Source organism: Lichenostomus cassidix, chromosome 20 (genome assembly GCF_008360975.1).
Source record: "Lichenostomus cassidix isolate B80296 chromosome 20, HeHo_3.0, whole genome shotgun sequence".
Classification (NCBI taxonomy): Eukaryota; Metazoa; Chordata; class Aves; order Passeriformes; family Meliphagidae; genus Lichenostomus; species Lichenostomus cassidix.
The window spans coordinates 9,042,550-9,147,326 of NC_139500.1; the positions used below are offsets into that span (position 1 = coordinate 9,042,550).

General features: G+C 53.6%; 7 protein-coding genes across 15 annotated transcripts; 4 read left to right on the forward strand and 3 right to left on the reverse strand.

Moving 5' to 3' along the window:
* Window positions 1-2,173: 2,173 nt before the first annotated feature.
* SDC4 (syndecan 4) lies at window positions 2,174-20,942 on the reverse strand. The gene is made up of 5 exons (XM_085078892.1): window positions 20,790-20,942; window positions 7,193-7,334; window positions 6,270-6,322; window positions 5,847-6,030; window positions 2,174-4,606 (listed from the first exon to the last, which is right to left on the reverse strand). The coding sequence occupies exons 1-5, from the start codon at window positions 20,862-20,864 to the stop codon at window positions 4,455-4,457; spliced, it is 606 nt and encodes a 201-aa protein (XP_084935018.1). The 5' UTR covers window positions 20,865-20,942; the 3' UTR covers window positions 2,174-4,454.
* A 5,943-nt stretch (window positions 20,943-26,885) lies between these two features.
* On the forward strand, window positions 26,886-29,415 carry SYS1 (SYS1 golgi trafficking protein). The gene is made up of 3 exons (XM_085079368.1): window positions 26,886-27,088; window positions 27,729-27,796; window positions 28,373-29,415. Exons 1-3 carry the CDS (start codon window positions 26,927-26,929, stop codon window positions 28,611-28,613), a joined length of 471 nt encoding a protein of 156 aa, XP_084935494.1. The 5' UTR covers window positions 26,886-26,926; the 3' UTR covers window positions 28,614-29,415.
* A 3,082-nt stretch (window positions 29,416-32,497) lies between these two features.
* LOC146428795 (neuritin-like) lies at window positions 32,498-39,686 on the reverse strand. Of its 2 annotated transcripts, XM_085079365.1 has the most exons (4): window positions 39,103-39,686; window positions 36,634-38,983; window positions 36,090-36,237; window positions 32,498-33,516 (listed from the first exon to the last, which is right to left on the reverse strand). In XM_085079365.1, the coding sequence occupies exons 2-4, from the start codon at window positions 36,674-36,676 to the stop codon at window positions 33,291-33,293; spliced, it is 417 nt and encodes a 138-aa protein (XP_084935491.1). In that variant the 5' UTR covers window positions 36,677-38,983; window positions 39,103-39,686; the 3' UTR covers window positions 32,498-33,290. The 2 variants fall into 2 exon arrangements, with proteins under 2 accessions (XP_084935491.1, XP_084935490.1); XM_085079364.1 differs by lacking the exons at window positions 36,634-38,983; window positions 39,103-39,686 and having other exon boundaries at window positions 36,090-36,565.
* A 1,231-nt stretch (window positions 39,687-40,917) lies between these two features.
* DBNDD2 (dysbindin domain containing 2) lies at window positions 40,918-47,878 on the forward strand. 2 transcript variants are annotated; one of them, XM_085079366.1, is made up of 4 exons: window positions 40,918-41,066; window positions 45,777-45,932; window positions 46,379-46,522; window positions 47,288-47,878. In XM_085079366.1, the coding sequence occupies exons 1-4, from the start codon at window positions 41,024-41,026 to the stop codon at window positions 47,494-47,496; spliced, it is 552 nt and encodes a 183-aa protein (XP_084935492.1). In that variant the 5' UTR covers window positions 40,918-41,023; the 3' UTR covers window positions 47,497-47,878. The 2 variants fall into 2 exon arrangements, with proteins under 2 accessions (XP_084935492.1, XP_084935493.1); XM_085079367.1 differs by lacking the exon at window positions 40,918-41,066 and adding an exon at window positions 44,310-44,494.
* Window positions 47,879-49,781: 1,903 nt separating this feature from the next.
* On the forward strand, window positions 49,782-55,171 carry PIGT (phosphatidylinositol glycan anchor biosynthesis class T). The gene is made up of 12 exons (XM_085079363.1): window positions 49,782-49,998; window positions 50,384-50,561; window positions 51,406-51,533; window positions 52,007-52,107; window positions 52,264-52,350; window positions 52,599-52,686; window positions 52,761-52,858; window positions 53,160-53,325; window positions 53,415-53,615; window positions 54,149-54,314; window positions 54,432-54,515; window positions 54,624-55,171. Exons 1-12 carry the CDS (start codon window positions 49,809-49,811, stop codon window positions 54,874-54,876), a joined length of 1,740 nt encoding a protein of 579 aa, XP_084935489.1. The 5' UTR covers window positions 49,782-49,808; the 3' UTR covers window positions 54,877-55,171.
* A 2,732-nt stretch (window positions 55,172-57,903) lies between these two features.
* Window positions 57,904-65,961, forward strand: BLCAP (BLCAP apoptosis inducing factor). Of its 3 annotated transcripts, XM_085078948.1 has the most exons (3): window positions 57,904-58,157; window positions 59,429-59,593; window positions 64,335-65,961. In XM_085078948.1, exon 3 carries the CDS (start codon window positions 64,423-64,425, stop codon window positions 64,684-64,686), a length of 264 nt encoding a protein of 87 aa, XP_084935074.1. In that variant the 5' UTR covers window positions 57,904-58,157; window positions 59,429-59,593; window positions 64,335-64,422; the 3' UTR covers window positions 64,687-65,961. The 3 variants fall into 3 exon arrangements, with proteins under 3 accessions (XP_084935074.1, XP_084935073.1, XP_084935075.1); XM_085078947.1 differs by lacking the exon at window positions 59,429-59,593; XM_085078949.1 differs by lacking the exons at window positions 57,904-58,157; window positions 59,429-59,593 and adding an exon at window positions 61,194-62,444.
* Window positions 65,962-72,395: 6,434 nt separating this feature from the next.
* Window positions 72,396-98,300, reverse strand: SRC (SRC proto-oncogene, non-receptor tyrosine kinase). Of its 5 annotated transcripts, none has more exons than XM_085078888.1 (14): window positions 98,062-98,194; window positions 85,443-85,517; window positions 81,905-82,154; window positions 81,576-81,675; window positions 81,104-81,121; window positions 77,709-77,807; window positions 76,849-76,952; window positions 75,635-75,784; window positions 75,227-75,382; window positions 74,885-75,064; window positions 74,728-74,804; window positions 74,214-74,367; window positions 73,939-74,070; window positions 72,396-73,596 (listed from the first exon to the last, which is right to left on the reverse strand). In XM_085078888.1, the coding sequence occupies exons 3-14, from the start codon at window positions 82,143-82,145 to the stop codon at window positions 73,388-73,390; spliced, it is 1,620 nt and encodes a 539-aa protein (XP_084935014.1). In that variant the 5' UTR covers window positions 82,146-82,154; window positions 85,443-85,517; window positions 98,062-98,194; the 3' UTR covers window positions 72,396-73,387. The 5 variants fall into 5 exon arrangements, with proteins under 5 accessions (XP_084935014.1, XP_084935013.1, XP_084935017.1 ...); XM_085078887.1 differs by having other exon boundaries at window positions 81,899-82,154; XM_085078891.1 differs by lacking the exon at window positions 85,443-85,517 and having other exon boundaries at window positions 98,062-98,300.
* Between the last annotated feature and the right edge of the window lie 6,477 nt (window positions 98,301-104,777).

A 104,777-nucleotide genomic window follows, 5' to 3' on the forward strand; every position in this document is an offset into this window, starting at 1 on the left:
TGGGCATCACCACCTGCACCGTGACTGGCACCAAGCAAGATGGGACAGAGGACGGGGAAGGAGGAACTGAAAGGTTTTAGCCCCAGGCATCAAAACATCCCTGCAGTGAAGGGTCACTTGCACCTAGTGATACCAGGGGAAGGAAGGTTTTCACCCGGCAGACCCCAGCCCCAAGGAGAACCTGCTGTTACCTCCCACAGTCCCAGCTTATCCAGCTAACTGCGAGCCCAGTGATGCCCCAATCCAGCCCCAGGGGGTTGTAGCAGGACCCCCATCCCCTGAGCACACCCTGACCCTGCCAGCAGCCACATGGAGCCCAGCTGAGCACCTGACTCAGCAACCATGGCCTGGGGGATGCTCACAAAAAACACTGCATCTCCAGGGTGCAGGAATTGTGCCCTCCCAGACTCTGTGGGTTCGAGGTGTTGGGGACAGGCACCACAATCACCAGCACATCATTGCTGTGACCCATTTTGGCACCTCTGGCATGTAGCACAGCACACACCCCAGTGCCTCAGCTCACACTGCAAAACAAGGGACACAAACCCCCATGAACATCACCTCAAAACCCCTTGGAAGCCATAAAGTAAAGGGGACAGCAAGGTTGCACTTAATTTTCCAGCTCCTTCATGCCTCTCATGCAGGGAGCATTTGGGAAGGACAGACCTGCCCCAGCCACTCAACCACATCAATACCTGGGAAGGTTCCAGCTATTTTCAAGCCAGATAAAGCAGATCCTCAGCCTTTTGGTTTTAAAACCAGAGCAGCACTAAGAAGTAAAACAAGTGCCATCTGTGAGGTCAGAGATGAACACCAGGAATTCTCAAGGCATTAGTACCTCTCAGCACACACCAGGTACAGGCAGGCTAGCTGGAAGGGCAGAAAGGCAGATGGAAGGAAGGGTGACAAATCCATCTCAGGAACTGGGGCTCTGCAAGGACAGGCAGGCAGCCAGGCTTGTGCTCTGGGGATTTGCAGACTACCCGTCCAGATTGCTTTGCAAAAACAAGGCACTTTTACGCTGAGGGCAGCTTTGGAAAGTACACAGGATTTTTGCAACCAAGAGACGAAGCCCAGGAGAGAAAGAAAGGAAAAACAAAAAAAAAAGGACTAACATAGGTTGTTCCAAGCAGCGTGTCCAAGAACCTGTCACAGCCACAAGAACATGGAGATCGCAGGAGTACGTCACTGCTGCACTGACAAACAGCAGCTCCCACGGAGCACAGGAGAGCCCTGGGAGCACATGGCTCTGCTTTTCTTAGTGTTGGATGGATTCTCAGAGGACCTTTGAGAGCACACCTGGCACAGAGCAGGCAACAAGGAGAAGAGCATGTGCTAGTCCCACACCTCCAGGGAGCCTGTGTTCTAGTCCCAATTTGTTTCTTCCGTCCGTGCTAATCCAAACCACCTGGAGCAGGAATTCCCACCAGGGAGAAGGGAATTAGATTTTCTCGAGGATGATAATCCATTTAAATACAACACTTCTGAGGAGCCTCAGCACTGTTCCCAGCGAGCAGCCCTGCTCCCCACACCTGTCTGGGGAGAGAGGTGGGTCCTGTCCTGTGTGAGCACCAAGCTGGCAGAGCAGAGGGGCTTGGACAAACAGCAGCTTCCTCCAGGGCTTGCCTAAAAGAGCAGCTGTTTTAGTCCTTAACACATGAAGTCACCTGTGGACTTGCTCCCAGAGCAGCTGATCAGCTCTGCACCCATTGGAAGACCTACACTGGTTAAGGAGGGTTGGCTTGAAACTTGGAGGAAGACACACAGCATATTGCTCTTGTCTGAGGGGACAGGCATGTGCTGCTGCCATCAGGGGACAGGCATAGACCTCTTTTTACCTCCCTCTGTCCCTTCCAATTACAAGGGGACAGTGCTCTCACAGTGCTGTCACAAAATGGATCACAAGACAAGACAGACTCACCCCATAGCACTGTGCTGTCTCTGCTTTATTTGTCTGGAGAAGCTGAGTAGCTTCAGAGACCCAGGGATGCTGGTCCTATGGGAATCACTCATGGGTCAGGCACTGGAGGCAGCTCAGGAGCTGCTGACAAAGCCCCTTTGAGCTGCAGGTCCCAGTGTGCCTCTCCCTTCAGTAAACCAAGAAGTTACACAAACATGAGCTCCCAGTTATCCAGCTCCCAAAAGTAATTTCAGATCAGAAACAGTCCAAAAAGCCAGTTTTAGAAAGTACCATTTATTTGAGAAAAAAAAAAAATAAAAACCAGTAACAGTGGAAAATCCCAATGAGCAATTACACAAGAGAATCTAAATATCCCGAGAAGCAGTCACAGCTCCTGCCTTCCTGGTAGTGCTGTCCACAGGCAGCACAGTCCTCCCTCTCCTTCCCAGCCTCCAGTGAACTCTGTGCAGCTTTGAGAGCCTCCCAGAGCCCTCAGCTTCCCTGAACACTTATACAGGGACCAAGTGAGTCACCCAGAGGAGGTCTCAGCACATATTCCTGCCTCACCCCGAGAAGGGGACAAAACATTTTTTTCAATCACCTCTCAGGATTTGGCCTCAAGCCTACAGCAAAGTCTCAGTGAGGAGGCTTCAGGAGCCATGAGATTTCCAAACAGCCTTCACCATTGTATTGCTTGCTCAGGTGCTCAGTTTGGGGACCCACACTCAGATTTTTGTGTCAAACCACACCAGACTCAGAGCCACAGGAGGACCCGACCTGCTCATGGTTCTGTAACACCTTCCTGACACAGAGGCACTGGACACACATCACTCTGGGAGACAGGGGGTTTGGTCCCACTCTCTGTGGAGGTAGGAGCCATGCACAGGGGATGTTAGCAAAGATCACAGCCAGGGGGTCAGAGCCTGTCCCTGTGAAAGCTCAGTGCTTCCTGGTGGCAGATGCCACCCAGGCAGACCTCAGATCCCCATGAAGCAGGGCTGAGCACAGCACCACAGGGACTCAGCACAGCACCACCTGCCCACCTCCACATTGCAAGCTTCCAAGAGCAGCTCCAGGTGGGGATCAAACCTGGCACATCCTGACCACAGCTGCTCCCAGGAGCCAGGATACAGCCATGGAGCCCCCAGGTGCCTTCCTGAGCACAAGCCCCTGGTGCTCCACACAAGACACTGGACAAACAGCAGCACAAACAAGATCAAAACCTCTTACACACCATAAGGCTGCTGAAGAATTAACTCCAGCCTTTTCATTCTCATCCGTATATATCTCAGTAAAATATACAATATATAGCTCTATAGGACTGATTGTAATATATTACAGCCTGGAATTACTCTTGTCTTTTCCCTACTTCAATCATATTTATGCATCCAACTTTGCATACAGAAGTTATTGCCTTGAATTTATAATTGAAATTCACAGAATAAAGCTTAAATAGTTTTCACAGAGACTCATTATATTAGTGTTTTACATAAAAAGGATAAAAGTTACCAAATGAGAAAGCAGCCATTTCAGAAACTATAAATAATTCTATTAAAAAATCCTAGAAAAGTTATGAGAAAACCATAAATATATTTACCCTCTATAGTAGCTGCTGTAGAACTAGAAGAAACCTGTAACACTCTGTAGCTAACTCTGCTTCAGTTCAGAATATGAATCATATAAAACAGCATCTCTAGAGAAATGCCCGGCCAAAGGAAACACAAAGGGATTGAAAAAATAAATCTGAGGAAATTAAAAAAGTAGATTTTTTTTATTATTATTTCATAACAATTTCTACAAACTTTATATAAACATCAGGCTATTTTCTTTGAAATTTTGTTATAAAAAATCCTACAAGCAATCCTTAAAAAAAGGTAAGACTGAAGGCAAGGAAAGGGTGTTGCCATAGCCAAACACAACTGGCTGTCCTGATTTCAAGGACTAATGACCCTTGCCTGGGGCCAACAGGAAGAGACACAAGTCTCCTGGGAAAGACATTCCCATAGGCCCTTTGTGGCATTCAGGGATATTGAGCCCTTGTGGGCCTTTTGCTCCCTGATAAGGCAACATTATCTGTAGTGTAAGAGATTCATAAATAGTTCTCCACAAAAATGCTTCACATCAACAGCCTGCTGCAAGACATCTAGTAGCAAGATTTATAAAAAAAGCCATCTTCTATAGAAGCAGCCAATCCCAGCACAGCATGCTGGATGCAAACACATGGTGTTTGCTTCCATACAGTCTGGTTTGTGTTTATATACCCTCTATAAAACCAAGCAGAAAATTTGGCATCTTTATTCTTTTTACACTAACTTAGAAAAAAAATACACTGAGGTTTTTTTTTTTTTTCAGACTCTTTGTATTTCATTGGGCCCTTGTTAGCTGAGTGGGATGGGAAGGGTCACGAAGAAAGTTTGTTTTTTCTCAAAGTCACTTTGAAATTCAATCCAAAAAAAAAAAAAAAAGAAGCATTTGTTCAGCACATCTCATCTGAGGGCACAGTGTTTCCATACAGTCTGTTTGTCCCCTGATGGGCACAAGGTGCTGCTGAGCTTTAGGCATAGAACTCGTTTGTGGGGGCTTTCTTGTAGATGGGCTTCTTCCCCAGGTCATAACTGCCCTCATCCTTCTTCTTCATGCGATAGACCAAGAGCAGGATCAGGAAGATGGCAAACAGGAGGCCCACTGCTCCTCCTGCAATGAGAGCTGGGGAGGAAAGAGAGAATGGAATAAGTCTTGGACAACTCCAAGCCACCAGTGACATGTCAAAATCTGATTCAAGAGTACCAACCCCCAGAGCTGCCCCCAGTCAGTGACAATGTGCCTGTCACCATCTGTGCTGGCATTTAGAGCAGCAGATGTTACTGGGAAAGGCCAGGATTGCTTTCAATCCAGCCACAGAATAATCACATGTTCCACATTAACCAGTTTGAGCTAATCTTTCAGTTTAGTCCAAGAAAGAAATATTGACAAGGAGATTTTCTCCCTGTGTGGAGACAAAGCTAAGAAAACCACTCAGTAAAGCCCCACCACAACCCACAGGAAAATGGTACAGCTCCAATCTGAATGCTTTGTTAACTACCTGTGTGAGCACACCCTGGGGACTCTGTATTTCAATTCATCAACATCCAATTACCAACACCACTTCCCTCAAAGAAAAAACCCAAAAAAACCAAACAACCAACAAACCACCCCAACCACCAAAACCCACAAACCCACTAAAAGCTACCAAGACTTCCTCTCTCCTCACACCAAGGGTGAACATAAGACTTCAGTGACATTTATCCCTTGTTCTACCACCTACTCCTTGCACTAAATCAGCTTCTCTGCTAGATAGCTTTGCAATCCACTCTTTCAATCTCTTTTCTAACTGGGAGGATGGCTGCAGGTCAGCACAAAGGGCTTAGACCATCAGGCCAAGTGCTTGAAGCAGCAATGTACTGGAGACAGGCCTGTCCCATAATCTGAGGGGAAGCCAGTTGCCTGGTTTTGCTCTAGACATTGATACTCAGATTCCTACAGCTGACCACATGTTGGAATCCCTTAGAGGGGTTGCTTGGCTCCTGGCAAAGCTCAGAGAAGGCAGGACCTAGGCAGAGGTTGGAAGGAAAATGCCTGTATTTGATATGAAAGTCTGATGTCACTGGTTTATGGCCAGATACACCTCTTGTTGAGGCAGTATCTGGGTGCAGAGCAGCTGCCACATGACTTAAGCCAACAGGCAGCTGGCAGGCTCAAAAACAAGCTGTTTATCCCAGCAAAGACAGCAGCAGGCTCTGTTGTTGAAGGACTGGGAGGCAGAAGCCACCCTGCTACAGGTAACCACAGAGGTAAAGCAACTCATTCCCCCTGTCAGCAGGGAGCTGCTCCCCAGAGAAACAGGGAACAACAGAAGCCATTTTGATTTTCAGTATTAATGATTTACCAGGACAAGGTGGAGTATTACCTGTAAGGACTTCTGTTCTTTCAAAGATGCTGCTGTTGGCTGTGCTTGCCATGGAGATCTTGTTGGACAGGTTCTCTTCGACAGGTACAGCTTTGTCTGGAATGATTTCATTGTCCACCATTGTGTTTTTCTTCTCACCTTCTATCTCTCTCCCAGTATCTCCAGGGATATAGTTGTCAGATATCTAGAGAACACAGACAAACCACACCCGTCAGCAAGCAGCACCCAGCCTACCCACAGCTGAAACCAGGAGGGTGTGCAGGGCATACACAGTTTGCTCAGTGCATTACGAGTCACTGTTCCTGCTCATGCAGGTGGATTCATCTTGATGCCATGTCTTGCAGGGGTGGGGAGGGTTTTCAGAAAGTTTCACAGACCAGAGAAGCTACATATTGCTTAAAAACACACAGGGGCAATACCTACCACAGGGGTATCCATGGTGGTCAGATAGATGCCATCTTCAGAGTCTGGATAGTCTGCAGAGGGGGCAAAAAAAAATAAAAAGGACACTCAAGTTTTTGTCCCATTACATGCTGTGTTTACAGAATTCAGACACTTCCTGTAAAACCAGCAAATGCACACAACCTAAGCCTCTTGTCCTCAACAATTCCCTTATCTACTGGTACTATTTATCATTTAATGACTTAGATTGGACAAGACCATGAGATGTAATCTTGAAACCAACACCTCTCTGCTGGGAGGGATCTTCAGCTGGATCTGTTGGCCCCTGCAGAGCAGGTCTGCCACAGCTTACACAGTAATGCCAATGGAGGGCACTGCTCCCACCACCCATCCCTAAAGGATCGTTCACCAACCCTCCAGATCTGCCCAAACATGTCAGGCACCGATTTCAGCACTTGTTCTTTCACTTTTAGAGAACAAATGTTCACAAAAAGGGACACAGAGCTACAGAAACTGGTCTGGGCAGGGAGCTTTGCATGTCACAGAGAGTTCACTTGAATACCAGTTAGTCCTTTACCTTGTTTGGCCTCAGCTAAGACATTAACTTTAAGCCTTTTAACACTGCCTCAACAATAGATTATTTTTTTAAAGTTTCTCAGCAGTTCTTTGGAGTTCAACAGGAAAGAGATCCAGCCAGCACAAGGCCTTTTTACTTGCAGCAAGACAAGCTTGGCTGGACTCCATCTGTCCTCCCTGAGTGATTCAACATCACAGCACCACTACTTTCACTGCTCTCATCTGAGTGACTACAAGTCACAGTTTTCATCTCCACCTGACACTGTGGTTCCTCTGGAGCTCTGGCTGTGATTTAGCCCATCACTCAAGGGCTGGTGCTGAAAGAAATTTCACAGCAACAACTGAGGGAGATCCATTTCCCCACTTACCTCCTGACCCAGATGTCTCATCTATGTCTAACCCATCAGACGTTAAGTAAGGCCTGAATTCACCAATGTCTTCATCATCTGGCAAGTCTCCAGAAGCAGGGTAGTCAAGCCATCCAGCATCCATGGTTTCAGTTTCTCTCACCTGTAAATGGGGGTGGAAACATGTTAAATATCAGACAACTCCTCAGAAGCATTTCACAGAAGGTTCAGAACCTACGCTGAGAACATCACTTCCACCAGAAAAACCATTAAATGCTGAACTTCCTCTCCACCAAAAGCATTATCTATCAGCTGAATTCCCCTAGAATTTCTCAGAAGTGAGAGCCAGTCTGAGAGGGGAATTTCCTGAGGACTACAGATTCAAGAGGTTCACCTGAATACACAGGGTGAAAATACCACAACAGCATCTTGGTCAGAAGCTTGTAACAAAAGCATTTGGAAAATCAATACCTTCAGTTTGTGGTAAGGGAGAGCTTGGAAGGACCTGCTATTCCCAGGGAAAAAGCCTGGCATGTACAGGTCAGTTTTTTGCATAGCACCAAAGCAATTCCTCGCTTCTTATGCTGAGAACAAACTTATTTTATCACCCAAGGGTTAAAAACTGGTCTGTCAGTTCAGCTGAACTGCAGTGCAACACAGGCTGATGTTCAAGAGCACTCGCTATCAGTAATGACTTGCCTGAAGGAAGAGCTTCCCCTGCCTCACCTTTTTAAAAAGTATGTAAACAAACAAACCTATAAAATATCTCCAGGATCCAAAGGCCCAACCAGGGAGTGCAGTTACAGCACAAAAGCTGGAGAGCCTCCCAGATATCAGCTGTTTGGCCACAATGGAAACTTGCACACCAGAGCTCATTTGCCCTTGGACCTTCAAGGAGCCACAAGCCCAAATCTCCTGCCCTCACCAAAGTTATGCAACTTCCCAGAACTATTTCTCCTCACCCCACAGCCCTGGGGCCAGCCCCGGTGAGGGTACCACAGGTATGAGCTCTGGGGTTGCTCAACACCAGCCCACAGATTCCAGATGCTGCCACAGCCATGAAATCATCACCACGGAGGGGGACTCAACCCCTTCCCCTAGGGCAAGGGGCACAATGCAGATGGATGGCTCCCATTGCTGGGGGCTAAGCTGGGGACATTCTTTCATGCTGTCCTCACAGGACGACTGGGAAGTCTGGACAAAGGTTTTGTCTGCCCGGGAGAGCATTCCACAGTCCTGCACATCCAAGAGGTTTTCTCAATGTTCAAGCTTACCAGGCTAGTCTCACGGGCTGAGGAGGATCAGAGGCTCATGGGGACACTAAGAGCTGGGTGGCAGCACCACTGAGCCCTGAGCAGCTGGGATCAGCCCTCCTGCTCACCTGGCCAGGTGTGGCCTATGCCACAGCCCAGAGGTGATGAATTACATCCGCTGTCGATCCCTAACCAAGGCAAACAATCAGCCTCCTCTGCCCACAGCCCCTGCCCTGCTTCCAGCCCCATTCCCCTACCCACCAGCACACTGCATTTGCCACAAACAAGCACAAGATGTTTCTCATTTTGCACCAGGAGCAGTGGCACTGGATGTGCTTTTCCTTGCTTATTGAGGCATTTTTGGTTTCCCCAACAACCTTGCTACAGGATAATCAGGAAGAGCCCAGAAGGCATGAAGTGCTGAGGCCAGTTCTCCTCCCAGACCCCCTCTCTGCTATGCCAAGCCTGGCACTAGATGCTGGGAAGGGGGCTGGGAGGAAGGTCAGTTTGGAAGAAATCCTCTCCCAGCCTGGAATCAGGCATTCCTAGCGTTACGGATCACTCGCTCCAAGGCAAATTCATTTCAAGATATGTGAAACCCAGCCAAAGCCAGCCCTGCAATGGAAACTGCTGCCAGCATGCAGTAGCTGTTTCCCAGGGCAGCTTCTGGCCATTTCATGGAGGGGCAGGAAGAACCCAATTCTGGGGCTGGGGAGCACATTTGCTGCAGATCTGTATAACTGCACATTGATGTTGGCAAGTGCTGTGCCGAGCCACACCCCGGTGCCAGCTCAGCCTGTACTTCACCATGAGTCACAGCCAGCAATGTCCAAGCAAGGGTGGCTTGAGAAAACCCAGGTTTAAGCCCAGGGGTGGCTGAACAGCCCCCTGGCCTTATCAGATCAGCCCAGCCACGAGCAGAGCAGTGGCACACAGCCACAGCGATTAGTGCGTGCCGTGGAACGAACCAGGTCTGGCTATCAGAAAATCCTATTTAAATCAGGACAGACAGTGTTTACCAGCAGAGTGCATAACAAGGAAATTACTGACTCACAAGCATAAATAAGATTATATGGGAGCGTTCTCTGAACTCATTCTTCATCATCCTCTTGAGCAAGGATGGGGAAGTTCCTGGAAGCCTCAAGAACTTCTCAAACCATACAGGAAACTTTTCCTGTGGGCAGTGGCCTCACATTACAGATTCATCTGACAGGGAAGTCAGAGGGCTGCTGGGCACCTCTGTAATTACTCTCCAGGTTTTAAGGCATGTACTTCTAGGAAGCAGGTCCTGGCTGGGAGCTGGGGCATGGGCAGGCTGGGAAGAGTTAACCCAGGAGTTCTGTGCTCACAGGGCAGGTCTGGAGCAGGCACATTCCTTGCATACACACCTGTGAGAGGGCACACAGGCACTTTCACAGGACTTAAAAGCAAGATCTTCGGGCTTCCCAAGTGCCACATAAAGAGCTCCCTGGAGTATTGCTTAGAAAAAGTACATCCTTTTCCAGGAGCACACAGTCCTCCCTGCAGCTCTGCTGCTTGGTGAAGAGGCACCATGGAAGGTGCCCATACTCCCTCTGGGCTTGCAAGCTGCAGCCAAGAGGAAAAAGCTCTGAAACTGTCACAGGAAGATGGTCAGCTCTCGCCAAGTCATCCCTGGCCACATTCAGCTCAACACCTTCTGCAACTGCCAACTGGAGAAGGGCAGCAACGCTGCTGGAGTCTCCCTTCCACCACCTGTTATCCCAGTGCTGGAGCCAGGCCAGGGACTTGCTGGGAGAGCTGGACTGGGTGGCTGCACAGCCTCACCTCACCCTGGCAGCTGAGTAGAGTCCTACTATTAATATGCTCCTCTCTAGGAGGGGTTTGTGCAGGAATCAACCTTTCCTGCAGGAGTCTAGTTCCAGGATTTCTTCCTCATGTTAAACAGCTTTATTCCCAGTAAGCACCAAGGGAGATTAAACAGCATGCTGGGGAGCAGAAGCTTTTCCTGCCTGCCAGTGGCAAAAAAAAAAAATAAATAAGAGTTTATTCCCTGCCAGACAACCAGCACGTCAGGCACGTGAACTATGAGCGTCATTCCTGGAAAAGCTGGGCACAGAGGCCTCATGTTTTGAGACAGGCTGCACTGCTGGATGAAGCCAGACACTCTTTGCTCAGTGGAGGCACAAGAACAGCACCCCTGGGACCCAAGGCAGCCCTGCTGTGCTCCGCCCCTGGCCCATCCCACTCCATTTTGTGCTCCTGGGACCTTCCCTTACAGCCCCAGAACACCACTGCCTCTTCTCAAAGCAAGATCAGCTACGTATTGAGGCAGCAAGCAAAGTTTTTGTGCAATGTGTGAATTTCCCCAGTCGCTGGCAAGTTCTGGGAAATAACAAAACCAGGCAACTCACCTGCCACAGCCCACATGTTCTCACCACAGCCTTTGTAAACCCTTTCAAAAAAACCCAAATGATGTTTTGGGGCAGAGACAAAGTTTTCCAGACGTGAAACTGGCTTTTACAGCTGTCCCTTGTCTCTGATCAAACACAGAGTTCATCAAAAGCTCCTTTGAAGGGTCACAGGCAGCAAGCTGCAAAGGGAGTCAGACCTGCAGGGACTGGGCCATTCACAGTGCACAGAGCCCTTTATCAAGTTTATAATTTTGGCATGGAGACCCAGCGCTTGCTCCTGGTCTCCCTCCCCAGCACTGTGTACATAAACCTGGGAGTAAACAGGAGCAAGGTGAAAGTCAACCTTTCCTAGACAAAAGCACATGGAGCTGGGCCAGCCTGGGAGGTGGCAGAAGGGGGCAGAGGCACAGACTTAACTCTGTGCAGCCTGCAGGGACAGGTAGGTGCAAACTGCTCACAGAGCTTCTCAGCTGCTCTGCACCCAGGGTCAGCTGTACAGATCACCTCATTTCACTGCAGCAAGCAGTGTAACACAAAATATCCATGCCAGACCCTGTGCTGGCACAGACAGATGTCACCACAATGCACAACTACAGCAGCTTAACCAGGAAGGGCTCATGGACAGCATGAGCAGCTGCAAGGATGCAAAGCTCTGTAAACCACTGAGCCCAAGAGAGGGGATTTCCATACAGTTCACTTCCACCAAGCTCTTGCAGGAACCCACAAACCAGGAAGATTTTAAAGCTGATGCCAAGCCTGTGAAAGAGCAGGGGTTAGGAATGAGCTCACCCCTCAAAGCCTGACAGCCCCTAACAGCAGAGGAGCCACAGAGCACTGGAAACAGGGCAGCTCAAATCAGTGTGAAACAGCCCAAACAGAGCTGATCTCCACAGGAGGGAGGTGTGCAGTGGCAACAGGAAAAAGACAGCTCTATCTTCCCATCTCAATAAGCATTAAAAAACTTTATTAGAAGTGACATGAGCTTCCAGCAAAGGCAGCTCCTGCCAGAGTACTAAGAGAAGGGCCTATATTGTCCCCCAAAATACCCTTTCACTCCCTTCCCTCACTCCACACTCCAGCTCTGGGTAGGGGAAAAGAAAATAAATACACAAAAGTCACTTTAGTCCTGAGAGCAAAGCAAATATCAACATTTCAATCTAAGTCACATCAGCCACAGCAAAATAATAAAAAAATCCACTTGTGCCAGCGCCTTGTGACCATGCCTGGAGGTACCATTTTACCACACATTCCTGGTCAGTCTGTCCCACATAACTTGGAGCACACACAGCCTGCTCTGGCCTTTGTGCCAAGGGACAAAAGTTAAACAGGTCCCATCCAGGCACATGTTTGCATTTAGTTGCATGACAGGATCACCTGAGGCTTCCAGACATAGTTAAATACTACCTTTGCTCAACACTTTGCAAGCAGTGCTAGAGCAGAGCCACAGCCAGCCTTGCCCATCTCCTCTGACAGCCACTGTCCAGAACTCCCACTGCAGTGAGCCATAAAGGCAAACCCACGACACCTCTGAGGACTAAGGGGGCAATCAAAGCACAGACCAGGGCTTGCAGGCAATTCCAGTACCCACAGTACCTAGTGCACAATCTGTGCCTCTTACCAAAGAGGGGGAAATTTTTTTTTTTTAAATTGTGTTCAGTGACACAAACAGAGACCAAGGTTTTGCTTAGCAAGACAGCAGGAGCAACACGCAGGCTGGGGAAGTGTTCAGCTGGCAAAAGCACCACTTGTTCAAGGTGACTTGCAGGAAGGCTGCCCCGTCCCTGTCCAAGCAGGTCACCATCCATCTCCTGGCAGGGCTGCTCACGCTCCACGTGCAGAAGGCACATCCAGCACCCTCCCAGAGCCAGCCTGGCCCACTCCCCCCTCGCCCCCATTCCCTGGGTGATTCTTTAAGCCACAAGCAGCTCTCCTGGGGGCTCATGCGGCAGCAGAGCCATAATCCCCGTGACAATTACACTGTAATCCCGGGCTCTGCAGAGCCACTCGCTGTCACGGGTGCCTCCCCTGCAGCAGGGGTGAATCCTCCCAGGCTCTGCTCGCTCAAAATAGGCTTCCTTGCACTTACAAAGTCAAACCTCAGTTACCTTTGAGCTGCTGTGCTCTTACACACAGCCTGCTCCCTCCAGCCCACGGTGCAGAGCAGGAGGACAGAGAGATTACAAAGGAATGAACTCTTGTTTAACTGTTTTTGCATGATTATCAGCCAAGAGCAAAGCCATAAAAATCGAGTCCTTTGCCAGACAGGCACATGTTGGGATCTGTTTACTGCCATGGTGGCAAAATAGTTGCTCTAAATACTCAATTCCCAGCTCCAGAGCCAGAAGAATTCTTCAGTGTGGGAAGGAGATGACCACTGCCCACTCCAGCCAGGAGAGATAAAGCTCAGCAGACAGTTGCAGATGGCTGCATAGCCTTCACTTGCCCTGAAGCAAATAAAGTTCAGAGGAAAACTACAGGAGGAAAAAGCAGGAGCTCTCATGTGACTCAAGAGGAAAACAACTGTGACAGATATTTCATGCCCCAGAAGGGCTCTCCCAGTCACAGCCCATGATACACACCTAGTTCATAAAGAGATTGTAAATACCATTAAAAAAATATTAACCTAATAAGTAGTTCATATGCTTCACTGTCCAAAGCTCAGCTCAGAAGCTGGAAAAATTCTATTCAAGTTTAAGAAAAGGAATTCACAGTTTTTCCAGCTCACAACTCAGAGTGAGTTGCCCTACTCTATAACAGAAGCTTCCATTGCATCCTTGACTGTGGAAGGAATAAAAGGATATAAAGGCCCCAGCAAAACAGCTTTTCCATCAAGGATGATTCTTCATGCTGACACTTCAGACTTGGGATATTTCACATGTCACGCTTCCCCCTCATACCAGGAAGAGTCCTGCCCTCACTGCCCTTTCCTAGAATACAGCTACACCCCAATGCTTCCCCGAACAAGCAGAATTTCCACTTGGCAAGAAACGCATGACATGCATTTTTGGGATCTTTATGCTCCCTCATGCCAGAGCGCTAGCAAAATTAAGCCAGGCAGACACCCAGCTTCAAAGAGTGCCTTTCCTATCTGGCTCACCATGCAGCTAATCTCTGCTTGTTTGTACAGTCAAGATTCCCAATGCTGCGCCCTGCAAATGCTTCCCCTCCCACGATCCATTTTAATCTAATCAGAAGTAGTAGCCCAAAGATTTAGGTTTAGCCCAGGCAGCTGAGCTCTGCCAGGACAGTTATGCTATTTCAAGCCTCGCTCTGCTGGCAAAGGTGCCAGCAAAGAACAGCAGCAGAGGAAGTTATCGGCACAAAACCACTCGAGACAGTGGAGTGCTGCTGATGCACTATCAGCCATACCCGTGTGAGCATTTATACAAACAAACATTTCAACAGCAGGGATTTTCCTGGCTAGCTGCAGAGGCTGGGTTTTCAGTGCGTGGGGCTTGATGGGGTTTTTTTGGTTTGTTTTTTAACGAAGACATTCCCTACTTATGCCTTGGCTTGGGCCCAGAAAGCAGCAGACACAGCATGCGCTGTTGGGGATAATGCAGCTGTACTTCGGGAAACCTGTCACTTCCAGAAGCATTTTCCTCTCCCAGAGGGCTCTGATCTCCCAGTCAGGCTTCTTCCCCTCTCTGAGCAGAGGGTGAGCAGCCGGCAGCAGTTTTCCAGCCCTCTCTGACCATGTCTCTGCACCCTCACTGTCACAGCCAGAGCACAGGGACCCAGCCATTGTTTTGGTCACTCCTTCCCTGGCACTGCAGAGCCCACGCTCGGCTGGACGAGCAAGTCTGAGTAACCAACACGCAGGACCAGCTCCTCATACTCAGCCTCAGGAAATTTGGAATCAGCGCCAAGAACAGCCTGCGCATAAACAGTCTCCTGCGAGATCCTGGCTCCAGACTCTGCTCCACTGCACACTGTGGATTTGCAATAAATATTTACCTCGCTGGGGAACAGAATCTTCCAAGCAAAAGCTCCTGACATCAGTAAGGGCTGTATTTCCATTTGGAGGAGAGTAGGAGCTTCTCTGTTTTTAAAGGGGGACACTAACCCACTAAAGCTGTTTCTGCCACCTTCCTAGCACCACACCAGTCAGGATCTCTCCCTCCTCCTACAGGTCTCACTCCCCTTCAGCCCAGCCCAGCATCACACCAGGTGCCCTCCTTCCAGCCATACTCCTCTCAGTCCCTTTGCCCTCTGCACAGAGATTTCTGGCTCCCACGCTGTGCAGGCCACTTCAGTGCAAGTGCAAGGCACTTTCACAGCCATTAACGCGTGTCAGAATTGCTTTCTATTGCTCTAGTTTGACTGTAACAGCAGCTAAAGGGCAGGAGGCAGGGTTAGCTTTGCAGCAAGGTAAGTGGGGCAAGGCCACATCACTTTGTACTCAAGTTTGACAACAGCACCATTTTAGAGGACCCATGGTGAAGACACTTTTTCCCCTTCAGCAGCTAAGGCAGAGCAACATCAATAAAGAAATTCTTCCTGTGGAAGGCTTTGCTTTCCCTGACAGAACACAATTTGTTAAGCAAGAAGCAGCCGTGGTTTTGGTTGACATAACACCAGCTGCTTGGGTAACAGTACTATGGGTCTCCCAGTCTCCTTCCTGCCCCAAGGAGTGTCTCCCTGAGATTTTAATTAACTGCTTTGATTTTTAAGTTATCCCAATAATTTGTCTAACAACAGCCTCTTGGCATTTCATAAGCAGAGTCTCAGCCTCACAGGATTTAAGGATAAAATTGACAAGAGTGTCCATTTCCAGCAAAAATAAAGACTTTTACAAGAAGCATACTTTTCAAGTCAGCCAGCCTTCAGAAATTGAGAGGGACGTAGCTACATCTTGCGTGCTTTCCCCTCCTACGCTGACATTTTCTCCAGATTCAGGATTAAGTATTTAACCCCCTCTTTTGAGACTTTACGCTCCTTTAGCTCGCTTTGAATGCTTTCAGTCATTTCGGATAATACTGCTGCTTTCCCCTCTCCCATGTAACTCTTGTTTCCAGCAGTATCTGCCTAAAAATGAAGGAACCACAGAGCTGCCAAAGCAAGTTACGGCTGCTCAAGTCAGGGCCATTTTCTGATCTGCCTTTGCCAACACCAACCCGGCTGCTGGCAGCAGTCACATGTCGGAGCCCGACAGCTTCTCTGCCCACCAAAGCCACAACCAGATTAAACAGGAGGCTTGGCACCGCATTTTCCTGTGGTGCCAAGGGCAGCACAGACGGGGTGCCAAGAAGCAGCACTCGTTTTGCCTGTCATCCCTTTTCTAGCCCCAGAAGAAGAGATCCACCTCTGTGCTGCAGTGTCTCGGAAGTCTGAGTCACTGCTTTGGGGAAGGGGCCAGGGCCGTTACTCAGAGGGTGACAGCAGTGTCCCCGGAGCTGGGATGCCAAGCCAAGTGCCAGAAACCTGAGTCACAGCATGACTGCAAGTCAGGGCGACACGCAGCAGAGCTGGTCCTCTGACCAGCGGCATTTACTGGACAAACATTCAGGCACACGCTTAAAAACAAAAAAAATAAGTCTCAGCAAAGCTAGAAGCACAGCCCTAACTGCTCATTAGCGTAGGATCTTTTACAGCCCCTCAGAGCAGTGGCTTATTACAAGAGAAACTCTTTAACTAGGCTGCCCTGTCTATTCAGAGCCACCAAACCCAGTCTCATCACAAGAGTCTCATTCTAGTGCAAATCATTTGAATCCTTAATCTCAAGCATTTGCATTCCAGCGAGTCTCAAACAAACAGCCACACATGCTCCCCAACAGCAGCCCGGAGGTCAGGCGTGTGCAGGGCTTGTCCCCTCGGTTTTGTAAGTGCTTCAACTGCACCAGCTTCTCCTTTGAGGCTGCAAAAGCAGCACAACCCGGCTGCTGTTACAGGGCATAAAGGAACAGGATGTACTGAGTAGAGGGGGAGAATGCAGCTGCAAGACCTAAGAGCGGGCTCAAGAGCTAGGAGGTGTTTTGAAGGATGGATGATGAGTTTAGTCTGGCCGAAGTGATAGCTGGGGAGATCTGCGGGATCAGAGAGCCATGATAACTTAATCAAGTATTTTACAAGTCAGCCCATTTACATTGCAGACCATGGAACCACAGTTACCATGCCACCCTTGCAGGTACAGATACTATCACTAATTTTAAAAAGTCTTTGAACCAAAGTCCCTCAATTCGTTCACCTGAGGAAGAACAACTTACAAAATACAACACAACCTGGTGGCAACTTATAGCCAAGGGGATTCAAGCAGCCAGGATGTTTCCAACAGAGCATTTACCAGCACCAGGAGTAAACAGGGAAGGAGAAGTAGCTGCAGGAGCTGTGCTGAAGCCTGCATGCTGAGCAGCCAGCCAGTGTGCACCACTCAGAAAGTCAGGTTAGCAGCTTCCAGCTTGTGGTGGATGTGGGACACAAGTATTTTGAAAAGGCAGTATGGCACCACAGGAAAATCATGGCAAGGTCACATTAGGCTCTACTTCAGACATTTGAGAGCAGCAAATGGCCTCCCCATGCCATTGAAACAGCTCAAGGCAATAGTAAAGCCATTAACAGAGGCTTGGAGGGGAAGAGAGAGGGGAAGACACATAGGAAAAACATTTTCCCTGTTGCTGGACTGAATGCAGGCCTTTGCAGGACCTCAAACAGCCAAGATCTTAGGAGAGAACAGCAGGAGGAACAGGAAAGAGAGCAACCAGGTTGGCTAACAGCCTTTACTTCCCAGGGTGAATGAACCTCTGGTATCACAAATCTGAAAAGTACCAAGTTCAGCCCCCATTTGCCTCTTGCGTAAGATGTTCGGAAAAGCTCTGAAGCACAGGAGAGCACTCTCCAGCATGGGAGCTGGCAGCACTTGGGACAGATGAGAGCCAGGCAGCAGCACTGTTTCCCCAAGTGCTGCAGGGTCACTGTTCCTACCCATGGGAATCTCCACACCTAGTGGGGACAAGGTGCTGAGCTGTAGAGGAACTCTGCACCCCTGAATTCCCATTTCAGCAGCTGTGCACGCTGTTCAAGAAAGTACAAGGTGCTAAAGAGGTTATTTTTTCCTACACATTACAGGCATTTCATCCCAACCAACAGCTATAGGTTTGATTACCAGAAGTCATGAGCTCTTTCCCCTTCAGGGCCAAGGGACATCACTTTAGACACTGTCATTGTGCTGCTCTGTGCTTTAGGGAGACTGAAGCAAAGCAGGGATTTGCTCTAAATGTGAGCGTGGCAATTCTAGGTAAAATAAAGTAAAACGTGCAGATAGCAATGTCTTGATTTGATTGGGAGGGACAGATGAGAAACTGGGCAAAGAGCAGAAAGAACAGGCCTCGGGGATCAATGGCAGCAGGACAAGCCAAACCGGTTTTAACATTAATAATGCTGCACTACTTTCCAAACACAGCTATCATCAACAAGACACCAGCTTTGCCAATGAGGAGGCCTCTGAGCATGATTGCTTTAAACCAGCAAACAGAGCCCACAAACAGCATGAAGCCTCCCCCCTCTCCCTGAGCAATCCTCTGCCAGCAGCTTCTGGGCTGGATTTGTGCTCCTCTGCACTGCTGAGGACACACAAACACGATGTGGTGCTGCATGGAGACTTTCTGCAGGCTTCAAGGGACAAAAGTAGGACAACTGCAACAAACCTGCAGCCCACTAGCACTGCTATGGACCTGCTGAGCTCCGGGCACTTGGCCCTTTTGCAGCCCAAACTGAGCAAAGCCCAAGCCTGAAGCAGAGGGAATACCCTCTTCCATGGGGGAATACAGCCCTTTCTTCTCTCCTGTGCTGCCAGGGGCACTTCGGGATGCTGAAAGCACGGGGAGAGCTCAGTGATGCCACTCTGCCCGAGCAAGGCAGACCTCACATCCTTTGTTAACCCCACCGATCCCACATCTTGGATGCATTGGCGGCTTTCTGTCCATCCCCCCTCAAGCATCTCCTGCAGGAAGCCCATCCTTGCACAGCACAGAGGGGAGCATCCTGCCCACACACCCTTTGCTTTCCAAGGCACTCAACTGGAGAGGTCTGGGGACCACCTGGTGACATCAGGCATGAGCTCCAGCCTCCCTCGGCGCCACGGGAAGAAGGCAATGTTCTCACACAAAGCTGCGAGGCTGGTGTAACACAACCCACCCACCCACAGCCTGAGCACCAACGTCACACTTAGGCACTTCAGTAATATTCCCCACCCTCTTACACATCCACGATTGCTTCACATGGAGAAATTCCCATTTACACCAGAAAGCTGCTCAAGGGGAAAAGAGCCAAGGCATTTTTGTTTGTACAGGCTTGGGGAAATATTCAAGCACCCAAATCACTCTCAACATCCACGCTCTTACATAAGCACAAGAAATACAATCCCCATCTTGTTAAGAAACAGCTACCTGTCTTCACCCTGCCCGCACAGAAAAACCAAGAGCCACATGCTGTGCAGCCCTGCACGTTTTGGCAGTGCTATTAAAAAAAATAATATGGGAGGAGTGCCAGCAGAACTCTCCCAAACCGTGTGTCATCCCCGTCTCCTCCCCGGCAGCCTGTAACCCAAACAATTTGTTTGGATAAGGCTTTATAGTAGGCCAGTGTTACTTCTCAAGCATACACTCAATCTTAGGTAGCTTAAAAGACATGGATAAATATTCCATGTAAGTTCTATATAAGGATTTACAGACCACATCTGTGCAAAATTTGTTGTCTTTGCAGAAATCCGATGCTTGCAGACCAGTCCAGTCCCCAGGGACACCAAGCTGCATTTCATACCAAACATGGTCAGTGCAACTTCCAGATGCTGTCTGCCCCAAAGGTTTGCCCTACTAGTTTGGGCCAGTTCCCAAACGACCGATTCACGTGCTTAATGGCAGGGATAAAGACACCAGATTAGAGTAAAGTGGATTTGGGCTGGTTGGTTTTAGCAGAGAGTAGCTGACAATTACTACAGATGCTCTCTGTGGGAGTTTCCTGCTCTACAATCAGCAGCCCCCCAACGCTGTGCCCCTATTAGAAAGCAGCAGTGCCTTATCGGTTCTGATCTGCCCACCCAGCCTTCAACCCAAAACAAACCAATGCTGATGATTAAACCTACTTTGGGAACTCCTGATCTCCTGCAGTTACCTTAATCTTAGCAGCTCTTTCACACTAACAGAGGAATCCGCCCTGATTGCACTATCAGCAAAATGGTCACACACAAAACCAAACAAACAGCAGGGAAGCCAGAATCCCCAGATCTCCGCTTCCCCACGAAGACCCCCCATGTGCCGGCTTGAAGCATCCAAAATGTTCCACCTCATTATATTTTTAAGGGATTACTAAACCCTCCACGGTAACGCATCATGTTTTTACTCCCACGTGGAAGCGAAGAGGGATTGATACAGAAAGACACCAGGTACCAGCACAACCAAACTCAGGTAAGGCTGGAAAGCCTGTCCAGGTGCTGTAACCCACCGCACACATCCAGCCCACCACACACGCACAAGAAATGAAGAATTAAAGGACTTTCATGACCAGCATTCGGAGATCAAAGCTGTAATGGAGAGCAGCTCATTTCCCGCAGGTAGCCGCGTCCCCTGCGCTGCGGTAAGCCCAGCGCGCTGAGCAGGGCAGGGCACGGAGCAGCACGGGGTACGTGAGGAGCAGCACAGCCGCGGCCGCAGCTCCGCACTGGGCACAGCCCGCACGGGGCACGGCTCGGCCGGGACGGCTTTGCCATCTGCCGGAGGAAGCCGCGTCCGAGCCAAGAGAACCGGAGGAAGAACGGGATCTGCCCGATCGCCCTGTCCCTACTTCGCCCACCTTTCCCTGTCCCCGGAGCAGGGCAAACAGCGGGGGCAGACCCCCGGGGGACAGCGGCTCTCAGGTTACTGGCGAGCGGGGCCCGAGAGCCGCGGGTCACCCACCCCCTGGGGCACCGGGAGCCCTTGGCTGCCGGGACAGAGCCTCCCCTTTCCCCCCGTCCCGCGGGGTCCCGGCGGCACTCACCGACTCGGCGGCGGCGGCTCGCAGGAGGAGGCCGAGCAGCAGCGCGGCGCGCAGCGGGACGCGGGGCAGCGGCATGGCTGGGCTGTGCGGGGAAACACGGGGCGACTCGCGGCGGATCCGACCGGAGCGGACTCTAGCTGTGCCCCGCTGCCGCCGCCGCCCTTATAGAGCCGGCTCAACCCGCGGGGGCGGAGCGGCGCTGCTCCCGCCCCGCCGGGAATGCCCCGGCCCCGCTCCACACCCGCCGGGAGCCGGGGCTGCGATCTGCCCTGCACCGACACCGGGGATGGCGGGGGAGGGCGGCCGGACCGGGGACACTGTGGGACTGACGGCTGAGCCACCGCGGGGGGACGCGGAGGCCACCGAGTCCGGCTGAGCGGGTATGGAACCCTCTGGGACCCCCGCACTGCCGGCAGCCACAGCCACCGAGTTATGGGGAGAGGGGGGAACGGAGACAAGGGGAGAAAGGGAAAGGGGAGAAAGGAAGAGAGAGGGACGGGGGGAAAGGGGGACAGGGGAGGAAAAGGGAGGAAGGGGGGGAAAGGCAGGGAGAAAGGGGTCAGGAGGAAAGGAAAGGAAAGGAAAGGAAAGGAAAGGAAAGGAAAGGAAAGGAAAGGAAAGGAAAGGAAAGGAAAGGAAAGGAAAGGAAAGGAAAGGAAAGGAAAGGAAGCAAAAGGGGAGGGAGAATGGGAAAGGGGAAAGCGAAAAGGTGGGGGAGAAGTGAAAGGAGGGAGAAAAGGAAAAGGGGGAAGGGAAAGCGGGGGGAACAAGGAGGGAAAGGGAAAGTGGTGGGAGCGGGCACACAGCATCCGCTTTCGCAGCATTCCGCAAGTGAAAACCGAGAGCGAGCCGCTGTCCCTAGCAGCGTGTCGTCGCTGTGGTTATCCGGCGGGGTGTTGCATCACTCGGGGATGGAACACGAAACCGCTCCCCCAATCTTCTGGGTATGCGGCAAGCGCAAAAACCCCACACTGATAAAGACAGGAAAAAATCTCCAACAGCACAGTTTGACTATTTCCGTTTCTCTTCTTTTAATGACTTTGCTTGGCCATAACAATTTCCTTGACAGTACTTATTTCAGCCCCTTAACCCGAGGGGCACCTGAGATACCATAACAGTACAGCTCCATGCTCGCACTGAAGCCACATCAATTTGTGCTTGGGTTCTCCAGCACTACAAAGTTATCCTGAGAGAACTTTTTGCCTTCCCCCTGTCCCACCTCAAATCAAAAAGGTCCCTGAGGTGGAGCAGCTTTTCTAACTGCCTGTACCTTTGGGAACAAACAGCTACAGAGGGTGTGAGCTGAGATCCAGACATGTCCTCAGTGTTTGCTAGGACTGTGTCTACACACATGATTACTGGCAGGAGGATCTCCCAGCAGCACTGTGCTGAGCTGGCTGTGGAACCTGTTGGCATAATATGAAGTGACAAGAAGCACTGCTTGGGGCTTAAAAAATAGTTAAGATCTGAAAACAGCACACATGCAGGTAATGGTAGGAACCAACCTGGAGCAGGCTGTGGGGGAGTTTGCTGTAGCACATGACCCCCTGGGCTTGGGACAGTTCTGTGTCACTAACCCTTTAGCTCACCTCAGCATCCAAGGCCATGAGGGAGGGATCTGCACTGCAGGTTGGGTTACAACCCTTCCTTATTACCCTCACTTCATCACACAGAGGAACTATTAAAAATCATTCCTGGTGCAGCCAGGGAGCCCAGCTCACACAAATCTCTAGCTCTGGACACTCAGCAGAAGTGGGGAGCAGTAGATGGTGAGGAACAAGAGCACACAGATTGGGTTAAATGTGCAAAGAGTGATCCATACCAAGACATCTGCCAGACAGGAAACAGCCTCAGCAGCACAAGGTGGCAAGAAATACTAAATGCCACCTGTATTTGTGTACATGTAGCCATGGCCTCTCTACACCTCCTTCCAGGTAAAGCAACCACCACAAAGATGCTTTCGAAACCACCTGTCTGTATTGTGGCTGCAAACACTGCTCACTCATCTGTCAACTTCCTCTCCAAACAAGCACAATATACTGAACTCCTCATTATCATACCCCTCAACACACACTCCCTCCACCAAAAAATCCCCTTGCATGGCACAGGAGGATGTTTTCCCTCCCAGGGAATCTCTGTTGTGATAGGATGGAGAGGAGTCAGCCTGCCTGGCTCAGGGACCACAAACACTGTCCATGCAAGGCACACCTCTGTGCACAGTCCTTCAAGCAAACTGATCTTGGGCTTCTGGAAACAGAAGAGAAAGCTAAACTCAACCCTAACGTACTTTTCAACCTTGATAACAAATTTATGTGACTTTACTGATGACACTTTCAAAGTGCATTGTGTAGATCCACCTCCCTTCCTCACACACACGGAAGTGTTCTGTGACTGTATTTCAAGAGAATGAGAGGAAATGCAGCCATAAAAATATGGTTCTGTAAGCTTATGGCCATAAAACAGCTGCCTTCATTTTGCCCTTCAAGTGCTCCCTTTCAAAATGCTGACATTCTCCCCTCTCTGGAATAATGTAGAAAACTCGTGGGTATATGACACTCACAGAGAGCAACAGGAAAAATGGGCCAGAGAGCAAAAATACACCACTGAAATGTCCCTTCCTGAAACCTCATTACAAGGGAGAGAGGCAGAAGAAAAATAAAATGCATGTTGAGAAACACATTTGTTCCAGGCAATGAACTCTCACATTCAAGGTGTGTCAGTTGCCTTCTCCATATAAAAGTTATAATTGGCAGAGAAATAACACAGGCTGGCCACCATTGTTCCTAACCTACTGCTCAACAGTGAAGGGTTACTTAATCCTCATGTTGAAAATAAAAATAAACAGCTGTCAGTTACCAACACAACTTAAACATGCTGGAAGTGGAATGGAGTGTCAAAATCCAGCACATTTGGAGGGTGTGGGGAATCACAATTTTACATGGCACATCAGGAAATGTCTAAATAATCTTGAGAATGCCACATGCAGGGCCCTTTAGACAACTCTTGATCATAAATTCTACTCCACTAATCAGGAAAAGAGATTCTCCAGCCAAGCTCAGCACAGTTCCTACAGGCAGATTTTAAAACAAGCTTAGAGCAGGATTCTCAAGCACAAAGAAATCTTATGTAGAGTTTTGAAAATTCCAAACTCCCAAAGTCCATTCAGTGCACTGAAATCTTTGGAAAAAACACACCTGCACACCACGTGGGTGGAGGAAGAGGAGTGACTGAAAACTCTCATCCCACGGTGTGAGCCACTTAATGCTGAGTTTTTCTGGAATTGTGTGCTCTTAGCCTTACTGTCCCTTTAGCAAAGGTGACCTTAGCACAAATCTTACCTTCCTGTCAAGAGGGAAATGAACTCAAGCACAGATAATTCAGACAGCACCGCCCTTTGTACACCAGCTGGTGAAATACAGATCACCTAAATAAACAGCTTCCTGTTTTAGGCAACAATTCCTGGGGAGGAAAAACAATACCCTCCTAGACAGCTATTTCTTATGGAAAGAATCTCTGGCTAAATAGGGCATTCTTTTTCTACACTCCTGATAAAGAAGTGACCACAATAGTTTCATGTGATCTGGGTACACCCTCAAGTCCTGCGGTGTCCTATTGCCACATCTCTGTCCACCTGCTGCTCTTCACAACATGCAGGTGTCACACACAGAACAATCACTGGTTAAAAAGGACACTCTAAACAGAAGTCAGGCACCCACTGTGGCACCCTAGAAATCATGGTCTCTGTGTTTCAACATCCTTTTCCTCTTTAACACGTGTTCCCTTCACAGCTGTCTCCAACTTTTTGTTTAAACTGAAGAGGAAGAAAGGGGAAGTTAAGAATGCCATTTAATTCCCCAGTACTGTTTGCTTTCCAGGTCCACTCTAAACCTTATTCCACAGAGCAGGGGTGGGACAAGACACCCCATCGAGAGAACACCCTCTTTTCCAGGAGAAGGGCACAGTGCCCTATGCTGGAGCAGCCTGGAGAGGAGATACAGCCAGATCAGGAACATTGACAAACAGACAGGACCATACCAGATGCCATCACAAAATTGGTCAGGAAACAAATTCACAGACTGGACTGCAGCTGAGTCGCAGCACCAATGTCTTTGTGCCACAGCACTTCACGGTGTCCATATGGGTACTCTGCCCACCCATGGCAGGCGGGAGCCTCAAATCACACCGCAGGCTCTGCTGCTGCCATGCCCATGCCATGCCTTCAGTCACAGGGCAGCAACCAAGCAGGGAGGAGCCTCGAATTCCAAAGCAATTCAAGTCAACACCTCCCAAAACACCAGCTTGCATTTTGTGATACCATGGACTTTTGGGTAAATCAGATATTTGGCTGTGGGAACACATTCAGCAATGATACCAACAGTCCTGCCCTCCACTAGCTTGGAGTTTTAGTTCGCTTTGTCTAAACTGCCAAAATTTTTGCTGGCAAAGGAAAGTTAGTCCTACAAGGGACTATAAAAGAAAGAAGTAAGTCAGAACTAATATCTAAGTGATGGCTTGCACATCTCTCAGAGCCAAACACAGCAGATTTCAGGAAAAGAAACCAATTTCTACCAAGAATTAACAGAGGAAGTGTTGAGTGTCACAATTTATGCTCAGCAACGTGTTGGTGGCAGACAGCCCTGACCAGACTGGGATTTTCCCCTGTTCATTTCTGCATTGGCTAAGGCTGGAGCTTCTGCAAAAATAAATTCTCCAAAGGCATAAGTGAGAACTCAGCAGCAGTGGCCCACGTCCACCATACACGTGCCTCTGCCTTGCACAATCCTTCCTAGGAGATGGTCCGGGAACAGGGAACAAAATGTGTCAAACCTGGCTCAGCATGGCGAAATTCACAGAATGAGGAAAAGAAAGCAAAGCTGCATAGGGAACTTCCCATAAGAGGCATGGAAAAAACGTCATGAGAGCCTGTCAGAGATCATAATCTGCGTTCCCATAGCCAGCATATTCCACACCCACGACTGATGTGAGCCTACCACCACTCATAGAAGCTGGATTCCCCTTTTTATTCCTCCTCCACTCTTTTCCAGGTGAAAACGGCTCTTGTGGCAACTCCCCCGTCCACCGCAACAGCCCGGGGGTGCCTCCTCTCCTTTTTCCAGCCAAGAGCTTGTCTCCAAAATGCTCCGTTGTCCCACACAGCCTTGGGGATTCTGCTGTTAAGTCAGTGACAATTCTTATACCTGAAGCCAAGCAAGCAGGACTGCTCACAACGAGCCCCAGCAGCCAAGAGCCAATGACAGAAGGGGTAGGGCAGAGCATGAGGGACTTTGGCCATCTTATGAGGCTAAACAGAAGAAATCACGTACCAGAAGAAACCTCCCGAAAGAAGCCAACCAAGCCCTGTAACGGAAAGGTGCTGCCAGGGCATACCAGGGCTCAGAACAACATCCTGGTGCCCGATGAACTAAAGCTAAAATGAGCACAGCTGGGCAGCAGCTGCCAAGAGCCTCAGTGCCTACAGGAACTGGTTTAGAAATGAAAGGAAATACCCGGCTACAATAATTTCTTGTATGGTTGGTATTTCTCTCTTTAGCAAGGGCTGCTCAGCCGCGTTATTGAGCACACTGACACCAGCACAGATGGGCAGGGACAGAGGCTGGGGAAGCCTTATCTCCAAAATCCTTTGTTGTCCCACACAGCCTTGGGAATTTCCCTGTTCAGGCAGTGACAATTCTCATACCTGGAGACAAGCAAGCACCGCGGGTCAAAACGAGCACCCCCAGCCAAGAGCTGATCACAGAAGGGGTAGGGCGGAGTGTGACGGACTCTGTCTTTTAAGCAACTTTTAGCGAAGTCACTGAAGACACTGACCGCGGGCAGGGGGCAGAGCTGGGGATGCCCTGGGCAGGCAGAAGTCAGAGAGCTGGTGCTGTTCACTGGACACAGAGCGAGCGGGGGGCTGGGGGCTGGGGTCGTAGGGAGCGAGCGGGCGTCGGCATGGGGATGGGGATGGGGATGGGGATGGGGATGGGGATGGGGATGGGGATGGGGATGGGGATGGGGATGGGGATGGGGATGGGGATGGGGATGGGATCGGGGCAGCACCAGGTCCTCCCCCGCGCCAGGGGGCGCTCTCGCGCGGCGGCGGCGGCACTTCCGTCGCGGGCGGCGGGCGGGCGATGGCGGCGCAGTTCCGCAGCTACGTGTGGGACCCCGCGCTGATCGTGGCGCAGATGGTGCTGCTGCAGGCGGGATACTACAGCTCCCTCGGGCTCTGGCTCGCCCTCCTCGGCACCCTGGGCAGCACCGGGCCCTCCCTCCAGCAGGTGTTCAGCGACGAGGTGAGGGCGCGCCCCGGCAGGTCGCCGTGGGCACAGGGCCCTGGAGCGGGGCGGGCTGGCTGAGGCTCTCCCGGGGAGGACAGAGCCCGCTCCCGTGTCGGCATTCCTGCTGCTAGGGACAGCCCTCTGCCAGGGAGCACCCCGCTGTGGGCGCAGAGCTTCCCTAGCCTTTTAGCAGCCCCCCAGTACGTAGACCCGCTGTCTTAGGTGTCATACCTCTCGGTATGGAGGTAGAGTTGTCCCTGTAAATAGGTGGTACCCCGGGGTAGGGGCAGCACTCGGGTGTGCGTGGGTGGTAACCCCATATAGAGACAGACACCCTGTACTGGTGGTGCCCCTCTGTAGAGGGAGAGCACTTTGCTGTATAGGTGATATCCCCGTATAGAGACACCCCATATAGGTACCCTCGGCATAAAAACAACTCCCCCTGCCCCTAGAGGCAACCCCAGTATGGACACTGCACCCTCAGCTTAGGTGGTTCCCCTCAGCATAGAGCCAGACCTTTCCCTTTCCCATAGGTGCCCCCAGGCAGAGAGACATGCCCAGCTCCTCGTGTAGATCCTGACTCATGCAGGGCTGTGCCACGGGAGATTTCGGGCTGCGATTTGTGCCGCGGGTTCCTACTAATAGTCCCATGTAGATTTTAGGCTTCTCAACCCCGCCGGGGAGGCTCTCCATGATGGCTTTCATCCTCAATGCACTTACCTGGTAAGTCTGCAGCTAGCTGGAGCACCTGCATCTTGTCCTTTCGTATCATTAAACTGTAAAAGAATTCAGTGTGATGTACTGCCTCTCTCCAAACATCTCCCAAAATCCCTGTGCCTGCTTAAGCATGTCTGCTAAGGGCAGCTGGGGACTGCTGACTCTTGGCTTTCTAGAACCTGGAAAAGCCATTTCACTTCACTGCCTCAGTTTCCCAGCTGGGAATGAGATTTGCCTCTGTGAGAGATTTTTCTAAAAGTTAGAATTAAGGGATCTCAGCAAAGACTGATATATAAACACTAATGTATTTTACCACAGGGCAGAGATTACTAGGGGAGATAGTTTAAAAATTCCTGCCTGTTCTCTGCACTGAAATCTCATTTCCCTGCCATCATGTAATTAAAAAGCTGTAAGCCTGTCAGTGTTGCTGCAGCGGCTGGGATGGAGGTCAGAAACAACCTATTCTTCAAATATTTGAAGAAGTTCTAAAACAACTACATAATCAGCTGCTGATAGCTCTTGCTGCACCCCCTTTTCCATAGGTCTGGTGGAGTTCATTAATCTCTTATCTTTATTTTGCAGTGCCCTGGGCTTGCTGTACTTCATCCGCCGAGGGAAGCAGTGCCTGGATTTCACCGTCACTGTTCACTTCTTCCACCTCTTGGGCTGCTGGATCTACAACTCACGCTTCCCCTCGACGCTGACGTGGTGGCTGGTGCACATCGTGTGCACGGCGCTGATGGCAGCCATCGGGGAGTACCTGTGCATGAGGATAGAGCTGCGGGAAATCCCCCTCAACTCTGCCCCCAAATCCAACGTATAGACTGGCTCTGGCAACAGCGTGCTGCATTATGTCATTGTACCCAGCACAAGTGCATCCGATGCCTCAGAATCATCCCTGAAGAAGCACAGCAGGTCTGTTTAGACTTTATGATTAATTTTTTTTTTTTTTTGGACCTCGGTGACTGCATGAGTGTGAGCGTCTCCTCTGGCATCAGCTGACAACGGGGGAGGAGCAGATGTTTATTTTGTTAACACAAAGTATTAATATGACTGTATGGAGAGTGTTCCCTTAAGCTCTTCACTCATGGGACTGTTAAAAGCCAGGTAGCAAAACTTGGTGCGTGAGGAGCATTTGGAATTTAACGATGTGGGAGTGCCCTGTGTGGGTAACACAATGGTCAGCTCTTCTTGCGGGAGCTGGCACGGTGAGCAGTGGGGCTGGGAGTTGCTGCTCCCAATCTGTGACTTGTTTGGGCTTTGGTTGGGAAAAGAGTCGAGGAAATGAATGGATGGGGAGAAAGAAAATAGTTGTACTTACCTGAATCACCAGCTGAGACACTAAATAACCTGTAACATTAGATGGGTTTGTTTGCTGTTTCCATGTTTGATACATAGAGGTGACAGACAGCAGTTTGCTGAAGAAATCTTTTGTAATAATAAAAATATTATGTTGCTGTGAGTGTTACGGCTCTCCTGGGAAGCTGAGCACTTCAAGGAATACCACGAGTGTCTGTACCATGGCAACAGAAGGATGCAGCCAGAGAACACAAGGCTGGGAGGTGCCCACTCTCTGGGGCACATAAAATTTCCTACAATAAACATTTCATACCTCTGCTCTGAAAGGAAGGCATCATTGAGTGCTGTCTTGTGAACTGAGCTGGCATAATCACACTTCAGAGGGGGTGTCAGCAGTCCAGGATCTCCACATGTCCAGCCTGAGCCTGGAGCTGTCCTGGGGAAGCCTGCAAAGGTGTCCTGGAGCCATGATGCTCTTCCCCTTTGTCTGGGCCTTCCTGTCAGGCTTCAGCAGTCTAGCAACAGATCTGGCCTGGTAGAGATGATGTTAGTAAGAGACTGCTGTTATTCCTTGAAATAGTAGGATGTGCCTTTATTTAGAGGCACATTATTTATTCAAATAAACTTCACCAGGCGGGGACACTCCCTTACTGCTGAAGGGCCAGAGCCAGGTCGTTCCTCCAGATCCAACAGCCCAAGCAAGCAGCCCCACACACTGCCTGGCTTCCACTGAGGGATGGCCAGGCCATGCAATCCCAAAGCCAGGTCTAGACACAGATTTTTCTCCCGTGCAGCATCTTGCTGCAGTAACTTCCCTTTGTATGTTAATATTTGTAAATGTTAATTTGCAGAAGTTATTTGCTAATTCAGCGTGTTGAAAAGTGGTGGGATGATGCAAGACTGAAGTTGATAAACTGTTTGAAGCTGCTCTTTTGACTTTTGTTACTGGGGAGCTGAGCTGTGTTTCAATCCCTACTCTCACACTCAGACACTGTAAATTGGGGCAGGATGGCATCCTGCTGCTTTACATACTCAGCAGGTCTCCTTCAGAGGAGGATTTCCATCTACACAAATAGTAACCAGCACTTTTTATACTGGGGGATTTCACCAGGAGCCCTTCTTGACCAAAGGCCATGTAAGCATAGTTTCAAGCAGCAGCAGCCTTTCCGAGGGAAGAGTTTACACAGGTGTTTCTCTGGGCAGGAGCCAGCCTGGAGGGCCAGCCCAAGATAACTTCCTAGGGCTGCTCCTGCAGCAAGGCAGTCAATCCCTTCTCAAAATCTGCTCATTTCTCACATACAAGGATACTTGCCTTTCTCCCAGTCACCTCAGCCTGGATATAACTGGTCTCCAGTAGGTGCCAGTATCTCCCTCAGAAAGGAGCAGGGACTGTGCATGTGGTTGGGATGAGGGCGGGGAGCAGAGGGCAGCTCTGCCTCGGGGTGACAAGCACTGGCATGCTGTTAGTCATGTTTTAAGGCTCCTTCAGGGTCATTTTGTCCTCTACTGCTTTTTGGTGCTGTTCTTGAGAAAGAACATCCCAGTTCTGCAGGGACAAGGAAAGTTTGCAGGTTTACTTCAAGGCTTAATACTACACCGAAGTGTGGTGTGAACTCCTGTGTTCTTCGGGGCTGTTCTTAAGGCAAGTGGGAGCTGAAGATTAATTACAGTGAATTTGAGAGCAAGGAGACAAAGCCACATTCTTCTAGCTGCTCCCAGAATTGCTGTGGGCCTCTACAAACAGAGCTGCCACCTTTGTTCCCCTGCAAGAACAAAGGTGAAGACTTTGGACTAAGGAACACTTAACCCATTTCTTTTTGAATACACAAGATATGCTATAACTGCTTCAGCAGCTTCCCTGGGGGGGTTTAAATCTGAGGACAGCTTTGTATCTGGAAAAACTCATAGCAAGGCCATGAGAAGAATCCTTGACAAATGGGGCTTTAACACTGAGGCTGCAGGACATCCCAGGAGCTGCACTGCATCAGCATGAAGTGTGCTGTAGGATCAGAAATCTTTCTGAAGGGCTGCTGGCTGCCTAGGAAAACTGAATGGGGGTATTACTTTTTTTTTCAAAGGACTTCTACTGTAATTGTCCTAGTCATGGAGGAAGTTCTGCTAAAAATGAAATACTGATTGAGGAAACTCATCACTCCCATACTGTGAGACCTAGTTTTCTGTCACATGCTTTCAGTCAGATTTAGAAGCACCTTTGGCTTTAAAAAAAATCTGCTGCTCCATACCAGAACAGTGGCAGATGGTCTTTGTTTCTTAATGAATCTTTGGGGGGGGGAGGTTTGTGTGCAATAGTTGAGGGATTTGCTTCCAGGGAAGATATGTCCCAACACCTGCTCTTCTCAGAGACAGTGGCAGTGACAGTCAGCCATTTGCATCCATGGTTTTGCAAAGAGAAGATTTGCAGATCTGATACTTTTACCTTCCCTTTCCTCAGAGCTGTTTCAATGCAGAAAATTTTGAGAGAGAAGAATTGCCAAATTCAAAGAGAAGGCAAGGGTTGTGGGGTTTTAGGGGGCTGTGTGTATTTCTTTTCCTAAAGTCATTAAAGAGCTGTTTTTAAACAAAGAGTAGGTACAGGAGCTGGATCCAAAATACTCCAGTCTTGGTTGTACATGACACGCCCCTGCTTCAACTTTCACCAGACACAAGAGATAATGGGGGAGGGGGGAACAGGATCAAACAGCAAGCAATGATGTTGGAGTGGAGTGAGAAGAAAAAATGAAGTGTCCTAGTGGTTCACTCCAGGTTTTACCATGTTCTGATTTACTCTTTCTCCACTATTCACCCTAAGGCTTTGTGCCCCAGATGCTGAGTGCTGAATACATAAGTAACAACTCTGTTGTTTGTAGAAAGCCAAGGTGCACTGAACTGCTGTCTGAACACCAGCTGCTCCTCCCTGGCTTATTTCTTGGAATTTGGCTCAATTTCTTCATTCTCTCCTGCTGCTGCAGGAGCAGAGTGTTGAGTGAAGGTAAGAGGAAGAACATGAATCCCAAAGGAAAGCAGCATGCCCAACATCATTGTTAGCAAAAAGATCCTTTGCTCTATAAGCTTTCCCACTGCCTGGAATGCATCTGGTGGGATCTGTGGTGTTAGCAGGGCCCTGGGTCCCCTGCTCACACTGTAGAGCACACACCCCATGGCCCTGTGTAGCCAGAGAGGGCACAGAGATCCATCAGCATCCTTAAAACACAGACTGCCTTAGGCTAACCAATGATAGTGTCGTGTTTTGCTAACATACTCAGAAATCACTTGCAGACACCTCTGTGTTCCATGTACTTCCATGCTTGTACTGAAGCTGCAAAACTGACAACACTCTGAGCCACAAAGGAGACAAGAGGAGACTGTGGTGTTGAGCAAGAGCCAGGACAAATAACTTCTGCCATGCTGTTGGCTCTACAACAAACTTTAATACTCTAATTACACACTTTTATCCACAGAGCTGCTTACAGGTACCTTGGGGAAAGCTTTAAAGCAGGAGAATTGATACAAATCCCTTTTGTCCTCCTAGCTTGATACTCCCTCACACCCGCAAATGTTTTGGACCTCTATGTCCTTAGAAAAGGGATTTACACACAACACATAAGTTACTCAGGAATTCAGATGTGTGCAAGAGAAGTCATGCAACTATGACTATTGTTCAGCAGGGGTTTTACCATGTCCTCAAAGAAAAAAGGCCAGTACAGGGCAGTAATGGTCTCCCTTCAGCCTGTGACCAGACAGACACCATCCCCTGCACCTTACAGAGCAGTGGTAAAAATACCCATCTTGTCTTGGGTGCCCAAATCACAAACCTGGAGAGTTTGGAAAGAGTCGGCAAAGTTAACAGGTTTCCTTCCAGTAGCCATTGAAAAAGTGCAAAAGTGTCCAGCATTCATCCTTTTTTCCAGAATTCATTTTTCCCCAAATCCTCTGCCCCTTATCTACAAGTCCCCAAATTCTCCAGCCAGCCAGATCTGTGCCTGTGCCTTGAGGCAGAAAAGGACAGGAGTTATTCCAAATTACAGAGAAATTTCAACACCATGGAGATGCTGCCGAGTTCTTCCATGTCTCACAGGCACAGGAAGGAGCTGGGAGTTTCTGAGCTTCACGCAGTGTATTCCTCAAAGGTTTGGGAAAAAGATCTGAAAGATGCCATGCCACACTGCCACCACCTTTGCTGGGATACTCACAGAGCTGCAGTTTATAAGTTCAGCCAAGTGACAATGAGGGGGATGCTGAGGATGGAAATGTTGGGAACACGGGTCCAGGCAAAGCTTTGTGCCGTGCTGGGGCTGCAGAGGTCGAACAAGCTGCCTTGAAATCTGGTTTTTTGGGACTCCCTTCTCAGCATCTCCCAGACGGCTGCTGCTTCCTTCTGGCACTCCCAGAGCACTGTCAGGGCACAGGTGTGGAATTCATCCCAGTACCTGCAGCCAGGGAGACATCACACTGTCAGTCCCTTTGCACTCCCACAGTGCTGGATGCCAGGCAGAGCCTTGCTCCCCTCAGCCTCCGAGCAGAAACAATCCTCGTGTTTTGTACAAGTTGCCCAGACTATTCATCCCCTCCATCATCTGCCAAAACATCTTGGCTAAAACTCCAAATCTCAAAACACTGAAATTATTTATTCCTTTTTTCCCCCCCTTTTCTCTGGAAGTCAATAAAATCCATTATTTTCCATCAACAAATGTTTCCTTGAGTATCTCACACAGGCTGCAAACAAAGACCCAGCACATCTCATTCATCACTTTCTCCAAGCTTTCTCTGAGCAGAGTCAAGGGCAAATGGGAGCACAAAGCATGGAGAAGGACAAGAGCTCCCACAGACTGTTGCAGCTTTAGCTGAGGTATGGGCAGGGGCAGGAGGAGGTATTCACTTTGTTCTCATTAGAATAGTCTCCATTTATCTGCTGGGTATTACTTGCACAAGTAGAAGCGGTTCAGTGGAAAGAGGCTTTTGGGGAGTACCAGAGAAAAAAGACAGAACAGACAAAGATAATCCATGGTCCTGCAGGAATAAACAGGGAATTGCTCTGCTGTCCTGTCCCACATGGGCTGGGGACTGCCTAGAGGGCAGGAGCCCTTGCTCTCATGCTTTCCCTGTGCCTGTCAACACACCAGACACACATGCCACCCCTCAGGAAGGGGATGCAGCCCAGCGGGCTGAGTGGGACACCATGCACCCGAAAAGGACAGCACGGTGCTGTCTGAGTGCGCTGTGCTGGAGATGACACCTTGTGCAGACAGGCAAACCTGGGCACTCTGCTTGCTTAGACCCAGGGCTTACGTCAGAACACCAGCTGTGAGGGAGTTCATTAAACCGAGCCACTGTGGCAGAATAAACGTCCCCAGATAATGAGAAAAGCTGGTGCCAACCCTGGCAACCTCCGGCGCTCCCTCCCGATCTGCAGCGGCAGCAGAAAGCAGCTCGGACAGGTAAGAGTTAAACCTGACCCATGTCTTCAGGCAAAGCAAGCTGGGGGAAGGTGAAGGGGAATGGCAGCTCCTGCCTGGATCTGCTTTCAGCTGGGATGGCAATTCCCAGAGTTTCACCCTTCACGGCCCCCATCTGCTCAGGCAGGCAGGCTGCTGGCAAGCACCTTGCCCGGCCGGCTCTGGGGCAGCGCTGCACACAGAGCTGAGACACCACCAGCCCCCGCAGCAGCTCCTGGCTCCCTGTCCATGCCTCACCCACGCTCCTGCAGAGGGGACCGCGGCACCAGGAATGCAAGCAGCAGTGGATAAGGCTGAGTGTCAAAGACAAATAATTCAGAAATGTTTCCTGGCAGGAAGCTGGGACATCATCAGCTTCCTGCCGTGGAAGATCCCAGGACCTGTTCGGTGATGGGCTGTGCCTCTGAGCTGTAACAAAACCTCAGCTCGCACATTTCACATGAGCTTCAGCAAAGGAATATCTCCTCCAGCAGCCAGCAGCATCATGGGCTGGGCTGATTGATGGGTGTTTTCTAACACCAAGAAGCGTCCTCTAAAAAAAACCCCAAAAGTATCAATTCTGTCCAAACCAGAGCAGTTCCCATTTCAACCCAACCTTAGGCAGGTGCCAGAGAGTTGCTCATCCTGATCCAGGCTGTATCCTGGAGAAGAGGGAATACAGAGCAGGTCACACCCTGCAGCGTGGTTTCCAGCAGCTCAGAAAGCCTGACCGCAGGGCACTCAGCCCTCCACCCTGTTCTGCCAGGTTTCCACCACCCCCAGGCACCAGGGTTTCCCATCATTGCTCTCTGCACTTCCTTGTAACTCCTGTTCACTCCCCACAGCTCGCTCTGGAGACACAAAACTGCCTCCATTTATCTCTACAAACATTTTACATCCACCTTGCCGTTTATGCTTGTTTGCTTTTTAAGCGGACCTTTCCCCAAACCTGCCCACCACCACCCCTTCTTACCCAGCTCTTCAGTTCCGCTAAAGTTAACGTCCTACCAATATCGTCATCTCAGGGCATCGCTACAAACTCAGGCAAACCACGGCAGGGACAAATCCAAGCCTGAAGAATGAAGGACAGGGAGGGAGAAGGCTTGTTTTGGGCAGCAGGACCCACCTGGTGCCCGGTGCAGCCTGCTCCCGGCAGCGCTGAGCCCTGGAGCAGAGCAGCCACTTGCACATCACTGCCTGAAACCTGGGGTCCAGGGGAGATTTTCCAGGGCTGCAGAGCGGGTTGGGTCCTGCCAGCGCCGCTCCTCCTGGCTACAGGCATGCAGGGTCTGATGGGACCAGTCCTGGGGGCTGGAGATGCTGCCAAGGACCAGGGATACAAACTCCGGTGGGAGACAGGCAGGGGATGGATGGATGGATGGATGGATGGATGGGTGGATGGATGGATGGATGGATGGATGGATGGATAAAGGGAGCTCACCGGGTCTATCTGAAACCGGGGTGAGGCGTGGAGCACGTGTGTGTGCAGGCACGACCGGACCCAGGAGTGCAGAAGAATTCAGACAGGGGCAACGCCAAAAGCCAGGCTGGCCAAGCACCGTACTCACCTGCAGACTCGGTGCAGCCCCTGCAGCTCGATGCTCTCCTCCTCCTCATACGTGGCCATGCTGTCCCCCAGCTTGAGGACACAGTCCGAGAGGCCCCGGTAAGCGTCGGCACAGGAGGGTCCTGCTGCCAGCAGCCCGGCCAGGTGCCCTGCCAGCACCGGGGGGCGAAGTGAGCACGGGCGCCTTTGCAGATAGAGCCCACCTCTGCCCCGGGGTGCCCCGGCTCGGCGAGCGGCCCCTTCCATGCAGGACGGCCACGAGCCCCGGCGCTGCCGGCGTTTGCTCAGATCCCGGCGGACACGGAGCCCGACCCGAGCCCAGTCAGTCCGGGCTGCCATCCCAGCACCCCCGGCCCGGGGCGGCGGGCAGGGACCGGCGGGGGACGGCCAGCGGCTTCGGCAGCGGGACCCGCCGGGGAGACCCCGCCCGGACGGAAGGAGAGAGGGAGGGAAGAAGGGGACACCTCATCGCATCGCCCCCCGCCCGGACACCACAGACACCGCCCGGTCCCCCCGCCCCGACCCTCGCCCGGGCATCCCCTCACCCAGAGCGAGGAGCAGCACTGCCGGGCCTCGCCGCTGCCCCATCCCGCCGCCGGCTCCGCCGGGCTCGGGCTCCAGCCCCGCTCCCGCTGCCGGTGCCCACACCACCGGGGCCGGCAGCGCTCCCCTCCCTCCCGCCTCCGCGGGGAGGGCAACCGTACCCGGTCGCCGCTAATGAGAGCCTTCGGCCGTGGCTAATTAAGGAGGGGGCTGGGCCGAGGCTAACGAGCGTGCGAGGGCACCCCTGCCCCGCACCCCGCAGCCCCGGGATCCCGCAGCCCTGCACCTCCCCGCATCGCATCCCGCCAGGACTCTGCCAGCACCCACCGCTCCCCACATACTGCATGCACCTCCAGGCAGCAGCGCCCACGGCCCCCGGCACCAGCATCCTCACCCGAAAGCCCCCTGCCGCCTGCCCACCACAGCCTCTCCTGCCCACTGCAGGTGTCACCCGAGGGGGGGACACGGGACAAGTGCCCGCTGCCAGCAGCAGGAATCCAGGCAGGGCGAGGATCTCTTTGCTTGGCTTGAGTCTCTTGAGCAGCACAGGGGAATGCAATGAAAGGTGGGAAGCAAAGGCCAGAGCATTTGAATAGTCAAAGGCTTAAACATCAGTACCTACAGCTCCAAAACCTTCTGTCCAGACCCTGGCTCCAGCAATTCCCAAGGCTGCATGGGCTTTGTGGCATCAGTTGGAATTTTGCATCTCGGTGGCCTGATCCTAGCCCTCACTCCAGGAATCTCTTTGGCTCCAGCAGGAAGGGCAGCAGAAAGTTTCCTGCCTGCTTTGGTGGCATTACTGTGGAGGCTGGTCATGTCAGACCCTACTCTTTGCTGGTGACAGCTTTGCTCTTGGGGACACTGCTCTGCACCAGTCCACAAACACAACTAGTAGCAGGACCTTCATATGTGGGACCCCTCTGTGCACAGGTACCCCCACCCACGGGACAGCTGTGCCAGCACCCCCAGACAACTCCAGCCCCAGGAACCTGGAGCAATTGGAAACCACAACTCTGCAAACACTGAATTTACCCAAATCTAGTGCAAAGAGAGCTGGGGTGTGAAAAACAAAGACTATTTCTTTACAAAAGAGCAGCAAAACCAATGAAATACAAAATTTATCTACAGACAAGCGCCACGTGCTCTATGACCATCAGTCCTGGAAGAAAAGCAAGCAGCACAGTCATTTCAGCCAGGCCACTGAAGCACATTCCATTTGTCACCAGCCTGGAACACACAGGGGAGAGCCTGGCCCAGAGGTGTCACCACATGCCCACAGCTACCTGCAGGGACAAGCCAGCCCCAAGGGCGTTTGCCCAGAACCTGCACAATGCCCCAGGACACAGGGCTGCTCCACGGCACTAAGAGCAGGGTCTGTGCAGAATAGCTCAACCACCCCTAAAGAAGTGGGGTAGGATGGAGAGGAAATTCCTCTGGGACAGACACCCTCTACCAGCCCTGCCTGCTCCATCTGTGACTAGGGCTGGTGTCCTGCTGCCCGCACACAGCCTCCAGCTCTACTAGCTCTCATGCCAGCAGCTGGCATCCAGGAATGTCTACATGGCGTGGGGCCCAAGCACATGGGGATATAACACCCCAGGGGCTTGGCAGGAGCCTCCTCTAGCACCACACAGGGACTGTTAGCACTAGAACTGGGATCCTTCCCTCGGGACAGGGCATGGCCAAGGAGCCGGCTGGCTGCAGGCATGGAGTGGTGCTGCAAACCCCATGCAGGCTCCCCCCTCCTCGCCTCGCCTGCGGAGATTCTCGTTTCTCGGCAGCCACATTCCTTTGAGGGTGTTTATGGTTTTTCTGTCTCCCCGCTGTCCCAGGCTAAAATCACCCCTTTTAAGGGAGCCACAGGACCACGGGTTGCTGGAGCCTTGCCACCTGCAGGCTGCTCCTTTGCAATGTATCGCCTCATTTACTGGAAAAGCAGCCTTGTCTTGCCTTGTTTTTCTCTTGACTCCACAATCTTCTGATGGAGTAGAGCTGCAGCTCACTCCCAGCCCCATCCACGCACGCCTCCCAGAGAATAAGATGTATTTTCACCAGCAAGTGATTCACCTGTGCCTGGAACTGGTTTGCCTTTCCTCCCCAGCTGTTTCCTCCCCAGCTCCATCTTCACCCCGCAGCTCCCTGACTCACCTCCCAAACCTCTAATAATCGGGAAAAACCTGAGCAGGAAGGGCAGGAGGAACAAGTCATCTTACATTTTGTCCCGATGAGAGGGGCACTTTGATGCTGGCTCGCCTGGGGTCTTTTGGCAGGAGCTGGACTCTGTGTCGTGGAGAGAAGAGGTGACATTCCAACCTGGGCTCGTGACCTGGGCATTTGCAGTTAGGGCAAGAGCTGTTGACACAAGGCAGTGCAGTGAGCCTGCACTGGAGGCATGAGGGAGGCAGGGATGCTGCGGCAGCCGAGACAGACCCTGCAGGTTTCTGGCAAGGCTTATGCTTAGGGCTCCGTACCAGAAGTGGAGACTCTCCACTGACTCCAGCGTCACTTCTGTCCCCTCTCACCTTTTGGCCGGGGGCAGGCACGCTTTGCTACGAGTAAAAAAAAAAAAAAATCATTATGTAGAGCTGGCTTGCTTGCAATTGTTTAATTGGAATAAAATGTGTGCCCCGCTGAGCGGCACGGCTTGTGCTGAAGAGCCAGGATGAGTCAGGCTCCGTGCCGATGATATCAGTGCTTTTCCAACGCCCTCCCAGCAAGGCAGGATGGAGGGGCCACGACAGTGAGGGGCCTGGGAACGTGTCCCTCTGCACGGGCAGCACCCACATGTGCCGTTCCCGCAGCGGGGATTCGGGATGCAGTGAGCCCTGGGGACCTCGGGGTGCACCGGAAACTCGTGTGCACACAAACAGCCTCCACGCCTCTCAGTACTGACTGGTGCCAAAAGACACAGACGTGTCACATAGCAGAGACCTGAGCTAATTCCCCGGCCCTGCCTCCTCGCCCCTCCAGTGGCAGGGCCGAGCCGCGTAGGGCAGGGCAGGGCAGGGCAGGGCAGGGGGACAGCAGGGACAGTGCCGACCGGCTGATGCTGCCCGGAGGCCACACGGAGCTGTGAACAAGCCAGCGCCGACAGGTACCCGGCAGAGATTTGCTCCTGTACCTCCTCAGAGACCATAAGCCCCTACTTGTGCTACACCAGCCCGGTCCCCCCAAACCACATCCCACACTACGGTGCAAATCATCAGGCAGGACTGAGGGTGCTTAGGGACAGGGATAAACATTTACGTGGAGAAAATTCAAAACCACCGTGAAAGCTGAAGTCAGTCCCAAGGTGCAGGCTCCGGGTCCCCAGCACAAAGCTGGTTTTCGGCAGCAGGAGGTCCCAGGGGACATAGGGGGGACAGCAAAGCAACAGTAGCCAAAATAGAGCTGGGACGCAAACAATAATCAGTTATCTTTTGTTATGCAGACAGTGAGAGGAACACACTGAGAACGGGACACGCCACAGACACTGGAAACTCCCTTCCAGCCTCCGCAAAGGGCACAGTGGATGTCCCCCATCCCGGCTTGGCAGTGACTAGGCTCCGGGCAGAGCTGGAGCTGGGCACGGCGAGGCACTGACTCACCCTGCTGAGACACAGGAAGGAGGCGGCGGCCAAGTCCTTGGCTCTGCCAAGGAGCAGCCCTGATGTGCAGGGCTGAACGTGGGAGAAAACACCCCAGAGTGGGGTCTGCTGGGGATAACGGTCTCACAAGGCCAAGAGAGAGACGGGGAGGGAGCCCCTGGCCCATCAATACATCATGCTGTCCTCTCTCCCGCGGAAAAGCGTGAGCAGAGCATTTTGAGAAGATAAGCAAAGAAAAAGCAAGCATGAATGGTAACTGTCCTCCCTGCCCAGGCAGATCCCCTACCTCCCCCCGCCTCCCCCTGCCCACCGCCTGCCACACGGGGCACAGATCCTGCCGGAGCAGGGCACCTGCAGCCCACCACTGCGGGCACTGATCTCTGCCTGGGTTGGCTGTGGTGGGAAGGGAGCCTCTGCAGGGAACCTTCATCAGGGCCAGGGACCCTGCCTGGGGACTCTCCGTGGGTCCCGGGAACGCAGAGGGCCGGGTACGGTGCACTGGGATCCTGCTCTCCACGGGGGCCAGGGGACCCTTCACGGGGACCTTCTGATTCTCCCTGTGGACCCGAGACCCCATTCCCGCCGCAGGACTCTCGGAGACCCCGGCAGCAGCTGTCCGGGACCCCGGCGGGGCAGCAGAGGGGAGGCGCGGCCGCGGTGCCGCGGTGATGAGCGCGCCGGTACCGCCCCGCGCCGGACTGAGCGCCGCCCCGCAGCGCGGCTTGGGAGAGCGGCGGCGGCGGGGGGGCCCGCACTGAGCCCCGTCCCCCCGCCCGGCCCGGCCCGGTCCGGTCGCAGCAGCCGCATGTCGGGGCCCGGGGCGCAGAGCCGCAGCCGGCGGCTGCCCGGTAAGTGCCCGGCGCGGGGTGGGCTCGGCAGGATGGGAGCGGGGCACCGCACCGGGTGGGCGGGCAGGGTTCGGGTGCCACATCCCCTCCATCCTCCCCGCAGCGCCCACTTGATGCCCCTGGCAAAGCGGCTGTGCGGCACCTGCCGCCCCCGGAGCCTCCAGCCCCGGCCGCCCCCCAGCCCCCCCCGCTGCACCAACCTGCTGCCGGCCACGCTGCCCGGCTGCTTTAGGGCAGGGGCTGCCCGGCGAGCTCCGTGCCTGGGACGGGAATACTCGGGCAGCGGGGGGATTTGAGGGACACCTGCTCGGGAAGTGGCAGAGCTCGGGAACCTGTTGGGTCACGGGCTTGCTTTGGAGTGGCATCGGCAGCCCTCGGAGCCCCGTGGCTCGCGGAAGGAGCAGATCCCCCCGTACCCGCGGAGCTGAGGATGCTGAGCAGAGCAAACTCACTGGCGAGTGGCGGGGCTAGCGGCTGCCGGGGGACCGGGGCTTGTAGAGGAGCAGCCTGCCAGGGACCGTGCCCGGGTCGTGCCTGCCGTGCCTCGGGCACAGCGCTGCCCCGTTCTCATGCTTCTCCTCGCATGAAAGGAAGCAAGGCCCCGCAAATAGCAGGGTCTTATGACACAGCCTCTGCCGGGGAAGGAGCTCCGGGCGGCAGGGAGGGATATTTTTAGTGCTGAGACGCAGGGGATTTGGAGATCGCTCGCAGGAGTGCAGGCGATGAAACCACGGCACACACAGGGGTTACGAGGTGCCATGTCCTCTCTCTCATCCCCTCCCTCCCCCCTGCTTTTCCCAGCAAGCAGCCCTGCCAAAACCACTGCCTCCCTCGCACTCGCCTGGTGCATTTCCTCTCATCAGGAGTACGGTTATTTTTTGCTGTGCTGCAACACGAGGTCAGACGTGCCGATGGAGAATTGTGCAGGGCATTAACACTCAGGCAGCCGGCATCTGAGCATCCCATCTCTGCACAGCCTGAAACTGCGTGATTCTCTGGGGCATTCCCAGCTCTCCCCACCAGCCGCTTCTCTCAAGGCTAAAGGAGCTAAAAGCCCTTGGGAGTTATCCTTATTCCGCAGGGGTTGTGCTGGGGCAGGGTGACAGGGAAAGGCTTGCCATCTCTGCAGAGCTCCCCAGAAGATGCCATAGCAGCTGAGGAGCTGCATCGTCCCTCACCCATCTCCTCCCAGACCTGGCGAGGAGAAAAGTTTGGGGCAGTGGGGCATACTGGGCTTCTCTGGAGGAGCAGAGTCAGGGGTTTGGGCTCCAGGAAGGCTCAGGGAGAAGGGAAAAAGGTAGCCTATTCCAGCTATTTAATTCACCAGGGAACTGACCCATGCTTGGAGCAACCTCCCACTTAAACTCTGCTCACCTCCCCAACACCTGCTGCTCCTTTCCACAGACCAGATTATTTTTCAGAACCTTCTTTAAATCCCTCGAAATCTCTGCAAGATATTGCAGAGCTGTGGCCTCAAGAAAAGGCCAACCCCATCCTCTCCTGGCCTTGTGCCTTCACTAACAATCCTTCTCCCAACCCAAACACACCCCTCCTATTTACCGGCACAGAGGGGGGTGTGCCGGGATCCCGTTGGCCGTGAGGAATGAAAAGTGCATCCCCTCCCAGCAGAAAGGCAGCTGGGTCCGACTGCGCCCTGACCTGGTGCTCCCAGCACCCTCCAGCCCTGTCTGGCCCCTGCCCCATCCAAACTGCATCCCAGGAGCAGCTCCTCTCCCAGCCTGCTTTGGCGAAGGTGCGGATGGGAGAGTTCACAGAGCCTAGCCTCTCAGCCAACCCTCCCACGCCTTTCCCCACCACAGCGTGGCCACGAACCCACACCACGCGAGGGGTGGCTCCTCGGTGTGCCCTGGCAGGGCAGAGGGACCGGTGGGGCTATCCTCCTCGCCCACAGCCCACCCTGTGGGCATCTGCCTAGCAGCAGGTGAGAAGGAAATCCCTGCCTACCCTTCCCAGGGGGGGATCCTGCCCTGCCCTGCCCTCCCAAGCTCTGCACCAGTGTTTGGCCCCAGTTCCTCTCCAAGCTGCGCTGGCGAATAAGCCGTGAGAGCCGGAAGGATCTGAAGGCAGCGGGGCGCTCGGAGCCGCCGCAGCCGCGCTGGGCGGTTCAGCCAGCGGGGCAGAGCCTGGCTCTGAATGCTGATCAGCCTCCAGCCCCTTGGCTGAGCGGGCTGTAGTAATAACCATGACAATAGTAATAAAAGCCAGGCCACCAGCAGGTACCGACAGATCCCCCACGGTGCACAGGGGCCGCATTGTGTGTGCGAACGTGTCCCGCGGTGGGAACATGCCAGCCGGATGAGACAATCCCCGCGACTCAGAGCCACGGAGTGTGACCCGGCCGTCACATGGGGAAGGGCCGCGGCAGGGAACGCCGCGCTCCTTTATTTCCCCGGCGAGGGTTGCTGAGGGGCAGCCACACTAGAAGGGCTGTTCGCCCGCCCTGGGCCCGGAAGAGCCCTGCGAGGGGGGAAGGCTCCATCCCCGACTCTCACCGCGGTCACGGGTCAGGCAGGGCCAAGCACGGCCCCAGCTGCTGTCTCCCGCTGCCGGCGCTCCTTACATAATGGGATCTCAGTGCTCGTGCCCAACAACCCGACGAGAGCTCGAAAACAAGTTCATAAACAGGTCCTGCTAATTTCTCCCTCAAGAGAAACCCTGGCGCCCACAGGAATGCTGCCACCAACAGCCGTCATCACTCTCCCCAAGCACATTTACTCCGAGTATCGGTCACGTGCCGGGGAGAGCATTAACAGCCCAGATCAGCCACAATCACTGCACTCAGGACATCACCCAAGAGCAGTTTAGTTCATTTTGTATTTGGACTGCAGGAGGATTTGGACACTCTGCTCCTTACCTCCACACTGAGGTCACTTTGGCAAGGTGTCCCGTGGAGAGCTGGTCTGTCACCTGAATCTGGGAGCCAGCACAGCCTCGACCCTGAGCCCAGCCTCCCTACAGCTGGAGCCTGATGGGCTCTTCTCGGTGTGGTGAACTGCGGCAGTTTGCCATGGATTCAGCACAGCTGGGCTGGGGAGCGCAGCTCTGCCTGGGACAGCCAGCTGCTAAAGGGACACAGCTCCATAATTGGTGCCTTGATCACCCCCTTCTTGTCCCTGGCTTCATTCTGTTCTGCAGATAGTACAGGGAGGCCGAGGGGTTTTGCTGTACCCCAGCAGCACCAGGCTGTGGCAACCCAGCAAGGCAGCTTTTGTGTGAGAAAAGGTTCACCGGCACCATCATCCTGGACCTGCACAGCACACTGAGCCTCAGCACAAGCAGGCACCAGTGCTTTGGTCAGACATCCCAAGGCAAAGACCTCATCAGGCAGCCTGGATTGCTGCCCCGGGCAGTGCAGGAAGACGCTGAGCAGCCAGAAGAGGACCAGAGCCTCTTCCAGAGAGTGTGTGGTGAGTCGCCCTGAGTCACGGTGCATCCCCACGCGGTGCTGCCAGCACAGCCCAGCCCGCCGGGGCAGGCACCTGCAGATGATGGGGTTTCACTGAAGGATGCCCTAGAAACACGATGCAGAGAAGCCCTGGAACAGCTCTCAGGAAGATGTGACGCTGATCTCCATTACATCTCACCAGGCTCACCACCTCTGTCCCATTGGGGTCCTATGCTGCTGACAGCCAGCTCCCCTGCTGCCCTTGCCCTTGCCCCTGTTCCTGCCAGACAGGGTGGGGATGCTGCTCCCTCTGTTCCCTCCTCCCCAGCCTGGAGAAGCAGAGGGTTTGGGCCGTGCTCAGGCAGAGCATAGAATGTTTGTTTGGTTTCCTTGGTTATTATACTGCCTGCTCCAATAATCACATTTTCCTTGTGCCGGTTGGGCCAAGTGCAGCAGAAAGGAAATGTGGAATGGCTGAGGTCAAGCACCAGCCTGGGAACAGCTGGGGCCACCAGCCACAGCTTCTCTGTGTCATTTGGGTCGTTGCTATTTTGTGTACCCAGTGCAAAAGGGAGTTATCAAGACCAGGGATGCAGCAACAAGCTCTTTCAACAGCCCGAGGGCTCCCATCACTCCCTCCCGTGAGCTGGGGACACGGGAACGGCAGTAAACAGTGTGAGGAATTACAGGAATGAAAATGTTTGTGCAGGCAGAGGCCAAGCTGGCTGTGAGCGGGGGTGTGAGCGGGAAGCTGCGAGTGTGGGCGCGGCTGCATTTATAGCGACGGTGGTGGCGGGGGTGTGCACAGGCAGGGCTGTGCACGGGCAGGGGTGACAGGGCTGCCTGTTCCTTTTATTCCTTATGCATCCTTCAGCCCAGAAAGCCTGGAGCACTAAGGCCAGCTCTTGACCCTGGGAGTTCCCCTGCTCGTTAGCATTCACAGACAGCTCTCTCTTTGGTAGCAGGGAAACTGAAACTTGAACATGTGCAAGCTGCGGCTGATCTCACACCAGCTCCCTTTCCCCTTGATAATTCCCTTCAGCAGTCGTGAGCACAGCGTATGAACTCCCCATTCCTGGCTGCCTACCTCAGGGGCGGGATCTGAGGCTCCAGCACAGCAAGTGCTGGTGACACTGCTGTTCTGGTGTAACATCTATCCATGGGGACTAAACCAATGTGTGCTGCGAAAGCAGAGTAGAAGGGAATCACCAGCCATCCAGCACAGGCATCCAGCATGAGCTGGGACAGGCAGAAGGGCTCAGACAGCCCTGCCTTGTCCAACTCTCCTCACCTTTTCTCCCCAGCCGACATGGAGCAGGCCCAGCGGAACCTGGATGCAGAGCAAATGCAGCAGCAGCAGCTGAAACTACGGGACCGGCAGAAGTTCTTTGAGGAGGTTTTCCAGCATGATGTGGATTTCTTCTTCCCAATGTCTCACCTGCAGATAGAGCACCGGAGACGTAAGTGCTGTGGGTGCCAGCATGGGGCTGGGGGTGTTTCAGGGGACAGTGACACAGGAGTTAGGGATTAGTGGGACATCCCCAGTCTAAACAGGACATGCATGTCCTGCACTGAGACAGGACCGCACAGGCTGTGTGTGGGTGTGCCGTGGATTACTCACAGCACTTAAGTGAAGGCACTGCACATGGGTACCCAGGCTGGTGCCCTGTAGAGTTGCTGGCTTCAGGCAGGCTGCTCCAGACAGCAGTTTGGAGCAGGGACAAAGACTGCAGTGAGACACAGGGGCTTCCAAAGGGTTAAGGAAATATGATTTTCCTGGGGACTAGCAAGTAGAATTCAGTTCCTTGTGGCAAGGCTCCCTCCTCAGGGTCCTGCCTGCACAGGGCTGATGGTGCCCTTTGCCTGGCACTATCACTCACTTTTTCACTGGTCTCTGTCTCTGCAGCCCCCTTAGGCAGCATTTCCTCCATGGAGGTGAACGTGGACATGCTGGAGCAGATGGATGTGCTGGACCTGTCAGACCAGGACACAGTGGATGTGTTTCTGGGCTGTGGGACAGAGGAGAGCAGCATTGTTGGGTCCCTGCCAGGTATGTGCAGTGCCAAGCCCTTTGTGAGCCAGGCTGGAAGTCCTTCCTGCCCCCAGTGCCCACATTGGCTTATCCCTCAGCCCCAGCCACACTGTGGGTAGATCCACACCCACCCAAAGGTAGACATTGGTGCTGGGTCTGTGAGGTTGGAGGGACTGGGCTGTTCCACATCAGTGTCCACCTCCACAGCCCACACATACAGACCCCTGTAAATACATTATGCTGCAGGAGAACCCAGGCACCTTCCAGAGTCTGTGGGTCAAATTCCCTTGTCCTGAAGCTTCCCTGGAGCAGCCTGTGCCTTGTCACAATTCCTAAGGTTCCTATCATGCTGCAGAGCTCATTGGCTGAGCAGGACAGCTGCAGAACCTCCCCACCTTCCAGCCAGATCCCAGGGAGCTGAGCTGGTGTCTGCAGGGAAAGCCCAGGCTGCTAGCATGTTCCTCCTCACTCACACACTGTAGTGAGGTCAAACCAAATGTCTCCTCGCCTGCTGCACCCAATGGCCACACACAATATGGCTCTGAGCCGTGTTTCAGGCAAGATGCAAAAGGCTCCACTGCCAAAAACGGGGAAGGAATGTGCAGCAACTGCCCTGAGCCAAGCTGGGGGTGTGAGGTGGGGAATGGCTGCAGCAGCCGCATAGGGAGCAATAAGGAATGCATAGCCCACTGAGGAATGAGTCTTGGAGTGGCTATCCATGAAGCTTAAGCAGCAACAAACCTCCAAAAGCCTTTTTCTTTCTCATACTGCTCTCTTGTCCAGGGGCAGATGCCAGCCAGTGCCCAGAGGACATCACCCTGCAAGTGCCCAATGCAGCCGAGAGCAAGTCTCGCATTTCCTCCACGTCCTCTGCCTCTACAGATTTGAACAGCCTGGACACCAGCGAGGAGGGGGCTGAGACCCCCGTGGTGCAGTCGGATGAGGAGGACCTGCAGGAGGACAGTCCCAAAGAGCAGGTGGTGAGAAGCTAGCAGCCAGCTTTGTGCTGCTCCCAGCCTCCTCTGCACGGACTTGCCAGCCCAGAAGAAGGAAAGCTGCTGGTGATCAGTAAACCCCATCCTGGACTGCTGCCCTGCCAGAGGGGAGAGATGATTTTCCCCTCCTCTTCCTCCACGTGTTCTCCTGGCAGCCAAAGGAGAAGGAAAGGGGTATTGTAAGCTCCCAAAATTAACTCTTCAGGCCTCGCTGCTAACACCCCCTGCTTCACTCTCCCAATATCCTCAGCATCCCACAGGCCCACCATTCCCAGAAAAACACCCCTTAGGATCCCAGTTTTTCCTGCCATACTGACAAAGTTCTGACCAGATAAGCACTTAATGATGGCACAGAGAGAAATAACACTGATCTAACCAAGCAGTGGTTGTGTGTGTCATTGGGAGAAAACAGCATGGGGGATGAGGGTTCAGAGTGGATTGCAGGACGGAGAGCAGTGCAAAGCCAGTGTGCTATTTGTGCCATGCAGGAGCAAATGAAGCCTCCTGCTGCACAGCCCAGGGATGGTTCCTGCACTCAGGGCAGGAGCAGACAGCACAGACCTCAGCAGAGGAGGGCTGTTGGTGCAGCAGGTCACCATGCTGAGCAATTCAGGCTCTGCCTCCAGAGGAGAGAGCCACAGGCACAGCTGGCCTGAGCAGGGCTGGGGTGCTCGTGACCTGGAACCACCAGCCATGAGCACACTGGGGACTTCCCACGCAAATGGGCTGAGCAGAGAACACGAGCAGCTGCTCCCCTAGTGCTCCACAGGAGTGCAGGAAGTACCACCAACATGAAGCCACTTTACAGCCCACTGTGCTTGGTCCCTGCCAGCCTGGCCAAGAGGAGTTGGGCACAAAGCTGGTCACAGGCCCCTTGCCACTATCAGCACTTCCAGGCCAGGATAGCGCTGTCCCTGCTCCTGCATCAGCACAGCCGGGGTCACCACAAGGAAAGGAGCCTGGGAGATAAGCAACAGAAGCCAGGGAATGCCCCTCATCCTGGCTGCATCCCAGGGGCTGTTGAGACATTACTGCACTCCTCCTGTGTCAGCGAATCCTTTGTGAGACTGGCTGCAGTGTCTCATATTTAAGAGTGGAGCATAAATATGTTGCATGTGAGACCTTAAGCTGGGAAATTGATCAAGAAGAGAAAAAAGAGCCAGGCTTCATGAATTTTCAGGTTATAGCACAGGGACTTGCCAGACTAGGAACAGGGTAATTAATAGCTCTGGATAGATGTTTTTACTTTTAATTTGGCTGATCACTTCCAAAATGCATCTAAAACTTTATTACCTACCAGTGTCTTGTTGCAAGGAGTTGCCCAGAGTGAAAAAACCCCAACCCAACAACATTTTGAAAATATGACTTTTTTTTCTTTTTCTGGGCATACTGACGTTCTGGCTTTATGTGATGCCCCTAATAAGCGAGAGGGGGGAAAAAGGAGTTACAAAGTAACACCCTTTACAAATACTTAAGCACATTGTCATATCAATTGGATTTAATTCCACGTTAATGTTGCATAAAGACCTTAGATCTGAGCAAGTAAGTGGGTAATCAACAAGGTGCAGCAGCTGGTAGGTGACAACCACACATTGTTCTAATTTTTATGCTTATCTCCTCCTGGAGCAAATCACCTGTAGTCTCAAATCATCACCGGGGAATAGGTGTGAGCTCCATCGGACCGTCACCGCCGGCGCTGCCCTGCTGAGGTTGCCGTTCCCCTCCTCGCGGGGCGGCCCCGGGCTGGCCGATGCTGGAAGCAGGGCGCTCCCGGATGGCTCTGCACCCCCGGAGATAGACGCTGTCCTCCGGAAAGGAGACAAAGAACGAGGGAGAGCCGCGAGATGGAAGTCACCCGGGGACAGGCACAGCTCTCGCAGCGTCCTCGGGCACAGCACAGCCCTGCAGGGAACCACCCAAGCTGAGGCCGCGCCAGGGCTTCCCCGGCAGCAGCAATTTGAAAGGCGGTGGAAGGGAGCCCTGGGGGAGCCCCTCAACCCCTGTCAAACCACCCGAGCTGGCCCCGATCACCCCTGTGGGTCCTTTCCAACGCACAACGCTCTGCGGCCCTGTGAAAGCGGTGGCGCTCGTTCCTGGGCTGGGGCCCAGCGCAGGCACAGCCAGGCTGGCGCTTTCCCCCGCGGAGGCCCCGGGCTCGCTCCGTGCAGCAGCTCCCGGTCCCGGACCAGCGCAGCCCCGCGGCCCGGGCGCAGGGAGCGTCTCCATGGCACCCCCGGAAGCGGCGCCATTGGCGGAGCGGGCGGAAGCGGAAGCGGCGCGGGGCGGGGCGGTGCGGGGCAGGCGGCGGGATGGCGGCGGCGGTGCTGCTGCTGCTGTTGATGGTGGCGGCGGGGCCCGGGCCCGGGCGGGCGGGCGCGGGGCAGGAGCGGCGGGACGAGCTGCGGGAGGAGCTGCTGCTGAGCCCGCTGCCCACCGGCGACGTTGCCGCCACCTTCCAGTTCCGCACACGCTGGGACGCGGACCTGCAGAGGGGCGCAGGTAGGGCGGGCCCGGCCGGGGCGGACCGCGCCGCTATTGGCTGGCCCGGGGGCGGACCGGGCTGCTATTGGCTGGGGCTCGGCGCAGGGGCGGGGTTATCGCGGCGGAGCACGCGACGTGATGGTTTGCATGGAGTGATGGCGTCAGCGGGGCGAGTGACGTCAGAGGCGGGTGAGGTGAGCAGGGACAGGGCAGAGCGGGCCTTTGGGGACTGAGGGTTCGGTGACATCACGCGAGGGGGCTCGGGGCCGTGATGCGAGCGGGCTGTGTGGGATGGTGCAAGCAGAGGCAGCGTCAAGGGATGACATCATGTTTGGGCAGGCCCTGGTGTGATGTCAGGGGAAGGAATCGGGATGAGAAGGGCAGGGACTAACGCTGCCCACAGTCTCTCACTACAGGCTCTTCCCGAAGGCGCTGGGGCGGCTGGTGGCGGCGCTGGGCGTGCGGGAGCTCCACCTTGCCCTCACCCAGGGCTTCTGGCGCACCCGGTACTGGGGGCAGCCACCACTCCAGGCACCTGCCGGCGCCGAGCTCTGGGTCTGGTTCCAGCCCACGGTCACCGAGTAGGTACCCCAGCCGTGGATCTGTCCCTCTGGGTCTCCTCTGTGGCCACTGCTCCCAGGAGCTGTCGCTTGTCTCTCATGAGGCAGCCATGGTGTCTGAGCAGGCCTCCTGGGTTGGGAAAGGTCTGCTGGAATAAAGAGCCTGGAACCCTAGAAATAGCCCTAAAAAACCACAGAACATATCCCCACCTGTGCACAGCACAGGATGTGGTGCTGAGGGCAAACCCTTGTTCACTAAAGGACCAAGTAATTCTCTTGTGGGCTCTGTGATGACAAATCCCTTGCTGTGCTAATACAGGGAGGCTATATCTTGACCTCTCATCCGTGACTCACTTCCTTTGACTCCCATCCAACACCTGTAACCATCTCCCTTGGCACCACCCTTGTTCAAGCTGCAGCAGCCCTGTGGGGACTTACAGAGCTCTCTCCTCCCTACAAGTGTCCCATTCTGTGTCTACTGGTCAGGTCAGCCTTTGCAGCTGCACCAAGGCATTGCTTTAGGTCTCACAGCTCCTTCCCCATTCACACATGTCACCTCCTGCATGCCCCCTGCTCCCCTGGCTTCTCTCCTCACATACCAGCTGTGCTCACACCGAGTCCCTTAGCTGTGTGTCCCTGCTGTGTGTCCCTGCTGTGTGTCCCTGCTGTCCCCCAGATCTGATGTGTCAGAATCAAATACCAAGAAAGCTGGGAAGTGCATGCCCAGCAGCCTCTGGTACACTCCATGCAGCTTCTGTAATCCAATGTGGTTGCCCTGCTGTATTTATTGAATGTTACTGACTTAACACTTGTTGTTCCAAGGATTTGAGTTGCTGAGTAATCTCTGGTATCTGTTCTCACACAGTGTTGACAAAGCTTGGAAAGAACTGAGTAACATCCTCTCGGGAATATTCTGTGCTTCTCTCAACTTTATTGACTCGACCAACACAGTCATTCCAACAGCATCCTTCAAACCCCTGGGCTTAGCCAACGGTGAGCCTGCTCTGCTCTCTCACTCTTGCCTCTCCCTTTAGTTCTGCCCTGTGCTACTGCCAGGATTCCAGGTGCAGCTCCTGCAATGACTCTGGGTCTGGGTGTGTACAACAGGGTCTGTTAACCTCCTCCTGGTATTTCCTCTCCCTAAAAATGAGGCATGGGTTTGAACAGAGGAAACCCACAAGTAGTACATGAGAGATGCTCTCAGGCCCTTATCTGTCTGTCTGAAAAGTGTTCTACAAAACAGTAGGAACTAGAGGATTTAAGGCACTCATGAATAAACAATCTGCTAGGATATATCCTTTCGTATTCTTTCCAATCACTCTGAACAGAGTTGGATCTACGTCTAGTGGGGCTCACATAACTTCAGGCATATTGAGGAGGTGGTGGGCTGTGGGATGGAACAGATCTGCTGCTGTCCTCATGCCTGTAGCAGTACCTGCCTGCTGACCCTCCCTCTCCCTGCCCAGGGACTGATCACCATCTCCTGAGATACGCTGTCCTGCCCCGGGAAGTTGTCTGCACAGAGAACCTCACCCCTTGGAAGAAGCTGCTCCCATGTGGCTCAAAGGTAACAGCAAGTTCTGCCGCCTAACTGGGCCACCCCCATTGGACCTGGGCTCCTAACAGCAATCTGGGAGCGTGCACTGGAAAGTTCAGTGGGGCCTTTCTCTTGGTGGGAGCAGAGGACAGGGCAGGGTCTGAGCTTCTCCTTTGCTCCCTGCAGGCTGGGCTCGCTGTGCTGCTGAAGGCTGAGCGCTTGTTCCACAGCAGCTACCACTCACAGGCTGTGCACATTCGTCCTGTCTGCAGGGTAAGTGCTGGGCTCAGCTCCCTTCCTGAACACCCCAAGAGAAAATCCAAAGCTGCCTTGTCACACTGCAAGGTGTTCCACTGGTTTGCCCAGCTATCCTGTGGTGGGTTCACTGTGTCAAGCACAGCTGTCATCCTGCTTCTCTGGTCACCCCAGTGGGAAACTGGCAGTCCTGGTGGAGTTCCAGCTCCATCCTGGTGTCCTGCCCCTCTAGAAGGTGTGATCAGAGCTGCTTGTTTCTTGTCCAGGATGCCTCCTGCCTGGCTATGTCCTGGGAGCTCAGACAGACCCTCACTGTGGTCTTTGACTTCTTTTCCAGTGGCCAAGGAAAGAAAGGTAAGCTTGATAGCTGTGCTCGAGTGCTCCCAGTCTGCAGCACTTGATCTGCCACCTGACCTTGCTTCCCACAGACTGGTCCCTCTTCAAGATGTTCTCTCGCACACTGACTGACACGTGTCCTCTGGCATCGCAGAGCAAAGTCTACGTTGACATCTCCCCTAAGAACAATGTAAGCTCATGGGCCAGAGAGCATGCCCTGCTCCTTCAGCTCAGCCACTTCATGTGGCTCTGAAACATCCTTACCTCCATCCCCTGCATGGCCTGACCCTTGGAAACCCTCTGGGGCTAACGAAGGGAGGTGATTTCCTTGCTCTGAGCAGGGCTGAGGGGATGAGCCCCGTGGTTTTAGTGAGAGCACAGAGCTGGCTGCTGGGTGGGAAAGCTCAGGGCCACCTGGAGGGACTTTGTCCAGTGCTGCCAGTTTCTTCAAGGGACACTTTTTCCTTTCATGGTCCATTTGCTTTCCTCAGGAAAAGGAGCCACTGGAAGTGTCCCCCCCTCCAACAACTGTACATGAAGCTATTGTCCAGGGAGACAGGAAAACCTATGCTGTCTATGACCTGCTGAGCCCCTCGCTCTTCAACACATCTCGCAGCCTCAATGTGCAGCTGAAGTGGAAACGGCCCCAAGACAGCTGTGAGTGAGCAGAACTCCACTTCATCTGTGCCACTGGCCAGGGCTCCAGGCATGAAAATCACCCTATTCCTTTCCTTTCTGTTCTGCAGCAGAAATGCCCGTTCCCATCCTTCATGCTCAGCGGTACGTGGGGGGATATGGGCTGCAGACCGGGGAGATCTGCACCCTCATCTACAACACTCACCCCTACCGGGCCTTCCCTGTGATCCTGCTGGAGACTGTGCCCTGGTACCTGCGGCTCTATGTGCACACTCTGACTATCATCACCAAAGGGAAGGAAAACAAGCCAAGTAAGTAAACCCTCTGAGGAGCACATGCCACCCGATTCCCTTGGCATGAGCGGCTCATTCCAAAGATGGTTTATTCCCTCCCTCAGGCCCCAGTGATCACTGGAAAACTGGATTGTGAAATCAAACGTCTTGGGATGTTTTCCTAGCCTTGAGTTCAGTGCTCACAGCAGATGAGACCATTAAGTCTGTTTTATAAGAGGCACATGGAGGGTGTTTCATAATCCAACAAGGGTATAAACCAATGTAAATTAATTTTTGTAGTACAGGAAGCTCAATTTAAAACTGATGACTGGGTTTTATTTTGCATTTGTACCTTTCCTTACGAACACTTGACTTTCATGGGTCAGTAGCTTTAAGCACCAGCTAAATTTAGCTTTAACACATGCTTTTTGCTATGGGTACATTTTCACTTGCCCAGAAAATCTCTCTCAGGACAGTGGAAGCAGGAGCATCCACCTCATGGGAGATGTCCAGGCAATGTGAGATGGGACGAGGTCCCCCTGGTGCCATTGCTGACATCTCTTTGGGGTTAGGTTACATCCACTACCAGCCAGCCCAGGACAGGAGACGGCCTCACCTCTTGGAAATGCTGATCCAGCTGCCAGCCAACTCCGTCACCAAGATCACAATCCAGTTTGAGAGGGCCTTATTGAAGTGGACAGAGTACCCGCCTGACCCAAATCACGGCTTTTACGTTGGGTAACGACATTCCTCAGATCCTCATCCCCTTCTGGGCCTTGCACAGGACTTGCTGTCCAGGTCTCTGAGGATGTCTGAATAGCAGGACTGACACTGGCATGTTCTTTGTCCCCTTAGTTCATCTGTGCTCAGTGCTCTGGTGCCCAGTGTCATTGCAATGAAGGACATCGATGTGGAGCAGAGCCCTCTCTTCACCTCGCTGTGAGTGTGCTTGTGCTGGGGAGCAGGGCTGCGGCTGCTCTCATCCCATCTGGAGAGCACAAAGCAGTGGTCCTGTGCAGGCTGACCCTCCCTTCTTCCACTCTCCAGGTTTCCTTCCTCTGATGGCTCCAGCTATTTTGTGCGCCTGTACACAGAGCCGCTGCTGGTGAACCTGCCAACACCAGACTTCAGCATGCCCTACAATGTCATCTGCCTCACCTGCACCGTGGTGGCTGTGTGCTACGGCTCCTTCTACAACCTGCTGACCAGAACGTTCCACGTGGAGGAGCCGAGCCGGGGCGGGCTGGCCAAGCGGCTGGCCAACGTCATCCGAAAATTCAGGGGGGTGCCCCCACTCTGAGAGCAACCAGGGCAGCCAGCACTGCCTGCACGGCTCTGTGGGGAGACTCAGGGAGCAGAGCACTGCTGCCTCTTGCCTTGTTGGAAACAGCTTTCTCTGTTTTGCTGCCTGGATCTCTCTTTGGGATCCAACAAGCTGAGAGATCACTTCCATTGCTAAGATGGGAAATGGCTCTCAGCCCATTGACTACTGAACTGCACTGTTAAGGGATTGGGAAAAGCAAAATACTTCTGTTTGGGAGACATGTAACTTATATGCTGGGAATGGTGCTGGAAGTAAACTTGAGTGTTTTGTATATTTGTGCTGCTCCTGATTGGTTTTACTTTCCCAGCCCCTCTTCCCCAGGAAGAGTTGACCCTCTAAGACTGTGAGCTGCTAAGTCTGTAGCACACTGCCTGGATCAGCTGGGATTTGATGAAGGCAGGACCAGGCAAGGGGGTTTAATCTGCAGCAGAGAGAGGGATTCATCTGTGCTAACATCTCACCTTCCACAATTGCCACGTCTCACAGATGTGTCTGGTCACACTTGGCCACATTTGAGACAGTTTGCAAATTAATTATTGGCTACAGTGTACGTCTGTCCCCTCAGAAATGTCAAGGGTTTATTTTCTTTCCCAGGGAAAAGCTGCTCTTATTCCCAACTTCTGTTTGCAGCATTTTGAACCCTTTCTGCCTGCTCACCCCTCTGCAACAGCACAAGATCCTCCTCTGCACCCACCGTGTCTCCAGAGCTTTTGGGAGCCTTGGCTCAGCAGACCCCAAGTGCTGAGCCAGCCTTGGGCTGGGAATGCAGGAACACTGGCATCACTGTGCTGTTCAGTTATTTTCTCAAAATACAAATTACCACCTTGTTGTGGTTCACAGAGAGCATTGGGAGGACAGTGGCCTCCGACAGTGCTGCTTGGCCTCTGACAGTGCTGCTTTAAGGGGTAACACCCTTCTTCCATCTCAGATGTGGCTTTTGTGATTGGAACAGACACTGCTTACTACCAGCTAAACAAAGCACAGGGGAATAATTGGAAGAAATATTCCCCAGAACCAAAGCAGAGCACAGCCAGAGGTCTTTCAAAAGCTTCTGCTTGAACAGAAAGACCATAAACACCCCATTGCCTCCTGCCCTACACAGAACAATCTGTTCCCACTGGCCTAGGATTACCTTTCCATGCCAGAGATGCTTTTTACTCTGCAGCTCCTTACAGATCCACTCCACTGGATGGCTCCATGCAGCCTGCAGAACCTGCTGCTGAAATAAAAGTTTTGGACGATCCCTCTGTTCCCGCTTGCTGAAAAAGATGCCACAGGGCTAGGAACTCAACGCTGCTTCCAGCTGCAGCTCAGCCAACCAGGCTTCAATTGCAAAATGGAAGTTTTTTATAGACAGCTGGAACTAAAACCAAAACCTGAGTGAGCACCCAGCTCCCCTAGTAGGGCAGGAGTCTTAAGCATGAGGGTCCACATTGCAGTTTGCAAAAGGATTTGGAAATGTCAGATTGTTTCAGGTTGGATCCAATACAAATCCTGCAGACTGCAAGCAGCAGCAGGTTCTGGAGCAGCTCAGAGCAGCCCAATTCCCTGGGTAAAGCCTGGTTGCTGCTGGTGTTAGGTGGGATCCTGAAAGTCCGAAGTGGTCATGAAGTGCCATGGGAATCATCAGATGGCATCTACCATCAGAGCTGGAATCCCCCAAAGGCTTTAGGGCTATTCCCATGCAGTGCCACAAACCAGGAATCTAAACACCCCATAAAGAGGTCAGCCCAGAATAATGGCAGAGCAGAGGGAAACTATCCCAGGCTGGATACACATTTGCTGGGCCATCGGGAGAACAGCTCTTATCACACCCATCAAATGCATGGGCCAGCCAAGTGGAAAACTGTGGGAAATGTGGGTAGCCCTGCAACTGTGGCTGGGGGGTTTAAATTTTAAATGGTTGTAAAAATGCCAAACCTTGGTCTTTGGTCTTTTTGTTTGTTTGTTTTTGGTTTGTTGTTTGGGGGTTTTTTTGTTGTTTGGGTAATTTTTTTTCCCTGGACTATTTTTCTTCTTTCCCTTAGGCTATTCAGTACAGGAGAGACATGGAGTTCCAAGAGGCAAGTCCAGGGGAGGGCTTTGAAGATAGTAAGGGACTGGGGCATCCCTCTTATGAAGAAAAGCTGAGGGAGCTGGGGCTATTTAGGCTGGAGGAGAGACAACTGAGAGGGGAACTTTATCACTGTCTGTGAGCAGCTGCAGGGAGGGTGCTCTGAGGATGGAGCCAGGCTCTCCCGGGTGGTGCTGAACAATGGGATGAGGTAATACGAACTGGAACACTGGAAGTTCCACCTGAACATGAAGAACTTTACTGTGTGGGTGACTGGAACACTGAGGTCCTTCCCTGGAGATACTCCCATGCCCCCTGGACACAACCCAGAGCATTGTGCTCAAGGGGACCCAGCAGAGCAGGGCGTCAGCTGGATGGCCTGCAGTGTCCCTGCCAGCCCGTCCTGGGTGGCCCTGTGAAGCAGCACAGCACAAGGTGCAATGGAGTGTGCAAACACCTTGGAATAATAACCACAGAATATTCTGAGCTGGCAGGGACCCATGAGTCCAACTCCTGGCTCTGCACAGCTCACCCTAAGTGAGCTCACACTCACTGTGCCTGAGTGTTGTGCAAACACGAACTCACAGTCTTTGTGCCGTGACCACTGCCCAGGGGAGCCTGTTCCAGTGCTCAACCACCCTCTGGGTGAAGAACCTTTTCCTAATATCCAGCCGAATCCTCCCCTGACACAGCTCCAGGCCATTCCCTCAGTCCTGTCACTGCTCATGAGAGTCAAGAGCTCGGAGCTTCCCCTCGTGAGGAAGCTGTAAGCAGCGATGAGGTCTCCCCCTCAGTCTCCTCTTCTCCAGGCCGAACAGCCCAAGCGTGGCTCATTACGAGAACACACAAACACCAAAATCCTTTTATAAACCAAGCTAACAGGCACAGCTCGCTCCCTCAGCAGCCCGCGGCAGCACCGCCCGCCCCGTGCGCAGGCGCAGCGCCCTCCGCGCAGGCGCAGCAACCGCCCGCTCCGCTCCCCGCCGCGCGGGGCTGCCGGACCCGCCTGACGAGCCGCCGCTCCCGCAGCCCGGGCCCGCCGGCCGAGCACAGCGCACCGGGACAGCCGCGAGGGGCCCGGGCACAGCCGGGCGGCCGCGTGGGCCTGCGGGCCTGCCGGGCGCATCCCCCGGCTCCCGGGCGGCCTCTCCCTCCCTCCTCAGGGCGGCCCCGGGATGGCGGCGTGAGGCGGCGGCACGGCGCGGTGAGTACGGGCCGGGGAGCGGCGGGGGGCGAGCGGGGCCCGAGCGGCGGGCTGGGGGAGCGGGGGGGACCCTGCCAACTTCGGGGGTTGTGGGGGAAAGGTTTCCCCGGGCGCTCGGAGCCCTGCGTGCCCCGGGATGGAAGAGGCTTCAACCCACCCTGGGCTCGGCGAGGTTGGTGCCAGCATGGAAATAACAGCACTGTGTGTGCCCTCCCCTCCCTTCCCTCTGCGGTCACGAACCTCTCGTAGCTCTCTTTAGCGCCTTCTGAACGGAAACCCAGCCCCGTTTCTCCGCAGAGCAGCACGACGCTGTGACAGGCTTTTGTCGAGGCTGTTGGACTGTGATGGGCCCTGTGGGTCCCTTCCAGCCCGGGATATTCTGTGATGGACCTTGTTGGTCCCTTCCAGCTCGGGATATTCTGTGATGGGCCCTGTGGGTCCCTTCCAGCCCGGGATATTCTGTGATGGGCCCTGTGGGTCCCTTCCAGCCCGGGATATTCTGTGATGGGCCCTGTGGGTCCCTTCCAGCCCGGGATATTCTGTGATAGTCTATGAATACAGCACTCTGCAGTGCTGTGTGCCCAGCCAGGCGCCCTCCCCGAGGTCCCACGCTTACTTTGAGCCAGCTACAAAGTGAGTTTACAAGCTGTTCTGTCACACAAACGTTGCTCATGATATCCCAAACATACAAGTGCAAGAGAAGAGGAAAAACAAGCTCTTAAATGCAGTCCACAATATGCTGGACTCTCCCATACTGAAGCATTTCAATGGCCCTTGCAAGTATTGTCATAGTGCAGTAACCTTGGTCTTTCCAAACTATAGGTCATAATTCCTCATAGCTGCCCAAACAGCATTTTTACCTCTCTTGAACTGAGGTATAGAAAACTTACCCTTATCAAATTGCATTTGGACCTCTGAAGCCTGCTGAGGCACAAAAAGTAGAGAAGAGATCCAAGTTAAAACTGCTTTTTTCAGGGAACTTGGAATGGGCCTGGAAGTTGTGATCTTTGGCAGTTAAGCAAAGCCAGAAGGTGGGTATGAGGACCACTGAAAATTAATAAATTCGTACCAATGAAGGTAGTAATATGTCATATAACTGTGAATACTGACATCTCTTCCCACTGCAGAGCTGGCTGACTTAAGCATCTACTCAGATTCCTGATGATTTCCAGGCCCATTCCAAGTTCTCTGAAAAAAACTATTTTAGTTTGGATGTCTCCTCCACATTTTGTAGAGAGAAACACAGAACACTGCTGCCTTCCTGCTCACAGGTGGAGGAGGGTTCACCCTGGTCCTGTGAGGACACTACAGTCCAGATGGAGTGGGCACTGCCTCTGGACAAAGCTAATCCATCCCCTGTCAATAATGAAGCTCAGAGGGTAGCTTTGGAAGTGATGAAAAGAGTGGCTCAACAGAGAGTCTCCACTTTTCACCAAGTGAGTTGCTATGGCTTGTCTAGCTTGAGAAATCAGAACACTAACCCCGAGGCTTGGTTGGTCAAGGATTTGTTGCTCTTTTTGGAAACTGTTTGTGATTACATTGCACCATTTCTGAGTCTACATCAAGTGTCCAAGGCATGAACTTATCCAAGTCTAGGATAAGGCCTTTGCCAAAAATTGTAGACTCACTCTTTCCAGCTGAGTCATACCAGCAGATAAAGCTTTTAAAAAATTGAAATAATAGTGGCAAGGCTAAAAAAAACCCTGGAGAAGTTAATCCCTGCGGCATATAGGTCTTAAAGTTTGAATAGTTATGGTTCTTGGGTTTATGACAGAGGGTTGGCATCTGGGAAGCTGGTCTGCTGTTACTTTTCTTAGCTGAACTCTTCAAACTTGTCACTTGATAGTTCCTCATCTCTCTTTTTGTCCCAGTGCTTTGGATGTTGTGTATTTTTAAGCAGCTGTTTTGGGTGCTATGTGATATTTGAGTTGGTTTTGAACACATGCTGGCAGTGTGAAGCACTGCCCACACACATCAGTTAATAGTTGTGACAGGGTTTTTGATTGAAACAATTTAAAGCAAACAGATGAGCATTGTAGGTAAGAGACACATCCCTGAGGCTTATTCTTCAGTTTATGTACACGATATAACTTGAGAGACTTTTATCTAACTTTTATCTAAAGTGTGGCTTTTCATCACAAGCAGAGACTCAGCTTTTGGGAGAGGGGGAGAATGGCACCAGCATGCCCTAATAAAAAGGTTACTCACTGTTTTATTGCAGACTTCTCAGCTTGGGAGACTCTTTCTGTAGCATCTGCTGGGGAAGTTCCGTGCGGACAGCACTGGCTTAAAGGCTGCCTTAGTAAGGTCTGAACATGCTTACCCTTGAAGTACTTAGGGAAAGCTGGCTGATTATTCTCCTCTCTCAGAGCAGATGGATTGGTAAGGAATTCAAATGTTCTTGAGAAAGGTACAGACTTGGTATTGGCATAGTGATGTGTCAAACCTGTGGTGTAGGAACACCTCGCAGTGTGTTAATTGCTGAATTAGTTTGTAGAATATGAAGGAACAGCTTGCTAGCTCCTCAGATGGATTTACTCCAAAACGTGACTGATCCACTGCAAAGCAGTGCAGTGTGCTACTCACTCTAGACCTGTCATAATTGAAGTTTTATTTCTGCCTGGGAAAGGTGTGCTGCTGTCTTCGCACTGGAATTCTGAAATGCTCCCCACAATCATATGTTGGTAGGACGTGAATGTTTTGGGGAGGGAAGATGACAGTAGGGAAGGCTGGAAATGCAATGGAAGCCAACTAATAAGCATGTGGAAGAATACTGGTGTTTGCTTACTAATGAGGTGCACAGGGAACCTCCCCTGGCTATTCCTCTGCCTGCAGGAACTGGCAGGGCTCTGGCCTGCCGTGGAGATCAGACTGAGCCACAGTGGGAGCATCACCAGCTCTGCTGCTAAGGAGCCTAAAGTGATTTCAAGTGGCTCCAAGAGCTGCAGAGGGGTGAGAGAGGAAGTGGAAAGGAGCTGTTGGGTAAACGCAAGTGACCACCAGGTAAGATGACATGAGCAGCACAGGAGCAGGCTTGAGGAGAGCAGGACACTGGGCTGGCTGAGGCAAGAGGTGAGTCAGGCAGGGGAGAACAAGAGCAACTGGTTGAGGGAAAGCAGGATGTGGTTGTGAAACCAGTCCTGTTGGGTGACAGGTTATTATTTGCTCTGGAACATGGTAATCTTTGGCTTGGATCTTGAGGAGGGGATAAAGGCAACAAGGTAGGAATCTTTAATTTGCAAGTTTCACCTTGGTTGAGCATCCAGGCAGAAGGGAATATTGTGGCATCCAGAAGGATCTGCCTGTCCTGGGCACAAAGGAGAATGTTCCCTGCTCAGTAAAGAGTTGATAGCAGGAGTTGCTGTTTCTCATTGATCAATAGAGTGGAAAGAAAACTCAGTCTCATTGCCAGCTGTACAAAGAATCTTTAGTGAAAAGCACGTATCTTACTAGTGAGAAGTCCCTTGAGGAAGACAGAGCTGTAGAAGCCTCCAGTAGTAAGTACTTTATGTAGGATTAACTATGGGATACAGCTTTTAACTGGTGGATAGCGAAGGCGCACATGAAAATACAAGCAAACTGACTACACATACAGAGAGCAACTGTTTGAATGTCTTTGTCAAATCCAAGAGGTTTGCAGGTTGAAGGGCACTGGCATTGAAACTTCATAGTAAAAATAACTACTATTAAATGGTTCTTTATTCTGCAGAGTGGTTGCATTGATTGCTACAAGCAACTGGCTCTTGCAGGAAATAATAATATTTAAAAATTAGTAACTTGTTCTGAGACGGCTTTGTGTTTGTAGGAAGCATTCAGGTAAAGCTTAGATGCTTAAAATCAACTCAGTGTTAGAGTGTTATTGTAAAGAGCATTGTAGGAGCAAGGAGGCCAAACCTTGAAGTACAAAGTATAGCTACAACACAAATTATAATTATTTTCTAACTGTAGTCAGTTGTAAAGTTTGGGGCAAAAGGCTCAATAGTGATACATGACGCTATTAAAGCTGAGAGATTCGTGACATTAGGTCTGAAAAATTGTAGTGCTTTATTTCAGCCTTGTGCTACTTAACAGACACATTCTTTACCCATTTCTTTGCTCTAGGGACAGAAAGCCCAAAGCAAAGTAGGCACTTAAAACCTAAGTTTCAAGAACAGGTGACGCACACTGCCACAGAAGTCAAGCTGATGCAACTTAGGGCTGGATCTTGCAAAAACGTGACAGGATGTTTATGCTGTGATTTTTAATGCTTGATGTTCGGAGCACTTGTGAGGAGAAAAAAAATTGCAGGTAACTTCAAGAAAGAAACATTTCAGGAGGATTAAGGCAGCTGCAGATCACTGATTTAGTACAACTTCGCTGCATTCAATGCAATCTGAACTAAAAAGTTGGGTGATGGGGTTTAATTACCTTTCTGTTCAAATATTTGTTGTTAGATCCTTTTCTCTCCATTCTTTCCCTTGGAAAAATGTTCTCCAGTACTTCTGTGGTATTGTTTACTCCAGAAACATCTGAGCAATTCACAAAGGCAGCAGACAGCATTTTTTGTTACAAAATGAGTAATAGCTAATTCCATTTTACAGATGAGGAAAAAGGCTTGGGACTAGACTTGCCCTTGAAGATGCAAGTGAGTGATCTGCCTAAAACAGGACTAACATCGGTGGCTTTATTCCTGTGACTTGGCTTTATCTATATTGCAGCATAAAAACCTTTTCCTTACTCTTTGGCTGCCAAGCTGCAGCTTAGTTTTACTAATTGAACTCCAGCTGCCCTCTCTGCTGGAGAACACGCCTTTGCAGGAGCACCAGCACGATGTACTTTCCCCAAATAATGTTTGTGCTGGTGGAGGTGTTGGCCTGCATGTTCTTGCTAACATTTAAGTAAAATAGATCCTGCTGCTCAGGATGGCAGCATTTCATGCTGCTGACAGCAGAACCCATAGGTACCTGCGAGACAAGTCTGACCTCAGTATTCTTTTGGAAGAGAACCATGTGTGGTTTTCTCTTGGCTTTTCTATGCATTCCCTCATTCTCCCTGCCTTTGCCAGGAAATCCCTTCTCCTGCCAACAGGAGACAGTGGAATGTGCTGTTTGTTTACATTCTCACTCCTTCGTCCTACTAACCTTCCCACCCCCCAGTTGTAATCCTAACAGGCTTGGCTGAGCCCTTCATCCTTCTGAGGGAGCACTGCTCTGTGGAGTGATTGCAGATACAAGGATTGCTATAAGGAACTGTCCCCACTCTTTTTAGTGGGGGTGAGGCATTTATTATTTTTTAAGCCATTTAAAATTCTTGAAAGTGTTTGTAGTGCTTCAAAGGAAAAAACAAAAGCACACAGTTAGTGTCATTGAGGTGATTGCTAAAGGTAGAAGCAGGTTTTCTGGACTTGTAGTGTGCTGTCATTTGTGCTTAAGAAAGCCCTTAAAGCTCAGTTTCCACAGGGTTTTATAATAATCCAAGTGAGGAAATCCTGTGTTTACAGCACTTACAGAAATTGCCATTTTGAGCCCGTCCCCCCCTTTGATCTATTCACATACTGTTTTATCTGACTTTAGCTGTTTGGCAAGGATTATAAATCCTTAAGCAGGGACTGTCCTCCCCTTTGTTTTGCAGCCTGTATGCTTCCTGGCTAGCTACATGTATAGCTGGGCTGCTGTGTTGTCCTGCTGGAAGACTTTGTTGTCTGTGCTTAGGAGGAAGGAGTTTGTGTGCTGAACAATTCCCAGACATTTCTTACACTACTGCTCCTTTAACACATCTCTGTAGCACTAAATAATTATTACCCTTCAGTTGCATTTCTTGATATCATCACTCAAACCTTTGGACTGTCTTGGATACATGTGTGTAGGGAAAGCCGTGGCAGCTTTTCCTTTCCATTTCCCCTTTTCCCTTTCTGTTCCAGCACTGTGCTAAAAGGGTCTCATTTATTAGTCTGGATAAAGACCTGAAGAACAGAGGACACAGGATACATATGTACACCAGCATTAGCTGATCCTGTCCCCAGCTGAGTGGTTCAGAAAGGAGGAAGCTTTCCACCAGCTCCCAGACACACCAGAATTTAGTATTGGGAGTTCAACCATCAGCATATGATGCTTGGGAGTAAATGAAGCTTTAGAAGAACGTCAGTTAATTTTTTTCCCTGCATTTCTCTGACAGTCTGACATTTTTGCCTCCCTACAGAGCAGCCTGCATGCCGGAGGAGTTGCTGGAGCCTGTTCTGGAGCACATCTGACTGCTACTGCCACGAGGCCCCAGCCAGCCAGCCACGATGTACTGCCTTCAGTGGTTGCTACCTGTCCTGCTCATACCCAAGCCCCTCAACCCAGCATTGTGGTTCAGTCACTCAATGTTCATGGGATTCTACCTGCTCAGTTTTCTCCTGGAACGGAAACCTTGCACAATTTGTGCCTTGGTCTTCCTGGCAGCTCTATTCCTCATCTGCTACAGCTGCTGGGGGAACTGCTTCTTGTATCACTGCACAGGATCCCAGTTGCCAGAATCAGCTCATGATCCCAGCATAGTGGGCACCTAGAAAATCATAATCTTCCAGTCTGCCGAGGGCTCTTGTTTTGCTTTTAAAAAGGGGGTGGGGCTGGGGAGGAGGGGGGTGTTGGGTACGGGACTGGAGTAAGGACAGCCTGTTTCCTGTAACTGTGTGTGGACTAGAGTGGCAAATTCTTCCCACTCTGCCTGTGAAATTCGACTCGTTTACTGTGTGAACTCTGGCAGCACCACCTGCTTTTTTAGAAGCAGAAATCTTTTTTTTTTTCCTTTCCCGTATCACCGGGAGCAGACACCAGCCCTCTCAACTGAGAACTGCTGGAAGCCTGAGCTGCTGGCCCCTGCCCAGCTGGGAGTCCTGGAGTTGTGTGTCACTTGTCTGCATTAGGCCATGATGGTCTAACTCAGGGCTCTTGGCCCACTGGTCCTGTTCAAATAGCAACAAGATTCTCTCAGTCTCTCTTTGTGGGGAGCCAGCCTTCCCACCTTGCTGATCAAGGGCAAGTGCAACAGCTCACAAATGGACTTGGCCAAAAGCTGCTGGAGCCAGAGGCAGTTGAGTCATCTCCTCCTGCTCAGCCTGCCAAAGAGATGTGTGCACTGCTGAAGTGCTTTCTGAACTCTGTATGCTCCGAGATCCCAGCCTGAAAGCCTCAGTTATGCTGCTGCTTTTATAAAGCCTCACAGGCAGTAGAGACTGTCTCTTCCCCTCCTCCTACATGTCCCAGGTTTACCAAGGTATTGACTGTTGGGATAAAGAACTGGCATGCTGCAAGACACAGGGTTTTGGAAGCCACTGTGAACTTCACCCTACAAAACTTGTGCTAGCCTGAAAGGCTGAGTGTGGGCTGGGCAGGAGATGATCCTAAGGTGGAGGCATGGCTTGAAGCAGTAAATACTTCAGCCATTTCCAGAGATAATGGTTTTGGGCCAGAAATGAGAGAAGGTGCTGGTGCTACTGACTAGAGAAGGGCAGAGGCTGGAAAAATGCCTAGTGTCTCCAGCTTCCAATGCAGAAGGATGTCAAGAATCCATGGTGGTGGTGGGTCAGGGCTACAGCCTGGGGCAGAGGTTGGTTTGTGAGAAGCCTTAGAGGTAGACACAAAACACTTATCTCTAAACTTTGAAGGTTTCCCTCCCCTTTGCCATCTGTTTGTCTTTCCTTCAGTCTTCTGGTGGAGAGCAGCAGAAGTGGCTGTTGCTGTCCTGAGGCAGTTCAAGCTATGAGGTTGTGAAACTTCCAGAGTATTGTTTGTTCATTGCACAGCTGTTCAAAATGTTTAATAAAGCTTTATAAACTTTGGTCTGTGGCCTCCTGCCCAGCATGATGCATTGGCTGCTCACTGTGGATGCCTTAGCCCAGCAATCACATGTCTCTGCATTGTTCTGTTCCCAGCACAGCAACCCTGAACAGTCTCTGGTGAGAAGCAGAGTGTGTTTGCCTTGTAGCTCCCTGTACTGATTCTTCTTGACTGTTTCACCTGACTGGACAGACTGGGAGCGAGACTGGGAATGCCTGAACAGCCTCACCTCACAACCAGAAGCATGTGTGTTGTGTGTGGCTCTGCACTTACGTGACAGATTCCCCTTTTTCTTGCTGCTTACGAAATAAAACCCCTGAGCTGTGTCCTGGAAGCTGCTAATCCCCAGCGCCGACAGTAAAAGTGTCTGCTGGGTGCCCACGTGGTGTAAGCCCATCCCACGACACCACATCACCCCAGCCTGTCCCTGTGCTCAGGGCAGCCCAGCTGCCACGAGCCACTCAGGAGGACGTGGTGGTGTGAGTGATTCCCCAGCCTTGGCCTTGCCCCTGTGTAGAACAGGGAGAGACAGACCATCGGATCCAGCAGTGCCCAGGAGCACCTGAGAGTGTTAAAGGGTGTTGGAGCTGTGCTGCTGGAGCTGAAACAGGCGTGCTTTGTCCCTTGTTCTGAAAAACCAGGTCCAAGTTGGAAAGAGCTCAGCTCATATTAGTGTTTACATGATTAAAAAAGAAACGTGTGCCACGTCAAAAATAGATGTGACAGCTGTCACCTGTCAAGTGAGGGAAATCCCAGTAGCTGTCACATCAACTCAGGCATAAATAACAAATGGAAAGGAGAGGGGAGGGTACTCACTACAAGCCATAGCACAACTGTGCTCTGAGCAGTTTTTAAGTTTCAATGTATTTAAACTAATGTACTCAGTTATGTCAAGAGTACATTTTTGTTGCTCACTGGCTAAGTTGTACTTTACAGCAATTTAAATAAATCCTAGCCACGAAGCCAGACAACCCTTTGGATGAGAGCAAGCCCTGGCTTTGTACATGGGGTTCAAGACAAGGTGCAGCTGCAGGCTCTTCCCTTCTTTGAGACCTAGCTTGAAAAAAAGCACTTCAAAAGAGGGAGGCTGCAGGACAGCTCTCAGTGGGGCAAGAAATCTCCCACCCCTAATGAAGAGAAGGAGCACTCTTTGATATGCACACAGCCCTCCCCAGCACATTCTGTTACTCTCTTTAAGTCCCTGAGATACCATCTTCATTTTAAAGATAGAAAATTAAAGCTACTTTGTCATGGTCAGACAGAAAGCCTCGGGCAGAATGAGGAACCCAACCAAGTCTCACAGCCCATGCTAATTCCTGGCTCGTCCTTCAATATAAAGAGACCATGAAAAACCAGCCTGTGACTGCAGAACAGGTCGGACCCGATGGCTTCTGAAAAGCAGCATCACAGCTTCCCTGCCTGTGCACCACAGATGGGCTGAGCCTGGACAGACAGCCAGAGTGCTCAGCCAGGCGTTTGCCAGCTACATGGAAAAATGCTCACATGAGATGTTTTACACTGGTCTCGAGGAGCTTCTCTGCCAGAAGAACAGTGGGGTGGCTCTGTCCCTGGGTATCCTGGGGGCACCATGGGGTCTCTGTGTGGGGACTGCACTGGTGGGCAGCTACACCAATGACTCAAACAGTGGGATTTAGAACACAACCACTGTGTTGTGCCAGGCCCCACTGAGCCTGGACACTGCCTGCAAGTGTCACTTGACACTTTGGCACAGAGTCTCATCACCTTGCTGAATTACAGTGTCCATCTGCCTAATGCTCCCTAGATACAGGGAGCTGGAGCCTTAAGCTGTTCCTTTGTCTTTTCCATATGAAGGAGAGATCGTTTTCTTTTCTAGGTCACATAACAGATCAGTGACACAGCAGGGTCAATAAAGGAAAAAAAAACAAACAAAAGCCAGTCCAGGCTTCAATCCCTAGAAACAAGAGATGCAGCTTGGCTCAGGCAGTCCTTGGACTCCTCACTACAGCCTTGGGGTCCAGGGGCTTTTCATACTCCTCCTCAACCCTTAGGGTGAGGGAGCATCCCCAGGGTGAGCAGCTGGAATATCACAAAGCTTGCCATGGTATGGCTTTTTGAATCTTAGATCTGCCTGACATGCATGATAGTGGATGTGGTACTTGGCAGTTGAGCTCCCCAGCACTGCTCAGGGTGCAGGTAGGAATCAGCCTGCTCTCCCAGCATCTGCCTCTCATCCAGGGATCTTGCTGGGGGATTAGTATCTCCTGCCTGGATTCTCTTCCTGCTCACCCTGAGACAAGCCCACAAAGTGGCCTTACAAACAGCAGCAGCCACAGGAAAGAGGTTGATCCCATGGAGGAGCCATTTGGGCTGGAAGCACCCACCAGTGGGCTCAGGGAGGCAGCCAAGTCCAGAGGCACTGTCCCACTGACAATAGCACCAGCCTTGTCCCCTCATGCTGTCACCCAGGCTGGCCCAGCCAAAGCCCCCAAGCCAGGGAAACCACAAACATCGCTCAGGGTCACAGGTAGCGCTGTCCTGCAGCTTTTCTCTGGCACCAGGTGGTTTCCCAGCCGTGGGAGGTAAGCTACAATCGGGTAAGGACTTTAGCCCTTCCCTCCAGAGTCTGGAGATTAACCCTTGGCAAGAGGGTTTTGCTACTCTTCCAGCAAAGGCAAATCCTCTGGTAGCAGGACAAGGGAGGACAGATGGCTCAGGTGCCACCCAGACCTGCTGCTGGAGGGGATGAGAGATCCAAGTGACAACAGGCTGTGCCCTTTGAGTTAACTCATGCTGGCAGCCTCCTGTCCACCCCTTGTTACCAGTGAGTAACAGGCACTGTGGGAGCTGTGGTGGCACTGCCAGCAAAACCTGAGAGCCTGACACAGTCAGGCACAGTCCTGCTGTGAGCCAACCCTTTAACAAACACCACCGTGCTCAGGCCCCAGGAGACCTTCTGCTGCATTTGGGCTGTGGGAGAGACCCCAGACCCTCAGCACAACTCAGAATTTGCAGTTCAGGGCTGCCCCCATGTACTCAAAAGCATTTCTCTTGTGGCAGCCAGGATCCTATGTTCCTGGGGAGTGCTACTACTGAGCTTTGGGAAAGTGAAGGCGATGCTCAAGTCAAACAATAACTCCATCCTCGCCATTTTAGAGCCCAAAGGCAGCACAAACTGCCCGCCACAGGATCCCTTCCTCCTCACTAGAGCTGCTCTGGAGGCAGCCACAGCCCTTAATACCTTCTTAAGAGGCCTCAGCTGCCACTGAGGCTGAGGACAAGAGAGAGAGGTGAGGAAGCAAACGGTGACATAGGCAGGACTTGGAAGTACTGAATCCAGTCCCCTCACCCCCTGTAGACAAACCACCTCAGTACCCCCATACTGCCCCAGAGCTCAGGCTGGACAGCAGCAGCATCTTAGCCTCCCACAGCAACCATCTCCTCTGCCATTTGCCCTCCCCATGACCATCCCATTCTCAAACAGCAACGCCAAAAGTGCAGATCCAAGGGCTGGAGGAGCCACAGCCTCAGTTTCCCTCCTGGGGAGACCTTGCCAGCCCACCCCAGCCCACGCACTGCACGTGGACCAACGGACCTGCACACAAGAGATAATCCCTCAATCGCTTAATTGTTTTAAAGACAAACAAAACATAAAGCATTAAACATTTAAGGTGATAAGACTGAGTCACTTACTAGTCTGAGGAGGAGGGAGCAGCTAGGCTGGGGGCTTAGGGCACTAAAACCACCCCTGACAATGGTAGTAGTGACAAAGGAGCAGCAGCAGCACCCACCCTGCGTTTAGAAAGCCTTCTACCCCCAGCACTGCTGTGTATCAATTACTTAATCACAGAGTGAGGGATCCCAATCAGCACCCACTAATTACCTTAACAGAGCAGCTCTGTTTCTTGGAGCTGCTGATGAAGCAGATTCTGCTAAAGGGAGGCTGCCCCTGTCCTGTCCCCCCCAGCCCAGCCTGGGCAGCTTCACTCAGGGACCCTGTGTCCCGTGCCCTGCATTCTGGCAGCACAATCACCACCCCTGCCCTGCCCTGTGCTTGCTTTGGGCCACACAAGGGCAGAGTCCCACTCTGCCAGCATGTCACAGCCTGGGGGCACATGGAACACTCCTCCGTGCCTGACTGCAGTGACTGTGCTGCTTGCTGTTCTTCCAGGACCGCTGAAGATGCTGGACATGGCCCTGATCCTGTGTTGAACCATGAGCCTGTGTGGGAAATGGCTCCAGTGGCACAGAAGCAGCACCAGATCCCAGAAGCATCTTCCATAAAAAGTGTCTGAAGCACCAGGAGCTTCACATGGGCACTGCACATGCTCCAGGTACCATCAGCTCCTCTAACAGGGATGCTGAGGAGCTAACAAGTCCTGTCATACACAAGCTACACTTTTGTTTTGTGAGGTCTGTTTGTATTTAATTATCAAATAGCAAAGTATTTACATCAACGTTAGAGTTTCAAAGCATCTCCATCCCCCCCACCACCCACAAAGCTGGACCTTTTCAGGTTTTTTCCAAAGTTTTATTATTATCCAAAAGAAAAAAAAAAAAAAGCTAAATATTTTACTTAGACACTGAAAAAGACAGGTGAGGGGAGCTGGGGAGAGAGACACAGATCCGCATGTTCTCTGCATAGTCAGTTGGAGATCTTACAAAAGACTGTGTAAAAAAATTGTAACAGCAGAGGAGAATGACTTGTAGGGTTTTATGGACCCCAGGAAGCCAAAGAGCATCCTTAGGCAGGGGCTCCCCTCTGGAGTTTATTGGCTTAAAAACAAAATTGGCAGACAATGATGATGGAGGGAAGGCTCTGGATTCCCAGGGCCTCCAGGTCATGCTGGCTGTGGCAGTGAGCCCGGTGATGCTGGTGCCACCACAGGCACTGCACAGAAACACAGATGGACACACACAGACATGTGGACACACAGCCCCGTGCAGGAGGGCTTCTCTGGGATTGCCTTCTGCCCTGAAGTGCACCCAGCACATCTCCTTTGCCAGATCTTGCTGAAAGCCTTGGGGAATTAAGCCATCCTGGGGTGCTCCTTGCACCTGCTGCCTTCCAGACACAGAGGCTGCACCCTCTGGGTGAAGCCCATTCCTGTCCTGCTGCACCCAAGACTCTGCATGTGCCACAGACAACCCAAGGCCTAAGCTTAACACGTGTGCTTGCCTTCTCTCTCCCCAGCTTCCAGACCAAATCTGGCTTCTGCATGTTACAGCTGTAAAAGGTTTCTCCCAGGGGTAGGAATTTTGTATAATTCAGGCAGAGCTATGGCATGAGCCACCCCATGGAACAGCTACCAGAGGATGGGGTGTCTGTGGCAGCTGACCATCCCAAAAAGCTGCAAACATGGGAAGACTCAGAACAATGAGGTTTGGGGAGTCCCTGTCCAAATGCAGAAATGCTGACACAGCAAACCTGCTAGGAAGGGAGGGGGGAGAAAAGCCTCCAGCTCCCAAACGATTAAAAAAAATTCCATTAAACCAGTTGCTGCTCTTCAAGCCAGCAGGATCTCTCCATACCGCTGAAGAGCCTGTTCAAACTGATTTTAAAGTTTTACTCATTAAAAAAGGAGCCACACACCAACCAACCAACCAATGATGTACTTGTTTCATACATAAGTGGCCAAGGAGCTGTGGGAGTGAGTGAAAGGCAGTGGTGTACTTGGGCCCTGCTCTGGTGGAGATCTGGGGTGGGGGTTTTGGCCACCCCCTGCCCTCACTTGGCTCCCACCCAGCTTTCTAGGACACTGGAACCAAGGCAGGGGCTAGTGAGAGGCGTTGGATGTTGGGTCTACTGCCTCAGAGGAGGCTGTGCCAGGGGGAAACACCATCCCAAAGGTGATGGTGAGGCACAGAAAGCCCATGGCCTGAGGACCGAGGAGAGGGTACAGCCACTGGCTCCCCTCCCCGGGTCCCTCCCTCCAGCACCCCTGCCCCACAGCATCCCCCGAGGCCCCAGCCCACCATGCTCCAGGAGAGCATGCAACGACCCCCAAGTCTCTCTGAGCAAGGATCTCTAGGAGGTGAAGGAGTGAAACGTTGCGAGCCACCATGGTGAAGGATTTCCAGCTGGGTGCACAGCCACAGGAGGGGGAAAAACAACACATGCAATGAAGTGAAGGTCTGGGACGGTGTGGGGATCACTCAAGGGTTATGTACAAGCAGGTGCTGGGTGGGAGAGGGCAGGGACTGAGTGTTGCCTTGCCGACACCAGGGATGAGCCCCAAGGGATGTGTGTGGGATAAAGCTGGGCAGGAAGAGCCACCCAGTGCTGAGACATAGCTGAGGCCTTTGGGAGCGAGCAGGGGGGAGATGAGGATGGAAATGTGGCACAGCACTTCCCAGGACTCCTTCCATCCTTCCAGATGGTGGTATGTGGCTGCCGCTTGGAAGCTGAGACAATAGGTAGAGGGAAGGCAGCTAAAAACATACCAGGTGGACAAAAGCATCTGTGAAAGTTGAATACTTCCTCCAAAACATTCCCACACCCAGAACAGCTACATGGGCCACAGACCCAAGCACACCACAGTGGCACTGGATTTGGTGGCAGGGCCAGCCCAGGAGACTCTGCTGGTGGGAAAGCTGTGGCAGAGCTGGGGAGGGTGGCTGGGGGGTCCTTCCCAAGGTTTTGGCTGGAAGACCTGGAGCACGTGGTGGGAGAAAGCGCAGCAGGGTGAGGGCTCTGCTGGCATCCCCAGTCCTGCTCCTGGGAGAGGCAAGATGTGTCCCCTGGGGGAACAGACATAGCTGGGAGATTTGACCATGCCCGGGTGCTCCTATGGCACAGTGTCAGTCACCAGAGCCTGGAGCAGTCACATTACAGGGTCCCAGGACCCACCAGCTGTTAAGGTCATGGTGAGGCCAGAGGGACCACCAGAGTTCTGCTGTCCTCCCATGCCACCACCACCACCCTGGCACATCACCCCATTCAAGCCAGCCAGGGATTGTGTCACCCTTGTGGCAAAACATCTCTGCCAGCATCCTCGGGAGAACCGGAGCCAAGGGGGAGATGGTGGGGAGGGTGAAGGGGCAGGGACATTTGTGCTGATTTAGAAAGGGGGTGCAGGAGACTGGGACTGTGTGTCTGAGGTGCAGTGATGCTGTCCCCCAATTCCTCCCAGCTCACCCCAGAGCTGTGGGGGGAAAAAGTCTCTCAAAACCCAAGTCTCTTGGCAGGAGATGCTCTGCTTGCCCTCCTGAGCTGGCTGTTGGTGCCCACAGGCTCCTCTTGCCAGCAGCACGGCGCCGCTTCATTAAACACGGGCCAGAAGTCTTAATGAGCGATGGGGGAACCCAGCACCTCCCCTGGCTGCATCCGGAGATAATGCCCTGTCCTGCTCCAGGGCTGCTCCACAAACACAGCCCCTCGGTGGGGAGGCCAGCCCTCGGTGCCCCGCAGTGAGGACAGCAGTGTCCCTGGTGCCAGGAGGAGCCCCGTGTCTATAGGTTCTCTCCAGGCTGGTACTGGGGCTCTGTCGAGGTGAAGTAGTCCTCCAGGAAAGCCTGCAGGTACTCGAAGGTGGGTCTCTCCTCCGGGTCCTTCCGCCAGCACTGGCACATGAGGTCGTGCAGGGACTCGGGGCACTCGGGCGGGCAGGGCATGCGGTATCCCCGCTCCACCTGGTCCAGCACCTCCCGGTTCACCATCCCTGCGTGCAGCCAGAGGAGACACAGCATTGATCAGATCCTGCACTGTGCCTGTCCCAGGAGGGACACCAAGGGTATTGTGCTGGGACGTGCCTTAGGGACAATCCCAGTGACCCAGAGAGAGAGGGACCCCCACCCCAGCAGCCCTTGTCCCTGTCACCTTGCTCAGGGACTAGAGTGGGACAGGGTGCCTGGGGCACTGCATCCTGGCCAATATCTGCTCACCCCAGTGGGGCAGGATCCAACCTGGGAAGGGCAGCTCAGGGGCAAGTGCTGCGCGTGGACAGCTGGTGTTGGGCACCACAATGGGGAAAGGGCCTCTGCCAGCAATTGCCAGCCCTCACCTGGGTATGGCACTCTGCCCTTGGTGGTCAGCTCAGTCAGGAGGATGCCAAAGGACCAGACGTCTGACTTGATGGTAAACCTGCCGTACAAAGCCGCCTCGGGGGCTGTCCACTTGATGGGGAACTTTGCACCTGGATGGAGAGGCAGGGTGAGGGAGTGCCTCCAGGACCCCTGTGCAACCTGAGCCACATGCTGGCTCCAGGCACAGCAGACACTGTGGTGACCAGTGGCCATTGCTCTGGTGCCACCTGCCCTGGCAGCCCCAGGCACACACCTTGCCGAGCCGTGTACTCATTGTCCTCGATGAGTCGTGCCAAGCCAAAGTCAGCCACTTTGCACACCAGGTTCTCCCCCACCAGGATGTTGGCTGCCCGCAGGTCCCGGTGGACGTAGTTCATCCTCTCCACGTAGGCCATGCCAGATGCAATCTGTGGGGACCAGCAAGTGAGGCACTGCAGCTGACAGGGTGACACAAGGGTCCCCAGGGAGAGCCCGGCACCACTGAGGGGAACAGCTCTTCAGCAGGACCCAGCTGGGGTGTGGGAAAAACCAGTTGCTCAAGAAATGCCGCGCAGACTTGGGTTTGCTGGCAGCAATGGGAATGGGCAAAACTATGGTCCCAGAGTGCAACTCAGCTGTGGGCTGAGACCAAACACTGGCACCTGCCTGGGAGAGGCTGCAGAGCACCCCACTGCCTGACCAGTGACAGCCACCACAGCCCAGTGAGGGGCTCAGGGAGCCAGTGCCCTCACAAGGAATGTGGGAGGCCCAGGGATGTGCAAACCCACCTGAGCAGCCATATCCACAAGCTGGGGTAGCCGCAGGTACTTGCCCATCTCACCCTTCAGGAAGTCCAGGAGGCTTCCTGTGAGAAAGACAGAGGTCAGAGCAATCCATAGGAGCAGAGTCCCTCAGATGCCCCCTCGGTGTCCCTCCCATGCTCACCCTTGCTCATGTACTCGGTGACAATGTAAATGGGCTCCTCTGACACCACAGCATAGAGCTGAACCAGCTTCTCATGCCGGAGCTTCTTCATGACCTGGGCTTCCTGCAGGAAGGCCTCTGGGGACATGGTGCCAGGCTTCAGAGTCTTGATGGCCACCCGGGTGGTGCCATTCCAGGTTCCTGTGGCACAGGACATGCTGCTCAGGACACACGTAGAGGGCAGGGGGCCACGTCCCTCCCCTGCTCCCCCACCCCACCACAGGCTCCAGGCATCTACAGATGGCTGGCGACAGGATGCAGTTGGTGACACAGAGGGGACATCAGGGTGGGAATGGTCCTTACCCATCCACACCTCTCCGAAGCAGCCCTGTCCCAGCTTGACCTCCAGCCGCAGCGATTCCCGGGGGATTTCCCAGGCATCCTTGGCAAGGCCTTGGGTCTGGGGCTTGGATGTGGGGCAGACATTGGTGAGACGGTGGCACAAGCCATCAGCGTGTTCTGGCACAGGAAGGGACAACAGCAGGGTGACACAGGGGCATTTAAGCACATGATGTCTTTACCCCCACCTTCCCCACCAACACCTCAGGGACCCAAATTCAAACCCTCACCCTTTGGGGCTGAGCTTTCCACCAGGGTCCCACACAACTGGTTTGGTGTCCCCCAGCCCAGCAGCATCATCCCTGCAGTGAGGAGGAGCACAACACCCGGGGTGCCACCCTAACCCCAAGGGGACCCTGTGTGGCTACCCACTGGAGTAGTAGGCCACCAGCTGCTGCAGGCTGTTGAACTGGGTGCGGGAGGTGATGTAGAAGCCGCCGCTGTCCAGCTTGCGGATCTTGTAGTGCTTCACGTTGAGCCCCTTGGCATTGTCAAAGTCAGACACAGAGAGGCAATAGGCACCTGCGGGCAGGACAGAGGGGCTGAGTGAGATGTGCCAGGGATAGGTGCTTCCCATGGGGTCCCACTGTGGGTGGGCATGGGGGAGGCAGGACTGGGCATGGAGGTGCTGCTTTCACTCAAAAGCAGAGGATGAGGAGCAGTACCAGGCATGTACCCCTGGCTACAGCCATGCCACACCATCACAACAAGCTGCCCCCTGCTTGCACAGCAGCTCTGCCACCAGCCATCCTACATGATGTGCTAACAAGGGGAGAGAAGCAGGCAGAGCGAGGCTGGGGGAGCTGCTGACCAACAACCCCTCAGCATCTCAGAGAGGAGCCAAGGAGCTGGTGGGACAAATTCCCTCCTCCACAAATCCCAACATGGGCATTGCTTCAGGAGCTTGGGTCTGCTCTGCCCACATGAGAACAACGTGGTGTTGTTGGGGCCATAGACAGCAGAGAGGAAGATTTATGCTGCTGCTTGAAGGAGCTGCTTCCACCAGAATAAAATAATAGTGGTAAGTTCAAGGCATGAAACTAGAAAGGAGCATCAAGGGGCTTTTCTCAAAGGTGCATTTGGAGCCAAACTAAACCAGGTAAGAAACATCATCCTCAGGCAGTCAAAACTCAAAGATCACAACTTGCTCTTTCCAGAGACACGAAACAAGTATAAAGAGTTGCCAGACTTGAAAGAAGGACTGAAGTTCATCACTCCCTCAGCCTGGCTGCCCAGGAAGCACAAGTTCAACATTTTGCCACTATACAGGGACCAGGGGAAAACCAAAAATACACCCATTTGGGGGTGTACAAAAACCTAATCAAACAAACCAATTAAAAAAACCAGGAAAAGAGACCATCCTGCCTGCTGGTGTAGCCAGAGTTGGTGAGACTCCTGGCTTCCAGCCCACAGGCTTGGTGGGGTAACAGTGCATTTGGCACAGACATGGCACTTGTGATGTGATGGCCACATCAACATTGGCTCCCTGGAGACCAGCACCAGCACAAGAGTCTGAGGGGACTCAGGGTACCCCCACACCCCCCAGAGAGGGTCTCCCCCAGGCCAGCCACCCCAGCCCTGCTCACCTTTTGTGGTCTCACTCTCCCGGACCAGGAAGGTCCCTCGGGGGTTTTCAGGGTTGAGCAGCAGCCGCTCGGACTCCCGACGAGTGATCTTCCCAAAATACCACCTGCAGGAGCAAGGCAGGGGCTCAGCACCTGGCACTGCCCCCTCCACTGCCTGCCCAAGCAGGGGGCTGAGCCCTGGCCCACTCACTGCAGGTTTGGGAGGGCAGGGGCTGTGGCTCCAGGCTCTGGCACCTGCGGGTGTGCCATGGCACTGTACAGCCTGAGCTGGGCATTGCTCCCCTGCCACAGGGGTTGGAACCTTCCTGCCACACCTTCAACTAGACCAAGTTGCTCAAAGCCCCATCCAAACTTCAACACTTCCAGGGATGGGGCAGCCACAGCTTCTCTGGGCAACCTGTGCCAGGGTCTCACCACCCACTGAGTGAAGAATTTTTTTGTCATATCTAATCTAAATCTCTCCTCTTTTAGTTTAAAAACATCCCCCATTGTCCTTTCACAGGCCTCTCTGCCTGTGTAAAAAGTCACTCTCTTTTTCAGAACCCTCTTTAAGTTCTGGAAGGCTGCAATGAGATCTCCCTGGAGCTTTTCCTTCCCCAGAAAAACAAAACAGACCAAAAGCATCCACAGCCCTGCTATGCCACCGCTCACCCCTCCACCACGCAAGCACGCTGCAGCACTGCACTTACAGTCTTAAAGAAAGGCTGGTTTGCACATTCAAAGGGGGAAAATAACAAAAAGAAAAAACCCAGAGGGCTTGGAGGCTTTGCCCAGGAGTGGGGCAGGGATGGAGGGAGGGGGAGCTCTCGGGGTGCATTTGCTATTGCTTGTCTGTAAACTGTCTAAAAGATGGCAATTACTCTTCAGCCTGGATGGAGTCTGAGGGCGCGACATAGTTACTGGGGATGTAGCCCGTCTGTCCTGTAGTGAGGGAATGAGCCAGCCACCAGTCACCTTCCCTGCAAGAGAACCAAAACACACTCAGTGTGAAGCCAGGAGCCCCCCGGCCAGCCCCTCACCCGCCCCCAGGCACCGGGGGAGGATGAACCAGCAGAGAGCCCCACCAGGAAGGGGTGCAGCCACACAGCTCCCAGCCCCACAGCCAGACCCCAGCCAGGAGTGCTCCTGCTGCCCGTGCCTCCGTTTGGATGAGCTCTCATGACTGGAGCTGCCCATCCACATACAGAATGCTTTAAACCTAAATCAGGCAGGGCAGCCAGCAAGAATCACCTGAATGGGAAGGGGATCTGGCTGGAGGCTGTGAGGCACTGGGGATCCTCCAGCAGGGAGCAGCAGGCAAGGGGAGGGACAGGAAAGGGGGAGAAGCGACAGAATGGTGGCAGCGAATAATAAAGGGACCAAGAAAACCCAAGGGAGTTAGTTAAACACAGGCTGCAGAAAAGCAGCAGGACAGGGCTGAGGTTTGGGCAGGGGCTGAGCCCTGCCCAGCTGTGGTGTCCAGCCTGGATGCAGTGGGATCCAGTGTCCAGCCTGGATGGCCCATTCACAGCCCCAGGACAAGGCTGAAGCCCTGACTGTGAGCCTCCTGCTGCCCCAGCCAGGGCTGTGCCTGCACAGCCAGGAGTGTGGCTCCTTGTCCCTAAAAACCTGGGGCTGAGCCACCATCCATCCCTCCTGCCCCGGGCACAGGGGCCCCAGGCATGGGGAGCTGGAGGGAGCTCTGCCTCCTTTCCTCTCCGGACGATGGGGCTGGAAAGGACAACAAATAGATAAAAACAAGAGGACGGCAGGAGGTGGCTTCCCCTTCCTGCAGACAGCAGGGATTTTCCTCCCACCACCTGCATCTTCTTGCCCATCAAAGACAGTCACTGAATTCATCCTGACCACAAGGGAGACGAGGCTACAGGAAAACTGCAGATTCGTGGGAACAGCACCGTAAGGATACAAGAACTTGGCAGGACAACCTCCTCAGACATGCTACAGAAAAACACCAATAACCTCAGTCACCACTACAAGGCTCACCAGACCACATCCAGACCCATCCCTGACCCTGCAGATGTGTAAACCTCCATCCTTGCTACAGACTCACCAGTTGCTTGTGACCTCTGCTTTTCCCAGCTAAACCAGGGATGCTTCAAAGCACCAGGATAATCCAGACACAGCCCCCAACTCTCCAAAGTGGTGTTACTGTGGCTGGGGATAGTGGGGACCTTTCAGGCATCTCCTTCCACCCACAGAGCTGGGCTCTGTCCCTGGACCAGCTTCACAGCAGCCCTGGATGACATTTTAGCTTCTTCCAGCCCCAGCACAACTCATGGCAGGCAGCTTGTGCTCCTCAGCCAGGGCTGTTGCCCCAGTCACCTTTACTGAGGTGGCTCTGAAGGGGACAGGAGGCTGGTTGGGCTCCTTTCCCACAGGATCTTTCACAGAGTAAACATCTGCTTCAAAAATGCCCAGCTTTTGACTTGTGGCTTTATTCCAGCTTGGGCTGCAAGGCTACAAGCTGGGAATTCAGCAAAACAAACTATTCCAAAAATGTCTCAGTGGGGAAAAAAAATAATAATCATCATCATCAAAACAAAGCATTTCAACAATTCCCTGCACAATCTTACCCAAAATATCCCACCACATCCCAGATGGTTGCCTGCTGGCTGGGAGGAGATTTCTTCCCACTGCAAATGGTATCACAAGAGCTTTTCTGCACTGGGAGGATTGGTAGGATAACCCAGAGCAGGGAGGTGAGTGATATGGAGGCTTCTCCTCCCACCCTGAGCAAACCTAGCCACATCAGAGCAGCCCAAACCTGCTGCCACCCTGCAAATCCACCCTGGCCATGGGCTCTTGATGTGACCAGCACCTGCCAGCCCATCCTGAACTGAAACCAAGTCCCCTCCCCACAGCTCCAGGGCACTGTGCTGCCAGAGAGCCCAGAGGAAGGGGACATCACACATCTGCCTGCTGCTGTCCCCAAAGTGCAGCAGCCTGAGCTGTTCCTAGACTGTGTGAGAATCTCTGGGAAGTCAGTGAGAAGAGTGATTCACCCCCTGAGCACTGAACAAACTGCCCAGCTTCCTCCACCACCTCTGTCCCTGTGGACATCCCACCCACACAGACACTGGGAAGGTTGGCAGCTACAGCTACATCCTTCACCCTCCACCAAAGGACTGCATCACCAAAAAAAGCTCTTTTGCTTCCCAGGGTGCTGCAGAGCCCATCACAGACTGACCCTTCCCTCTGCCCAAGCCTTTGACAAACAGCAGTAGAGGAAAAAAAGAGTGGAAACCTCAGAATGGATACAAGGTGCAAAGAAAAACTCCTCATACATAGGCCTGATCTGGACCCCCACAGGCAGAACTAATTTTGCCCAAACCAGAACCCAAGCATGGAGCTCACACACCACTGAGACTGAAAGTAAGCACCACCAAAACCCCCAAATTCAGGCTCTTCCTGCAGCATCGAAGTCTTGCACATCCTAGTCTTCATGGATGGAACAAGTCACCAGTAATAAACAGCATCAGAACAATGACAACAAGGATCAGATTGAAAACATGTTTGTGCAACACTGTCTGAGCATTGCAGGGGAAATCTCACTCCTGCCGTGTTCCCTCATCTTTCCACCCTTTCACTTTGCAAAGCTGTTTTGGGTGCCCATGTTGGAAGGCAGCAGTGGAGGGGGAGCAGGAGCTGCAGACCCTCAGGACCCTGTGGCACCTCCGTGGCTGAGGACACTGGGGACATTGGCTCTGCCAGCCAGGCTCTGGACTGTGTGTGCCTCATGTCAGCACAGATCACACTCGGGTTTAATAAAGGATCATTTTTGGGAGCATCTTCCAGCTGGCCATGCTGCCCTGCACACAATGGATGTGCTGTGGTGACCAGGATGAGGAGCAAACCAGGGGTTCAGACCCATAAGGAAATACTTGAATTACCAGAGCCACTCGTGAAATATAAAAGCAAAATTTAAAAATGCAAAAGAAAAATTCAAAGGCCAGGGGGGAGTAGAGAGCCAAGTGGAAAGAGAGTGCAGAGAGGAGCCAGGCATGGACAAGGAAAGGGGATGGGTTCAGAGCTCCCAGGTGCAGACACAGCTCTGGACAGAACAGTTCCCCAGCATGGGAAGGGACTCCCTGCTCTGTTCCGGTCACTCAGGGAGGACAAATGCAACCAACCACAAAACCATCTGGAAACCACTTCCTCCCAGCCCTGCTCCTTCCAACCTGCCCTGATGTGGGCAGCAGACAGCCTTTGATCATTTAGGTCATTTATAATAACAGTAAGAATGTGCAATACCCACCTGACATCCACTTTTCTCCTAAATGACAGCATGGAGGGAGAGAAAGAAGAGTCAAGAGAGAAGCTGAGAGCAGAGGCAGCATACAAAGCACAGGGGAAAGCACCCACATAGCTAAGGGATGTGTCCAGGCAAATGAAAGGGAGCTCAGCATGGATGGGGACAGGACTGGTGGGGATGTGACTCTGCATTAGAGGGCACAGAATAGCTAGCAAGCAGAGGACGTGGCTTGGTGACAAGGCTGTGAGGCTACAGTGACCAGCAGCAGGGCCAGGAGGATGAGGAAGCAGGCAAATGACTGCTTCCAGTGTCAGTGTCCTTGCAAAAGTCACTGTGTCCGTGTGCATTTTGGCACATCTCTCTGAGCGCCCAACCCTGGGAGAGCTGGTCCTGCCGGGCTGGGCTGGGGGTTCCGCAGGAGGGACAGAGGTGACAGCTCACACGTGGGCTTGGCTGCAGGGACAGGAACACTCACGTGTTGTTGACGATTTGCAGGCGCTCTCCCTTCTTGAAGGACAAGTCTGTTTCAGTCCGGGACTCGTAGTCGTAGAGGGCTACGAAGGTGGTGACTCCGCCTGTGACAAAGAGCACTCAGGAGGGGCACAGCCAGGGCTGAGGCCATGGAACAGTGCTGGGTGCCTCTCCCCAGGGACCCTCCCCTCCCACCAGCCCAGAACACACAGATCTGCTTCTCCCCCAAGCCCAGAGACCCTCAAAAGCCCGAGACCCCAAGAAGCCAGACCCAAACCCACAAAGACCCCACAGAGACCCTCCCCACCCTGCTGAGCCCCAACCCACACGGACCAGCCAGCGCCCCGGCACGCTGTGGCGAGGTGACAGTGTCAGAGGTGTTGAAGCCTCCAAAGAGCTTGGATTCAGCAGCCATGGTCCCAAAGGAGCGGCTGGGGGTGCGGTGGGCATCGGGAGCAGCTGCCTTGCTGGGTGTCTGCGAGGCTGGGTAACCCCCATGGTGGGTGTTCTCGGTGGGCTCCAGGCTGCGCCGGCGCTGGCTGGGGTCTTTGGGTTTGCTCTTGCTGCTCCCCATGGTCCCGGGCTGGAAGAGACACAGACATACAGAGGGCTTCTGTTATTATTATTATAATTATTATTGTTAATAAGAAGTTGTTTCCCAGGGCTGGAGTGACAGATGCTTGCCCACCAGGAAACGAAACAACCTCTGGAGTCTGTTCAAGCAGCAGCTGCTGGGCAGTCTGGCCATCCTGCCCTTGCCCTGGGATACCATCGCCCCTCATTAACACAAGACACCTCCTGTGTGGCCACAGCAGCCAGCAAAACTGCCAGGACAAGCTCTGGGAGCAAAGGGAAGCACACTGAGCTGTGGGAGTAAAGAGCAAGGATGCTGAGCATGGAGCCTGGACCCGTGCAGAGACTGTGGCAGCTCTGGGGCCAGGCATCTGCCATGGGACATAGCTCAGTCACATCCAGATATTTCCTCCTACATGAGAATTTCTACCAGGATGGGGATTTAAGTACTGAAGATGGACCTTTGAAGTCCGAAACATGCAGCAAACAGGATAAAAGTTTAAACCAGGAGCAGTTTCAGGCAGTTTGCAGCTAAGGACCAAGGGATCTCTCCTTTATATATAGTCAAATAGTTTATATATAGCCTTCCTTTCCACTCAAGACCACACTCTATAAATACCTTCAAGGTAATGACATAAATGAAGGCAGGGAATTATTTGCAGTCTCCAAAGATGGCAGGATACCCAGCAGTGTCCTGAAGCTATGGAAGGAAATATTTAGGCTAGATCATGCATGGCAGGAGGGAAAAAGGAGGTGGAGACAACCAGGGAGGAGAGTATCTCTGATAAGAGAACACAAGCAGGCAAGCAGCAGAGGAGGCAGCTGCTGCCCATGGGGTGCAGAGCTGGACACAGCCACCTGTGAGGCTTTGTGAGGGCTCAGCCTCATCCAACAGAGGGCTTTGCTAGCCCAGCTTTGGAGAGAAGCTCAGGCTGAGCCCCCCAGAGCCACGGGCAGCCCCAGCAGCCTGCACAGCCCCAGTGCCAGTGGGGCAGAGCCCTCAGCTCCTGCTGTGGGAAAGATGAGGGGTGCCAGGCACCAGCTCTGCTCTGTGTCCCCCTCGGCTCCCCTCCCACAGCGAGGGCTTTGCCTGACAATCAGAGCTTATTTCCCAAAAGACACAATTTCCATCTTCTCTTTTCCAGCTCCCACACTGCTGGAGGACCAGCAGTGTCCTTGCGTGACCCAAGCCGGCAGGCTCAGATCCTGCCAGGGTTTGGGAAATGTAATAAAGCAATCTTTTTGGGCTGGGTATGACTCCAGCAGCCACTCCAGTGTGCAGAAGAGCTGTCCTACCTCCAGTGGATGCAGGTGATGAGGAGGGACCATGCCTCTATCTGCCACAGAACTCAGCCCACCCATATCTGTGCCAGGCTTTGGGGCTCTCAAAGCAAATAAGGGTCAAATAAAAACTTTGGACTTGCAAATGGTCACTACTGGCAATCCAGAGGCAGATCCTGCACACAGGGGGAAGGAGAATGTCCCGTAAATAAATGCACTTTAAAAGCTTGTTGCAGAGGAAGCACAACTGCAGGGGAGAGCAGGACCTTAGGAGTGATGACAAGGAGCCCCCACCTCCCTGTCCCCAGCCAGCCCCTTGCTCACCTCTGCCCGGGGCTTTGGCACTCACTGGTGCTCCTGGGATGCCAGTGGCAGTGCAGGGAGAAAAGTGAGGGCATGTTGGGGCTGTGACCGTGTGGCTTGTGACTCCCCACGGGACCGTGAGCAAGAGTAGAGCTGCTCAGAGTTTCCCCTGGAAGCAGCACTTCCCTAGGCAGAAAAACACCCCAGCCAGGGTGGTGGATTTAGCAGCACTTCTGGGACACAAGTGTCCCCCAAGCGCATTTTCAGAGCCTGGATCAGAAAATTATTCATCAGTGTGCTGAGAAAATCAGGGTATAAAATAGTCAATATGCCCAGAGATTGGCAAGGAGCAGAGCACAAAGAAGGGAGAGTGGAAGAGCCAAAGGTGGAGGAGGAGGAGGAGGAGGAGGAGGAGGAAGAGGCATGAGTCCACAGCCCTCTGGGGAAGGGGCTGCAGAGCAGTGAGTCCCACTCCAAACTGTCCTGTTGCTTTGCATCTAAATACCTGCACACTCTGACTTCAATCTGACCAGTGCAAAAGGCAGGCTGGCAACCCCAAACTGTGCCCAGAGGCACTGGCAGCCTCACACCATCCCCACTCTGAGTCCCAGGTAACTCAGCCAACACTACCACGTGGCTTTAGCCCTGTGGTTCTCCACCTGTCCCCAGGGAGGAGAGGAGCCTGAGAAATCCCTTGCAGCCCCCACATTCCCTTGACAGCCAGCAAGGAAAGGGTGCAGATTCCCCTGGGAGAACACAGGGTTGTGTAAGAGCCTGGCAAAGGAGTGATTAATGACAGCAGGAATGTGCTGTGCACTCAGGCCCTCGGGAGGCACCACGGAGAGACCCCCCTGCCTCTGGCAGAGCCATCAGTGAAACCCCCCCAGAGTCAAAGGGCACAGAAGGAGGCAGATGAACCCACCCACCCCGTGTGGTGGCTCCCAGCACAGCCCAGCATTATCACTGGGAGCTGTGGGACAGCATCACAGCAGCCAGACTGCAAAAAATACCCATTGCCAGCAGCTATGCTATGTATATGTCTAATAAATTTATGTCTAATAAATACAGCATTTCTACACGCAGCAGGCTGCAGGGATGCTCAGCACCACCAACATCCAGCCAGGGCAGCCTGGCTGATGCCCAGCAGGATATTTCCCTGCTCCCATGCTTTTCACAGCTGATAATGCTGGGACGGGGGGGCTCAGCATTGCTCCCCATCCCGGCCAGAACCTTGGTTTTCAGCAGGACTGCCCCTCTCCTCCTCGCAAGGCTTGTGCAGAGGGCTGGAGCACGGCCAGCATCGCCTGTGCTCGGCTCCGAGCGATGCGAGGCGGCGGACAGGCAGCTTTCCTGCGGCGGGGATTAGCACCCCGGGCACGTCGCAGCCTGCAGGAACTCCCTGCTTTCCGCTCCGGGGGCAGCGCCAGCGGCACATCACCAACCACCACCGGCACGAGTTGCGAGGCCTCAGCTCCGCCGCCCGGGCTGGCCACGCCGCGGGGAACACACCGGGAGGGCTGTGCCTCCTGCACCTGCAGCCAGCCCCCAGCCCGGCCGGGATGCTCCAGGGCTGTGCCTCCTGCACCTGCATGCAGCCCCCAGCCCGGCCGGGACGCTCCAGGGCTGTGGCAGAGCACCCGGTGCTACAGCTCTGAGCCCCCTGGAAGGTTCAGCAGCATTGTCCCCCCTGGCCGGGCCATCGGCGATGTCTTACCGGTGCTTTCGGCTACAGCCTCGCCGCGGGGTGGGGAGGGACCGCCGGCGAACTCAGCTCAGCTCCCGCTGCAGCCTGCGAGGAGAGGGAGGGTCAGCACCCACGGCAGCCCCGACACCAGCTCCCCCCACGCCACGGTCCAGTGCCCAGGGCTGCCTTCATCCTCCTCCTCCTCCTCGCCACCCCTGCGATCACGCCCGCTCGCTCTGATCTCTCATGTGTGAAGAGGGGACGATTCTCTGCTCCACTTCATCAAACCCACTGGGGATGGGAGAGGAGGCGGCTGGAGGCGCCCCGAGCGATGTCCCAGAGTGGAAGGGGAGCACAGACACCCCCAGCCCACCAAGGGATTTTTCAGGGCAAAAGCAAAGCCAGTTCCTCCAGACACACCAGCATTTCCAGCTCTGTTGCTCCATCTCCGGACAGCCACGACCTGTGGTAGGGATGGTCGGCCACCAACTAGAGAGACCTTGTCCCCTGAGATGAATCATCTGCTCCATCCCCAACAGCAGAGACAAATGCTACAGCACAAACCATGCACAAGGTATGCGACCAACCTGTGCTGCTCAAGCCCTGACTCATCCACAAAAGCATATTTTAGCTAATTTTTTTTTAAAGGACGGTTCTCTGTCACAAGTGTGCATGACCAGGGGACACTTAGCAGCAGTGGCTTGGCACAGAGGGTCAGATGGAAAGCAGAGCAGGACATAGCCCCGCAGAGCCAGGGCAGTCCCTCACCAGCCACCCTTTCCGAGCCCCAGACCCTGCAGGAACTGCTCCCTCTTCTCTTACAGAAAGGAAATGCTCTCTCTAACCAGCCCTGCTCACCCAGTGCTGGGCAGAGGCTTCAGCCACCTCCGAGGGGCTCCTGCTAGAAGGGATTCAGACCCCACTTCACCGCCCCAAGCAGTATCCCAGCAGGCTCCCGTCCCAGCTGGAGCCCAGGTTTCACACCTCATCCAAGAAGAACATCCCGGCTTTCACACCTCATCCAAGGGGAACGTCCCAGTGTCTGCATGCAGGGGCCGTGCCCCACCGCAGGTTTGTTTTCATGGCCTCCCCTTCCCCCCCGCTAATAAGTTTTGTCACTATTTTTAGTGCATTTGATTAGGATAATGAGTGGGAGCTGACTGACAGCTCTTTAAGACGTTGAATAGTTAGTAATTTGTACTTGACAAATACTGGCTGGCAATGATTGCACAGCAGGATGGAGGGGGGAAGCTGCAGCCCCAACTCCAGGCTGCAGCACATACAAATAAAGCTGCGCCGTGTACACACGTGGTGCCCGTGTCCCTGCCACCCGCGCCTGCTGTGACACGGGCTCATGCTGCGAGGCCACAATCATGATTAGACCAAAAGGGGTGAAAAAAGCCACGAGGAAAATCCAAATATGTCTCAGCCTGGGGTCAACCACACGCCGGAGCAGCGAGATGCCAGGTCCTCTGATGGGGAAGGGGCAGGTCCCTGGGGGGATGGGTGCACTAGCAACCTCACGCTGACAGATTTGGCTGTTCGGTGGCTGAAGGTGGCTGCTGTGGCAGCAGCTTGGCACTCCCTGGCACATCTGGCATAGCCCGGTATTGCCCTACTGCTCCCTTGGCAGTGTGACTGCCATCCTCAGCAGCGTACCACTGGCACAGCCATAGCCAGGCCCAGACAACTGGCCAGCGCTGCCACTGTCACCTACCTCCGTGTGCTGCTGGCTCTGCATTTGGAGTCCTCCCGGTGCCCCATTCCTCCCTAGGCAGAGAGGAGGGTGCCAGGGCTGGGCTCAGCCATGCAACCTGCCCGGGGCAGAGGCCGCAGCAAGGAGAGGCCAACCCCGCCCTCCCCTCTCCAAAAGCAATTAAAAATGAAGCACACTCGGCTGCACAACTCAGCTCGGATCAGATCACGGCACGCGAGAGAGCGGCACCCCCGCGCTCCGCTGCCGGCGCTGGAAATGCCACCTGGACTTCCCAGCATCCCCACGCCTCCAACACCCGCGCTCCAGGCTGTCTGCCCCCAGATATTAATTGACAAGTTGGGTGGGAGAAAAACACTCCATCCCCTGCCCTACCTCCCCGTGGAGAGCTGCTCTCGCAAAGGCGACAGCGAGGGGAACAGGCAGCTCCCCGGCGAGTCCCGCTCCGGCTGCTCCGCGCTGCGCCTGGATCGCTCAAGGATACAATGGCCGTGGAACGGGCAGGCTGACAGCGGGCTGGCGGTGAGGGGAAGAGATCTTATCGTCTTTGCAAAGACACTAACAAAAGACACTGATTGGGAGCAGACAAAACACAGCAGAGGCAGAAACCTTGGGAAATGCCGCGACAGGCTGGGGCCCAACACCAGACACCGAGCCTTGGGGAGGGAAGCATCTCTGGCAAAACAGGCGCTGTCCTTGGGGCTGCTCCGGAGCCGGGGGGTGCTGAGCGGCACTGCCGGCAGGCAGGACTGCGGATGAGGTGTGCGAGGGGCTGGGAGCACCAGCATCCACCCGGTGATGGAGGGAGGCGAGCTGAGCCGTGCCCTCAGCTCGCAGAGCCCCGGTGAGATTAATCACGGCAACTGTCTCACACCAGACTGAAAAATGAAGCGTGCGGGACAGCGGGCGAGACAAAGCAGCCTGGCGGCACCCAGCCCATGGCAGCCAGCACCGGGGACAGGGGGAGGCACAGACCAGCGGTCCCAAACACACCCAGCCCCTCCATCCCCTTGGCACACAACCAACACCTTCCCAGCAGGACCAGGGGCCAGCCGGGGCAGATCTGTGCACGACCGATGGGAGCTGCCTGCAAGGGGAGCCATCAAACCAGAGGTCTCAGGTTGGAGGCAGCCAAAGAGCACTCTGCCATCCCCCTGTCCCCCTGCACGGGTGGCACGAAGTGGCAGCAATGTTGCCCCAGAGACTGGGGTCAGTGCTGCGGGTGAAGTCCCAGCTTGGTCACTGCGGCTGTAACCACATCGAGGTGGTCTTTCAGTCACCTTAAGGTGGCACCCTGTCCCCTTCCCCGCATGGCTCTCTGCTCCCTCCCCACATTTTGGTAGGACACACAGCCCCGGATATGCTCGCACAACAGTTTCCCCCTCTGTCCCAGGGGATGCTCCCAGTTTTGCCCTTTCCCACGGCAAGCATCACAGCTGGGGGTCAGCGAGCAGCAGCACAGCCCCTGGTGCTCTGGGGACAGCCTTGCTGCCCAGCTCAGCCCACCATCCCCTCTGCCACCCAAATACAGCCAGTCACTGTGTCCCCTATGGAAAAAGCAATTCTTGTCCCGTGTCCCATGCCATCAGGCTTTGCTCAGTACAAGACAAGTAACACAGGCTTGTCTCTGCCAAGCTGGGAGCAGCCTCCCTGCAATGAGTTACAGGGGCTGTGAAAAGGGGGAGCTGCTCCCCCAGCCCCACAAATGGGGTGTGATGATGCAGACCCTCTTCCTGCCTGGCTGATACATCTGGGCTGTGCCTCCAACCCTTCTCCTCCACAAGGACACTCATTTCTCACCTGCACTGATTCCTAAAGCAGGAGGAGCAATGCAGAGATGCTCACTTCATCTCTCAGCTCCAGTCTGGGGACAGGAGAAGGCACAGGAAGGTGTCCCCAGTGCCTGTTTGGGATCTCTGCTTCACCCAGGAATGTCATGTTGAAGGCACCTGGGCCAAAGCACTGCAGCCATCCCCCCAGCTGATGGAGAGCTCTTCCAGATGAAGGAATGGCTGGAGTTGGGAGGGCAGTGCAGCTGCTGTGCGGGGGCCCAGCTACACACTTCCCACAGATATAAGTCCCAACCCCTCCTATCTGACCCTGTCAACTCCCGTTAAAATTAAAACCATCTTAATTAAAGCTCCACAGCCCAGGACAGCAGAGGCCAGTGCGTCACAAAAGGGGAAAGGATAATTAGATCAACCATCCAAATTTACTCCCCCTAAGCATGGGGGAGAGTCACGGTCAGGAGCGATGCAAAACGCCTCCGAAAAGATATGTCAAAACAGGGAGTTTAAAAGACCAAAACAAACCTTTGAGAAGCACACAAACACATTCTGGATGTTCATGTGGCCAAGAAAATTGGGAAACTCCAAACATGCACACTGGGAGCATGCAGGGAGGCTGAGCTCTCCCTGCCATTGCAGGATCAGCCCATCCACAGGCAGATTTTGGCTTGCTGGGCTGATGGGCAGTGGCTCTGCCAACACCAGTGGCCACACAGAGCTGCAGGTTATGCCACTCTTACTCCCTACAGCACCCCAAAACCAGGCAAGGGCAGAGGCATCCTGACACTGGGCACCCCCAAGCACCATCTTGCATAAGGCTGGCAGGAGAAAGCCACAAGCCTTATCTCCCTGGAACAATGCAAGCGGCTGAACGGAGGAAGCGGAATGTGCTGCAAGTTGTGCTTGCTGGAGCTGAGCTGAGCACTCAGTTTTACGCCTTTTCTCCACTGAGAGATGTGAGAAGGGAAGGTGGCCATTGCCACACCTTGTCACATCACCATCACTGCACTGCAGCAGGCCTGGGGACTGACAGGGCAATGTCTTAGGATCTGTCAGCATCTGGGTGCATCCTTTCTGCACTGGAAGGACATCTGACAATTAGAGAAGGGAAAACAAAGCTTTCTCACCCTGACGGTGGTCCAGCACAGGGACAGAGGCTGGAGTGGTGGTGAGATCCCCAGCAGGAGATGCTCAAAGCTGGCTGGGTGCTGTGAAGGCTGACCGCTGGTGCTGCTCTGGGTTAGAGCAGGGATGCCTCTCAGTGCCTCCCAGCCTGACTCAAGCCTGCACTTCCAGCATCAGGACACCAGCCAAAGCCAGGAATTGCCCAACCAGCTCCAGCACATGCTTTCCAAGGCACACAAAGCCTTTGGCCTGTGTTAACCTGAAGCTGGCTTCTCCCAGACAGGTGATGAGGGCACGGCTCTCCTGCCAAGTCCAGGAGAAGGAAACTGAAAGGAAATGTTTCCAAGGGCAGGAGTGCCCGTGGGGCTGGGAAGAGACAATGCTGGGCAGGGAAACTCTGATGTTGAGCTGGAATGGCACTAGGAGCTGGAGCTTTTGGCCACCAGGACTGCCTGGAGCCATGGAGCAATGCTTCCCCAAAACAGCCTTCTGGCTCAGCACTCCTCAAAATGTGCCCTTTTAACATTAGCCCCTGGGCACGCTGGCACCTCTGAGCTCCCACTGCCTGCCACCTAATTCTCCAGCTTCCCATGGCCCATCACATCAGTGCTGTTCCCATCCTCCTCCAGGCAAAGCACCAGCAAGAGGGACCAGCCCCTCTGGAGGGGGTGATGGTGACCTGGCGACACGAGCTGGCCCCTGGAGGAGGAGGGGTGATTTCTGTTCCCCATTTCTGCAGTGCCTCTCCCAGCACAGGCAGCCTCAGGCTCCAGGAAATGTGGTTTCCTTCTGCTTTCTGGAAGTGAACATCAACCCCGGGTGCTCTCCGGGGATGGCTGTGCCCACCCAGCCCACTCCGTGCCCTGCCCGGCTCCTGGGGAAGGGGCAGGTGGCAGCAGGAAGCTAATGTGACTCACGGGTGGCTCAGATCCGGACACAACAGTGGTGCCACCTGCGTCTGCCATGGCTCCAGGGCTGCCACACCCATTCTGACCCGGGCGAGACGGCAGTGCAGGCAGGCGGCAAATCTCCAGGGCAGGGGGAGGAAAGGGGCAAGGAACGCAGGAGGCAGAAAAGCTCCAGATCTGAGCAAGTTACAACCACCCCTGGCCACGCTGGCGTCACTGCTAAAACATTTCCACTCTCAGAGAAACCAGCCCATCCAGTCCAGCCAGGCAAGGAGCTGCATCGGCCCTCCAGGACCAGAGCTACAGCCCCACCAGCCCTGCTGAGGGGTCCTGCAGGACCCCCGTGGCAGGAAACCTCCCCAGCAGCCCTCCTGACATGGAGCAGGAACTGAAACATCCACGGGGAAATAAAGGGAAAATGTGGGAAGGGTATGTGGGTATGTGAACCCTTGACACCAACCCATGGAGCTGGGAATGGCCCCTCTCCAAGCTGGAGCCAGGGGGACTTGGCAGGACACATGCTGGGGTTCACTGCAATGGGAGGGGATGAAAGACAAGGCAAGCAGAGGCCAAGGCTCTTCTGTCACAGATTTCTAACACTTCCCACTTTGCAGACCCCTCAGCATTTTCAAATAAATAAGCAGGATCCCACAAAGCAAATTTATAGTGATTATTTTCCTGGGTTGCTTTGGGACTCTGGGGCAAATCCCCAACACAAACCTCCTTCTCTGGGGAACCATGGGGCCACCAGCCCTAATGCACACATGCTACGTACAGCTGCAGGTCAGGGCTGGGTGATCGGGATCAGCCTCCAGCAATGCACACCTGACTCCTGCTTTCACCTCTGTGGGCAAGGATGGGACCAGGAGCAGGTCCCACAGCAGTGATCACAGCATGGGACTGTGCCTCTGGCCTTGGAACACCGAGGAGAGGCTGGACACCGTTGGCAACAGAGCCCTGAGAGATGCTGGTCCCCACAGCCACTCCCATCTGCACCACCAAAACAAAGCATCGCTCAGGATGCGTCAGAGGAAGCAACCAGGGAGGGTCTTGAGGGGCAATCGGAGATCAGGCAGCCCCCAAAAGCATTTCCAAGCCCCAAAAGCTGCACTGGATTGCCAGCTGCTCCTGCGGTGAGCACGATACTCATTGCCAGAGAGGATCCAGCTGGGAGGTGCAGCCCCAGACGGTGCTCACTATCAACAGCCCGAGCAGATGAAAAACAAAGAAAAATGCTGAGCTGGTGTCTTTTATCCCTGTCACTCCTGGAGTGGAGAGACTGGCTCTGCACACCTCTGGCACCGCTCGCTGCAGTGGTGGTGGGGAACAGAGATGGGCTATGGGCGAGGTGGATGTGACCAGTGACACCAGGACCTTGCAGCCTCCCATGGCATCTCTCCAGCTCTCACTTGTGCTGCTCATCCCACGGGGGCAGGAGGAAGGGATGCAGGGACAAAGGCATGAAGGGCGTCTCCTCTGCTTCCCATCACCTGCAGCTCACAGAGCCTCCTGCACAGCTCACCGTGAGGGCACGAGAGCACGAGAGCTGTGCCTGTCCCCAGAGCACCCAGAGGGCTCAGATGAGTGTGAACACACACCCCCACACACCTGCACCTCTGCAGGCAGCCAGGTGGGCAGGCAGCTGCCCTCCTTGCCCAGCCCCAGCCACACACACTGCTCCCAGCACCCTGAGCCTTCCCACACCACACACTTCCAAACCCAACTGTTCATGGTGCTGGAGCATGGAAGTCATCCTGGTCACAGTGACTTTTGCAGCTATGTCTGCACCCTTCCTGATCTCATGTCACCTTCCCTGCCTGGTGCATCAGGCTGCTCACTGGAAGGTCCCCCTCAGCTGTGCCAAGGATTCCCAACCCCTTTCCCAGCACAGCAAGGCCCCACCAGCACTTGCCTGATGGACAGGGGAAGGAAAGGGCCTGTCTGAGCAGGGAGTGACTCCAACAGCCTTTTCGTGGAGACATTTTTGCATAAGTCAGCAAGCACATGCTTCCACCAGGAACATCCGAAGCCCAGGACAGCACTGCCTGACCCCATGGCTGCCAGGACTGGCAGCAGCTGGCAGCTGAGGATGAGGAGGGTGGCTGTGCTTCCTGGAGATCAGATTCTATTTACCCTGCCTAAGGGGAGGCTTTACCCATGGCTCGTGCATGGGGTAGGGCAGTGTAGCTGGGACTGGGAGAGGGGGAAACTGAGGCACACATTCCGTGTGAAACCTCACCGACCTCCAACAGCAGCTTTTCAGGTGCTCCTGGGGGAAACTGAGGAATACAGTGGGAAAGCAAGGTGGAGAAGTGAAACCCTGACACAGCGCTACATCTCCAACCCCAAATTACTGCTACAGGGTGCCCCAAGGTGAGACATTTTTAGGATCAATTTAGCACTGACCTGACCCTGTCATGCTACCCCCAAACTGGGGTGCAGCATGGGAAGTGGGACACATTGCTCAGGACAGACTGGACTTGTTACCTCGCCCATGGTGGATGGGGCAATGCAGCAACAGGCTTCTACCCTCATTGCCCAGATTTTTGGTGGCCAAGGTTGCCAAGCATGGTTGGGAAGGATGGGAACAGCCATGCTGGGCGGAAGCTAAGCATGCAGTCAGGTTTTTATCCATCCATCCATCCATCCATCCATCCATCCATCCATCCATCCCTCCTCAGCACAGGGGGCTCAGGGCTAGCCAAAAACTCACAGCCACAGGAGTGAGACCACAACAGGTCAAGCATGGGCTGGGAAACTCAGGGCCAACCTCTGAATCTTGCAGCACAGGGAAAGAACCACAGCACAGCCTAGGTCACAAATGTCCCTGTGTCACATGTTGCCCTTGGCTGCAGACCCCAAAGCCATCCCAGTGCCCTCCTGGCGTGGGGCCCATGGCTGTGAGGTGAGGGCAGACTCGCTACACACGGGCCCCATTTCTTATTTTTTTGCCTTAAACACCCAGGCAGTTCTGTTCCCCACATTCCTCCAGACAAGCCCACCAACCCCACCCACCAGCCTATGGATATTTCAGATGCTGCATCTCCACTGAGACTACCTGGAGTCAAGGGGTTCGGGCAGAGTTTTTCAAGGGCTGAGTTAAAATCAATGACCAGCTCCACCTTGCCCAGCGGCTGATGCCCCCGGCAGCCCAGCCAGCCCCCAGCCCTAGAAAACCCCTCCCTGCTCCTCAGCAAGAGAAGCCAGCAGATCCATAGCCTGAAGGGAAGTCAGTGCAAAACGCAGATTTGCAGGTCCTGGTTCCTGGCCCAGGTTCAAACCACATTTGTTCCTGAAATCTGTTTCAGGGTTTTCTTTGCTAAGTGCATGTGCAGGGCCATGTGCATGGCAGCACCAGCTCCCAACACAGCCAGGGCCGAGGTCACTGTGCCAGCCTGGGACTGAGCTGGGGGCCTGGGTGCCTGTCCTAAGCACACTCTAGGCAAGTCTGGACAGAGATGATCAGGGCAGCTGGAACTAGATGAGCTTTAAGGTCCCTTCCAACCCAAACCACCCCGTGATTCTTTGATATTCTGGACTATCTCCCAGTTTGCTGCCCGTTTCAGCGATGAGGAACCAAAGGCTTTAAAACAGCCCCGTGACACACAGCATGTTTTTTGCTGATGGGTGGAAACTTCGGCAAGACATGAGCCCCAGGGAGCTGGACTGCACCACCCACAGCTACAGGCAGTTGGGAAGAGGAGCTCGGACTGGAAACAGTGACAACCCGTGCTCCTGTCCCAGGAACAGCTATGCATGGATGGATATTTCCATCCAGAGGTCCGAGCTGCTCTCCAGGCATGGGATTAAAGGGCTCCCTTCTGCAGGGAGCAGTGCAGGGACGTGCTGCTGTGTGACAAGGCCGTTTCCGATGGGATGCAGGCTGGACACATCTCCAGGCAGGCTTCAGAGAGAGATGTGGAGCACTGCGGAAGTGAGCGCAGATGGGAAATTGTTCCAAGAGATAAAGAAACAAGTTGGAAACCGAGCTGCAAAATAGACAGTACAGGAAACAATAGCGCTTCAGATAGGCTTTCCAATTTCCCACAGCCATGCCAGGAGTCCAGTGCTTTGTCCCAGGGATGCTCGTGGGTTCCCCCCGCCCTTAGACACACTGGGAGGAGGCACAGGCTCTTTTCTTTCTCCTACCTCTTCTCTTTCAAGACCTTACAGGCATTTGATGGTTGTTTAAATGAGAGGTTGTGGACCAAGCCCTTCAGGTCTCATTAGATAAGAGTTTAGCTCTGTGATGACTTCAAAGGCCAGGCGGGTCCCACACCAGTAGCAGGGAGAGGCAGATGGGATTTCAGAGGCATGGGAGCCCCGTGGTCCATCCCCTCATCACCTCAGTGAGTCCAGTGAAACGATGCTGCTTCGCAGGAGCTGCCCATGCTACTAAAGGCCATCCCTGCCTCAGGATTGCTGATGTGCCCTCCATGCCACCGAGGCAGAAAAGGACCCTCTTGTCTCTGCAGCAGAGCCTCCAGGTTGGTCAGTCACCACAGTGCTCTCCTTGTCTCATCCCCCAGCCCACCAGCCAGGGGCTGGGATGGCTCTTCCTGCCTCCCCGCAGAACCTCCACGATTTTCCATCACTCTGGCACAAAGTCATTAAAGGGCAGAGCTATCATTAGGGCATCTCCATCACACAGGGAGCACTGCAAGGCCACTAACGATCGAGACAGGGAACATTGGACTTCCCTTCCCTGCTGCTGCGCAGCCCATAAATAACCCTGTCTTGGGTTGTTTTGGCAGAGCCAGGAGGTGTTTGGAAGAGCCCCTGCCCTACTGCTCCCAGGTCAAAGCTTGGAAGTGAGAATTGACCCTCGATCTCCCAAGTAAAGGTGCTCTTTCCTGATAAATAAGCATTAACTGGCTAATGATTACAGAGACACAGCTCCCCGGGGAGCCAGCACACGAGCCTCAGCTCAGACACTGAGCGCCAAGGTTTTGCTCTGGCTGGATCCAGAGCAGCTGAAGCTGATTGCTGAACACAGGTAAGCCAGGATCAACCTCTATGGCAAAGGTGTCAGGAGCAGCCCCACAGCGCAAATAACAGAAAGGATATTGCTTTAAAGTGCAAGATTGCTGACATCTTCCTGCATACTCCCTTCCTCACGCCTTCCTGGACAGCCCTGTGATGGTCTGACCAACACCTGCTGCATGGGGGGCCTGAGCACATGTTGAATCACTGCATTCTGAGGGGGGTCTCCAAGCCTGGCAGGAACAAATGGGTTCCCATCATTAATGGCTGGGTCTTGGGAAGGTTTGTCACGACTCGGTTCTTGCACCGGTAACTGCTGGCAGTGGGTATCTCCTCGGCTGACAGGAGAGCAACAAAGACCCCCAGCATCTCCTCCTCTGGCAGCATCAGCTGGGCAGGAGAAAGAAAAGTCAAGTCTTTTGTTGCCACCTTCGTGCAGTTTCATAGAGCGCTGCTGGATATGGGCTGTCCTGTTCCTGTCCCTGCTGCACAGGCAGGAGCTCACCTCAAGGACCCCTGTGCTCTGCACCCTCCACTGTCCCCAGCTGCTAATGCCACAGGGCAGTAGAACCTGTCTTGAGGGATCCCCCTGGCTGCATGGAGCAGTCACATTATGTTCCTTCCACTGCATCACTTCTGGGGAGCCAGGAGGATGGGCCATGGCACACACAGGGCAGCACAACGTGATCCCTGTCACCTACAACCTTTACTGCTGCTCAGCATCTCTGGGACCAGGACCAGGACCACAGTCACCTCCTGGCACCAAGTCCAGGGCTGAGCCCTGGCATACCACAGCAGCCACCAGGGTGAGGAAGGGCTGGGGAAGATTGCACTGTGCAAGGCCAGGAAAACACAGGGAGATACAGCAGATCCCCACTCAGTCCAGCAGGTCCCATAGGAGGCTGCACAGCTCCCTGAGATGATGTCCAGCACCAGAGAGGACCATGCCAGGATCAGTGCCACAAGATGTCAGCCCCCTACCACACCTGTCCCCATGCACACAGCCCTGTGCAGTGGCCTCATCCCTGCAGGTTGCCTCCTGCATCCATGCCGAGTGGCACCAGGATGCAGCACAGCCTGTCTGGGCAGTGAGCAGGATAAATACTCATCCTGACCCCAGTGTGGCTCAGTGCAAAAGCGACGATGCTCTTCCATGGCACTGAGGACTGTGACAGTGGGGACACACCACTGCCACCACTTGCAGCCACACATTGGGGTTGGATCGCCCAGGCTGCGATGGGTAACTTCCCGACTGGATGAAGTCTTAAATCAGAGAAGCCGGAGCTCTGCAGCCCCAGAGCAGCTGAGCCAGCCAGGCACAGCAAGAGGCACAGAGAGGGACACAGAGAGGGGCACAGAGAGGGACACGGAGAGAGACACGACTTGCCAGGTCCACCAGGGCTGGACACTGGCCCCAGAATCACCGGTGAACAAACACGACAAGGGAAGCGGATCACGAGACATCAAAGCAGGGGGGCGATGAATATTTCATGTCCTGGCCTACATACAGCCCGGCTGTCCCCGCCCTGCGCTCCCGGGGGTCCCCCACAGCCCCTGAGCACAACAAAGGGGAGTTGCAGGCAGGCGGGGCCGCCCCGCCGGACCCCCGCGTCCCCAGCTCTGCCCCGCCAGGCAGTGACACCCCCAGCCGGACCCACGGCTGACCCACCAGACCATGTGCATCCCGCTGGACCCACGGCCGCCCCACCGACACCCGGCGCCAGACCGCCAGCATCCTTGTGGGGACCTGCAGCCAGATCTACGGGCTGCGGGTATCCCACGCCGCCGGACCCACAGCTGCCCCACGGCAGCCTGGGCATCCTCGGCCGGACCCACCGCCTCCTTGCCAAACTGCCAGCATCCCCGATCGGACCCACAACCAGCTCGCGCCACCGCGGGCATTTCCCCGCCGACCCGCCGGACTCCTCTGCGGGCATCCCACTGCGGGCATCCCCCCGCCGCCCCGCTGGTCCCCACTGCGGACATCCCCCGTCGGACCCCACGGCCGGACCCCGGGCATCTCCCGCCGGATCCAGTGCCGGACCCCGAGCACCCCGCGCCGGACCCCACTGCCGGACCGTGGGACCCCCCGCCTGCCCCACGGCAGGACAGCCCCCGCCGCCGCCACTCACCTCCCGCCTGTCCGCGCAGCGGGGCCGCCCCCGCCGCTCGCCTCCAGCGCTCGGCCCCGGCTTTGTCTCCGCGCCGGGGGCGCGGCCGCCGCCCCCCGCCGCCGCCGCCGCGCTCGGTGCCCGCACCGCCCCGCACCGGGCCGGGCTCAGGGCTGCGCCGCCGGCAGCAGCATCGCGCAGCGCCGCGGCCCCGGCGCGCTGGTGCCTCGCCCGCCCCCGCTCACCCCTTCTGCGGGGCGGGGGGGCACCACGGGGAGGGGAAAATTAAAAAAAAAAAAAAAAAAAGAGAGTAATATGGCAGCAAACCGGAAACGGAGGATGGGGGAAAAGGCAGCAGCAGCCCCTCCCCTCCCTCCGTGGCTTTTTTTTTTCCAGGGAGAAGGCTCCGGGCAGCCGGGCTCCGCGGGGCGCGCACGGGCCAGGGGCCGCCCCCGCCGCCGGCACTGCCGGCGCGTCCCGGCCCGCGGCGGGGGAACCGCCTGGTCGCGCCGGGGACACGCGTGGGAGCGGCGGCCGCGGTCCTCGGGGCGCGTCGCCCCGCGGGTGGGGGACTGGGGGTGCTCCCACCCGATCCCAGCGCTGCTCGCCCCGGCGGGCTGGCTTGCTGTGTTACCTGGAAGCCGGAGCTGGTAACACTAAAGTGATTTTCGGGAGGCTGAAACCCGGATGGGTTGCGGTTCGCTTTATTCAACAGCTTTAACACACGGCGAATTGCAGTGGGTATGCTGTTTTGTCAGGTTCTGTACCTCCCCATCCCCAGGAGGGACACCTCGCCTTCTCAGAGGACTGCAATCCACGTTCCCCCTTCTCTGAAATAAAAAGGAGGCAAAACTCCAGATAGAAAAGCAGGCAAAGACAAACCACGTCCTGGGCCTCCCTGGGAACCCGGGGAACTTTGTGGGGCCTTTTGGAGACAGCACAAGCACGCCGCGGTGTCTGTGCTCCGCTGGGACATCTATCCGGCTTGTGGGTTAACACCCCTCACCCCCGATAGCCCCTGCAGCCCGTGCCGGCCTGCGGAACACGGCAGAGTGGAGCTGCGGGTGTTCCTGGGGGGCCAGAACCCAGCTGGCAGCATCACCCCGCAGGTGTGTATGTCCCTGGCTTCCACTCGGGCAGGTGGGCATACGGGAACAGTTCCTGCCATCCCTCCCCCTGCTCCTCAGCACTTTGCCCTTCCAGCAGCAGCAGGAGGTGGGAAATGCGCAGCTTTCCCGTGGCACGGAGCAGTGCCGGGCGCACACACGGGCTCAGGGCTCAGCCGGGTGCCCCATGCCTGCACCCAGCCCGTCGGGGCTGCCCGACCAGCTCAGCGGCGCTGGCAGCCCTCCCACCTCCCCCACTGGCGATCCACTGAAGTGTTCCCTGTCACGTTATCCTCCAGGAAGGAAGGGGGTGAAGCAGTCCACTCCTTAAACCCCCATTTGGCTGTTTTATCCGGCACGCTCGGCTGCTGGCCAGCTCCAGCGACCCGTGCGTTTCCACAGCCAGCACCACCTCTGCCATCCCTGCCCACCCTTCCGACCAAGCCCGCAGACACTCCGCGGGGGTTTTCCCAAAACCTTCCTTACTCTGAGCGAGATCTGACACTTCAGAAGCAATTTGGGAAGTTAACAAGTTTTAGAGAACTATATGATGGAGTTTTTCTTTCTGTTTCCCATTCCCCTCCGCCTTCTGAGTTATTAAAAAATATTTCCCATGACACTGGCGAAGGCCAGCGAATCCATGAGTCACCAGGAACAAGGAGTCATGCACGCGCCGATCCATCAGCCGTGGCCAGCACATTGTGAGGGGCCCTTCCCTGGGAGGAGCTGACGCTGATAAGGTCCCTCCAGCAGGGCAGCAGACGCTTTCCCTCTCGGCTCCCTCCCAGGGCTGGGCGAGGCCGGCCGGGCTCCCCGGACACCCGCGGCGTGTGTGGTTTGGGGCGCCAGCCCTGCCTGCTCCGTGCCGGAGCATCCAACCGCAGCCTGGTTTGTTCTGGGGCTTGGAGGGGTGTGAATCCTCAGCCCACCCCTTCTGCTGGGCAGCTTGCGTGGGGATGTGTAGGGAAGGACTCTTCATCCCATGTGGGATGAATGAATTAACCCGGTGGTGTGGGGCAGTCCCGGTACTGCTGTGCTCACCCACAGGAAAAAGAGAGGTCACACCAATGTCCGGGAAGCCCCACAGCTTCTCCCTGCTGCGCTGCATAGGGACACAGGGACACTCCCCCGTCCCTCCCTGTCCCAGGAGCACCCACTCGGCAGGCCTGGAGCTGTGCCGGAGGGGAGAGCACCCTGGGGGAGCAGGGACCTGGCTCCAGCCCCGGGTGAGCTGGTGAGGATGACTCAGCCTCTACTGGATCCAGACCCAAATCTAAGATGCAATTATGACTTATAAATATTTGTATTTTGTTTTTCTCTTTTGCAATCAACTCCTTTTCTCCAGGCTGTCCTCCCAATCGCAGTTTCCATCTCTGGTGGTGCCGGCCCATTGCTGGGAGGCAAACACCCACAGCACTGTGCCTTTCAACACGCCACGCCAAGTCCACAACGCAACCTCTTCTTGTTCTTCTAAGATGATGCCAATGTGCAAATCTAAAATTACAAACAGACACTCTCTAAACCCAGACTCTTATCTTTTGGGCTCAGATGCTGGAATGTGCCCTCACAGGACTGACATTAAACATGCAGTGCTGGTGATGCTGCGATTTAAGGCCGTTTAAGCAACCCAGCACACCTCAAGACACTCCTGGCTCAGACATGAGATGTTGAGCCTGACAGACACCCCCTGGCCACCCACTTCCCTTTGCCTCCTGCCTCACTCCCAAATATTTGTCTTAAAACAGTCTCATGCACAGTTATTACTTTCTTAACCCAACCAGGGATTTCAGTCTCTCGTCCGAAACTTATTTTCTTGATATGATTCTTCACTTTTAAATAGCACTGATAAAACCAGCCCCAGAGAGAGGAAGAGGGTTACAGAAACTGAAAACCAGGTACTTTCAATTTGAACAAAAGCAGCACTGAGTATTTCCAGTGGCTCGGTTATTACAGGACGTCTTGAAATGATACTTTAAAAAGAAATGAAGACACGCTCAGGTATTTCTGTGTTTTCTTGCTGACCTTTATGCAAGTTTCATCAGGAACAAGAAGAATGAGAGTTACTGTGGGCAGATGCTGTCATGCTCATGAGTAAGTACCTACGTGGCTCCTTCCCCCTCCAGGTGTGCAGATCAAACTGCTCCACAGGGCTCCTGAAATCCTCCTGCGAGGTAAGAGGGTGCTTGTTGGGTCCAGTATTTGATCCGAGCCCTGACCTCCTCAAAGTAACTGTGGATTTACAACAAAACATCTATTCATCTCCAGCCAGCTTTATTTTTAAGCATCCCCTTGGCACGCGTGAATAAGTTTTGTCTATTGGACTCTGTTCCTGAGGCTGCACTTTGTTCACTGCAAATTCCAAATATAGTTGCAGGAATTATTACTATTAATAATATAATGGTTGTGTTTGAGATGCTGGACTGAGAGAGAGGCAGCCACAGCTCTTGCCCTGATATTTTATGATCATTGAGCTTTACAGCCCTGCAAATAGCGAGTGTGAGATGGGAAATGATCAGCACCATCAGCCCCGTTAAGGAAGCTGCACTTCCAAGCTCAGGAGCTGATTTACTAAGGGGGATTGACCAGAATAACCCCTGCAGCACGAGCCATTTGGCAATATTTCATGCTAGAAATGCTCATTCTGGCCATTCTCTCCCACACTGAGCATCAGGGCTGCAGGAGCCGAGCAGCAATTGCCAGCATCCTGCAGGTTATGGGAAAAAAATGGGCAGCTGAGAAAAAATTACCAGGAGTGCTCAGGACCTGTTGTGTCTCTCGGTGTTGTGACAATCTGCTGTGCAAAAGGGGCCCTTAGCCCCAGCCAGGAAGTGTCATTGCAAAATTCCCTGGGGGAAAGGGCTGCGGGGAAACCACTGACTCGGTGACATGCAAATATTTAATAAGGAGGCACTGAGTTCAACAGCTGCGGGCTGAAATTATCTGCATGGTCAATAAAGATACAACATTTCCTGTCAGGTTTCTGACTGATAAAATATGCTTCGATACAATCTGAACTAAGTATCTTGGAATAGCTCATTTGGGCAAAAATCTGACATGTTTTGCTTCTTGCCTCAGCTCAGCATGGAAGCCACACGCAAGATGTTGGCATCTCCCAGCATGGAAATTTTGCTTTTTGGCCAATCTTAGTATCCATAGAAAAGAGCGATTCAGAAAAACTCAAGGAAGCTCATCCAGATGAGATTTACAGCCCTGGGTCTGGCTTGGTTTGGTAGCAGAGCGGTAGAGGATGGCTGGCTGGTGCAGAGCTCTGGTAGCCACATCCAGGCGACCCTGCCCCAGGGCTGTGACGTTCCCTGCTGCCAGCACCCAGCTGCTTGCTGGCCCGCCTGCAGCCTGAGCAAGCAGAGCTGGAGCAGACATGAGGGTGTTTCCCCTTAATCATCCAGTCTTGGTCCTTCGAGCGAGGGATGGGCAAAGGAGGCCAAAGTCTGAATCTAAAAACTTAAACCATATGACGTTTGGATCTGTGCTCAGTTTAAAGCAAGTTAAGTGAGAGGGGAGGTAGTGACAGGAACTGCTTGCAGCTTCTCTCAAAATCTGCTTCTCCTGCCCAGGCCTGACACTGGGGGACATCTGCTTCAGCCACTAAAGGAGCCACCACAGCATCACAAGGAGCTGCTCCGTGGGAACCACATGAGGACCCTCTCCTGCACATACCCCAGCAGCCACAGTCCAGACCTTTGACTACAGCATGAGCCCACCCAGCGATGGACAAGAGAGGGATGTGACCCCACAAGCTCCACACCAGCAGCACAGCTCCTGCCTGTGCTGCCAGCATTGAGGCACAAATAACAGCAGGAAACGTCTGGAGCTGATTCCTGGAGCCGCGAGAGTGGCTTTGCCTGCGAGAGCTCAACGGTGCCTGTCGTACTCTGGACTTTGGCTCACGGCAAGGTGAATTTATAAGCTTGGGATGGCTTTTGCAGAAGCAGCAGCCAAAGGGAAGGCAGCAGGAACAAGCCTTGGAGCCAGGGACACCTGAGTTGTAGCTTGGGCAAAATATGAGATGTCTCAGGCCATTGCTGATGTCTTCCATGGCCCCAGTCCATGCACTGGGACTGGCTGAACCTGACACAGCAGTGGCAGCTCAGGGGCTGGGACAGCCTCTGGCAAGAAACATGGAGATGTCTGGAGTGCAGGTTTCACAAAGAAGGAACGCTGTGCAAATAGGGCTTCCTGTAGAGCACAGTGCTAAGGACACAGCTCCTTGCCTTGAGCTGGAGATAGGGAGAAATGAGAGCCCTTCAACCCTTCCACTCACAGCTCCTCCACTGGGGACCTGAGCTCTTCATGCACCACATTAACCAGGCAACAGATGTTTTTAAAAGCAGAGCAGATGTGACCCAAAGCAGGTTTACCTTGTAGCCACAGCCAGAAAGGCTGGACTGAAACCATGGAGGAGCCTGTCAGCCCCTGTGCTCCAACCCCCTGCTCTGCATCGCTGAGTCCTCACCTGGACTGCAGTTTCCCAGGGGTGTAAGCAGGGTGCAAGGGGCATCAAAGCCACACCAGGGCCTCCAGGCAGTAAATGAAAGCAGGGAAGCTGCAAGGAGGGAAGTGAGCACTGTGAAAGGTTTGGGATTGCACAAGACAAATCTTGCATGTGCTGGTGAGGAGCAGGATCTGAGCAGGAGGTGGGGAGCACACGCAGCACCACAGCACTCACTCATCACGAGCTCTGAAGTGTGGTGGGTTTGGATCCTCATAGCTCAGGGGGATGATCTGCTTGGCACAGCTGCCTGGATGTACCCAGGGCTCCCAAGGCAGGGAAAATTCCTTCCCCAGCAGTTACATCTGCTGGCTCAAAAAATCATTACCAAAGATTAGAAGGGGGCACCTTTCTCTATCCTGCATGCTCCTCCACCTGTTCCTTCTTTGTATCAGTTCTTGAAAATGGCAGGTGATGCCCACTGGCACTGTCTGCAAGGACAGAACAACTGCAGTGGACATGAGTCTACAGACTGGAAGCAACAACAGGGGGCATGGGAGTGATTTATGGGGACAGAAAAGCCACAAATTGGGAAGAATCATAATGGAATGGAAAAATCAGCTGAATTTCAAGGGAGAGGCAGGAAGTCGATTTCATTGCCCTGCAATTGCCAGCCCCAAGCAAGAGACATTTGGAGCAGACATTGCACACTGGCCTGGGTACCAAAAGCCGGAAAACACCCCCACAAACCACTGTTCAAAAGCCACAAACTGCCAGAGAAGAGCTGGACCTTGGACCTGCAGTGAGCATCAACTGGAGAAGGAATGCAAACACTGATTACAGCCCATGTCTGTGGCCAGGAAGAAAGGGAATGCTTCCCAGCCAAATCATCCCTCATGGCTGCATGAGGAAGAGGAGGGTCAGATCCTTTCCCAGTGCCAAGGCCAGCAATCAAGATAATCATCAAACACACAGCAATACTCTGTACTCCAGCACTCTCCATTCATCATCCCATTTTCTCACTGCAGTCAGTCTCTGATGCCTCATGAGATTAATAAACAAACAACTAAATCAATAGAGTCTTCTCAATCCCTGCAGGCCACAGGCTGTGAACAACACAGCTTCTGCCTGAAAGACGTAACAGTGAGGAAGAGATGCTCCCAGAAGAGAAGTCCAGCAGC

What these genes read in the sequence shown, in the direction of transcription:
- SRC (XM_085078887.1), bottom strand. Translation starts at nt 82,145, where the DNA reads ATGGGGAGCAGCAAGAGCAAACCCAAAGACCCCAGCCAGCGCCGGCGC. An exon ending in GACTCCATCCAGGCTGAAGA is followed by an intron (nt 76,953 to 77,708) that starts GTAATTGCCATC and finishes TTGCTCCTGCAG; the next exon opens with GTGGTATTTTGGGAAGATCA. An exon ending in TTGTGGATATGGCTGCTCAG is followed by an intron (nt 74,368 to 74,727) that starts GTGGGTTTGCAC and finishes TGGTCCCCACAG; the next exon opens with ATTGCATCTGGCATGGCCTA.
- LOC146428795 (XM_085079364.1), bottom strand. Translation starts at nt 36,427, where the DNA reads ATGGCAGCCCGGACTGACTGGGCTCGGGTCGGGCTCCGTGTCCGCCGG. An exon ending in GGGCTGCACCGAGTCTGCAG is followed by an intron (nt 33,517 to 36,089) that starts GTGAGTACGGTG and finishes CCCTGGCTGCAG; the next exon opens with GTACTGGGATGAATTCCACA.
- SYS1 (XM_085079368.1), top strand. Translation starts at nt 26,927, where the DNA reads ATGGCGGCGCAGTTCCGCAGCTACGTGTGGGACCCCGCGCTGATCGTG. An exon ending in AGCAGGTGTTCAGCGACGAG is followed by an intron (nt 27,089 to 27,728) that starts GTGAGGGCGCGC and finishes AGTCCCATGTAG; the next exon opens with ATTTTAGGCTTCTCAACCCC. An exon ending in ATCCTCAATGCACTTACCTG is followed by an intron (nt 27,797 to 28,372) that starts GTAAGTCTGCAG and finishes TTTATTTTGCAG; the next exon opens with TGCCCTGGGCTTGCTGTACT.
- PIGT (XM_085079363.1), top strand. Translation starts at nt 49,809, where the DNA reads ATGGCGGCGGCGGTGCTGCTGCTGCTGTTGATGGTGGCGGCGGGGCCC. An exon ending in GGACCTGCAGAGGGGCGCAG is followed by an intron (nt 49,999 to 50,383) that starts GTAGGGCGGGCC and finishes CGCTGCCCACAG; the next exon opens with TCTCTCACTACAGGCTCTTC. An exon ending in ACCCCTGGGCTTAGCCAACG is followed by an intron (nt 51,534 to 52,006) that starts GTGAGCCTGCTC and finishes CTCCCTGCCCAG; the next exon opens with GGACTGATCACCATCTCCTG.
- BLCAP (XM_085078948.1), top strand. Translation starts at nt 64,423, where the DNA reads ATGTACTGCCTTCAGTGGTTGCTACCTGTCCTGCTCATACCCAAGCCC.
- DBNDD2 (XM_085079366.1), top strand. Translation starts at nt 41,024, where the DNA reads ATGTCGGGGCCCGGGGCGCAGAGCCGCAGCCGGCGGCTGCCCG. An exon ending in CCGCAGCCGGCGGCTGCCCG is followed by an intron (nt 41,067 to 45,776) that starts GTAAGTGCCCGG and finishes TTTTCTCCCCAG; the next exon opens with CCGACATGGAGCAGGCCCAG. An exon ending in CATTGTTGGGTCCCTGCCAG is followed by an intron (nt 46,523 to 47,287) that starts GTATGTGCAGTG and finishes TCTCTTGTCCAG; the next exon opens with GGGCAGATGCCAGCCAGTGC.
- SDC4 (XM_085078892.1), bottom strand. Translation starts at nt 20,864, where the DNA reads ATGCCGCTGCCCCGCGTCCCGCTGCGCGCCGCGCTGCTGCTCGGCCTC. An exon ending in GAGCCGCCGCCGCCGAGTCG is followed by an intron (nt 7,335 to 20,789) that starts GTGAGTGCCGCC and finishes CCCCATTTACAG; the next exon opens with GTGAGAGAAACTGAAACCAT. An exon ending in CCACCATGGATACCCCTGTG is followed by an intron (nt 6,031 to 6,269) that starts GTAGGTATTGCC and finishes TGTGTTCTCTAG; the next exon opens with ATATCTGACAACTATATCCC.